Genomic DNA, 144179 nt, shown 5'->3' with positions numbered 1-144179 from the left:
TTTAATAATCTCATTCCTTTTATTTTTTTTTTTAATCCTGTGGAAGGGACTGAGTTCAGCCCTGGGTAACCCCAAATACCTTATACCTATTGATTTTCACATTTTACACCTCTCCCTATTCGACCACAGTTTAGTTCTGCTATAATTTAATGCTGTGGACTCTTACAACCTCTGCATTTAGAAGCACCCAAGAAAGTCCCCACTGCCCATGGCTTGAGCCTGTGTTTGGGGCATTTTGTTCATGGTGGTTTTGTATGATAGGCTGAGGGTCACAGCTGCCAACTCCTCTCTCCCTGCCTTTCAGTGGTGTCAGTCCCACCTCAGCCATCCCAGCACAAACACTTACTCTAAGAGTACAAATGCAAGGAAAAATAAGTTGTTAAAATATTGACCCTGCAGTATGGAGTGAAGCAGAGAGTCTCCTGAGAAATCCTCCTCTGCTGCATTTTATTAAACAAAAAAAAACCTGCAGAGGCCAGCGAGTCGAATAATTGCCCAGGCCCCAGTGAAGAGATTTGATTTTTATTGTACTCTTGCCTCTTTCCTGTGAAGGAAGGAGGATTAAAACACCTCCCCAGGTGGACAGGGGAGTCTGAGCAGGGCCCAATGTCCAGGCGAGGCAGCTGACAGTGGGGGATGGTGCTGGGGCTGGTGGGGGAGAAGTGTCAGGAGCAAAGAAAACCAGACAGGCTTTCTGCAGCCCTCAGTGACACACCAGCATGAAGGCATCCAAAGGACTGATCTCCAGGACATTTCATACATCTTAACTTTATTCCAACAGAACTGAAACAGAGATAAACAGACATTTGCCCCCACCCCCTGTAAATTTTCATGAGTCAGCTAGGTCTTTGTTTTGCTTTGGATCCATCATTTTTCGTAACAACCTGGTCATTGCTCCAAGAGGTGCCTCAGAGCTGAAGGACTGGTAAAGCTGAGGAGCAGAGGTAGGCAAGGACCACACCAGCCCAAGAACTGAACCAGCAGTCCTTGACAAAACAAAATCATTACCTAATACTTTTTAATGCATTTTTTCCAAAGTGTAGAGTCCAAGAATTAAATCAAAGTTGTTGTGTTTTCTGAGGTCCCCCAACGAAGGGAGGAATGATGAATCTGACTCCATGTTCTTAGAAGGCTAATTCATATGATACTATATTATATTAAAGAATACTATAATTTTATATCAAAGAATACTATACTAAACTAATCTAAAGAATACAGAAAGGATACAGACAGAAAGCTAAAAGATATTAAAGAAAAATTGTGACTCTGTCCTCAGAGTCTGACCCAGCTTGGCCCCTGATTGGCCAATAAGTAAAAACAATTCACATGAAACCAATGAAACAACCACCTGTTGGATAAACAGTCTCCAAACCACATTCCAAAGCAGCAAAACACCGGAGAAGCAAATGAGATAATAATGTTTTCCTTTTTCTCTGAGGCTTCTCAGCTTTCCAGGAGAGATAAAAAAGGGATTTTCCCAGAAAATATCACAGTGACAAAAGTTATCTAGAGACTAAAGTATTTGTATTGGTCTCTCTAGATTCTCCCCAAACTCCCCAAGGTGATGCCTGTGATACTGGGAGTTCAATGCCAACACTCACAGAAAGACCCCAGCCCCTTTCAGTTCATTTCTTGCTCTTCCATGGAAATATCCACTTTAAGTCTCTTCCCTTCTCACCCCTCAGGCAGACTCATCTGCATCTTAACTTTGGAAGGTTACTTTGGGGAACTTATTTAACACTGTGCTGTATTTGGGATGTTCAGGATTTTGCAGTGAGGGCTGGCCCATTCCTTTATTAAATAAGGAGTCATCAGCATGTTTTCAAACTACTCAAACATCAACACAACCTGAAGTGGTCCTTTCTCACACATCAGTGGCCAGACCAAGCCCAGAGCTGCAGCTGTCAAGGTGGAAAGCACGGCAGCTACCTCCTTCTTGGTTGTCAGCTAAAATAACAGATCACAAGGCAAGGCCCAGGCAAGGCCCAGGCATGATTTGTGCCACTAACATTCAAAATGAGCAACTGCTTGTGGGTCACTAAATCCTCTTCTTTTTCTCTATTTAAATGACTTATTTCTTAGGTTATTACCAAATCCTTTTAGCCTTCACATGCAAGAATTGCAAGAGGAGTTTTTTTTTAGGTGACAGGTAGAAGGAATATCCCTGGGAGAGCTGGGATATTCCTTCTACATGCTTCTACAAACACAATTTGGCACATGGGTTTCCACGGGCCAGCACTGCTTGAGACTGTGTGAGCAGTGTCTGGGGAAGCTGAGACACTGCAAAAGAGCAGCTTTCCTCCTGGACATGTAGTGTTTCCAATAAAAGGATGTTCTGTTCTCTGCCACCTCTAAAAACAACACTGTTTCTGTCATCTCCAGGTTTGTTTTGCTACGTCTGATATTTTTAAATTGTTTATTAAAGCACTGCTGCTTTAATTGGCTGTTTGTAATAGCATGAGATGTGTGCTGCTGGCTCGAGCCAAGAGCCAGAAGGCTTCTCCCATCCCACTGACATTGCCAGGCCCCCATGGCTCGCAGAAAACCCCTTGCCAGTCACCCAGTACTAAACCTCCTTCATGTGATTCCATGCCACCCCAGCTGGGGTGAAGGCGCTGTGAGAAGGTGCCTCAGAGTCTGAAATCATGCACAATATCACCTTGCTTTAATTTCACCATAATTATCAAAATTTACCTTCAAATCCTATTGCAACCATAACATAGAAAGGGTTTATATAAAAGTCTCCTCTCCTCACTGCATTTACCAGAATCATGATGCTGCAGGACCATTGCACTGGAAACTGTTATAAGGAAAACTCATTAAATTTCATTGCAGAAGTGATCAAATATGAAATGTATAGAGCAAAATCATTTCAAGGAAAGATCTAAAAGAACCCATTTCAGGAAAATGAAAATGCAGCTATTTCCATCTGGAAACTGAAGAGAAGACTGTGCTTATGTAGTTACAATGCTAAAACAAACACTAATAAAATATGGAAATCATCTTTGTAGTAGTTAAATGAAGTCATTGCTAATTAAGTGGCTACACAAAATACACTAAACAAAAACAATGTTAAAAATACAATATTAAGACATAAAAACACAAAAGGGCAATTCTAAATTAAGTCAACTCTTTGCTTAATGCAATTCTATAAAAATCACACTTTTCCAGAAGGATACCTAATTCCCAGCATGTAATTTTTCTCTGCACCAGGCTATACAGTAAGAATGGATAAATGGTTGTTTACACAGTTTAATTAATGCTCCATATCTCACATCCACAGATAAATGTTTGGGACTCATGGTTTCCAGCAATGTGAACAAGCTGCCAGGTCTCATTTCACTCTTTCTTCCTGTCACCCTGCATGGTCCAAAGTCACTTCTGCAGAGGAATGGGTGATGTTGATGTCTCCCTACCCCACGCTTTCCCCAGACCCAAAAAGCAAATAACATGCCATGAAGCCTGTGTCCCCTTTCTCTCCACTGCTGCCCTTCCACCCAGAGGAGATGGGCATTACCTGCCTTACCCCAGAGATGGCAGGGTTTGTGTCTGAGCCCATCACCCACCCACAGCAAAGGGACTGAAGGGACAGGGAATGCACAGGCCAGGTGCCGCACAAAACAAAACAGGAGGCCAGTGGGAGAAATATGAGCTAGAGAAAAGGATGGAGGAGGCAAAAGTTGAGGAAAGGAAAGTGAAACTAAGAAAAGTATTTACTCCTCTTGAGGGGGAGGCACTTGCCCCTGGAAAAGTCCTTATTAGACAAAGCCTTCCTTCTGTTTCCAAATTCCTCATGCAGAAATGCAGACAAGAAAAATTTTCCTCCTGTCCTTGACAAAACAAATTGGGATGTGCCCTATAAGAAAAGCTGCTGAAGGAAAGTCAGCATTGGCACAAGAACAAATGGGTCTGAGCTGGCCACAAATGCATTTAGGGTGGCAGTGAGAAGCTGGTGGCTCTGGGGTGGGAAAGGACAGGAGCCTAATTAAGTGTGGAAAGGAGTTTGATGCATTCATTAAAGGGATTATGGAGTGTGATCACCTCCAAAGGCAGGCAACTTGTCTCAATGGTACCCAAGACCCCACCTCTGTTCCCAAATCCCACTGGACTTTCTTTGCCTCACTTTTGCCAACCTCTCACACTTTCATGGACCCACACTTTTAGCACCACGTTTCAAGAATAAAGGTCCAAAGCACCGAAAAATGTGGATGCTATTAATGCAGTGCCACACAATTTTATACTCTTATACAGGTAAGACCAACTCTTTCATTTAGAAATACAGGGCCTACCAAGGACTGCAAGAGTACATACAGATCCATCCCAAAATAATGCTTTCTGTATATTTCAGGAATGAGCCTTAACTATACTTAGGATAAGGAATTTGTCTTCATGTGATGAGTGTGACCTCATCTTCTACAAAGGGAGAGGTTGTGAGAAAGCAGACACTCCTCTCCTCTGCAAGGTCCAAATCACCAGTATATTTCATATATTTAAAGTACTGATCTGGAACCCATTGCCATAGTGTCTGGGTGCCTCATAGTCTGCCTAAAAATAAACAAATATCAGTTACCCAACTGGGTGACTCATAATCATACATGAGCCCCTTCCAGTGTGAGCAGATTGGCTGGTTAATTAACTTGAAATCTGACTAACAGATGATCCTAATATTATCCTCAAACTACCATCAAACCACTCAGTATGTGTAAAAGGGTCAAAGTGCACAAAGCTAGTAAACTAATTGCCTCTTCTCTTGTACATCATGTGCTAGGAAAAATCCCCTGTTCCCATCCCAGAATTCATCCTTATTGACAAGAAACGCTCAGAGCTCTTTCTGTTCCACGTTCAAAATATGGGCAGAAGGGCAGGTTTTCATCATGGTACCAGAGAAAACACTTCACCAAGGCACAAACCCAGCAAAAAATTCAATCCACTCTGGAAATACTCAGTGCAATGCTCATATATTGTGTTGTTGATGCATCTGATAACTTAACCTCACCTTCCATGCCCTCCACACTCCTAAAAAATGCACAGTCTATTGAGAGAATCCTTCTGAATCTTGATCTCATGGGAAACATTTGTTCTAAATAACACAAGTATTTTTAAATGAAAATGTTTCTGAATGAGCAGAGCCCATTGCAACTGGGTAAGTGGCTAATTTCCTTGAGAGCTTTTTGGTTTTAAAAACTCCTGTCTTCCTATAGGTGTACACACACACAAGACTACATTAATAGATATAGAGAGATAGATATAGATATGTACAGGCATACATAAAAATATATAGGGCCACATGGAGCCCTCTTTGCCAAGCCAGACTCATCCCAGAGGGAGCTTTGCTGGCAAGCACAGGAACCTTTGCTGTCCTTTGACTCAGCAGCAGCCCTCACAGCCAGCAACATTAGTTTAGTTACCATTCAAAAATGAAGAAAAAAATCTGGGTTTAATTTCCTTAGAAAGCTACCAAACTCAATTGTTCCAAGAAAAACAAAATTCACCCTTGGGGGAAAAAATAAAATAAAACAAAACAAAACAAAAAAATCCCACAACCAACCAAACACTTCTACAGATCTTGCGGCATCTCTGTGAAGTGTTACAATTGGCCACCTTTAAAAGGAAATTGAAGTTTAAAACCATGTCTTACTCCACATGCTGCTTGCTTTCCAGTCTAAACAACTCCTCTGGGCTGGAGCAGAAAGCAAGGGGGATCCTGAGAGACACTCCTTATCTATAATCATCACCTAGAACTGCATTTTCCTCTAGCTGGCTCTAGCATTTTCCTGGCTAAACCCCACCATTCACATGCAGGGAAGACTCTTTGGAAGTCAATACAGAACTGCAGCTCTAAAGTAATCCTGAATTGACTTTTTCAGCCTCCCTGCAGGTGCCAGCCATGGCTGCTTTTTGTCATCCCTGCATTACATTGGCTTTGTTTGTAGAAATGAGTGAAGTTCTTCCCCAGTGACTGATTTGAAGAGACTTATTACTACCAACAGCTGCAGGAACACTCTTTTTGCTCAAGACATGAAAAATGTGGAGTTTGGAGCCAAACAACCAGACAGGCAAAGTAAAGCACACTGAAGTTAATGAGCAGACTCTTACCAGATTCTTACCAGTGGGACCAGAAATTCACCCTTTCTCCTGGGGGCTGACAGGTGTGTGCAGTTGTGCCTTGGATTTGGGGTTTATTTCCAGCTCACACCCCCCATGTCCAACTGGGCAGCCCTGCAGCACTTGCACACAGCAGGATCAGGTGTAAAACCAGAGCTCACATCACAAAGAGGTCTTGTATCTCCAGCAATCCCAGCATTTTTCTGCTCAGAATTACATGCTGGCCAGCATGTTTAATGAATGAGAAAAACATCTGGTCTCATAACTGCTCCTGTGGGCTCCACAGAGCTGATCTGAGGCAACTCTTCACAGCTAAATGTGCACGTACAATGCTCCTCTCGGTGCTGCTGCTTGAGTTTTCTATCAGCCTTCCAAAATGTGTGAAAACAAAGATAATTCAGGTTTTCACCTCACTCTATTGACTGTTTCAAAGTGATGCTCACCAGTGCCTACATAATTATCTAAGTGAGATAATACAGCAAACACCTTTCAAGCTGCAGGGCTGCACCAGTGGATGAGCTGTGCATATCATTTGTACTGTGAAAAATAGTGTAGAAGGAAGTAGGGATTTGTGCTAAGTTATCAATCAAAAGTTTTTGGGGGGTTCTGGGGGAAGTTTTTGATTTGGTTGGGTTCATTTTGGTTTGGGGTGGATTTTTTTTTTTTTTTTCTGGTAGGAGTTATAAAATGACATAAAAACAAATGGAAAAATGTGTTGTGGAGGCAAACACAATGCTCACCACAAAAGACATCCCAAAGAAAAAAAATAATTCCCAACATTGTGCTCTGTGGGTTTTGTTTCAGGAATAATAATTAGCATGAATAGCATGAATATGCAGTTTTTCTGACTGACAGGAGTCTGAACAAAAGCAAGAAAATCTTCATGTCGTGGGGGTTTTTTTCCATTTATTTTAAGATGCTTGTAAATGCCATGGGATATTTTCAGCCTGGTGTTGGGATTGTGGTAGAAAATGCAGACAGTTTCATGTGCTACACCTGGCCCTTTTCTCTCCACTGCATGCTTTTCTGGATATATAACTGCAGTTGCCTTTTGGGCTTCCTTCTTACTTTAGAAAAGATCTACACAGAGCTACAAGGGGGAAAAAAAATAACTGATTTGACATGAAAGTAGCAGCAAAACCAATTATACAGTGGATGTGGTCAAATCTATCCAGAGAATACATGAGAAAAATAGAGATATTTTAATTCTTTTGAGTAAAAGCAGTGTGATGCTGAAACTGGAAACATCCTTTCCTCATTAGCAAAGGCTGCCAGTCTTTGCTGGGGGTCAGAGTCCTGTCTCTGTGAATGGGGATTTCTCACTGAACACAGGTACACACACCCCTGGCCATTGAGTGGGGTCTTTTTCTTCTTCCTATGAGTAAAGCCAGAGATGAAATAAGAAAGGAGATGGCACAGAACCAACAGATTACTTTAAAAGACATTCAGAATACAAGTTTTATTTCTGTCTGAACTAAGTCATTTGTGCCAATGCACTGTGTGCTGTGGCCATTACACTGCAATAAAGGGAATTCTGCCGTGAATGTTACTAAAGGAAAATAGCTTCTATTGTAACTCCCACCTTGGGAATTGTGTCTGGATTTGTTTTTTGAATGGCAGGATTTTCTTCCTTGCTCTAAAGTTCCAATGTAAAAAATACCTTCATATCTTTATTTATTTGTTTATTTTTAATTGATTTCAGTGCCTGAAAAGAAATGGGTCCCTTTTGTTTGGGTGAAACCCTGTGGTGGGGTAACTCCCCATGCTTGGGGGGCTGCCTGTGCCAGTATCCTCAGGATAAGCCTTTCCTTTTGTTCCACTTTGTGATTTGGTGACATTTTTTAACAACCTGGGCTTGGCCCCTCTTGCCTTTGAACCCTGAAGCAACAAGAGCTGTGAGTTCTGTCTTCAGAGGCTGCATCAGAGCTCTCCAGCACCCAGGGCTACACTCACCCATGCAGGGCACATGGGCTCTGGACTATTCCAGCTCAGACTTGGCTCCAAATGGAAGCAATTGCCAGGTGCTACACATGGGTGGCTGAACCAGATCAGAAATAGGTTCCAAAGTCTGTAGAGACCTCACAACTGAGACAGCTTGGGACCAGACTTTTGTCATGGTACCAGGGGCAGAGGGACTCAGAACACCTTGTGATCATGTGGTCATGTAGAAAGGACTATCCCCCAGCACTGCTGCTGTCTGGGGTCACTGATGGCAGGCAGATGGATTCCAAAAATCCTCTCCCAGCCTGGACCCTGTGATTCAGTAACCAGCTGATGCTGCAGCAGCCGTGCCAGCCCCGTAAGCCCCAGAGGCATGTCCCCTCCATGCCAGCAGTGTGTCTGTGTGACACCCAGCCCTGCCCTGCCTCTCTCATATCACAGCCCTGAAATACCTGCTGAGCACCACCAGCACCAGCACAACCACGTCAGTTCCCACACTGGTTTACACCAGCAGCACAAACTCAGGCTTTGAGCACAATCCTGAGGTATTCTAGAACCTTGCCATCAGCAATGTCTAAAGCTCCCTCACCCAGTTACTCTTCCAAAATTCAAGTGAGAAATTACAGCCCATCATCACCCCTCTTCCTACCAATCCATCTACCAATCTTTCTGCCAATCCAAATTTGACTTTCTTAGCATCCTTCTCCAGGCATATTCAGGCTGTTGTTGCCTTTCTTCCCAGTAGACTTACACACCAAACAGCCTGGCAGGTCCAGGTCAGGTTCAGGCAGGGGTCTCTCCAAACTCACTCTGCTGGGTTTTGGCACAGGCAGCCAAACCACCCTGGTGAATTCCAGGGCTGTCTTGGTTTGCATCACCTGACTGCTCCTGTTCAGGCCATCACTGCTGGTCAGCATCTCCAGGCTGTGTTACAAGGTTTATCCAGGGGGGACCTCTGAAGAGCAGCTGCTCCCCTGTTCATCCCTCTCGTCCCAAAGCACCATGGCATGACAAGGTCCACCACAGATGGAAAAGCTGCCCTGCCCTGGGCTTTAAATAAGCCTTGAGTCTCAGTGTCATAGAGCCCTGCTTGGGATCTTCATACAGTAAAACAGACAAGTGCAATCAATCAAAGAAACAGGTAATCCTGTGCACAGCCAAAAGTTTCATTTTCTGCAAACAACATCTTAAAGGTGAAGCTTGGTTCTTACCAGCCACCCAGAGAAAGATGAGTTGCTGTTCCTTTCCTGTGTTAGGAGTGGTAACAGGTCTTCATACTCATGGAACTTGGGGAGCTCAGTATTTCTGAGGTCCCTGAGATTTTGTCTCATTTGGTCAAACGAGTTAAAAATCTGAAGGGGGCAGAGAGCTAATATGAGCACATGGAAACACTTGCCTAGTAGCCATTTAGCCTGAGTCACAAACACCTTTCCTGCAACTTCTGGTCCTCTGTGAGAGCTGAGGGCAGGACAGCAGGGCTTGTGCCACCTGGACCTTTCATGGTGGGAAGTTTTCCTGTGTGCTGAACAAGAGCATAGCAAAGTGTGTGCCACAGACCTCACATGGGACATCTCTCTGTGGGCATGAATTCATCTTTGGTTTTTCCCTGCTGGCCCACTAACACCAGGGGGACAATTCACAACCAGGGACTCCCATTCACTGCTACACAAGAAGTAACATCCTGCAAGGTCTGGGGTGGTCCATTCAGGCTTCAAACCACCACCACAGGAGGTGGATCTCCTAGAGATCCTCTGATAAAGCCCTTGGTCTCTGTGGCTTAGTGGTTCTCATGAATATAAAACTGCTCCCCTTTCCTGTTTTCATTTTTCTGGCTCTCACAGTAAGAGCAGAGGTTCAAAAGGCATGCAGGACAGCACCCCAAAAACCTGAGGTTTGTTTCCTCATTTTTTCTTTCAGTAGCAGAAATGCATATGAATGTGCAAGTGGTTGGCTGATTCATGTTTTCACAAGGATATCTTTTCCTCCCTGAGCATCCCCACCTTCCCCAGATATGGGTCACACCTCTCAGCAAACAGCCTTAAGGAAATGCAGCTCATTGCAACCTCCTTCAGCTGGAATATCTCAGTCTGGCTCTTAAGAGATAGCAAACAATGCCAGCAAAGTCCTTTTCAAGTGATACAACTGCATCAGCACTGGGACATTTGCCAGCACAGATATTTTCTGGCAACAGAAGAGTGAAAAGCCAACCAGCATTACAGCACTGGCAAAACAGGAGGACAGATCATTGCATCCCTGATAACATCCATCTCCTCTGTGCCCCTTCCCTGGCCCCGTGTTCTCCCACCATCACCTGCCCACAGTTTTGGGTCTGCCCAGGAAGGGGAGGGTTGCACTGCTGTCTTCTCATGTAAAAAAGCCCAAAGGGCCTGTGGGAGGTGTGGGCTGTCTGCTGCAAGACAATTCATTCACTCATCACCTCGCTGAGCCCCTATCCCGACACCATCTCCTCAGATCTCACCTGACCACAAAGGCTTTGTTTCAAAGGGGAAAGCTTTGAATGATCTCTGTGCAAGAAAAGACACCATGGTGGCACTGAGAGCTGCAGCACTGCTGCTCGCTCTGTGGGGCACTGCTAAAGGCACTGAAGAGCCAGCGTGGCTGCAGCCCTGTCACTTTAATGAGCAGGGAATTCCTGGGGGATTGGGGCTATTTCATCACTAACATTTGCTCCCTGCCTCCTGCCTGTGAAAAAGGAGAGAAGTTCAGTTCTGGACTCTGCACTAATGCAACTGTAAAATTACAGTTTAAAAAAAGCTCAGAAAGGGGAAGCTGAGGGGCTGTTTCAGCAGCAGCCATAGTCCAGCCTTGCTGCAGTGACCCAGGTGGGTTCCCCTGGGTGAGGACACGCTGACAGTGTTACATCTTCTGTCATGATGCTTTGGCAGAGCACAAAGCTCCGGGAGGCTTGGCACAGCCTGGATGCAACTTCCAGAGCCTCTGCAGGCTCACACCTTGGCTCTCCTTTTAGCAGTCAGCACATGGTGCAGCCTGACAGTGCCTGGAAGGAGCCTGTGCCATACATGCATGCATGCAAGCAAACTGAGGAACAGGTAGGAAAACCAAAGTGTATGAAGTCACATCCCTACTGGCATGCAGGTGAATCCTCATGACAGACTCTAATCCTTCTTGTTAACATACCTAAATTTCTTACTACCCTTCAGCAAGTTGATGCTATATGGACAAAATGCCACAATCAACATATAAGTTGGCAGGCACAGCAAATTGAAAAGGCTTTGAATAATGTTGTGCCAATTCCTAGCTTGAAAGCTTATAGCTTACAAACAACATACCATGTAACAACACTGTGTATTGATTTCATTAAATAATAGCATCGGGTGGGGGGGAAATTGCTCTGAATAGCAGCTTTTAGGAAAATCACTTTATAGTCCATAGCATCTGATAAAAAACAGAGCTAGCAATCAAGACCAAGGGGAGAAAGAGCTGAATCAGAGGCCCTCGGGATGCAGTGCCAGTCTCTGCTGCAAGGGTGTGGGAATCCTGCAGCAAATTTTACTAATTCTCCTCCAGCCCTGCAGCAGCAGCAGCAGCAGCAGCAGCGTGTGACTGCAATGCCCCAGCCCCGCTCAGCCCCGCGTCCCAAGGAGCGCCGCTGGAATCCTGCAGGGCCAGGCACGGCACCAACCCTCCCGAGCAGCACCTGGGCTCAGGCTGGCACAGTTCATTCTGCCAGGATAAAACACTTCAAACTCAAAGGGGAGAGATTTAGATCAGGTGTTAGGAGGAAATTCTTCACTGTGAGGGTGGTGAGGCACCCGCACAGGTTACCCAGAGAAGATGGGGCTGCTCCAGCCCTGGAGTGTTGAAGCCCAGGTTGGATGGGGCTTTGAGAAACCTGGAAAGATGCTCTTTAGGGTCCCTTCCAACCCAAGCCATTCCATGATTCTATAATTTGGGTAGGGGCTAGAGCAGCACTGGTGGGGTTTTACCAGGACATCTAGACCAGACTATTAGCAAAAGGCAAAGCTGTCTAGGTGCAGGTGTTGGTCATCTGCAAAAGTGAATTTCTGTCAGATAAATGCACCCAACAACTCCTCTGCTCCCCTTACCCCAAACAAGCCCTAGTAGGAAAAAGCTGCCTAGTGCATATCCAAGTGGCATTTCCCATCACTTCTATCTCCATTACCTGCTGGATCTCATAAACACTTCCAGCTGGTCTGGCTCTGTGGGGGTAAGGCCAGAGCCTGGCCTCCAGTAAGACAAGTGGGAAAAGCCTCAAAAATTGACAAATTAGCTCATGCTCAGAGCAGCACAACTGTGTTGGGTCTGTGAGGCAGCCATTTAACCTCACCATTAAGCTTCCATCAGGTGACACCAGTGTCCCTGCCAGGGTGGATCCCAGTTAATTGTGCTTGTCACCTCCCCATCCCTGGCTCCTCTCATTCAGAACAGTCTGTAAAGGCTCACAGACCTTGCCAGCCAGAAGCACACTATTAGTAGCACTAGCAGTGGCACTGTTATTATTAGCCAGTCTTGTATTTATTTTTTAGGAAGTTCTACTGCTGGACTGCAGACCTGCCTGCAATGCTCTTCCAAGGGGGGGCTGGGGAGGGCAGACTCCCCGGCACCAAACCCATCATTAATCTATTTTGAAAACAAGATTGTGTTTTCCAAATAGCACTGCATGACTCGCTCCCATTCTGCCAACACATTTTTATGGTGGTTTGGGATTTTTAGGGGGTTTCTTGGTGATGGGGGAGGAGCTTGATGGCTGATAAGTGTACTAGCCTGCTTGCAGCCAGCCCGGAATAGAGCCTGTGCCCCTCACCCTGGGCAGCTGGCGGAGTCAAGCCCTCCTGCATGGAGTGGGGAGCGAAGTCCTCTTGCCAGGCACTGTCTGTAATCCATTCCAGCTGCAGATGTGTCTATTGCAATATGCAGCAGCATCACTGGCCAGGCACGAGTGCGGGGGTGCCAGCTCAGGCTGTCCCTGCTGGGGCGGAAGGTGAGGCTCGGTGAGAGGCAGCGTGTCAGAGCTGCTCCCAAGGGTTTACAGTGCCTGGGCACACAGCAGCGCTCCGGAGCCCGAGATTTGCCCCACCTCAGTGCACAGCAGCTCAGGATGGCTCAGAAAGCTGGTTCGGTGTCCCAGCTGCGGCTGTTAAAGGAGATGAGTGTTGTCCCGATGGGAAGAATTGAGCTGGCTGCCGGCAGGATGGGGGGGGGACAGGCACAGACCATCGGCCGTGCAGCGCAAACAGCACGGAAAGCGAAACCCGCTTTTTAGCTCATAGCTCCGGACCCCTTTGGGGAATTCCCAGCATTCAAGAGCTATTTGCTTCCTCCCGGGGTGCCCTCGGGAGCCTCGGGGCAATTGCAAATGAGCTTGGTGAAGCACAAATCCTGGCTTCTCCCTGGGAGAGGGGGGGCAGCTGGGTCTGCAGCGAGGGCTGGAGGAGCCCAGGGTGAGCTGCTCCATCCCTGCCTCCAAGGCTTTCCGTGCCCTGGGAGCCCAGGGTGAGCTCCTGCTCCATCCCTGCCTCCAAGGCTTCCCGTGCCCTGGGAGCCCAGGGTGAGCTCCTGCTCCATCCCTGCCTCCAAGGCTTCCCGTGCCCGGGGAGCCCAGGGTGAGCTCCTGCTCCATCCCTGCCTCCAAGGCTTCCCGTGCCCGGGGAGCCCAGGATGGGCTCCTGCTCCATCCCTGCCTCCAAGGCTTTCCGTGCCCGGGGAGCCCAGGATGGGCTCCTGCTCCATCCCTGCCTCCAGCCTGCCCTAGGGTGGGTAACACACCCCAGCAAGCGCTGGCAGAGGTGAGAGCACAGACCTACAGCTCAGGAAACAGAAGTTCTGCTTCCAGCAGCACCTTTGCCTCCGGGTGATCCTGTACGAGGCTCCTGGCTCCCTGCCTCAGTTTCCCCTCTCTGTAAAACGGGCTGGCAGCCACTCCTGGTGAGCTCTGAGACCGGCAGGGAGGGGGAGCCCTGCGAGAGCCACCACCCGGCTCTGCCCTGGAGAGAGGCAGGGAGAGGGAAGGGATGGGTAGATGTGCCAGCTCTGTAGCAGGAGCAGCAGAAAGGACCTTAGAAACTGGGTTTTTCACAACATTAATTTTAAAAAAGGAGGAAAGGGAAGGGAAAGAAATTAAGAAAGTCAGGTGGGAAACAGGAAACCAGGTGGCTGGTGAAGTCACACAACTTGGGAAACTGAGGCAGAGACAAGCTTCACTTGGGAATCAATTCACTGAGAGTGAAAAGCTTTTTCAGCAGAGGCTCTCGTCCACTCTTGAGACTCAGACATTCCTGGCAATGAGAATTCCATATGCTACTTCTAAATATTGCAGGAAGTCCCAGCTGCTGCAGGGAAAGGAGTCTTCCCCTCAGGACGGAGTCGGGCGGCTCAGGAGAACGTGAGTGTGCTGCAAAACCAATCTCTGACAGAGGCTACTGGGTGCTTGGCTGATTTAGAAGAGCATTGTGCTTATTCATCTTTGTGCAGTGTCCCCTGTGATTGCGCACGGCTGCGTGCAATACTGGGGAAGTTGGGAGAAATTCAATTATATTGATTTACGGAAGAAAGAGACAATAACAAATGTAATGGGTAGTTGCTATTCCATATTTTATCGTGAGCCATTAAGACTTCGGGTTCTAATATCCTCCACCTTTAGAATGAAATTAAAACAATCATTTTCAGGATGAGGTGCTTCTCCAAGCAGAGCCTGGAGCTGCCAGCTAACCAAGTGTTGACACACATCAATCAAGACCTGCTCAAATCCGGGTGCCCTCAGACACTTGCTGGAAATCAGCTGGAGAAGGTTCCTCTCAGTAAAGATGCTCCTTGGTACAAAAGATGCCAACCACCCATGCTGCACACCCAGTCATGGGCTGCATAAATACACAGAGGGAATCTGAGTCGGAGGAGGTCTCTGTTTAAATGACCATGCTTCAAAGACCTAACAGAAAACTCAAAGTTAAGCTGAAGCAAGCAGAGAATTGTACTGGTCTGTAGCATGTTCCAGCTCCCAGTGACCGAAACCTGATTGGTTTTAGGGGAGACTTGGGGGAAAAAAAAAGATTTTTTGAGAGGGGTAACAAAACCAGTCACCCAGAACTTGAGGCTACCAGCTGAGAAATGCCTGGCATCTCCCACTGCTGGAAACACCTATCACTAGAGGCAGCTTGATGTGCTGCTGCTCTGACACCAGGTGTGCTCCCACAGGGAATAAACCCCTGAGCCTCTCCTAACCAGCTTTCCTCCTCTGCCTCACCTCTCATCAGGTTTGGCAGTACCACGATGGCCCAGATGGAAAACAAAGTGCAAATGATTCTCCAAAGCTCTTCCTTTCAGCAAACATGGAGTGAAACCACCCCATGGATAGGTGTGCTGCCAGTGGAGGAGTTTTCCTCTCCAGCATTCAGGTTCTGCTGGGGACACACAGCCAGGCAGCTCCTCTGTCTTGCAATGGCTGAAAACCCTTGTTCTTTTTTATGGGCAAGGGCTAAAAGGCTGTTGAGACACATTCCAGCATTGTAATATTGCTCTGAATAGAAAACAATAGAATAAAACTTTGGTTTCATGAAGTAGAGCATATTTATGTTAATTGTGGTTTAGAAGCTTTGCTCAGGACTTGAGTGAGTGACCATTTGTTTACATCATCTTAAGCTACCACTGCATGCAGTTTATGGCAATTTAACAGAGTATTTATAGCCAAGGTTAATGATTTCCCTGCAGTTTTTCTTTGCTCCTTGCCACCACCTGACACCTTGAATGGCTCCTGCCCACCCACTGCCTGCACTGAGCAGCAATGTGCTGCCAGAACAGCAGCGAGGCCTCTTGCAGCTCCCTCCATCTCAGCTGAGAGATGGGAGCAACTTCTCCGACACAAAGCACAGCCCCTGATGCTGTCAATGCTGAGGGCTTCCCAAAAGCCACCCCTAATAAACACCACAGCAGCCTGCACACCCCCTCAAGGCTCTGGGGGGGCTCTGCTGCAGCTCCCACAGGACATGAGGAAGACTCTGAAGGCACCCAGCCTTTCTCCAGTGAGCAGAGCAGGGTGCTGCTTCAGCTCACAGCTGTCTGGCTCTCCTCCAGGTGATGCTTGCTTGCTTTTCAAAAGCAAGCCACCCACAGCCAAGTCCTGCCACAGGGGGTTTCCCCAGCACTGCCTTTCTGCACAAACCCCAGAGGCAGCTCATGCTCCAAAGGCAGGGCTGGGTGCAAAGTGACCACCTGAGCCCTGCAGGTGGGCACTGCCCAGAGCTCAGCTCCTCAGACAACCTCCCAAGGGCTTGTGGTTCCTACCAGCCAAGTCCTCTCTCTGGATGGGGAGAGCCCAGAGAGCAGCTGCCTCCATCAGGCTCATGGATGGATGGATGGATGGAAGGATGGAAGGATGGATGGATGGAAGGATGGATGGATGGATGGACGGACGGATGGATGGATGGATGGATGGATGGATGGATGGATGGATGGAAGGATGGATGGATGGAAGGATGGATGGATGGACGGACGGATGGATGATGGACGGATGGATGATGGATGGATGGATGGATGGATGGATGGATGGATGGATGGATGGATGGACGGATGGATGGACTGATGGATGGACGCTTCAGTGCCTCCCCCTCCTCAAGGATGCCCAGCCCCTGAAGGGCAGCTCACTGAGGGCTGTCTCTGTCCCATCCTGAGCCTGAAGCCTTCCCCTCCCACACCTTCAGGCCATCTCTGATGGTTGGGTGGAGGCCAGGCAGGTGGGAGGGGGCTCTGGGGCATCCCTGGGGTGCAGGGCAGAGCTGTGAGGGGAAGCAGCAGCTGCACGCCTTCCCTAGAGAGCAGAGAGCTTAGCTGCAAGTTTCAGTGCCAGTTTCAAAGGCAATGGTTCTCACAATTAACCCTCTGACCTCTCTGCACGCCCTGGCAGGGTCAGGCAGGGTAGGCTGCTCAACTGGGCTTTGTACATCTCTGTGGGTGGAGATGCTGCGTTCTCTCTGAGGGCCCTGTTCCCATGTTTGCCACTGGTGAGATCCATAGCATCCAGGCAGGCTGGAATTTAATCTCAGTCAATATCTGAAAATGTCATCAAAGCTGGAGCAGAGCTGGTCTCTCTCACCCTTAGCCCAAGTCTCCTCTGTTTCTGTGTAAAGCTGTCACCCTCTGCCTGGCCTCAGTCCAGCTCTGCTCCTTGGGAGCCTGCACCACCTCAGAGCTACACCAGGACAGCAGACAGCCTCTCAGCTAGACCTACTCCCCTCTCTGAGCTCACCATCCACGTGATAATTCACAGATTCAAATATTCTACCTCTTGCCATTTAACCTTTTTCAGCAAAGTTAATTTGCAGAGGCAGATTGTGAGCTCTGTGGGACAGAAACCACATTTTTCTACTGTGTTGTACATAGTAACAGTTTCTATGTAATATTCCATAGAAATAATAGTCTTTATAAGACAGGCTAAATATAACAGCTCTAATGAAGTTACCTCTGGTCTTAAACATAACATGCCACCTTTCCAGCCTGCAGGGCTTCAGCACACACATTGTTCCCCTTTAGCAAAAATAGGGGAGTAGGATGGTTGTTTTTCTGTCCTCAGGCAGCTTTACCTGCTTGCTTTTTGTCTGCAAGCTGCTTAAATACATCCTTTACTTTCTAAATATCACATGGTGACCCTTAGGACATGCTACATTTCTCTTTTGCCTCCTCCTCCTCCTGCCCAGGCTGTTTCCCAGCTCTGTCCCTCCACTCCATGTCCCACCACTCCATGACCTCCTCACCCTCACCCCTGCCACTCCCTTTCTAGGTATCTCCATCCCTCACTACTTCCCATCACTCCCCAAATCCCAGCAGAAAACAGGTCTGCCACCTTTTGCTGTGCTCTTTTTTTTTTTTTTTTTTAATTTCCTGTGAGTGTACCTAAAAACGAGGAGATAAATCTTCTATGAAAGAAAACAAAATCATCCCCCAACCTCAGGAAAAACAAAGTGAAGCCTTTTCTGGTTAGCTAGAGCAGAATTGAAACTTCCCTCTAGAAGCTGTCAGCATAATAGCTTAAAAACTAAGGAAACTAATGACTTCAGCTGATGAATTAGGCAGCTCAGGTTGATTGCTCCTTGTGAGTTACATGGCATCACACACAGTGCAGCAGCACAGCCATGCAGGCTACAAACATCCACAGTCATCTCCAGGGCTGCAGGCAGTAATGGAAGACAAGGGATTCCTTCCTGGCCTGGATTGAGAGTGCCTTGGATCACTGCACCCTAAAGATGTGAAGTTATTAAATGTGTTTGTGGGGACCATCTGCTCCCAGAGCTGCAGCAGGCAGGGGAGGCTGCCTGCCATGGCTGGGTGTCTGTAGCTGCTTATCTGGAGCCCGAGTCACAGTTGGCTGCTGGTCCAGAACTGAGAAGTGAAAGACACCCAAGTGAAATGTAATCAGCTCAGGCTTTGGCATTTCACTCATGGCCTACCTTGCTTCAAATCACTCACAACTTCTGCTGCACATGCAGGGGAAAAGAGCCCTCCAGAAGTTACAGATACACAAAACCAAACAGTGGCTTGGCTAAAATTGAGTATAGATGGGGGGAGGTGGGGCAGGAGGGAGAACCCAGTATTCCTATTATGCATTTCAGGATCACAGACAATGAAAGTCTCATTATCCTTTCCCACCACCTGCATTCCCCCCCACTGTGGGCAGTGTCTGGAGAACCCAGATAAACAAAGAGTGCCCTGATGATGTGCCCGTGCAGATGCAGTGGTGGCACTTGCTGTTTGCACTCAATTGTCTTTGCTGTGTAAAACTGACTTCATGCTCTTGTGAAACAAGCCAGAGACCCTGTCCCACACTCCTCCTTGAGAGCAGGTACACCTGCCATAGCTGTACCTACAGAACTGTACCCATTCTATGGGCAAAGAAGGTACATTCCTTATTTGTGCCCAAAGATGGGCTGGATGAAACTGGGGAGAAGTTCCCTTAAAGCACCCATTTTTCATTCCCTGCAAAGGCCAGGCCCTGGCAAGAGCACTCTGTACCATGGATCCCTGTGTGCCATGGGGCTGTCCTGCACCCTGCCAAGCTGCCCAGGAGCTAGAGACAGGAGACCTGGGTGCCTCCAGCCAAGCCAATGTGCTCAGCACCTGCAGAGCACCGTGCCCTGCTCCCCCCCTGCTCACTCCATCATGAGGGCACTCTCTTTGGCAGCAGTGACCAACAAGTCCCTGTGGCTGAGGTTGTTTTGTGCAGCCTCTGTGACTCCCTTTGCAAAGGGACACTGAACAGGGCGGGGTTAATGCCACTGGGCACTGGCTGGCTCCTGAAGGGTGTTCCAGAGAGCAGGGGGGGTTACCTGGTTAGACTGAGTGCCCACTCAGTCACTCTATCACTCCTCTGCCACTGGGACAGGGGATGGAATAAGATGGAGAATGACCAGCAGGGTGAGATAAGGCTGTTTTATCACAGCAAAAAGAAACAAGTGGAGATCTGTGCCTGCAAGAGCTGAAGAGGAAAAAGGTCAGGCTGTACCTTCCCATCAGCAGTGATGTTCAGACACTTCCTGGGAAGCAGGAATCAGCACACAAAAGGGTTCCTCTGGAAGGCAAACACTGAAAACTCACTGAAAGGAAACTCATTGAAATCCCCCCTTCCTCCTCTCTCCCTTAGCTTATATCTCTGTGTGACATCATGCAGTGTGGAATATCCCTTTGGCTGATTTGGGCCAGCTGGCCTGGTTGTGTCCCCTCCCAGGATCTTGCCCACTGCCATTCCCTTTGGTGGGAGAAGGAGTGCCAGAAGGACACTAAGGACACTGCTGCTCAGCAGCAGCCAGAACACTGGGCTGCTGTTATCAGCACCCATCCAGCTACCATGCAAAGCACAGCACTGTGAGGGCTGTGAGCTCTGCCTCAGTCAGACCAACACAGCTGCCTGATGGGATCTCAGCTTGGGATGTTCAAGTTACAAGTAGCAGGTCAATTTAGGGAGCCAGACCTGGAGCTCTTGCAGGAGCTTGAGATGCTCTTCTGAGCATGACACTGTCACAAGGAACCAGCCACCTGCCAGGCCCAAGGTCTCCAGGCTGGGGCTGTAACTTGACTCCAAAACCACCAAAAACCCATGTAACATTCTCATTTTCTGTTTTACCACTCAAGAAATGCTGTGTTCTCTCATGGGGCCAACAGCACCCAGCTGTCACTGCTGAGCAAAGGCAGCCACAGCCCCCCTGGCACGCCAAGCTGAGAGTGTGGCCACAGCCAGGGGAAGAGCTGCACCAGAAGGACTGTGGAGAGGCAGGATCTTCCTTCTGCTTTGCTTTCTATTCAGTGTTTTCTCCTTTTATCACTTTCATTCCTCCCCTAACCTTTTCCAGCTGTTTTCTTCCTCCTCTCTCCTTGATCTGAACCCTCCCATGGTTCCTACCAAAGCCAGTGGATTCAGGCTCTGGCATTTGAAGCTCCCAACACTGATCCAAGCTGATTCTCTCAGGCAAGGATCATCAGCTCCCCACCAAGACTGCTCCCCAATCTCTGCCCTTCCTTTCCCCCCACAGCTTTTCCCTCAGCTGAGTCCCCCAGCTGTCTGGGTGGGGTTAGATTTGGGAACTGCCAGCAGATGCCCATGGGGACAGAGGACAGCCTTTGGCTGGATCACTGGATCAAAGCTCTGTGGCTGCCAGGTCTGTGAGTCCCCCGTGGGTGCACCTGGCCCATCCCTCTGTCCAGCTGTGCTTGGACCCACAGCTCTCCCCTGCCAAGCTGGCAGCTCTGCCCACACCATCACCCCCTGCTCTGCTTCCAGCACTTGCTCAAGGGTCAAAACATGCTCAAAGTCAAATGACATTCACAGTGATTGGGTGCCCACGTCCTTCATTCCCACTCTGTTTCACGATGGCACAGTGAGAAAATACTCTTCAGATTCAGCTTAGTGCAAGAAATTCTTTCATTAAATGCTCACCAGAAACCCCTCACCTTATCCATGCTGCTTATGCAGCACAGAACTCGGCATTCATCCAACCTGCAGCCACCAACAAACCAAATTTATTGCTAACAAACATGCAGAAATGCCTGGCAGCTGATGCACCCATGACCTTGTCTCTGGCATCACAAGGAATTCCTGTTTTCCCTTTACCTGATGCCTTCTGTTCCATTTCCCAGGATGCTGAACAATCAGTCATGGGGTGGGGAGGGAAGAGGGGAAGGAAGGAGCTGCAGGACATTTCTAGCCCAAGTGAAAAGCATCAGGATAACAGTCTGGCACCATGTCATTCTACAGAAAAATTAGCAACAATCCCCACTGCAACAGGAGCAGGAGCTGGCTGGATGTCTGTCAGGGTTTTGGCATGTGTGGGTCGGGGTTGGTTGGAGTTTTTTGCTTTTACACAAATTAATTTAGAAATTGAATGCAGAGGTGCCTCTTTTATAGTAGCTCAGCTCAGAAAAACGTCGATTTGCAGTTTTTGTGAGGGTTTAGGTGATAATGTTCCTCTTGCTTTCACTGTAGCAGCTCATTTCTACAGCATGGACACACCAGTTTCCTTCCTCTTTGCTCATTTGTGAGGAATATATGTCAGCTATACACATGCTGTTTGTTTTCTGTGTTTGTATTTCAGACCTCCTTTTTTCCCTCTTTAGGCAATCCTTATTGACAGACTAATAAATATTACAGCCTCTCTTTCCTGTGGATTAGGAGGGCTGCAACTATCAGTTCAAATGCTCAGAATAAGCCATTTTTTCACTGCACATAACAGGGGAGGGGAACAAAAAGCCTCATAAGGCACGCAGGGCAATCAGGCAGGTGAACAGCGTGTGCACAAAACGCTCTGTGGCAGCTCTGGACTTACACTGTACCTGCTCCTGAAAGCTTCATTTGTCATTCCAGGGTTTTGGATAGCAGAGGATCCAGCTGCAGGCTTGAATCACTGTATTCCCATCTGGGCAGCTCACAGAAATCATCCAGGAGGAAAGACACACAGGGTTTGTTGTCTGCAGCAGGCCAGGTAAGAATGGGTTCAGAACAGCAGCGTGCCTGTATGTCTGAACACACAGAGCTGGGGCTGAGGTGCCTGAGTCAAGAGCAATCTTCTGGTCTTCTCAAGCACCCCAATATATCAGGATGCCACAGGCTCACCTGCTCTCCCAGAGCCAGTGCTGCATTAGTTCCTCCTGTGCTGCAGTGTGGGACAATTCAGGGCAAAGCCACACCAGATGTGCAGGCAGGATTTGCATCACTGGCGTATTATGGCTGAAATTTCAAGGCTCCAGGAAAGGCCAAGGCACTGGCACTTACTAAAATCACTGCTTTTCCTCCAAAAAACCTTGTTCCTTGCCTTTCCTGCAGAGAAATTACCCACAGGCTCATGGAGCTTTGAGAGCTCAGGGAATCAAATGGATAAAACTGACAGGAGTAAAGGAGAAATGAGATATGAAATTAAATAATGGATTATAACACTTGTCTCTTGTCTGTAAGAATTTGGAAAATAAGAGACAGGAAGGTGCCCAGCACCAGAAATACCATCAATAAAAGCTCATGCAAGATTTTATTTTTATGAAGACATGCTCAAAAGGAAGACAAGCAAAGCATGGCTCTAAAACAAATATAATTTTTCACAGTCAAAAAAGATTAGTCTTGCTCAATAGTCTACAGCTAAGTGGGAAGAGCTGGTAATTAGGTGACACTAAAAAAGAAAGAGAACACTGCAGTCTCACAGAAAAATGTTGGAGGGATATCACTCTCATAGAAAGACAGAATTTTCTCAGGTCTGAGATGGGAGATTTACATCTAACCTAGTGTAGTGAAATGCCCAGTTTAACAGGAGGTTAAAAGGGCTGTCAGGGACACCAAAGTGGAAAAGACACTGCTGAAAAAAGCCCAGTAAGGATTCACTGCTGCTGAGAATCACAGCTGCAAATCCTGGCCAGAAACCCCTGGTGGACTGAGCGAGCAGATCCCAGCACCAGGGACTGGAGCAGAACCAGAACTCCGAGACCCAAGAGAAGATTTGCACAGCCCAGCGTCTTTGCAGGAAGGGTGAAAGTGCCCCTGGGCTTCTGCAGCTCTGCTGCACTGACAAGAGCCCAGGGCAGACCCTCGGGAGCTGCCCCAAAGCCAGCAGGAGCAGCTGGCCCCAGCACAGAGGGGAGCAGGGGAACTCTCCAGAAGTCAAGGCTCTCAGTGGGTGAAACACCAGCGTGAGGGTCTCTTATCACCTGGATACTTCTGTGAGTGGGTGGAGGCTCAGTCCAAGGGCTGGAAGGAAAATGTAATTGAGCTCATTGCTGAACTCAGCTAGCACAGGTGGAAATAATTTCTGTCATAGGCAGAAGCAAGCTAGAGGTCTGAGGAAAACAAAATGTTCAGCAGTTTGCTTCAAGCAGAAAGTTTCTATCCCAGAGCTGAAAATATCTTAGGCTTCAGCACCTGGACTCCTCTCCCCAGGTTGGATGGAAACCTGAGTCTGCACTGACTGTCCAGCATCCCTCATGGGTTAAGGGAGAACAGGCACCTCTGGGATGCATTTCAGCTCACCTGGTTTGGAGATCTGACTTAGGAGAGCAAGAGTTGTGTCCTGGAAGAGAGTATTTTTCTTCATCAGATCAAAAGGGAGGTTTTACAACATAGGTAAACATGGGTTGGTCACATGAATGATATGGTCTATACATGAGCTGGTCACCATCATCTGAAACCAGGATGGGATCCATCTCATCTAACTAAAGAAAATTTCCTATCACAGTACAGGAGCTTGCAGAGATAAAATAAAGAGAAGCAGAACCAAACAAGGGAATAAAAAGAAAATAAAAGCCCAATTCCCAGTAGCAGGTAAAGAAAATGCAGAAAGAAATACCTCTAAAGTAAAATGAAAGAGACAGAATAAGAGAAAAACTAAGCTAGTGTTTCTGAACATGCTGGAGGAAGCCAGATTCACAGGCCAAGGCTGGCAAAGGCCTGCTTATTCTGGGAAAATATATATATTGATTTTGGATCATTGTCCTTAACATCCCAAAATAGCATGATTAAAGATTACAAAACAGTAACCATGTGTCGAAAGTCTGGGTGCCAGTCACAGCAGAACAGCTATGGAAACAACAGATAAACAAAGCACAACTCGTCTGTTACAACCTCAATTGTTCTGGGAGGGGAAATGGTTGTGAATAAAATCCTCTGAGCCCAAAGCAGCTGGGTCAGCCTGGGATCTCCAGCCTACCTACCGCAAGGGAAGCAATGCCTGCTGCCCCAGGCCAGCACAGAAGTGTGTTCTGAGGTGGTTTTCTGTGTGCTGGGGGCAATTCCACCCTCCTCTAAAGGGATTACTGGAGAGGCCAGGCCAGCAAGAGAGCAGGAAACCCCGACCAGGCTGATGCAGGGCCAAGGGAGAGGGCAGCTCTGGCTCTCTGGGATGGAGAGGGAGGCTGGCCAGGCTCATGGCACCTGGAAGCCCCCTGGGGTGCACAGGGGTGACGAGGCAGCCCTGAGAACAACCAAGTCCTGCTGAATTGCTTGTTCAATGCAGGTCTGTCCTTCTGTCCCTCCAAAGAGTGGGGCTGAACTGCAGTGTCCCAGAGCAACCCAGCCAGGGCAGTTTTGGGAACAGCTTGAGTCTGCAGCCAGGGACAAGCAGAAGATGCCTTTCTTCAGCTGGCAGGAGGATTTTTTTAGATTTATCTCATACACTGTGAGATGCATCCAAGTCATTATTCCAGTCAGGCATTATTCCCCCTCCTCCTACACACACTGCCTGTGGAGCATCCACAGCTGGGCACCTCCAGCCAGCCCTGTGCTCCATCACAGCTCCCTGCAGGGGGAAGCAGCCTGGTCCCAGGGCATCCAGCACTGGCCCTGGGGCTGCAGCTCCTCTGGCTCTCCCGTGGTTCCTCGGCATCACCCAGAGCACTGCGACTTCAGGGTCTGCTGCAAGCTTGGTGTTCATGTTTGGAAACCAGGAATTTTTAGCCCCTGGCACAAGCACAAGCAAGAATGGAGAAGGGAGAGGGTGATGGAGAAGAATTTGATGCTGCTCTGAGCACAGTGAAAACTACAGAAAGAAAAAATAATCCTGCAGAGGTAGAAAAACTGATTTACAGCTGAGCTCATTCTTAGAGTGGCAGCCACCAACATCTGCTAATGGCAGTGAAAGCCCTCCCACTTTGGCTACACATCAGCTTCTGTATAAACTCATCTCAAGGCTGGCAGGCATTCTGGGATGGCTCTTCCAGTATGTTTTATTGCTTTGGCACTAGCAAAGAGAACAAATTTGTGTTCCTGATGGCCAAGGGCCACACATAACCTTCAGCCTCCCCTCTCACGGAGATTTAACCCCCCTGTGTCCCCTGTCCCACGCTGACTCGGTGATGCTGCTCCAGGCTGGTGAGTCCTGGCTCAGCACCCACCTCCACCAAGGCCCTGCCTCCCAGAGCAGGGTAACAGCACCCAACCTTCCTGCCACCTGGTCAGGAGCAAGGCTCAGGAAACCAGAGCACACAGCAGCCACCCAGGGCACTGCCAGCAGGGCAGGAAAGCAGCTACAACTCCTGCTCAGATTCCTCTGCAAAGGACTCAAGATGCTAATGGGTTTTAATTTTCCATGAATTTGCAAAAGCAGTATCCTGTAAAGCTGCAGATGATTGTTCATGCTTCCTCACCTAGTCTAACATTTATTATATTTTTCAAACAGACATTAGTATTAATTTAATCTTGATTTTTTTTTTTTTCCTGAAGCCAGCTATAATTAAATATGCTTTTCCCTGTGACATTTGCTGGGATATAGTGGGGCCAGGGCATTTTTAAAGACTCATTCAATATAACTCGCATTTCAATTAGTGTAAGCACATGAAGTAAACATTTAAAAAAACCAGCCTAGTCATTTGAACTCATCCACATGGGACAATTTTATTTTTAATTGACTGCAGTTTTTATTTTTTCAAAGGCTAGGAAGTCTGACTGAGTGCTGGAAGTCCTAGCAGAATGTGCATGCTAAAGCATGCTGAATTACATCTCATTTTCTCCTCAGGGCTGTCATTTATTTTCCTTTCCACAACTGAAGCTTCATGTTGACACTTAATCTCTGTGTTCCTGCCCTTACTTGGGGAGGTTTTCATATAGGAAATTTCCTACTGAGCAGCACTGTTTCACTGAAGAAAGCTTCTCTTTTGGTCCATCCCATCAACATGCCTGAGCACTGACTGGGAAAAGCACAGGTAACACTTTCAATGGCTTACCCTTCCTCTTTAAAAACAGTAACAGAGAAATATGGTATTCATCTCATTCCTCTCTTTCAGGGAACATCTCTTTAAAAAATACAATAAAAGCCTCCATTGGGAGTTCACAGGTCCCAGCTACCTACTGAGAAGTAGGTTATTAAAGCAAGAGTCACATCTGACTGTGTATCAGTGCAGCATCACACACAGACCCCTGACCCTGCTCGGGGTGCTGGGCAGGAGGCAGCAGAACTCTGCAGCAGGAGCAGCCATTGAGCCTTTAATAAGTTGTCTCAAATTACCATAGGAGACATTAAGGAAAGAGACATTTAATTACAGTTCTCTGTTAAGAGGAAAAAAAAAAGCAACCAAACCCAAGCATCATTTTAATCCATCTCCCACAGGCATGGGAATGGAAGGCCACCTTCCCTGTGCCAGGTCTCCCTTCTGTGCCATGGTGACCGAGGGTCACTGGGAAAGGACACCAGAGACTCCTGGAGAGCAACAGGGAAGGCTTTACTTTTCCAACCCACTATAAAGGCAGCTGTCATACAGCATTGGAGAGGTTCTCCTGCTTGGAGAAGGCTCCCTGTGACCCTGCAAGCACCTGATGTTTTAGGGGTGGCATGTTTGTGAGAGAGCTCTAATACTTGTGGGCTTGTCACAGGAGCCACAGGGAGGAACTCTGGCTGAAGCTGAAGGGACAGGCTTGGGGAAAAGGTGACCCTGATCTTTCCCTGCAGGAAGCAGAGGCCTGAGGGCTTACAGGGCAAGGGGGGCATGTCCCTAAAGTGACTGCTCAGAGGCACGTGCAGGAGGCTCCCGCCATGGCAGCAGCAGCTTGTCCTTGAGTAGACCAACTGGGCTGCAGTAAATTGGGCAGGTCTTTGGCTCCAGTTCTCCCCAAGACCTGGAGAAACATGGCAACAGCACTCAAAAAGAAACTCAGCACCTGCACCATTTCTCTTCCCAACAATACTGCTGCCATGCCAAAATGAAGCATGATTACAAAAGCCAACAGTGTTTCTAAAAATAAAGAAATACCAGTAAATGCCTACATATGAAATGCAGCATTTTATCTAACGCTCCCAATTGAACTGAACGCTGTGCTGCTCACTCTGCCGTTCCCAGGAAAAGCACAGTGCATCTCCAATTGATTTACCCTTATTACTCATTTTGTACTGGGCTTTGCAAATTCCTCTCCCAGCACAGCACAGAATTTTTCTCCATTGCTGACGAACGGCAGCTGGCTGACTCTGATAAATCCCACTTGGTCACTACCAAGTATCTCCATAATCATTCCTCCTAACCCAGTGGGTGAAACACTGCATTAATGGGAGGCAATTTCAGCAGTTGCCTTTGTCCTTCCTTTAGGCTCTTTCACAGATCCCAGAGCTTTTCCATTATTTCAGATGCTGGAGATGCTTTTCTCAGCTTAGGTGCAGGAGGAGATTTGAATGCCATCATCTCTGGGTGGAAAATCATCACCTTTAGAAAAGCTCAACCCAGAATCATCAGCCACTTCCAAGGGGAACAGAACATCCCACTGCCCTTTTCCCATTTCACCCAGAGGCACTTGGCTTGAGCTGGAACCCAAGGGACCTCATGGTTGGAGTAAGATGCATGAGCAGTTTAGCACCATGTTTGGTTTTGTGCTGCCAGTTCCTACACACTGACAAGTGTCCTTAACATGACACTTCTGGGGCTGGCATTTCCTGCCCAACAGGAAAATTGCTGACCCAGGGGCTCTTACTAATTTATCCCTGGCCATGCTCAATATTTGCTGACAAGACCCCAGAGCGAGGGTCCACACTTCCTTTTCCTGGGTGTGAATAACTCACCTCCCCCTTTTCTTTGATTGAACTTGCAGCATACCAGAGATGAATAGGGTAGAAGGAGCAAGATGACGAGTTAAACATGGAAGCAGACCTGCCTGCCATGCCAGTGAATCTCCTCCACTGGCAAACCACTTCCCCACCTCTCCCTATGGCAGCAGAGAGGTGACACAGGAGAGCTCCACAGGGAATGCAGACCTGTGAGCTGTGTCTCTCAGTGGAAGGTGACATCTAGAAAGCTCCTTGCTGCAGGAAGAGGTGACACTCCTGGCTCACTAAGCCACTGGAGCCAAGCCCGTGCCCCTCCCAGAGGAGCCTCCATCCATCTCCCTGCCCCCTGGGCTGGCTTTGCCTTGAGATCCTGGTGCCCCCCAGGCCTCCCAAGGAAAGCACGTTGTTCTTTTCTCAGGAACACCTGGGGCCTTGCCTGCACTTTGCCAATTAGAGGCAGAGTTGCAGAGATTGCAGAACTGCTCTCATTTTGTATTTCATTTTTTCATTTAGATTAGTTCAGGGATCAGAAAATGAATGAGCTTAGCTCAAGTCCCACAAGCCTGCTTTTCCTCCAGGCAGCTAAACACGCTGCTCGACTTGCTAGGCAAACATTTAATCACTCTCTGCACCCAGCATCCTCTGTCACACAGGAGGAGGGCTCTGGCTGAGCTCCTCAAAGAGGCAAAGCAGCCACACAGTTATTTCCCAAGCAAGCTGTGGCCGATGCACGAGGATGAACACAAAGACAGGAAATCACCTTTTGGGAAGAAGAAACCTTGGACTGGGTTAAATGGATTTCTTGACTTCCAGAGCATCTTCAATGCAGCCATGAAACAGGAAGCAGGGAACTGGTTGCAGCCAGTAACCTGCCTGGCTGATAATTCATCCCAGGAAACACAGGAGAAGGGAGATCCACCTCTGCAGGTCACCAGTGCCAAATACCACGAGTTTGAGTGGAGGACATTTAAATTCTGTAAAATCCTCCTTCCAATGAGAGCAGCAGCAAACTCACACTACTTGGTTTATCCAAAATAAGTCTGGGGGGATAGCTGCCCCCTCATTTAGAAGTAGCAGGCTGGGAAGAAGAGGCTGATCAGTGTTTTTAACCTGGCAGAAGGTGATGCAATGAGATATGCTAAGTAGAAAACAAAAAAATGCTGGGCAAATTAAGGCAGCAAAGGTAACTTAAAACTGAAGCCACTTGCTTAGGGACCTTGTGAATTCATCATTGCTTGAAGTCAAACCTGGGCATCATTCCAAGAGCTACGTTAGAGCTCGAGAATAAATTACAGGTGTGACAGAGCTGATGTTCTGGAAGCACAGAGATATGATAGAGGCCGTGGAAACAGCCACATCAAGCGGATGCTATTATGAATAAACTGGCATTCCTCACCTGATGGGAGCTGCTGAAGTCTGTGGGAGAGGAAAGGGGAGACAGGCATAATTAGGGCAAGCTCCCACAGTTGCCTGTACAGAGGGCCTGTCCACCTGAGACATCTCCTCCCAAAGAGAACAGCACCACTTGGCCTGGCAGGCTGGATGAAGCCTTTGAGGTAAATAAACAGCAGTGCTGGGCTCGGGAGGGCACTCCTCACTCAGGTACCAAATGCCAAACACATGCTCCACGTGCACCACCTGCTCCCTCTGCTGCCCTGGGCAAACAGGGATGTGCTTTGTGGGACCCTCTCCCCTCAGCTGGGCACGCTGGGCTGGCATCCAACACCTGCAACCTACCACGTTACATGTGAGGGTAGCTGCATGTTTAGAACCCCACTCCTTGGTTTCCAGCCTTCCAAACCTACAAGAAGTCATTCCACTTGATCATTTATCATGTGGGTCCTTCATGCATCCCAGCACAGCTTATGCCTCCCTTTCAAATTGCATTCATCAGGACTTTTTTTTCAGAGAAATCCCCCAAATAAATCATTAGTGATTCATAAGTTATTGAAACAGTCCCCAGTTCTTCAGAATAGGTATTGCTTAGGCTGTCATCTGACAAGATTCATCACTTTCCAGACCACTGGGACATCTTCCCCATCCCTGCCTCCTCAGAGCTTTGCCGACTCTGGCGAAGTACAGGCTGGAGGTGCCACCTGGCACTCCTGCATTGAACACAGGCTGTTGAGAAAGAGTTTCTGTACAAAGATAACCAAACTCAAAGTTTCACAGCAATAAAGAATGTGGCACATCTGTCACTCAGCTCTGCTAATGATTAATTCCCTTTGCTGCCTCATTTGCAAGACTTCGTCAAGAGCTGATTTCTTGCCCTACCACACAGCCTGGCCTGAAGCATCCACCTGTTCACCCTCCCTGGCCAAAAAACCATCACCTGCAAAAATTCAGTTCAGGGCTCCAAGCTGCTCCCTGCTCCAGGGGCACAGCCTACACTCAGTGCCTCCTTTCCATCCCCCAAGGACTCGCACCGCCTCCCTCCAGCCCCTCACCGTTCCTGCCATGGCCCTTCTGCAGCCTCAGCCTCGCCTCTGGACAGGAGGTGGATCTTTGGCCAGCAGACTTCAGTAGCTTTGAATGGCCAGAGCAATGCAGACTTATACCAAGCTTCTCCCATGGAAGGCCTCCTCATAAGGGTGGCCAGGAAGGAGTGCAGAGGAAATGCAGGGACACATCCATGTCCCTTCCTCCTGTAGGGTTGGCAGCTTCTTCCCTAGTTCTGCTGCAGGTGCTGTTTAAGACAGCAGCCTGCACACACTGCCCAGCTTCCAGCCACAAACACATGGCTTCCAAAGGCTTCTGTGAGCATTAATCAAACACTTCAGGACACGGTTTTCACATACTAATTTACTTAAATGACATGTTACTTTGTCTTCTCATCTGAGACACCTAAACAGCTGAACAGAAATCACAAAGTGAATCTCAAAGGAATAATTAGTATACAAAAAATAAACCAAGCCAAGCTAAAGCCACCCAGGCAAGTGGCCCTTGGGGGTCTGCCTGTGAAACAACTCATTTAGAACAAAACAGTCACACACTGAAGAAATTTGGACACTGTTTTCCAAAGCTCCAGCTATTCTAGGAGAACAACCCGCTATAAAAGGCTGTCGTGAAAAAAAGGGAACTTGTGATGTGCAGCCAGGCTCAGCAGGGAAAACAACCCAAACTTTTCATCCATTACTCAGGAACAGCCTTAGAGACAGGATCATGGCAGCAGTCCCAAGCCCAAACTCCCCCACAGACTGCAATGGGGCTTCCACTGCTCCCAGCATAGGTTCCAGGTACCTTCTGTTGATTTCTAGACACCCACACTAATCTGCAGCTGGAGCACAGCCCAGCAGTCTTGTTGATGTGTATAATATCAAGCAATTCTTCATGTGCCCTCCAACTTTACTCTGTGCTTTGATTATGCCTGGTTAGGAGTTTCCAGAAAAGCCTGCTAAAAATACCATCATTGCCAAGGAGCAAGCCAACACCAAGGGCAATATCCTCCAGTGTCAGAGACCTTCAGCCTTCAGAGAGCAAGTCCATGCTGACATCTCTCTAGAAGCCTCTTGCATCCAGCTAAGGACCCATTCCTCCAGTCTGCTACACAACCTCAGTGATGTTCCTCCAACAGGGACATGCAGCTTAAGTCAGCCCCTTCCCACCAGCATTGACTTTTCATGGGGCTTGTCTTACACCAACCAAAAATAATCCTTTGCTATTAGACAAGATGCACCACAAACCTCTTTTACAACACCTTGCTTGATCACACTGCCTGTAATGACATCTCTGGGGCTTTTGGCAGCCATGTACCACAAGGAGTAAGAACTGTCTCTTCCTTAGGTACCTAACTGCTTTTCTATTTCTGTGAAACATTAATTAAAGGTTTTACCTCCCAAACACCCACAGGCTGGCAATGCCAGCCCTAACTGGTCATTATTCTAGGACTAACCCATGGGAAGGACACATCCTAACACTGCCCATCTGCAGATGTCAGCTCACAGATGAGGTTTGGCAGAATTAGCAGCAATTATAGTTTTGCTCCACCTCCATGAGCATGTTAGCAACTAGCAACTCACAGCAAAGCTCTGAGTCCCCCCAAGCAACAAGCAGTTGTTTGAAGCCTTTAGCAGGTTCTGAATTTTTAAACAAAGACATATTCTCCTGAGTGTTTACAGGCCATTAAGTAAACATTTAACTTTTTAGTAAAATGTAAAAACATTGAAAACCATCTCAATTACTCAGCTTTCATTTATACAGCACTGTGACCTCTCCATCCCAGGAGGCTGTAGAAACAAAACTGAGTTACTAAATGAAAAAACACACCTTTACAAGAAAAACAGAGATGATTCCACTGCTTTATCTCAATCTTTAAATGCAAGAACAGCAACAAAACTCACAAGCACCCTCTTAGCTTCATTTTACAGATAACTTTTTCTTTTCATAACAGAAGCAAAATATTGAAGAAGTATGGAAAACTGGACCACATTCACTGCCCTCTTGTTAGTACAATTACTAGTGAAATCCTTGAGATCACCCAGTTCAATCCATAGAATTACCACCTCCAGTGGACAAAGTGAAAAGGAAGATGTTTCATGAACGCAACATAATTCCCTGCTCTGTGTCCTCAAAGAGGTCCACCAACTATCCAGGAAGCCATTTGAGGAGCTGGACATTCTCTTGAGTCAACAAAGCATTGCTGAAGCCTTGCTGCTCCTCAAAGAACACCAACACATCCCCTCATTAGCAAGGCACATCCTTGTCAGGTTTCTGCCTGACCCACACCTAACAAGAGGCTGACAGATAATAATTTAAAACTGCATTTGCTCTAACAGTATGAAGTTATTTACTATCCACCTGATCCAACTCTCCCTGAAGACTATGTAAATGCACCTAACAAAGTTTGGATTAAGCTCCCCATTTTTTTAATGCCTACAGCATGGGCTACACCCCCTCATTTGGGGGACTTATAAAAGATTAACACAAAAAATATCTTGGGAAATCCAGCAGAACTTAATGAGTCATAGATTATTTTTATATATACATATACACATACATACACTCACAAAATCAAGTTTTCTCCCCTGATTGTCAGAGATTTTCTTTGCACCTTGAGAGCCAGGCTGGCAGAAGAGGACTCAGTGTATTTCTCATTCTGGAGGCCCTAGGCAGTGCACATTTGAGGGAAGAGAAGATGTAAGTCAGTTGATATTTATTATGATCTTTTTTCTTGACACTGAATGCTGAAGCACAAATCTGGAGCCCTGGCAGATTCCAGCACTCACTGCTAACAATGCACTAAAATAAAACCGTGAGGAAGAGAAGTTATCCATCCATGCCTTGGGCTAAAGGCATTGTTCATAACAAATTGCTTGACTAGTTTATCTTCCCTGTGTGCATGGAACAGTTCTCTTAAATTATTTTTCTGCTGCTAAATCCCACAGTGGTTCTGGGTCACTCATTGAAAGTCAAAGCAAGAGGCTGCCTGTGATGGAGCACAGGCACAGGGTATTGTTTGCTTCCCGAGCAAAGCACGGCGCTGAACCCATGGCCTCCCCTGATTAACTGCAGAAACTGAAATCTCTATACAAATACTTTTAAAGGATAATTTGTTTAAGCTTAAAAGTTATCTTCTCAGAATATTTGTGCCAGTGAGACTGGACCGTACTAGGGGGAGAATCAGTCACGCAGCAAAAGGGAATTAGCTTAAAGGAGAATATCCAATTGACTGCTTTTGGGTTTGGTTTATTAATAGTTGGTTTTAATTTATTTTTTGGGAGCATTAACAGCACAGCATATTGATAAGAGACACAAAGCTACTTTAGGCATTAGAAAAGCTGCCCCTGAAGTTGTACTGGAAAGACTAAACATAGTAGAAAATATACCATTATAACATTTTCAGCATTAGTGACACTGCTTCACAGGATGTTTCTTACCTGAGCTGTCCCGTCAAGAGAGGTGGGATAAAGGGCTCAAAGGAATTGAAATGTGGCTCAGTGGGGTTCCCCACACAATACATCTTCATTTACAGAGCACTTAAAAGGTTCCAAGCCGCTGGGGAGCTAGTTCTGTAATCAGAGGCAAATTCCAACAAGCAAAGAAAATTTGGGATCTTGAGGACATGCTTGTCTAGAAGCTCCAGAAGTTTCCAGCCATCCCAGATTCTGCCCTGTATCTTATGTCAAGAACACAATACCCCAGCAGAACTTTCCAAAGCATTGGTATGAAGCATTGACATTTTTTGTCCAGCTCCAAGCACAATGCCCACCACTGCAGTGAGGGGTCCAAGTCCTTGTCCCCTCTTGGGTTAAGCCCAGGCAGCCGTGGCACCAGTGTGGTTAACGGCCAGCTCCCACATCAGAGACAGAGCCCTAGGCTCTACCTTGATCTATAATAAGGAAAGGAATAAGCACTTGCAGGATGTAATACATTAGATCAGTTTTCAACATCTAATTTAGGATTAAATTAATTATACCCTAGAAAAGCTTATTTCTCTCTAAGGGATTCTGGACAGCGAGCTCAGGCAGTGATATCCTTATCCACTGATGAATCCTGCACCTTGCCATAGACTAATCAGGCACACGTGGATCTCTGGCAAACCCACTGCACCCATTCTTCTATTTCATTAATTCACTTTCCATTGTGTCTTATTGTAAACCTTGAATACACAAGGCAGCATCAAGAAGTCTGCAGCTGCTGAGATCTCCTATTCATCTTTTTCTAATAGAAATCAGCTCGGTTTGTCACACACACAGCCTCATCTTCCCTTTCAAAAGGAAATCCAGGTCTTGCTAAGCCATGGTCTCACACATTACATGTCAGACACATTAGGTCTGTGCCCCCAAAGGGTGCAGAGAGGGAAACGCATCTCCCACTTCACATTTTACTGCCATCACTCCACACACCTTCTCCTGCTGCAAACTACCTTCATGAAAACAAAGAACACATCCAGAATCAGAACAAACAGCTCAGCTCTCCCTCACCCTCATCTCCATATACAAACAAGATCTCAGCATGACCTGACTCCCATTTCCTGATCTGACTAGTGTGAACACTTTACCTGGTCAATGTTTTTACGCAAATAAGAAAATCCTGCCCTTTGGTGCCCTTGTTAGGCTAGGCTGCAGCCTTCCTCTACACAAACTTCTCCCCGTTCAGCAGGGGAAACTTCCAGGTCATTTCTCCATCTATCAAAGTTCAGATCTCCTCTACACTACTGTCCACAATAATTCCCTTCTTGATAACCTTAGAAACTTTGTTCCCATAAAATTTTACAGTGATTCCTCCTTAGTTCTTCTGCAACAAAAGAAAACAATTTCTCTAGCACTCTCAGCAGGCTCTTTACAGAAATGTTTTTGTTTGTACATATACATTTTGCTGACTGTTTACACTACACAAATGACCAGAAATTACATTTGCTTTTACTATTTCAAAGGCTATTTGGGTGGCTGAGCCAGAGCATGCTTTAGAAGTGAATAATAGGTTTGAAACCTGGTTTTCTCTCTCAAACATCAGTCTGCATCTTACAGACCGGAAGATGGTTTATGAAATTAAATCCAGGTTTATACTGTTACTTCATAAAGCTGATACTTGGGGATCATATTAAGATCTTGGCACACTTAGTAGGACCAAAAGTAAACTCCTCCCTTTCAGCCTGGACTCCAGCTTGAACCACATCCTTCAAGGCAGCTGCTACTCTAAGGGAGAAGTGCTCAGTGACACCATGTTCAGATTCCAGTTTGTTTAAGTAGGACAGGCTACAATACAGCATTAATTCAACACTGCACTCCCACTTACAAACACATTCCATTACCAGGCACAGGTACATCACCTGTGTTTCCAAAACCAGTGGCATTGTCACTACTTTACCTTTGCTTCTCAACTACGTGTTCAGGCAGGGGAAGTCCCCGTTTCCTCACCTTTTTGTGCCCCCTGATTGAAAGGAAAGTCCTTCTTCTTTATTTGCTTCTCTTTATTTTACTTTGGGGTTGGGGGGGCACACGGGCAAGAAAGGCTGGTTTGTATTCAAGATTTAAGTGCTTGGAGTCAAATAACTCCCCTAAGAAAGCAGATTGCTACCTCACAATATTGGTACCGTATTCTCTACCAGCAGGAAAATTACAAGGAATGCTTTCCAGTAAGGAAACACCCTCAGCTCTCAAAAATGCTGCTTCTTCTTCCAAAACCCCAAATCAGTCTCCATCCCTACCACTTTGCTTTACAATATAGAAATGCATTACTAATTCCTGCCCTCCATAGGCTGCAGAGCTGGAAACTACCAGCATCCTGCTGTAGGAATTATGCTGCCTTGAACACACATGAGCAAAGCACAGAACTTCTTGCCTCCTGTCCTGTGCTAACCCTGGGCTCCCAGAGCCCTGCTGGGAAATCTGCTCAAAGCACTTCCCCCCAAACAGCCCCACAAAATCCTGTCTGTGCTTCTGTGTTTAGTGCTCAGCAGCACTCCAGCATGTGAAGTCAAAAACCATGATCTTGTGAAAATTCCAAGGTGCAAAATTTCCTGCCCTTCTGAGCATCATCAACAGCAACACTGCACAGCGCTGAGCTCTGAGGGCAAGTGTTGCCTTTTCCTATGCATTTAAATGTGTTTCTTTCATGGGAAAGATGACAATCTTGTTAACTTGTACAGCCAAGTGCTTTGTACATGAAGCAAAGAGGCAGCAGTTTATTCTTCAGGTTCTCCTTATCTGAGGGATGACACCGTCAGGAAAGGGAAAACCCCTTTTGTATCTCCTGACCAAAATCTGAAAGGTAGGGGGTCAGTTACACATCAGAACCACGTTTTACATCAATAACATTTTACTACATATTTTATTACATCAATGGCTTGAAAAAATTTTATTTGATGTCAGCAAACATTGGAAATCATAGAAAAATGAATTATGTAGAATTTCACAAAGGAATTTACCCCACTATAATTCCTCATACAGTAAAATAATCCAAAACCAAATGTTACTTTTCAGTGGCTAAGCAATTTTATAATGCTATGAACATTCATCACAGTAAGTGTGCTGAATAATAGAAAACAGGCAAAAAAGACATTTAAAATATTACTTACAACAGCATTATTACAACATACTTTCTTTAAAATCCCAACAAGTATTTCATCACTTCAAAAGCTATACAGCATTTCCATTATATTTGCAAACTTAACCTTATACATCTTTTAAAATCTTGAAAAAACTTCTTTTAAGCAATCTATAAGCAGTTAACAAAATTGATAAAATCTACATAATGGAATACTATACACTCCAGTATAAATTTTATTTTAGGAGAATATGAATGTAAACACTCATTATTATACAACATGCATAGACTATACTGACCTTCCATCTTCTGAACTGTAACTTTCACTGCAATTGTGCTTTACTATGAACAGGAAAAGCTGCATTAATCCAGGGAGTGGCAGAAAGTATTTGCTTTAGGGGCATTGCACAAGATCACCAGATTTTGACTTACTGAAGACAAGCTGGAGCTAATAAAATAATTTTTCTCCTTTTTTTTTTTTTTTTTGTAAAATATAAGCCCACTCATCGCTGAATGGGCTATGTACAAATTCATACCAATTTGAAAAACAAACGCATTATCAAAAAAAAAATCTCCTATGATATTTTTGCATTTCATTGACTTGGAGATTTTTGTTCACAAATCCAGTGATCAAGTTAGTGTAATGCACTGTTTGGCTCATATTTGGTGTGCAAGAATACCAACAGCATATTAGCAAATTCATAGAATAAAAACTGAAATTTAAAGTGACAATGAGCATATTTTAATACATAATGTTTCTGATGTATTTGTACAGGAAAGAAAAATGTTTGTCAGGACATTGCTTTAAGAGAGTAAGAGTTTCACTCTTATTTTAACTATTAAAAAAGTGTTCTAGTGGATATTTATGGGGTCTTCCTGGTTGCAAACTTGTAAAAATATATTAAGAAACCATTATCCCCATAGGTATTAAATATATCGAGACACAACCATTGTGGTTGCACTACCAGGTATGGCTACTACGGTCTTAAGCATCTGATTGTACATTGTTGCTTTACTGTTAAGCACAACTGAGGCGTGTATTTATTTCCCTTGGTTATAAGATTATATTACAAAAACTGATCACTTTTCAAACCAGTTAAACACGAATATTCAAGTAACAAGGTTGTTTTAATGGATAAGTGAAAAAAGAAGTTACCTAGCACTTTACACAACTACATAAAAATTAAATAGAACAAATGAAATTTGTTTATGCATATGCAATACACTTTTATATCTTTAAGATTTCTAAAACTAAAACTTAAACTATCATTTTCTTTAACGATACCATATTTTGCACAATAACTTATACTTAGGAGAAATAATTTCCCATTTTCCACAAAATATATATAATTATGACATTCACATCGATAGTTTAAGAAACAAAATTTAAGTGAATATTCTTATTTTATGCAGTTATCTTTGTGGACCCTTCTAGTCAGAATGCAACCAGTTGATGTATCTAATGCTTGACCCATTTAACAAAAGAAAAAGAGGGTCTTCACCTAAACAAGGTCAAACCATTTCAAAAGCTAAAATGATTTTATCGCGTTTAAAAACATAGTTCAAGAGAATGTAAAAAACTAAACGTTTAAAATACAGTGCTATTATATTGCATGTATCAACTACAATAAGATAGCAGTAAACTGAAAAATAATTAAACAACTTTTTTCTTCCTAATATCACAAATGATACACGTTTCCCCCTACCCCATGGGGATGAAGCCAAAACACAACTTTTCTGATAAGATGGACAGATTTGAGGGCAAAAACCAATAAGAAGTCCTCACAGGTACCAAAGTCTCCAGCAGAAGCCTCTCCTGATGAGCTCCCCCAGCTGGGATGCAAGCTCCCACACTGGTGAGGACCTGTCTCCATGCATTGGTACAGCAGGAGGTTTAATATTTAATACTAGAGTGTTTCTAAAGAGCAGCATTGCTTTACACCACAACTGTCAACTGGATTCACAGTGCTATTTGCCCGGTCTTTATTCCTAATTCACACTGGCTAACTCCTAGCATTCCTTCCCACAAGAGACTCCCAGCTCCAACTGGCACAGGTCTGAAGGAACATTTGAGCCACCAGAGCTGCTAGTTCACAGCAGCAGCTAGGCAATACAGAGGATAGGGAATAGCTCCCTTCCATCCTCCCATCACCTCAGAGGATCTCTCTGGAGCTACTAGAATGGAACTGCTCGGAAACAGCTGCCAAGTGGCTGAAAGGGCCCTTTTGGGGCTCCACACTCTAACCTGCCCTAGGAAATCTCTACCTGCACTGTGCCTGTGTGTTACTGCCCAGTTTCTGACGCTGAATTACTTTCCTCACGCACAGCCCAAGGCTAAGACCACACCTCAGTGCTACAAGAGGCCACATCCCCTGCCTTTCCTGGGGCTGTGACCACACTGCAGGAGGTGCCAGAGCCAGCTCTGTTGCCCAGCTGGCATTAGCCTGCCCCGCTCGGGTACTGAGAGCACAGCCACCACAGCACACAGCCCAGCAGCCAAACCTCAGCACCAAGTCCAGGGCCTGGCCCCAAGCTCCACCAACCTCAGCTGCGGGCCAGGCCACGGGCTAGCTCATTTCAAGTTGTGTAAGAAAGGCTGGTGCTGTATATCACTGTGTGCCATCTTGGCTTGAAACCTCTGTAGAGGAAGAGAGGCAAGAAAGGTCCTTTTTTCCACCTGCAAAGACACCTGATGGTTTCTTCCAACATCATTAAATTAACCATTTTTAAATGCTTTGTGACTAGTGTTATTTTGCAGCTTTCCACTGGACAAGAAGCAATATTGCTGCTTCTAGCTTCCCTGGACACTGTCTGCTCGGCAGTCAGTAACCACACCTTGTTCAAGGTGCAAAGTCCTCCCACGGGACTTGCAAGAACAGCTCCAGTTCAACACAGCTAGACAGGCCACAGCACGGGCCATCCGAGCAGAGGACTGGGATTTGAAAGCTGCATGCACCAAGTATTTGGAAAAGCACCTCTTAGATTTTAAATTGCATATTTTGGTTCAGAACATGAAAGCGATGTGTGCTTCAGAAGGGTTAAAATGGCCAATGAAAATTAACCCGGCTCTTCTCCATTACACTTGCAAGAAACCAAAAACTCTTGAAGGTTGAATTTTGTGCTCCAACCCTCATCCAAACTTCCAGTGGGAGAAGCAGTTTGATGTCTTTGGCAAACAGCGCTCTGAAGAGGAATGAGACACTGGGACAGAAAGTGATCTATGGTAGCCAAATGCAAAAAGGCACATATTCCCCAAAAGGAGAGGCACCAGAGAAAGTTGTTTTGACTTAATCCCACAGAGGATCAGGAAAAAGAAAGTTGTGTAGCACTCACTTAACAAGTTACAATGCAAATGCTGAATGCCAGGGGTTAAATAGCGTATCAAACAGTTTCAGGTTAAGTATTCCCTTTTGCACTAAATAAAAGCCATTAAAATATACAGAATAAAATGCTCAGTTAGGGAGCTTTCTATGAAGCAAGAACACACAAATACAGTGGAAAGAACTGCACAAACCAGAAGTGTAATGAGTTACATCTACAACCTTGGACTGACCAAACCTTAGAAATAACATTTCCTATCACTTTGCATTATTCATGATTGCTTGCTAACATGTCCTGTCACTGCAGAACAAACCTGCCACGGCTGGCGTGTGCACAGGCCCCTCCTTTATAGAAAGCTCACTAATCATAGTGTCATCGTAAGAATACACAGGAAGCGGAGACCACGAGGCCATGCAGCAATACATACTTATACCCTAAGGACCAAGTGTTATAAGAACTCCTAACGTGTAGAGTTACTGTGGGGCTGCTAAGGAGCTCCTTGTTTTGCAGGTTGGTCAAAATTTATAGATAGGTGTTACTGGTTCTAGAAGTCCCCATGCTTAAGCATGACGTTGGTGAAATGGAGAGCTGAGCTACCTGGGTGCTTTTGAAAGAAAGTGGAGGCAGTATGGAGGAATGAGGGGAGATTAAGGCAGATGTAGCACAGGACTGGAAGCGTTTGCCTTTTTTTTGGTAATAGCTGCTTGTCCACAGATATGATGCAGATGGCTGTCTGAGGTTTGCTAATACCTGATATCCTGGATAACACAGTAGTCAACACAAATTGTTCTAGGCTACAGCACCTTCTCACGAAGCAGATGCATATCTGACATCAAGAACAGAAGTAGCCTGGAGGGAAGGGGAGAGGAAAAGCAGATATTTAGTTTAAAATGAATACACGTAGGCTTTCCAGCATCTTCAAACTTCAGCCCAAATCTATGATACTGACAGTGACAAAACATACAATCCTGCCATATGGGAGGAATTCCAACAGTTTTCCCTGTTCTGAGGCACACAGGGATTTGTTGTTGGGAATCTAAACACACAAGTATTAAGACTAGAGTTGATGCTGCTTTATTACCAGCAGCCTCACTTCCCCCATTCAAATAAAAAGAACTATGGCCACTTGCTATGGTAAAGCCCAAAGCCCTCAGAAGCCTGATGAACCTTTCAGGAGCTGGTGGCCAGACAGCCAAGGCATGCCAGGGAAGAAAGCACCTGAGGGAATTCAGGGTTAGACCAGCAGAGTCTTCTGGCTACTGCTGAGTCCGCCTGACTTGACCAGACACTGCCTGTCCCAGGGCCCTCAAGAGCAGGCACCAGCCATGCAGCACTGCACAAGGAGGGACCAGGAACCCTCTTGCAGCCCATGCAGGTCACTTGTGTCATACGCCCAGTGATGTTTCACCTTGGCCCCAGAATCACTGAGACAGACACCCAGTCAGCACTTTGCTTTATGCCACCTCTGAAGGCAGGAGCAGCACATTCACAGCTTGTTTTGATCTGATTCCCACCACCCAGCACTTGGTCTGCTCCAGAGTGGGCACCTTCCATCACTAATCTGAGGATCACAACTGCTGCTCTAGTAGTAATTTTACCAGACCTTGCTGTCATGCCACCACTCTCCCAATTCATTTGGGATCCTCACTGCTCCAGTACCCACCCACCTGGCCCCTTCAGTCCACTCCAGCTCCTGCTGAAGCCATTGCTTCCCTATGCCAAGTGAGATTCGCCTTTTTTGACCTCAGCTTTCAGAAGCAAGGATGTATTTGAAGCTAGGAAGAATCTCAGAGGGCTCAGAGAAGAAAAGCTCTGCATTACCAACATATAACTCTACAGGACACAGGAAAAGGCAGTGACAAGAACCACATATCTTTCAAATTGGTGGCTATGTATTAGCACCCATGCTGCTTTGCTCCATCTCTCAATTCTGGAAGAATGGGACAATTTCACTCACACACACCTGTGAAGGCAAGTTTTCTGAGTTTGGTTTTGTCCATCTGTCATACCTCTGGACTTAGTTCCCAAATAAAAGCATCTTTGAACTGCACGTTATTAGGTTTTGTGAAGCAGTGAAGTCCTGCTTTTTGAAGGTCTGAAGGACAATGAATGTCCAAGTGATCCAGCCCTAATCAGAGCAACAAAAATATACAGCACACTGAGAAGTCTTTACTCCATGCTCAACCAAAATTTGCCTTACTGTTGACTGTGCTTGCATTTACAATGCACAGTTTTTTCACCAAGCCAAAGGGAGTCCTTGATCAGACTGTTTAACACACAAACCTCTACCATGGTTTTCTTCTACAAGACTAAGTATTAATCTTTATTGTTAAGACTAAGTTTTTGTAACTAACTTCCATACTTTAACATCCTACAGTCTCTTTGTTCATTTCAAACCTACATGGCCTTTGGAAAAGTGTTAACTCTGAACCTCCATCAAGAAGAGGCTGTTCCTAAAATTTGCTTTTACAGAAACAGCTGTAAACCTAAGGAAACTTTGCCTTTAGGTAACTCCAGAGTGAAATTCCATACACTCATGTTGCTTATAGCTTTCTTCCCTTCATTTGAGTGAAACCACTCACCAAAAATCAAAGAGCAAGCTTTGGCTCAGAAGATTCTATGATCCCACAAAGCCAAACCTAGAAGAGCTGGGAGAATTGAGTGCAGGGAAAACATCCAAGTGAGATAAAGACGCATGGTGTTTCAGCAGAAAGAGGAATTAAAACATCTGTGTTCTGATGAGATACACATACTGTCCGAGGGCTGCAAATTTACTGTTCTACTTCCACTTTCATACAAGCCTGGATCTCCCAATTCCCCAAATCAGTACTGGAATTGTATACCCAGATCAAGTGAAATATGCACTGAATGAAGTTTGACAAAAATGGATTTTGCAAAGACTATATTATAAATACACACACACATCTATCTGAACTGAGCTCAGATTGGGAATCCGATGTGACTTTTAAATTGGATTTACCTCATCTTCCTCTTCAGACATTTTAGTGGAATTATCAGGAGATTTTACAGGCTTCTGGCTATTGGTTCCATTTGTCTCCTCTTTGCCATGCTCTGCCTCCCACTCCTGTAGGACTTCATCTATGTTGAAACGACGTCGATAATTTACAAAAAAGTTTTTCACTTGCACCACAGATTTGTTTCCAATCACATCAGAGATTGCCTGAAAGTCTCGGCCGTATTTCCTGATTGCTAAAAGCAACAAAAAGAAAAACAAAAACAGTGTGTTATTCCCACAAAGACCACAAATCAGGCTCCAGTCACAGCATAAAGATCCAAAGCTGAACTTCTGTCAAGGTTTCAAACCTTCTTTAGATTAATGCAGAATAAAAAAAAAGTCTAAACTGGGAAAGAGACACAGTTAAAACCAGCCTTGGAGAAGAGAAGAGAGGTGCAGTAAAAGATGGGTAGAGTCAGATGTACAAGGCCTGTTTAAATCTGCCTGTACTGCTTGAAAAGTTACATAGACAAAGATGACAGCAATGCCAGCTGAGTTCCACTTTCTGAAAGCTTGGACAAGCAGAAACTGTGTGCAAATATTCATACGCTGCCATTTATATTGCCCAGGGAGGGGAAGGGGGAATATTGTATCCCTGTTCAAATACATTCTTCGGGCAGTGTCCAAGTCCTCCTTCCTTACCTTCTGAAGAGAAACTCAGCTCTGAAATACACCAGGGTTTTGACTATCAACAACTGAAGTACAAATGAACTCATAGTGCCATACCTTGTACAGCAAGAAGCTGCTCATCTGTGGTCCAACGCGCGTTAAATTTCTGGACGACCTAGACAACAACAGCAACAAAAATTAGGTAACTTCATTTATATATTTTCACTTGTATCTGAGCTCATAAAAACCTCTCAGAAGTGCAAGAAGGAACTAACTGTTAGTCAAAGTATATCATTAGCATTTATCTTCACAATTAACAAACGTCAGAAAATGATCTCACCTCTGGAAGTCTGTATTGTTCTATACCACCTTCAAGTTTTTCTTTGAGGGCGCTGTTTGTCTGTTTGATATTCTGAATCTGAAAAGAAAGTTTCATCCCTTTAAGGAGGATTAAAAAAAAAAAAAAATCTTTGGACAAGTCTTTTTCCAGCAGCCTTGGCAGGAACCTCAAAAGCTCAGCCTTCCAGTTTTTCCCACAGCCTGCCTTTTCCAAAAAGAAAGTTTGCTATATTGGAATAATGTACAGCAGGAGCAGCTGGCAAATCATGAGATCCCATTTAATTTATTCTCTGCTGTCTACAAGTTCTTTGGAGCAAGAACTGCCCAAACTTCCAGGTCTGTATAAAGCCCAGCATAAGAAGACCAAACCTATCTACAGCAAGTAATGAATCAAAGACTGCTAAAGAGTTCAGCTTCTCCCAGAGTGCCAGGAAAAAGGCTTCAGGCCAAAATACCAATTCTATTAACTTTAATAAAGAGCCTGAGACAGATCTCTGCTTTAGAAACAGCAAAATGCTCAGATCTAGCCAACAAACTCATGTAGCAAACCTGTATTTACTCACAGATATTTGAAAAACATTTGTTTAAAAGGCAGATCCATCAGGTAAGCAAAAGGTACATAGAGAATTTGTATGATACCTGTCTAGAAAAGACTAAGTCAAACATATCTGCAATTTATAAAAGTACCATGTGAAAAGGCAAAGGGAAGAGCTGTGAGATGGAAATTGCATACTGCTGAAACCACTGCCACCTGAGGAAAGTTACAGTTAAAACTGCAGAAGGAATTCTGAACTGCAAGAAAAGCTAGGTGCCAACAAATGTTCCTTTGATTCCCTGCTATGATCTTTCCCTTGTTTTACTTCAGGTTGAAAGCAGGCTTGCCCACAGAACTAAAACCTAAGAGATGTAAAACCCAGAGCTGCATTCAGAGCACAAGGACAGCAGCTTGTCAACTAAGGCATGTAGCATTGTGCATCATCACTGCCAAGCTACAAATTCCTGCCAGCTTTGCAGCCTGCAACAGGCACTGGCAGCAAAGCCAGCAGTTGCCCCTGTGCGATGCCGTTCGTACCTGCCGTTTGATTGAGACTAACTCCATGTCCAGTTGTCTGAGTACAGTGGTAGCAGCTGTGGCATTGGCAGAAACAGCCTCCACATCTTCCTGGGAAAGGAACATTCCTTTGGGAGGTTTCCTCTTTGCTCTGTTCTTGGCCTGTGTACTGTGCTTCTCCTTCTTCACCTGAGGGACAGTTTCAGCAGGTGGCACCTGACAAACAGCAGTCAGTCATTTCACAAAACTAAGCATCTTTAGAGATCCCTTTCAGCCCAAACCATTCTGTGACTCTGATTTTCAGCCACATCAAAGGCTGGTGATACATACAATGGCAGTATGTACACAGGAGGACATATTTGCTTTAAGTGCCATGTCATACAAACTGTCTTATACAAATTTCTCCTTTCCTTTAGCAGCTTTCAGCTGTGGTTGCCTTCTCTGCCCATTCTCATTTTGGGAGACAGATGCCCAATTCTGCATTTATTAAATGTTCTGGTTATTTTCAAACCTCCAAAACCCTTCTTGTTTTCATCATCAGATCTGGACACACCACCAGAAGGAAATAAAGTGAAGTGTGGAGACAGAAATAACATAACTAAACAGTTTACTGGGAATTGTTTTACTACTTGACAGACACAGGAAGAAATAAATCAAATTTATTCAAAGGTAAAGGATAAAGGAGTGAGGTGACAACAGGGTAATTCTTAGATTGTTACACCATTTCTTGGGAGCCAGGTTTTCTTGCATAGCACTTGAATATCAACTGTTCCATCAAAATGGTGCAGCTTTATCTAAAATAAACTTTAAGTCTTTTTTATTAAAAAGGAGTATTTCAGAGAGCACTTCCTATTTTTACCCTTTATGTCTAAAGCAAAGACAGGTAGATTAGCCAGGCCACTTACTACAGATCCTTCAAGAGCAAAGCTGATTCTAAGATAGCAAAACCATTTCCTCCAGAAGTTATACTCAACAACCAACTCATACCTAAGATTTTTTTACCCAGTGACTGAAGCCTGGCCAAGAACACAGAACAGAAGAGTGGCAAGGAGAGAAAAAGCAGAGGGGAGGCAGTACATGTGAATCCTCTGCTTGATCACTGCAAGCTTTAAACACATTGGCTTCATTTGGTGCTATTGTTTTTCTCCTAATCTGCAGCTACATGCAGTTTCTACACAGTTTGTGGCATTTGCCCATTAACATTATATGCTTGCATTTGAAACTACATGAAGCTGAGCACCAAACCCCCAAAGGACTCCAGCACAGCTGCCATGGATAAAAGCTTTTTCACCCTTCTCATGGGCACAACGGCCAGAGCCCCACAGCAGCAGCAGCAGCAATGTGGACAGTTGCCTGCTCTCAACCTTTTTCTTCCATCCACTGGTGCACAGTATTCCATGAGATCTAATGACTAGGGCAAGCCCAGAGGCAAGAGGTAACTCTTGCCATTGCAGGAGGGATACCCCTATGTCTCTTTGCATAGAAGTGGTGAGCAGGAGAAACCAGACTGGCTTAGCTATGAACAAGTGAAGTAAGCTCTGCTCTCTGCTTCAGAAGGGAGCACTTTGATAACTGAGCCGGGTAAATTATTCAGCATGGATAGACATTTCAGATCCACTCATATTTCATCTACATACACTGCTTCCCAGGACCACGCAGCAATGCCTCACTGCAGGTTCAGCCTGTCTGCTGACCAACAGGCAATGCCTGCAGTGCAAACATCCCAGAAGCTTCAACATTAAAGAAAAATGAAAGCAGTTTCAAATTACTGCTTCACACTGTTCAAAAAATGCAAAGCTCTTTTGTGTTGCAGACAAGAACCAGAGCTCCAGCAGAACAATTTTTGACAGCTCCAAATGCCTCTAGGCCCCAGCAAAAATTGGAACATCTAGTCTGTCCTGGAAACTCTTCTTTCCAGGCCACACACATTTCTCTCGAGAATTAAACCAATTTTTGAAAACCAGAGAGAATTAAAATGCAGGGATTTAGAAGGGATTTAGCAGCACTCCTGTTTATTTAGAGATTGCCACTGCTATCCAGTGCACTTCAGTCTTACAAACTCCTTAATACAATGTTCCCTTCCTCAGATTGCACTGTGTAAAAAGAAGATAAAGCTATCTCAAGCTACATAAAAACAGAACATGAAGTGGGAGGCACTTCCAGGAACAAGGAAGATACAAAGGAAGCAGGTCTAGGTCATGACCTCAGTATTACAGAGTCACTATGCAAGGAAATCCAAACAGTTGCACTAACAATTAAACTAAAAAAAAAAAAAAAAAAAAAAAAAAGGAATCTTCTTCCAATGATCCTCAAAAGTGGAAACAGATTTCAGATACTCTGAGAAATCCCAGTATTACTGGGTAAGTCAGAGAGTAACCAACAGGTCTCAGAGCTGAAAAAACCATCTCTGCAGATTTGGGTCAGGGAGGTTCCTTACAGTAAGAGTCCCAGGCTGCTGGACCATCACAGCCCCTGCATGTCTGACCACATCATTAAAAGAAACCTAATGATCAAGGACAAACTTATCCCCTCCTGGTTACCTGCTCTCTTTCTCAAGGCATTTCAATAAGCCCTAAGTTCAGGTACTGTAAGATCAGAATCACTGAATCATTAAGTTGGAGAAGACCTCCAAGACCATGGAGTCCAACCTTTGACTGAACACTTGTCAACTAAACCACAGCACTAACTGCCATGTCCAGCCATTTTTTTAATACCTCCAGGGATGGTGACTCTGCTATGTTCCCAGGCAGCCCATTCCAGTGCTTGACCACCCTTTCAGTAAAAAAATGATTCCTGATGTCCAACCTGAACCTCCCTTGAAGACATTTTCTCTCATTGTGTCCCTGGATGCCTGGGAGAAGAGACCAACCTCCACCTTGCTACAACCTCCTTTGAGGTAGCTGCAGAGGGTGACAGAGGTCTCTGCTGAGACTCCTCCTCTCCAGAGCAAACAAGCACAGCTGAACTCTGAACAGGCTATGAATGCTGTCAGCCCCATTTTTCCCTCCAGCACAATCCCTGTCCTGAAAAGTCCCCACAAGGCTGCCATGGCATACACAGCCAGACTGCATACACTGCACGAGTTTCAGATTGGTTTGAGTGCCATGGCCTGTACCAGTGTGACAAGGAGGGCACAAAGCCTCCTCCCACACTAAGATTTTCTGCAAAAATGTCTCTCCAAACAAGACATCTGGTCTGGTTTGGCCCTCCAAGAGATGCAGCCTAGTTGGCGAAGAACCATCTTTCCCTCTTCTGCAGCAAGTTCAGGACATGTCAGCACTGGTTGGGAAGGAAGAAATGATAAAGGGGGTTGAAGAGAGTTCTTTTACAAATGCAAGCTTTTGAAGAGCTTACAGAAAAATCTGAACTGTAAAGTCATTAAAATAATGGGAAATGAAACAATAGCATTATTTACAAAACACTACAGAGCTGCAAGTACACAGCTGGAACTTAGCCAAGTGAGAACCCTTCCTGAGTGTGGCTGAGGCTTCTGAGAACTCAGTTTCTTGTAAGGATTAATACAAATGGCTTCACATCCACTCTGCCCCTAGGAAGACATCAGGAACATGCTGGTTCCATCAGTGGAAACAACAGCAAAACTTTTCTGGAAAGTCTAGAGAACACACTCACATGGGTGAAGAGTAGATGGGAATGTGGTGATTTTTCAGTTATTTCCATGCAAAATTACTTGCTGGAGGAATTAATCTCACTGAGAGTGACTGACAAAACCATTACTCTGGGACTTTTTTTTGACTGTGTGGGATCATGTTTTTAAATACTTCTAGTGGATTTTCCCTAAATATAATCTTTTAAAAAAATAAAAAATTAAATAGAATGACTGGGAGAGAGAGACTGGGAGAGAAATCAAGCTAGAAGAAACCAGGAAAGGGAGCTATCTTCAAGGAAAGAAGGCCTTAAGCATCTTCCTGTAACTCATACATACAACCCACACTGCTGCTGAACAAGGTGTTTTTATTTAGTAACAGGTAACCTGCAGGTTATGCACATGGAGGTGAAGTGTATGATCTCCTGTAGGGCATCACAGGCTGGGTTTTCAGAACTGCTGTATTTGTGTAGCTATTTTCATCCAGAACTCTATGCCCACAGAAAATGAAGTACTTGAAGTGAAACACAAGTACTACATTTTGAGCTGATGTAACAACAGGTTAAGGTGACCCTGCCAGACAAAACTAACCAGTCACAAAAGCTTTTTCTTTTACTTTTCACCAATACAGCTGCAATCCTGGTGCTGGTGAAGTGACAAGTATTGCTGGGGAATTCAATACATCAGGAATGTACCTTAGAGTCTAATGTGTACAAAAATGTACTTCTGTTGGTCTACCTAGAACAAAAGGATGGATTCCCCCTCCACCAAGCCATCTCCATAGGGGGATGTGCTTCTACTCCATCTCCATGAAGTAAGGTTCATTTAAACCACTGAGGGTTGTTTAAACTAAGACAGACAAAGAGAAGATAAAATAGACTGGAAACAATCACCTAGTACATTAGCATGGGATGGTGAAGTGTTAAATTTTCCCAGCTCTATTCATAACAACTTCTTTATCTATACTTGTCCTGATCTAAGAATAATTCTGAAGACAATTCTTTTCTTGTTTGACAACTAGACAAAGTACCAAAGAAAATTAGATACTGTCACGGAGTAGCTAGTAAATAAACACTTTCATTTGTACAGGAGTAAGAAACAGAATTATACCTCCTTTTTGCTCTCCTTGTTTTGTTCAACTTCAATGTCAATAGGGTTATTTCCATTTGCTTCCTCCATTTCATCCTCACTGGAAGACAAAAGCAAACAGTACTGTATTAGTTTGTGAGGCCCTCTTTTTCTAGAAACAGCATGCTAAAACAAAAGCATGAATAGCACAGCAAGCCCAAAAACCTTCCCTAGTTTTATTCCCAGGATGTGGGTTTTTTTAGGATGTTGGTGTTGATTTTATTTGGTATCAGTTAAAGTCAATAAATTCTTAATTCTGAGGACAGTGCATACAGGAACACTTCTCAGCAGTGTACTTAGGCAAAATAAATCTACACAGATGAAAGCAAGAGACATGAAATTAATTCCACAAGTTATCTTTCAAAGAACATAGGACACTATGCATTTTTACTTTAGGCAAACTGAAGCAGAAAGAAAGACTTAAAAATACAGCAAGTAGCTAAAATACAGATTTCATACAACTCCTTAATATTTAGCAAAACAGATGCACAAAATGAACTCCCTCAAGAATAAGCACAAAAAATGCTTGGATTTTTGGGGTTTTTTTGTTTTTTTCAGTGACAGCCTCACATTTTCTCCTCTCCTGGAAAAGAAAAAGATGTTATCAGTTACAGAGTAATAATAGGCATGAAATTGAGGCCATATTGAAAGCAACCTTCACACCTGTCCAGTCTGGCTTAGGTGGAATTTTAATCAGACATTAAATCAAATGTGTTTTCATGATTTAGAATTTTTGTACTGTACACAACCAAAGTAAATTGCATTGTCCATTTGAAATGACGCCCAGAAACAGAAGAAATAAGCTGATGTAATCAAAAGATTTTTATTAATCAAAAAAATAAACCTATTTTGCCATATCAAACTCCATAGACTGTGCTGAGGAGCATCAGCTGTTGCAGATATGTCACAGCTCCAGGGCAGGGCATGGCTGTGCTCGAGGGCAGCAGGAGCCAGCAGGCACAGCATGTGCTGCTGAGCTTGGCTGTGGCATCAGCTCTCACGTGGCCATGTCCCTGCTGCAGCCACATCCTAAGGAGGAATGGGCTGCCATCCTTCTCCACAAGAGCAGGCACTTGTACAAACCACTTCTGCTCTCCCAAGCCTCCTGGCTCACCAGCTGATTCACAATATACTTTGGGTAATGATGATTCCAGGGAATCCACTCCCAAGCATCCCCTCCTAGAGCTGCACACACAAAGTCCCTCACATACAACTTAGAGCAGGTGCTGAAAACCTGGCCCCAATGCACTGAGAGCTGTGTTAGTGGCAATCTGAGGGGTTGGGGAATTTCCCTGCCTAGCCACAAAAGGGATATAGAGGTAACTGAGTGAGGTACCTCAGACTGCCTCTTCTCTTAACCCCATCTCCAAAAGAACTTCCTTGTGTTCTCACCTAGGTTCAGATTTCAGCCTTTTCACAACAGTCTTTGCTGTGCTGATAGTTTGCTCTTGTATTCTATAGAGCAAGTCCCCTATAGACATGAGCTGAATTAAAGCCCACTCCCTCATTTCTGCAGTTGTAGACACTGATTGCCATAACCAAAGAACACTTCTGAAGTTCTGCCAACACTGAATGGCACAGCACAACCTGAAAATCCAGGCACCCTGAACTCACCCTGAGTGGATTCCACACCCTGCATGGCTGCACTGACAAATCCTTTGAGGGTGTGGGGGTTTGACTATTTTCCATAATGGAGGGGAAGAACAGAAGTCAAACATCAAGCTGACAGCCTGGTGCTTTGCTTCCTGCAGATGTAAATCAAGTTAAGCATTTCCAATCCAGCTGCCTTCCTCAAAAGTTACAAAATTACAGCACATGGCAGCCCATACAGTTCTTTCCCATTCACCAGATGGTCTGAGGTGCTACTTTTCCTACCAAACAGGCATAGGTACTGAGAGGTGTACTTCTAAATTCTAGTAATTTCATTTGTGAGCACAGAAAAAGAGATGAGTATTAAAAGACCTTAAACTACATGGTACAAGACTAACACATACTCCATGTAAAAGATCCCCCCCCCCCCCATCAATAACTTAGTAGGAAAGCTGAAAAACTAAACAAACAAAAAGCACCAACAACCATGATGAGGAGCAGAAAAATAGACAGTCTTTGCAGAGAAGAGAAAACGACAGAATGGAGAAAGAGACTCAGGTCAAAGAAAGCCAACCAAATACTGGACAAGTCGGCTGTCAGTATTCTCCCTGGCCCTGCCTGCCAAGCAAGTATTGCTGACCTAACAGAGAGATGGGAGAGGTTGAGTGAGTCACTGGTGTAGCACAGCTCAACTCTAGAAACACATTTCTTCCCCCTTCCCAAACAAGACTTGCTCACATGCAGTGGAGCCAGCAAACAGCCAACTGGGAAATGCAACAACCCCTCTGAGGGGAAAGGCGTTTGCAGAATTTTGCCCAGTTATGTCAGAAGTCTTCCAAAGGCAGGCACACTTCAAGTCTGGTTTGCAAAGACCTTAATTGCATTTTAGAGCAGGTTGAAAAGGCACCTGCATCAAGCAGTTGGAGCTGCTGCTGTTCTGAGTGGTTGTTTTTGCCACGGTCACCTGAAACCCCTGCATTTCTGAGGCTCTTTCAGCTCCAGAACTAGGTGAAGTCACCAAGTGACAGTAACTTCACAGATACTGACACTGCTGACCTACCTTCAAGGGCTTGCATGGGTATCTAGGAGGGTGAGCATGCAGAAAAGGCATGAGTCAAGCTCACTTGCTAAATCTCAGTGTCTAATGACCTCCTGAACACCACCAGCCTCACCCCAATGCCAGAGCACCCAGCACTCCCAGGAACAGCTCAGCCAGAGAGCTCATCCTAAGTTCCCCTGTGCTACCCTCTTCTCAGTCACTCAAAATCAGAGCTTTAACTTCATCTTTCTCAGGAAACAGAGCTTGGCCTGGCAGCCTTTTCTTGGTCACAGTTTTCTAAGAGGCAGGAGAGGAAGGGTCTGTGTGTGTACAGGAGCAGGCTGAGAGGGCTCCTGCTCTGGAGCCTGTTTCCTGTAGCAGGTGCACGTTCCCACTCTGCTGAGCAGCACGTGGAGGAAATAAAGGCAGAATTCCTTTTACTGTCCCCTGCTTATCAGCTTTTCTGGTTTCGCTGACAACAGTGCCAATCAGACTGTAAACAGATTTAATTTCAATTTCCCAACCCTCAAGCAGCATCACTGAAAAAGTTCTAGAATGGTGGGACTGTAACCAGTGCACTGGAGGGCAATCAGAAATTGCAATGTCAAAAAGGAAAGTCAGCTAACTGCCAACTGCCTTTTGGCTTTAAGCAAAGCAAAACATAGCAGGGAAGAGGGGTGGGGAAAGGTGTGGTACCAGGAAACATTTTGGGGAAAATCCTGCATCTGGTTTCTTCCAAGCTAACAGGAATTTGTGGGACAGACTAAAGAAATCAATGAGTGCAATACATGACCTTTCTGCTTGCAAACCTACCTTTCCTCACGTTCCCTTTTTTGCTTACGAGCATGACGGTCCATCACACTAGTTTTAGTCCTTGTCTTCTTCCAGGAGTAGTAAAATTTCACCAGGCTGGCTATTGATTTGTCAGGAAGCTGTAAATTAAACATGTATCCTTTTATTTGTTTATATGTAAAGTATCCCCACAAGTTGACATGCAATTGGTCTGTTTCTCCAAGGAACATCTGACCTCTTGACATTGGATTCTCTCAAAGGCCCAAGCAAGGCAGTTCTGCAACCTTTCCAAACCTGATCTATGGGGGAGCATTTCAGGTTAGTGTCTACTATTTAGGACATCAAGGTCTGCTACTTTTTAGGACATCAATGTCTTCAAAGAGCATCTCAGCAAGCTTCCACTCACCAGTCAAGCAGCTGGTTCCCTCCAGAACAGGGGAACACAGCAAGAGCAAATCTGAGGCCTCAAAACTGAGGTAACAGTTTTAAAGCCAGAACAGACCTAAAAGCTAACACAGACACATGTAAACAATCACAGAAACTGCTGAATTGCAAACATCCCGAGCATATCTCTGATGTTTGGTTAAATAGGTTTATTCACACCATTCACATGACAAAGTCTATTCAAAGGTCTCAGCAAAGGTTATTTTCAAAAGGTGAAATGCTACTTTATGGTGAACTGAGGGTACAGAAAAACGCAAATTATTTTTGTCCTCTTACACAAATGCCATTACCCTGTAACTAGGAAAACTGCCTCCAAAAAGCACAGAACTACATTAAGACTAATTCTCTACTTTTGAGGCACTCTACATGGATGCTCTTACACAGGACTTTTAAAAGGTGAAAGTCCAGTCTTTTCTGATGAATAAAACATGTGTTTAGTACTAAAGTGTCTGATTCAGTTTGGAGGGCAGAGCAGGTGAGGAGGAAAACAAAACTCTGAGCAAGAGCTAGATCTCTTTCACTCAAACACTGCAGTTTAAGTCTTCACCTGAGACAAGCCTGGGTCTCAAACTGCAGACTGACCTTAGGTTCTAATAACAGATCACACCAGCAATCCCACTCTGGCCCACAGCTGCACAGAGGCAGATATCCACCTGGCAAAGCACAGGTGCTAAGTCAATGTTGTGCTGCCAAAAGCCATGCAACAGGCTGATGTTCTGAAATTAAAAAGAGTTCCACAGAACCAAATCAGGGACAAGGCTGTTCATGACAAACATCCACTTGGCTATAAACTTGTACTAAGAGTGCCAAAATATCAGAACCACCTCTGGTAAATAATGTAACTTGCCTTTCATTCTCTGGCTTTGGAGACTTCTCTCCTCAGTTCCAATCTGCAGGGGTGCTAATGGGGCAGTGCCTACAAACTAACAACTAACATGCTCCTGAGCCATTGATTCCTGTCCCCTGCTAAACACAAAGCTTCATGCCATTTAATTCCTTTCATGCAGAATCACTTTCCTGGGAGTAACAGTAAAAAAATATCATTACCTAGAGAACAGAGCATGAGCTTGGCATCCCTGTATTGGAATGCACTTCACTCAGGGACAGAGAGCCATGCTTCTCACATAAACTAAATTGAGAATTTCTTGCTTTGGCAGCTAACCAAAAAACAGGACAGGCTTTATGTTCTCTTTTTTCCCCAGGACATTCCCCTGCCCTATTTTCCTTCCCATATAGGAACACGGGAATAAAGCAGCTTCACTCTTCAAGAGTTCCATCACCTGACCCAAGGGAATGAGAGACCCTAGGACTCCAAGAACATTTGGAAATGAATGTCAGTGAAGGACAAGGAAGATCAAGGAAGACATGATGAAAACAGGCCTCTTTCTGCCATCCTTTTGAAAAGGGACCTTCATCCTTGGAAGGCAAGTCACCTTTCGCTTTTCAGCAGGATCAGCAACACAGACCTGTGTCACATGTACTTCAAAGAGGCTGAACAGACTGCAACAGCCTAGGCTCACTTCAAAGGGTCACAGACAGTGGAACTGGGTCCTGCTGGAACACTCAAGAGGCTACTTTACTGAAGGAGAGCAAAGAACCAAGTCTAGTTCCCACCCAGGTGATGAACTACTTGAAGACACTCTCAAGATAGAATTAATAAAAATTTTTACAACCCATCCTCTCCCTCTTTCAAAAGAAAACTGCACGCTCCCTAGCACTTCCTTTTCAGGCAGAAACCTATCCCTGAAGTTTCCAATCATACATTCAAAACATTATCATTACCAACCTAAAGCCAAGGACTGAAGCTTGCAAGGATGTGTAAACCTCCACCAAAGCATCCACTGACAGTCTCAAATCACATTAAGCACAGACTTCATCATTCAATAAAATTAATTCCTAAAAATCTGACTATAAGAAAGGAAATCAACTTTGCACAGAGATGATCTTTACTGCATATGTGTGGGCATGTGTACAGACCATGCCTGAACTCCAGCTGAGACAAACACTACCATAGCACACAGGGGACTGAAAACTGTTAATTTCCAACAAAAAAAAAAAAAAAAAATCACACAGTCATAGTTTATCCTGAACCAGTAAAGCACTTCAGGAAAACCCTTATAATATTGTTTCTTTCTATTCATGGTAGCATTCTCCCTGTAACATCCCCTTTGGCCTGTTCTCTCTCAAGAGCATTCAGCACAAACAGCACTGAAGACAACAGTCTGTTCTGCTTTCCCACTCCTGTGACACCACTTACCATCTGCTGGATCCTGTGAAAGGTTTTCCCGTGGAAACTGAAGGCCTGTTCAAACAAGACCTTGTCTTCCACTGTCCACTCATCTGGGAATGGAGTAAAGTTTGGCAGATCTGCCAAAGACTTCTCAATGTTGTGCTTGTGCCAAAACAGCATCCCAAGAGCCTAGAAATAACACAGACACCAAGGTGACAATTGTAATCAAAAGAAACATTACTGGAAAATGGAAAGGGAGAGCTATGACATTTTTCTCAGGCAACATTAGACATAATTTTAATTCTCAGCTAAATCAGATGCTTTTTTGAGTGCAAGAAACCTGGAATCTGCCCCCAAGCTAGCCTGTGAAGACCAGCCCAAAGCTTATCAAAACCACACAGGTCATCATGTAATAAAAGATCAACAACAGAAAGGTGGGAGAAAAAACTTAATCAATTACTTCAGCTTTACTGATCATGGTATGCACAGATAAGCTGAGCAAAGGCTTGGGAAGTCTACCTAAAAATGACTGGACAAAAGGCAGCTTCTTTCCAGTGCTGGACTCCATTTCCTGGCAATTAGAAGGATGGTTTCTTTGACTGGGGGTTTTTATAATTTTTTATGGGGTTCTGAAGGGGAACAGGAAAAGAGAAGAGAATTAAACAAGAACTGGAAGAAGGAAAGGCAGAGAACATGCATCACCTTGACTTGTGCTAAGAAGTCCCTGGCCTAAAGGAGGAATAAATCTCACATTCTGGGGGCTGCTCTTTTGTTCCCTTGACAGAGACCTCATTTTGCTGTTGGAACTGAGAAGCAGAGACTACAAAGTGCCTGTGCTGTGCTTCACCACCTGCAAACCCTTCCCCTTCTGCTGTCTCAGAGACACTTGTGCACAGCCTCCCTCTCCCAAAGCTCCACAGCCCCTATGTGTTATGACACAACACTACCTCTGACATGCCAGCAGCCACTCCAAGTCATTTTGGGAAGGCCTGACTCTGCAGAGCTAAAAAACAGCCTTTCACAATTGCTGTGAAGTGAAAACAATCCCTAACATGCTGAGTAAAATGAAAGAGTAACCCTCTCATCATATGCAAACTCAGCTCAGGTTTCACAGCCATAGTTACCCTTATCTAGTAGTTTCACCCTGGCTGCCCAGCGTTACAAAATCCCTCCAAAAACGGGGTTTTAGCATAGCATTACTTTGCTATGCAAAAAAGTAGTTCCTTTATGGGATCTCACACCCCTGAGATACTGCAGAAAGCATGCATATAAATGTTAGTGTTATCCAAGATCTTGCCCAGATCCTACTGGACTCTCAGTGCTGCCTGGACACCTTCTCCTCCCTTCAGCCACCATGCAGAACAAGTAGTAATCTCAGTTGTAGCACAGTCACTCGAGATGTCACAGAAGCCACACAGCTGTTCTGGCAAGGATGGGTCTAAGAAACTATTTTTCAGTCATGAGGGTCTGAGTTTCCTCTCCCCTGACAATCTCATTCAGCTTCAAATATGAGATCTACCCAATATCCCTATGAGGAAACAAGGGATAAACAAGGAGTGAGGCATTTTGGGAGGGCAGGGTAGCATTAAATAGCACTGAGGTGTTAGTGAGGACTGAGGGAAGAGCTGCTTATATAAAGCAAAAAGTAAACAAAAAGATTGTCTTTATAGGCTTGTTTTAGAGATCAGTATTCATCTTCCACCTGGGCTGCCCTGGAAGAACTCTGCACTCATACACAGGTGAGCACAGGGCCTTCCCAGGCTCCTTAGTCCCAGGGTGTCTGACAAAGGCTGGCAGGAAAGGCCAGGTCACAGCCAAATTCACTGTGGTGCTTCTAGAAGTCTGTGACTACTACAGCACAGCACAACAACCCCAGCAGAAGTGCCTGCCCTGCCAGAGCTCAGTGGCCTGTGGGGAGCCTGCCCTTTGCCTGCCCTGGGGCTGGCCAGGCTGCAAGGACTGCCACCAGCACAGTCCTGAGCCTCCAGCCATGATCCAACAGCAGCAGAGCCAACAACAGGGCAGTGAGCCACGGGCAAAGGGGAGCGAAAGGACAGGGATGGGAGCTGGGCTGGCACGGACCGGGCAGCTGGACAGGAACCCTGCTGGGAAGAGCAGCACCAGCCAGCACACACCCCAGCACCCTGCCAGCAGCTCCCACCCCCTTCAGCAGACTGGCACATCTCAGCCTTTAAAGGGATGTTTTGGGCACTAGGCACAGGTGGAGAAAAGGCAATCTCTGTATGATGACTGCTAGCCAAGCCACCTGGACAGAGGAGCAAAGTGACCGGCTGTCAGGGGAATGCATGAGTAGGAGAGGGCTGCCTTGGCCAGCAAAGCCCAGAGACAGTGGCCAATTGCTAAAGTGAGCTTTTACTGGCTTCCAGGGAGTCTGTATCAGCTTGTCCAGTTACTCAGCCAACAGCAATTCTGATGATACCTGCTGAAGACAGAGTTTCCCTGGGTGACACAAATAATCATCCTGATTTGAAAGCCTTGACACTTGTCCCTGTAATACAAAATGAATGTGTGCCTTCCAGAGCAACACAACCTAGATCCTCTCCAGTTACTTCCTGAAAATGCCTAGCACAGCTCTCTAGGAAATCCCAAAGGACATGGCAAACATGTTTAACTCCAGAGTATTATGTGAGAGTGCTACAGAAGGAATGAGAAAATTTTTAGGAGCAGGGACTTTTACAAGCTGCTCAGTCACTTTACGCTCTGATGTGGCAAGTCATGCAACTTCTGTACACAGAGGGGGAGAGAAAAATGGAGAAAAAGACTCAAAGGAATGAGTGGGAGGTCTGTAATTTCAACATTAAAATTAATGCAAATCTCTGTTAGCTAAATTTAAGTTTGAAAAACAAGAATTCAGTGGGTTTTTTTTTAAATCACAAGCTTCATTTTCATCAGTCTTCTGTATCAGTCTTTCCTTTCCAAACAACACTTCTCCACTAAAATAATGAAAACCATTTTTACTACTCCAAGACCATCTCTCTTGGCAAATGTTATCCACAATAACCAATACCAGAGTATACCAATATGAGCTGAAGAGAGTTACCATCTTTATTTTCATTTTGAGTTCATTTTAAGTGAAACCTTTTGATGCCTTCACGTTCATTTGATTGATGTTTTCTGCTCTTAGAAACTACAATTATCAAGCTTGATCATTCCTGGTTTTGCCAGAAATTTTGCTGGCTATCTCAACTTCAGTTCTTGTTCAGCAATATGTCTTTTTGAGCATGAGTGTCAACCACTGAAAGTCTGACTCAAGGATGACAGCAGAATCATTTACATAGAAGCCCTTTCCCATCCCAAGTATTTGTTTCTATGCTCACAGCCTTTGTCTGAACAACTTCATAAACTGTCAGGTTTTCGTACTTGCAGAGACAGTACGTGATTTGCCAATACACTAAGTTGTGAGATTCCCTGCCTTCCCTTTCCAAGCAAGTATGAGTGCATGAGGAAACTCCACATGCACTCATAATTCAGACAAATTTCCCAGGCACATATCTACTCATCTCCTCAGCAAGTTTTGAAATCTTTGTCAGTTAACACAGGAAAGATTAGTACACAATCCTAAACCACAGGGAATTTAGGAGAGGTCTGTTCCTCAGACCAGGGCTTCCAGCCCCAGGTTACAGGTAATGGCTAAGGTCAGCTGCCACTGGCAAAGTCATCCCCTGCTTACTGCACTGACAGCCAAGGTGCTCATCTGTGAAATGCAAAATGATTTGCAACAGTTTTAAGGTAAATAACTGTGGGTATCAGTTTGCCTCAGAAAAGCACATGATGGTTCAATAGCTCATTAATAACTGGCAAGACATCCATGAAGCAGAGACAGAGCAGTCAGCTGGAAACTGCAGTGCAATCAGGCAGCTGTCCAAAGATAAGCCAATTTTTTTAACATTGTTTAGGGGGTCTGAAAGTGAGGAAGCATAATACTCATGGCCAGACTCCATTAGAAATTATAATGGGTTTGCTTTTCTTCTTTTGACTCGTGATGTAAAACTAGGGGTAAGCTCTGTATCCACAGAGTACAGGCTACTATTAGGAACAGTCAGTTTTGGGACAAGTAGTAGAGGAGAAAACATAGAAAGTACAGAAAGAAAGAAGCAGTTCTAGGCAGTCACTTGAAGTCATGTTTGAATACTTGCTGAAAAATCTTTTAAACTAAAGTATTCAAAGGGTTGTTACCTGCTCCATATTGTATCCATGCTTCTCTTTAGCAATGGCAATATATTCATCCACTGAAAAACAAAGAGAAGGTGTAAGTGCATTTCATATAATGATCTCATCTCCCCTTCCCTTCCCAAGTCTAATACCCAGATCTGCAGCTCTGACTTCAGCCCTCCACAGAGGACTCTCATGAACAGCTCCTGTTTCCCACAATTCAGGAACAGAAGGAAATGTAAGAAAAACAAGCCACCAAACAAACTACGTATTTTCCTTAAGCCTAAATGGTCCATGATATCCAACCCAGTTCCAGTACTTCTGAAACACAGCATATAGTATTCCAGAACTTGTTCACCAAAACTGTAGACATGACTGTGTCAGCTGCTTTTTGGGGTGTGTGTTCATTTTGTGGTGGGTTTTTTTTATTGGTTGGTTGGTGGTGATTTCTTTAATAGCCCCAAAGTAGTTGTTTTCTTAAGGAAAAACATCCCCAGACACAATCCATACCTTCCCATACTGCCAGAATCCCAGTGTTGCACAACCACTGCAGATACCTTGGTAATTTTTTCTTAGGTCTCAGCAGCTTTTATCTTGAAGTAAACTCCATGCTCTTGTATTATTATGCCCCATGAACTTTTAATCTTTAGAACGTGAACACGCACTGGGAAGTTATATTTTGTATAGATGGGACTAAACCAAATGTCTTCACCCAGAGTGACTGAGCCCACGTTACGTCCAACAGCATCCATTTTAGAGGAATGGATCAAAGTTAGTAGCAGTGGTGGTGTTGTGAAGTCTGTGCCCTTGTGTCTGATCATTATCACTGTAATAACAGTAAAACCTTTGTAAACAAATTAATCTAAAAGGTGAGACTCCTGCTTCACCTTTTACTGGTTGCCTGTACGGTTCCCAACAACATGCTAGCAGTACCCTCACCTAAACTGACACATCCAGCCAAAGTTTTCATCCTTATACAAAAATTAGACTTCACAATGAGTCACACAGCAATGAACTCAAAAATCATTCCCCCTTCTTTTTCTACAGATACCCAGGGCGGGATGAAAGCAAGTTACAGTGCTGAGCACCAGACTCATGGAGAGCATGCACAGCAAGGAAATGGTTCTGTGCACTCTGCAGCTAAGAAAGCCACATCTCCCACAGTCTGGACCTCAAATGTGCTTCTTGCCTATTTTCTACCTTTATGAACACCCTTATGGAATGGCCTAGTATTCTTTAAAGCTTTTCCATCAAGCTGGGACAGTCCTCAATTATTCCTTCAGCTTTTAAACTAAGCTATAAGCTCAAAAGGTACTGGGAAAACAGAAAGGATAAATCAGAAAACACACAGCAGGAGAACAGCAGCCTCTTATTTTCAACTTGTCATTAATAATAAGAATTCAGATCTAGGTACTTCAAGTAGACATCTCATCTTTAGACTAGCCAATATGACATGTGATAGAAATTACAGACCTCCATCTGAAAAGTACAAAAACTGTGTGGTAATTTTCACAAAAAGGTATTGGAAAAGAGGGACTTGTTAAGTGCTCTGCAAAAGTACATTAGAATATTAATACAGCCACATGTTGTGCCAGGAGAAGAGCATGCTATAAACACAGGCACAGTTCCACATTAGCAAGGACATTCCACGAGGTTCTTGTCCTTCCAGGCTCACACTGGCACACCATGGCAACTCCCAACAGGTTGACAAACCTGTTCATTGCTCCATGTTCTAGATCCACTCAGTAAAAGTTTTACTAGCCTGCTGGAAAAAGGTCTAGCCACAACCATTCATTTGCACTGCTACAACACAAACATATCTGTCTCTCTAAGTCAACAAATTATTTTTAAGAACCACATTGAACTGAGATGAAAATCATCAATTCTTGAAAACAACCTTTTCTTGCACAAGGGAAGCATAATAAAATAGCTGCAATGGCAGTGGAGGTGCTTGGAACAACGACCAACTTCCTAGGCTGAATTTGCTGCATTGCCTAACAGAACATCCTGAGGGTTACCAATGCCTAGTACGAACCCTGAAAATCAGCTTCACCACAGGGAAAAAAAAAAAAACCAAAAAAAACTTGCAAAACCACATCACAAGCAGAGAACATGATCCAGAAGAGACATACAGGGTAAACAGGGACAGAGAAGGGAAATGCCTCATATACACACCATCCCTTCCCTCCACATGCCCAGTGGGGCAGGGAACCTCAGTAGGATGGGGGCAGAACAGCAACTTCAAAGCTTCCAGAGTTACAAAACCACATCAAGAACAAAGGCTGCCAGGAAACCCTACATGCAGCATTTCCCTGTAGTTCAGCTAAATGCTCTCTGCTTCCTTAAAAAACAGGTATTGCACATGCAGTGTTATATATTTCGTTTAAGGAGGATGTGAAGGAAGGAGGAGGGAAAAGAGCTGAATTCTCCCAAGTCCAAGGCTGAATTAAGCTCCTGAATGCTAAGTACTACTGCATTAACTACCCTGCTTTCACCATGGAAAGATCTACAGCTCCTCATTTGACTTCAGCATCTTATCCTTTAATACATACAGAGAAGTGATGAGGTCGTTCTCCTTTCCAGTGTATTATATTTCTTATGCTTGATGTTAAGTAATGAAAACATACTTGCTCCCCAAAAAATCATTACAGCATTTTCTCTCCTAACTAAGCAAGAATATTAGCAAGGTCCTCACATATCAATAGGATTTTTCTTCAAACAAGGCAATACACTGTTGAGCCAAACAGTAGATTATGAGTGACTAGACAACATGAAAGTAAGCTTTCAGGAAAAGATGCTTTTACTGTCACGGTAGGTTCTGTAACGCCTCAGCATTATATCTCATTGTTACAGCAGAGGAAGAGAAAAAAAGAATAAGAAAAAGGCAGTAAGGCAGTAAACTGACCATGAGCACGCAGCAGTAGTACTCCTAAACACTAAAAGAGCATTTGTGGGTGGAGGACAGACAAGGAGTAAACCACCGTGCTCTCCCCTTGGGTTGTTTCCTGCCTGCTTACTGCCAGTCTAGCCCCTCCTGCTTGTCATTTCTTGGCTAATTGTGAGCTCACTCGCTCTGATGCTGGCACCCGAGAGGAATGACAGTCCCTTGAGCAATCCTTCCGACTGCTCTTTCTTTACCTTCCCCCTCCATATGAAGTAAGCAAGGAAGAGCATGGCACCAGCTGAGTCACAGGATCCCTTTAGTCTCCCATACCAGTAGAGCCTGGAATTGCCACAAGCTCAATGTTTCACATGCCACACCAGATAAAGAAGTGTCCTCTTCCATCCCTGCCTTCCCTCTGCACCTCTAGCAAGCACACGGCAGCGGGCACGTGGAATTCTGCTCGCCGCGCTTCAGGGGCATTCAGTCACGCTCGGTGTGTAACCCAGCAATCTGCTTAGACATCACAGTTCAGAGCCAAAGGAGCCTGGGGCAGAGCCCTGCTTACACCAGAAGAGACAGCTTGCCAGCACAGCTCTGAGCTGCTTTCCAGAACAGAACAAGCAAGAGCAGCAGAGAAATCCCAGCCCATTTCCCCCAGCATAAAATACACCACCAAGCACTCTTCCTACCAGCATAACTTTCTCCTGAACAGGGTAGATAAGAGTATCCTCACCTCCCATCCAACTCATTTCCCTACGCCAGAAAGATATTTCAACACAGACCAGGCCAAAAATACAATGAAACTTGAATAGAGACAGTTGTGTGACAGGAGATGCATTGCTCCTGTGAAGGCTCTTGTTGCTACTAGAAACCAGATGGGGGGAGGGACAGAAAAGAGAAACATAAAACGTATTTCTTCACCTACTTGGCTACATTTCTTCTCTTATGTGCATTTTATCTGTGTTGGGGTGAACAGGATCCCTCTGTCCGCCCCACACCCAAAATGGAGTGAGCATGGGCCCAAAGAGTCCCTTCCTACAGCCAGTCATGCTCAGGAAAGGAGGAGCAGCACAAAAGGCAGGGATGCAAAGGGAACAGAGCCTCACATACACACTCACCAGCAAAGAGGGCACAGAGCGCTCAGATGCTGAAAGACATCTCCCAAATAAGAGATGACTGAAGGACCCTGGGTGTAGCACTAAGACAGCCAAAGAGCTAAGGGAAATGGAAGGGAGTGCCAAAGGAAGTACAAAAAGACGTTTCCTGCCCTCTAGAGAGGGGAGTTTGACCAAAATGGTGCCCTTAACCCCCTGAATCATTTTCTTGTTCCCAGCCAGCTTTCTCCTAAAGATTTGCCTTTTGCTAACTCACCTCCCTGCAAAAATTCCTCACCAGAGGCAAAAGAAAGAGGAAACTCTTGGCTGACACAGGGAAGGAGGAAAAAGAGCAAACAACTGCATTGCTGATTTTCAGTCCTACATCCTTGAACAGTGAATTGAGACGTAAAACATGAGCATTTATTTCAGGAGGGCGGGAGAACTGTGAAAAGAGAAATGCCTGAAAAGAATGACTCCCCTCGTCACCATTTGATCACATTTCAATCTCTGAGTGGGTCCTTCTGAAGAATTTCTCTTCCAAACTGCTTGTCAATGACCCCACAAGAATCATATTGCGTTCAGCAGACTCAGTGACCCCAAGGCAGGTTTGCAGCATGAGCAAGTGTGCTAAAGCCTATAGAAAGCAACAGGAATGCAGAGGTAGAGCTGTTGCTGCAACCTCAGTTCACCCCTATTACTAGGGTACTGCAGGAGCTCTGAACACTTTGCATATTACGTGATGCAATACCCTGGCAGAACAGGGTGAAATGAGGACAAAAGCAGCATCCTTTGCAGCCTCAGTAATGTGCTTCACAGGGTTTGATCAATGCTGGAACCTGCAAGGAATTCTGGATGTTGCCATACATCTTTCCCTCCCCTCCATCTCCCCTGAGAATAGGAAAAAAAAAAAGAAAGAAAGAAAAAAAAAAGAGAGAGTCAAGACCCAAAATAAATCTATACTATATAAAGAAAACAAGGACACGCAGACACGTGAAACTTTTCCAAATTCCAAAACACAATTATGACGGTACGCAAACAAGGGAGCACAGTTTTCGCCTCGCCTATAAGATCGAGCAGCTGCATTGCCGTGCCGCTGCCCTGGCGGCACCGGTGGAACACTCCTGCCACCTCGTGGTCCCGGCTCGGGAGAGAAAGCTGCCAAAAGCACACCAGCCTGATCAATTGTCTCCCCAAAGTTAGCTGCAACTGGAAGCAGGGGAAGCAGGCAAAGATCCTGAACAAAATCACTTGAATGAACCCAAACCCCACCTGATCTTAAAGGTCGTTCTAACCTTAATTATTCTATGCTTCTATTCAAAATGTTCTTATGCCTTGGAAAAGCTATTTCCTCTTCTTGGTAAGATGTGATGTAACAGGCAGGAGAAGAGAGGGAGACAGAGGTGTTTTGTGTGCTGTGCTGACCCACCTGGCAGGCACACAGCCTCCTTTAACACCGTTTCTAGGAACAGGGAGCACTAGTTACACAGACACAAAGGCTACTTAAAAAGCCCTTCACGCAGCTGAAGGCACAAGAGGATTTGGGCTTCAACTCCACTGCATCTGCAGCAGGTGAGGATAAAGTCTGGATGCAACTGCAAGGCAAAGGAAAACTAACCCCTTACCTGGAGGTTACTTGAATAGAAAATATGCTGCAGCAGGGCATGGTAACTTGAGTCATGGGACTCCACAGTAACTATAAACCTCCCACCCATTCACCCCCTGCTGCTCAGATTTTACTTCTACATAATCTCTTGTCCACATACCAAGGGCCATAGGGTGGGTGCCAGTGCATTAGAAGTCTCCTATGGCAGCAGGACCAGACTAAGCACTCCTATCCTCCATCCACCTCTTTCCACTTGTGAGCACAGGCACCTGCCTGGAATCCCAGGGACCCACACAGGCAAACTGTGCCACCCAAAAGCTCTTTCCCAGCACATCAATTTCCTCACCCAAGCATGCAGTTAAAGGCATACAAGCACTGAGTGGTGGCTGGCAGTATGGAGATGCTCTGACCTCCTAGGAGAGGCAGTCCTGGACTGTCCTGACACCAGCCCTACCCACACAGGCAGTCCCTTTGTCCTGTACCAGCTCTGCAGCCACTCAAGGCACCACCAAAGCTGAAAGCTACTCATAGAAGTTTTATATGGCTGCGTACCACATAAAAATCCCTTTTGTTGGGAGGTTGCACAAGCCTGAGAAGAGATGAGCCCTCCTAGTTTCAGCAAGGAATGAGACTGGCTCAAGCCAAAAGTGCGACTCATTCCTTGCCCCAGCACAGCGGCAGGGATGAGCAGGCAGGTAGGAACAGGTCTACATAAACTTGCACTGGTGAGGAAAAAGCTGTTCACAGAACCACACCTGGAGCACAGAAACTGCAGCCCGAGAGAGACTAAATCAAGGAATAAAATAGAGTGCCCCACTGCTGGGAGATTTATCCCTTTAAAAACCCTGATACCTACCGAGAGTTTCCTTTGTCACACAAAGGCAGTCAGTCCCCAAGCAGCGTACACTAATAAACTAAAAAGAAACACTGTATTTCCTACTTCCTTTTTTATTATTTTTAATACTACTCTTTGCATGGCCTGCACCTAAGGACAAGTTCAAAGCTGAAACCTCAGTGATGGTTAAAAACGCCACTCATCTGCCTTTAGATTTTGCTACACTGGCTAGAAAGCTGTACTACAGACACTATGTACTGACTAATTAGCATTATTTTTGTGGCTTGCCAAAACTATTTAAACTCTTCACCAAGGAAGGCCTTTTGTTAGTACACATGTAACTTTTAAAGCCTTTACCAACCGATGTTCCTTCCTGAAGTTGCCCCCTCTGCTGACACCATCACACCATGAAGTCCCAACAGACTGCATGTACACAGGGCAGTGTGTTAATGAGGACTGCCAGAAGGAAAGCCAGATGGGTGATGCTCTCTGCTGCTGCTGCTCTCCTTCAGAAAGGCCATGTGGATGCCGCCCATGGTAAGGAGATCCACAGAGGATCCTCTGGGAAAAAAGACTGCTTCTTACACATCCATCACATTCAACCTACAGCCAAAAATTTGCTCTGCCATGGCAAATGGCAGAGCAAATGGCAGAGCTTTAGCATAGTTTGCCATAGCAAACTGAACACCACTTTACTGGAGGGATGGCACAGGTTTAAATACCTACAGAGCCCTGGGTACCATAAACCCAGATGTTGCAGATGTGCTACAGAAAAGGATGAGAGAGATCCGACAGGGCAGTATCAAAGAGGAAATATTGTATTCGGGACCTAGGACAGAACAGGAAGAGCCAAATGAGATAACCATGGGACCTAAACTGTGACCATATGAAATCCAAGCATGGCTATCATTTAGCACTGCAAGCCTGATTCTAAATCAGACACAGGCACTGGACTGTATTAAACAATTATCAGAGCAATTGATATTGGGTTTAAAGTCCATGTGAGAACAGAAACCCAGCACACATTAGCTTCTGGCAGGAAGAAAACATTCATTCCATGTAGGACCTTCCAAGACAGAAAGACAAGATACAAACAGGATAAATGCATACAGAAAACACCAAAACAACAAAGTGAGTTTATGGCAGAATAGTTCTTTGCATTATTCAGTACAGTGTTCTCAATTCAGTCCGAGAAGCCCTTATGCCAGATTTATTCTTCTGTCAAACTTTGGCTTGAGTTCACTCTACTGGGAGGTCACAGCCTAGGATTATGCACTTCAACTACAGGCAGCAACACACCCAAGCAACTCAAGTAGCAACTTGAGCATTATCAATACATTTGTGGCAAGAGGTAGATTATTTAAAAAAAAAAAAATCATATTGTTCAATGCAGGGGATTCTAACTTGGGTTAGGAGAACCTCCTTTGCACAGATTTTTGTATAGAAATTATCATGCTCACTCCTTGAGACTGATCCAGTGAATGCTTTCCAAAAGCTGTATTTGCTAATCGGAAAAACAAGCAAACAAAAAACCCCAACAAACACCACCACCACCACACCAATCTGACACACACTAATGACAGAATCAGTATGGGAAGCCACAGTGTCAGGTTACCAGCAATCCCATACAAGGTTTCAGTACCCTGCCTAGGAACATTCTCAGTTCTTCATCCACGCCATGCTTTATACATTGAAACTCTTGGTCTGCAAAACAGTCAGCAGGAATACTATAAAACTTCATTGAGTAACCTGCTGCCAGCCAGCTTCAGAAGCCACCAAGGAATATCCAGACTGAAAACACTCTAAGGAGGGTGAAACCTTCCACAAGGTCCATTTTCCAACCTCAAAGAGATTTTGAAAGCTCCTAAAAACCAGAACTATTATATTCTCTGCTGTTGGAGGAATGCAGACTAATGAAAGCCCTGTATCAGATCCAAGCTTCCTAAACAGCATGTGTAACTCCACTTCCCCTCAACACAGGGTCTTTGTGCAGCATGAAGGAACATGCACAAGGGGCATGCAAGAGCAGAATAGCCATCAGGTTAAATTACAGCTCATTATTATTGTTACTGATAATAAGGCCTGTGACAAGAAAGGAGAAGCCACGCTGACTCCCTTTATACTGGACACAAAAGCAAAAGAAATGATCAATTTGTCCCATGGCTACCTCCTTGAGGGATGCCACTTGGGCAGAAAGGAAGCATCAGGCAAGCCAGCAGTCAGCAAGAGGAAGGAGACAAGTCTGAGTCACACAGTTGCTGCCCTCAGCAGATGTGGATCACCCCACCACAGGCAGGTCAGCCTTTGGGAGACACTAACATTCAGTGCATTCATTCTTGCATTTATCTGCTTCCTATAGGCTTAGAAGCAGAAGAGGTGCAAAGCTGTGTCTGACCTCTCTAAGCAGCCCATGCAGAAAGACAGCAAGGTTCCACAGCCAGATCTTGAATGACATCATCCTTACAGTAGTCTCTAAACCAAATCAGCAGTGTTATGTTGACAGATATTAAGGTATTAAAATACTGCCAAATTAAGTCGATTTAGAAAAAAATCAAGTTACAGATTCATACAGCACATGCTGAAACTTGGATTACATGAAGGCTCTCAGCCCTCAAGGCTGACCCTAAGACACTGTGGAAAAGCCTACGATAAATCAATGTTACTAAATAGACCCTGGAATATCAGTGGTGGGTTACCATGATTTTAGTCAGGAGTTAGAAACATAGTCCTTACGGAGAAGTTATTATGTATTTATATTACCACTAATGCTTGCAGTGCTAGAAAATTCACTACAACCCTACCACAATTTGAACCTGCACAAGAAGCACATGAACAGGTAAGTAACTTAAGGTAGAGTGCAAAAGTAAGAGTACAGGAAAATTAAGTAGTAGGAGTGGTTCCTAATTAGAGCAAATGATGCCACAGCAAACACATAATGATGAGGGAAGCTCTGGCACATGTCCTGGAGAAAGCCAAGCTGCTCTGCCTCCTGCACTAGCAGGTCTGTAAAGGTCACACTTGACAACATATGAACACATCACAGCAAGCTGTTAGGGCTATGACCTCCTCAAGCATTCCTCCATGAAGACATCTCCCACAAGAGCTCCTCCCTGCCTGTGCACAGCTTCCACCACATACCTATGAACATGTACTTGCTGACTAATTTTGCTCTAAGGAAAACAATTAAAAAAAAAAAACCATAGAAAGTTACCCTCAGTTTTCTGACCCTTCCTATTTTCTGCTCACAGCTACCATAAGAGACCAGAAAAAACAACCCAGTCCTCTGCAATGCCCCAAGTCTGCTATTCCCAGCAGGACTGGAGCACACTCAGCCTGTCCCAGGGCAGGGCCAAGCAGCGTGAAGCAGCTGCAGCTCCTCGTTCTGGTCATACTGGTCCTACAACTCACACAGCGCCCATCAGGCTGGCTAAGGCTGCTCCCAAACGAATTTCAGATCAAGGCTCACTGCCAGGTAACTCTTAACACAGCCATCATCACTCCATTACATCCACGTCATCCTGCCTCTAAACTTCTCTTAGGAAAAAGCTTCCTCCGAGCGCCAGCACTGGCTCAATCCCACAGCAGCGGCAGCCGGCATTTCAAAGTGGGTCAGCTTGACACGTTCAGAGAAGGCCTGGATCACACTGCAGGGAAAAGGAGGCACTAACAGGTGGCAGGAGAGAACAAGGCACATGAAGAAACTGGTGACTACCTCCCCGCTCCCAGCACAGCAGCAACAATTCCTCCAGGAAAACACAGCTACCTTAGATAAGACATCCTTTTCCTGGATACTCTCCAATACATTCTCTTCTTCAGGCTTTTTTTTTTTTTTTTTTTTTTTTTTTTTTTTTTTTTTTGTGTGGGTTTTGGAAAAAAAAAACCAAAACCAAACAACAAAACAAAGCACAACAACACAATCCACTGTACCTTTGTTACAATCCATCCAAACATGCACCCCAGTTCTCTCAAACTAAATTGCATTCCTGACTCCACTACTGTGAAAGGGTTAAAAATTCATCTTAATTTAAATATGCATTCAGGATGCAGATCAACCTGCAGCAATAATGATGAAAGAACTGCTCTGAGATTTCCACACAGAGCTGCAACAGCAACTAGCACAGCAGATGACAAACAAAGGGGAAACTGCAGCTAAGTTTGAGGCAACTCAGCCATTTCAGGGATACACCCACAGCCTTTGAATGCTGGTTATCATCTTTTTGCTATTCATAATATGCTATTATAAACATCAAAAGTTGCCTTAGTTAAAACTAAAAATTGCATTCCTCACCTTTGTCTTTTGAGCATTTTCTGAAGTGCAGTGACTGCAGCTGCTGGGAAAAGTGGCCATGACATTTATATTATTTCTATTCTATTTCTACTTTATATTATTCATTTATATTATTTCTACAGCTACATTCAAGCAGAACCTTCAATTAAACACTAATTCTTTCATTTCTGAATTCATGGAAATGCATTCTTCAGCTACTGTATTTACATCCAAGCTTCACAGCTGCCAGGTTTGCTGCATAATATGAAATTTGGATTAGGGATAAACATAAACCCAATTCTGCTTCTACATTAATCCTTTTTGCTGCCACTGGGACAGACAACAAACTGATATTTCTAGGTAAGGAGCATACACAAACAGCATAAACCTAAGTTCGGATTTTTTTGCCATCGTACTTGAGCAACAAAAGGTCAGCATGTACCTTCAGGAGACAAGCACAGCTCCTGAAGTCCACCCCTTAGAGACCTAGCAGCTCTTTTTTCAGTACTCATACTTTTACTACTACCAAAAAAACAAGAAAACCAACACCTCAACAAGTAAAAGCTTGGACACAAACAAGCAGAAAAATCCCAAAACAGAAGCACAATACACATACATCTTCCTCCACAACCTCCCACAGCACTCAGCCAACTACCAAAAAAAAAAAAAAAAAAACCAAGTATAGCCTCAGCTGAGAGTTCAACAAGACTTTTTTTCCCTCTGGTAGCAAAGCCTAACCAGCTCCTACTCTCCCATCACCGGCCAAGGTAGCTGCACTTTTACTAAGCATCAGCACAACCTTTTGTGGAGTCACAAACCAGGTCACGATAGAGGATGAAGGGGAGAGTGGATTCAAAATAAAACAATTTCAACTGTTTCAAGGACCCTGATTAGGGCATGATGGAGAGGAGGGACTTAAGAACAGCTTTTCTGATACATACAAGATTCTGCCTCACTGCTGCTGCCTGAGGAAGGGTGCCTGTGTGCTGGGGAGAATGTGGCTCTCAAATATCCCTGAAGGAATATTCCCTTCCATTTTAAATGCATCCTGTAAATGGGGGCTTTATTTTCTAAAAGGGAGATTTTAAGATCAGCATTTTCCCCAGCCTACACTCTCCCATTTGTGGTTTTCTGCTCATATTTATTTATTGCACTCTACACCCCATGGAAAATGAGAGCTAATGATGATAGTGACAGAGTCACATGTTCACAGAATTCACAGGCCAAAATAAGTAAGCCAAAGGGTAAAGGCTATGTCCAAACATAAGCTCTTCTTAAAAGAGCTATGGGTCAGATACACACTGAAAACAGAGACCAGCTACACAAATCACGACCAGACACATGCAGTAAACCTTAGACGACATTTTCATGTTCTTTATTCTGATAGTCATTTTAAATTAGAGAATAGACAAAATAGATTCCCAAGCTTGCTCAACATTCTCTTTGGAAAAAAAAACTAGAGTAATCTAGAATCCATTTTATGCAAAGATTAACCCTTGAACTAAAGCAAGAGACAGACTCTGGCCACTTAAACCTGCAACCTGCCCTCAGACATTCTGGCATTCACCACCACAACAGAGAAGAGCCACCAAAACTCACTTGCACCCTAAGAATGCTGCTGACACACTAAGGACCAGGGCACACTTTAAAATCTAGCTGGGACATGGGCTTTTCAAATCCTGAATGCCAACTCATAACTACTTAGGGTGGAGCACCACACACTCCCAAACAGTTACCCAGCCTGTGGCACAGTTAACTAAACCTTGCCCATCCAAACACCACAGGGTTAATATCTTTAGTAACCATAGCAACCAGCACTTCTTCCTCCATCAGAGCCTCAGCTGGCACATTTCTGCCTTCCCAGCATCAGGTTTTGTAGCACATTTAGGGACTGCTCCCTTTCACCCCAGCCACAGGGTGTGGCCAGGCACATTAGGAGGATGTTGGAGCACTCAGCTGTTTCACCTAATTCTGGCATTTCTCTGTCCCCATGTCTCCTGGGTCTTTCTATTTCCCCTCCACAGAGGAAAGGAGGATGTCTGAATTCCCCCCATGTGTACCAAGGCAGGCATAATGTAAAGCAGGGAGCCAGCTGCAGCCTCAAAACAGGAGATATCACGGGATAACACAGGAAGGGACTGGTGAATGCTGAAGTCGGCAAAGCCAATCAGCCATCAGGTCAAATGGAAGCAGCACTTCAAGACCAGAAGATCCAGCTGCCATCCATGATCCAGAGTCCCACAGGTATTAGGAACAGTGTTTGCCTGCTCACTGACACCCCATAAACTGTAAATCCACTGGAGATATCCACCAAGATATCAGTGAGAAAACAAAACTCCCATCTAGCAGCACAAATATTCTGTCAAGAAGAGAGACGAAAAATTAGTTTCAAAGCAGAGCTTATCACTAGCAAAACAATACATCTTCTCTTCTTGTAGTGCACCTCTGAACTGCAGATGCATAAAAGCAATAAGCACATCCTACTCTCTCGCCTGGCATCCACGCCTCACTCTTGGGCAGCTGCTGCATGCCAACACCTGCTCATTTCTACACCAACCTGAAGTAATTTTCTTGGTTCCACTCACTGGTGTGCTTGGCACAGAGAGAGACACTGCTGTTTTATTAATAGCTTCATGCTGGCCCAGCTCGATCCTGTGCAGGGTTTCCACAGCATCGTTACAATGCATTTTTCACTATCTCCCCTCCTCCTTCACCACGTGCCACTCCAAGAGAGCAGATGCCTGTCTTCCACCTAGCTGTTCCTGCTCCTCAATGTCACCTTGCTCAAGGCATCATTCTTCCTCCTGTGTCTTTCCCCACCCTCTGTGACAGAGTCCCAGCACAGCCAGAACAGCTGCCCTCCATGGCACCACATCCACAGAGACTCTCAGGAGTCTCACTTCGAGAGCAAGCTCTTTGTGAGAGGTGTGACCCAGCCACAGCACAGGGCATTTACAGCAGAACTAGAAGGGGAGCAGTTATTTTAAGTCCAAATGTTCAGTTACTGCATAGTGACATTTCTTTCTTTGATCTTTCTTCAAAAGAGAAAGGACAAACTTCTAGTTTTGGGCTAACTTTGTGACTACCATAGTGGCACTGCTATGCAAGTGACCCCTCAAAGGCACAAGTCTGGCAGTAGATATGGACCATGCTGGCAGCATTCAACTTTGTTACTAATATGGGTAAGGCAGTAAGTGCTTTGTACCCAAGATTAATGGTTAACAAGGCAGAGGATAAAAAAAATCAGCAATATGCCAACACATAGTTTTGCTTTCATGTTCTCTAATACATTCATCACTTCATGACATTCAGGTAAAAGGTTTCTCCAGTGTGATTAAAACCTTTCTCCAGCACACAGGGTGCATGGGACCCAAACAAGCTTTTAACTAATTGCGTGAGCCTGGGGCATCAGGTATGCAGATATCCACCAGTCTCAGCTGACACACTGGTCTTTCTGGGATTCATTTCAGCAGCTTACAGGAGACCCTCCCACAACCTCCAACAGTTTAGCCAGCCCTCTGCCAAACCCATCAGATGCACTGCTCTGAGCACTGTCACAGATCTGCTGAGTGTTTTTTTAGCACAGACTCCCTTTTAACAAGGGTGGATTGCACAAGTTCCACTGATTGCACAGAACTCTCCCGCTCACGAGAGCTACAATGAGGAAGAGCTAACATGGGCTGCTTCCATCTTCTTGCTGAGCCCCAGCCACAGAAGAGAGAAGAGCTCTGTGATTTGCAAGCACTGGATGGATTCAAGGCTTTGGAGTACAAACAAAAGTAATCACAGGTACCAATGTGTGCTGATTGGAAGGATTTGCTCACCCACACTCCAGCCTGAGGAGCAGCATTGAAATGGATGTGCTAGCTGGGACTCACAAATGTACAGCCCAAGGGGCTACATCAACCTCCTGGAGACCACAGAACTCCTTCCACTTGCACTAGCACATTGCCAATGAATGATCTCCCCCACCAAGGATAATACATCAAAAAATCCATGGTTTAAAAAGGCATCAAGAAATACAATAATCCATCGCTTCCCTGGATAACTTCCAGTAGTCTATCTCCAAAAAAAACTTCCACACACTTGGACATTTCATTTCAGTCTGTGTGGGCTTATTTTGCAGCCATCTATTTGTATTATGTGTGTCTCTTATTATGTCAAAATTTCTCTTTGAGAGAATAATTGACAATAGTCCCCTTTCAGTCTCTTTTCAGTAAGCTAAACAGATGGAGTTTGCTTCAGCTTCTGTTTCCAAATTGTTCCAGCGGCTCCTGTCCCCACCCTTTTCTCAGTTTTTAAACACTAAAGGCAAGGTTCATTCCCCTGAATGCTGCTGGGTGGAGAGACAGCTAACTGCTCCAGTGACTACCTCACTCATTACACCCACACCATCTTCTGGGTCAAGCAGGACACTGGGAAGCTTTGCTGAATTACCTGCCCACTGTTTTCCCAAGACTGTTCTCTAAGCCATTTCCTTCCAAACCCCCAGGCTTGATGTAGAAAGCCAGAGATTTCAGTACTCAGATTCATAACCCTGCAGTTGGGTCATTAAGAGCCCATTGCATTGGCAGCAGTCCAAGTAAGAAAAAGACCCAAAGCACTCTACAAGACTGTCAGCAGCATTAATTTTATTTACCATCCTGTCAGTCTACAGGCTCATCCACAATTCCATATCAATTCCCACATCACTGATGGAAATGTTGATCATCATCAGTCCTCTCACACATCCCCCTGGATGTCATTTAATTCGGATTCACTATCAACGATGCCAAGACTTGTCAGTGAACTTGAGAGACACTGGAGAGACCTCCTGTCTCCTGATGTTCTTTCACCATAAACCATAAAGCAGATTAGAGAACTCTGCTTGTGATACATTTAGTAAGTGCTCTACAGCCATTGCAGAGTACTGGTGTTTTGGAGGAAGTTCCCATCCTTTGCAAGGAAGGGAATTGGGCTCTCATGCAATCAGTGCCTAACAGCTGTCTTGAATACATTAAAGCAATAAACTTATTTCTACCAATCAATCAATTTTTAGTTTAAAAAAAAAAAAATAAACAAAACAAAAGTTCCTACCTTCAGCAGCATTTGTTTTTCACAGTTCATTTTTAAGAAGTGCCAGATAGAGACAGGAATACCTGATTCCTTTCAAAAGGATCAGTTCAGATTGACACAAAACAAAGCTCTGACCAACCAGCTCCCACTCTGTCCTCTCGTTCCCTGCACAGCTGCCCTCTGCCCACTGGCCACACCAAGGTCCCCTCAGCCACCTCTCACAATGCTCCCTTGGATTTTTACTACTACTAGGTACCTAATTTCTTAACTCCACTCCTCTGTATCAAACAGGCATCTGGGAGGTATTTTTTGTGCCATGTATGGTGCACTAACCTCATACTTCACTTCCCCAAACTCCAAATTTTACTATTTTTTTTTTTGATGTACCTCTTTTGAAAGGTGAACTCACTAGTGAGTCTTTTACTAAAATATTCAATATTTTGAGAAATTCATTCTATCCCTTGTCTTATATTCACATTGTTTTCCCCAACTCTTTTACTGTACTAACAGACAACTGCCATCTAGTTTTTATTTATCAATGTCAAACAACTTTTTAAATTACCTCTTATGTTCATGACATCTTCTTAGCAGATATTATAACCTCTTTAGGCTGTATGAGTATATTTCTGTGCCAATTACCACAGAATACTCAGTTAAGGATTATTTTACTCAACTCCTCCTTTTCCTCCTCCATTGTGTCTTCCCTCTTCAAGAAACCAGTTTCCTATCAGGCAGGAGCTAAAGGTTCCAAAGCTGAGCTGAGATTCAAAAGACACTCAGACTTGAGAGGCAGCTACAGGAATCCTGTGTCACAGACATCCCATGAACACTCACTCCTTTTGGTGGTGGCAACTATTTCCTGCTGTTATACCTTTTAAGAGGTTTCTAGTCAAATACATAAGTCTAATTTATTTCAGCATCCAATAGCCAGCAGGGAGCAGACAAGGAGAGAAAGCAAACATGATCCTTGCAAAGCCCTTTTTATCTGCAGATCAGTACCATCATCATTCTGTAACTTAAGGGGTATCTTGCTCAGTGGAACAAATGCCCCAGGGCAGAGCACAGCACAGGCCCTTCATGACAGAGCCAGTTTGTGCACAGTCTCTGCTGCCTTAATTTGCAAATGCCACTACATCTTCACATGTGCCTTATCATGCATCCCAGGCCTTGGGTCTACAGGAAAATCAGGTATTCACTTAATAGTGCCACCACAAAAACCTGCAGAGGAACTGCAGAGGAACAGGAATGCATGATTCTTGGCCCCCGAAATCAGCAAGGATAAAATAAAAGAAAACTCAAGGTATAAGCACAAAGTCAAAATAAGCTCTTTTCAGCTCCCTCCCCCAAAAGTGCTTGGGTTTAGTTACTGCATTCAAACAGCAGCCCTTTAATCAAGGAGCCCTACTTATTCATGAGGAGAACTGCAGCTAGACAAGCCTTTCAAACACAGGTTCTGCCATCTGGCAGCAGCACTGAGACTTGTTCCCAGACACACACAGAGCGCTGTTAATTGCCCTCACGTGGACTTGCAAGGCACTGCAATTGTTCTGGAATTTAAAACCTCCATGGGCTCCAGATGTGGATTTGTCTTTGTGGAGGAAAAGGTACTACTAATTACCAAATATTTCCCGGACCCCCCACCCCCGTGCAGTTTTCATTTTGCTCTCCCCTGTTATTTTGGTCATCTTCTACAGCACCAACAGCAAATATTAAAAAAAAAAAATTAAAAAAAAAAAAAGCCAATTGTGTAGGTCTGCAGATGAGTAGCTTAAAGAATTCACACCACAGAATAATGTTTGTCACATTTCTCTTGCTTTCCCTGTCCCCGTGGATTTGACACTGAGCAGCTGCCCAGTGGAGAACAAAGATCATCTGGGGATTGCTTTGCAGGGTTTTCTTTTTTCAAATTAATTTTAATTCATAATGGAAAGCTCACAGACATAAGATCTCTATCAAAAATGGCAACTTTGCATTCTTGAAGTGATATGTGTAAGGAAAGAAGGGAATAAAAGTAGTGGAAGAGACTTACATTTTGCTTCAGACAGATTCTGGTTAGGTGACCAGACCAGCATGCCGAGATTCTCTCTCTCCTGACTTCGCCTTGCAAGTTTGGCTTAAGAGAAAACAGATAAAAACCAAGTTACAGAGAAAGTAATTTCAGATGCAAAATGGATACAAAAGCAACTTATCACACATCTGCAACTTTTAATCAAGAAACAAAATCCATCCACAGAGTTAAAACCCCATCTTCCCATTCAGACCTGAGGCTTTTCCTTGTTTCTTCAATGCATCACCCTCTATATAACATGACAGATACTGCACACTCTCATGCAGTACACTAAGCAGCATACGTTAGATCTAAATTAAAAGTTAATTAATGTTTCTCTTCCAGCACACTTGATTATTTTTCTTCCAGCCATCATTAAATGAAAAAGGGAGGAGCTAGGCTCAGGCAGCAGGCTCTAAGCTCTGGACATCATGAGACTGCAGAGTGCAGACAGATTAACCCTTCAGGGTAGGCACATGCATAAACCCTCCCACACTACACTTCTGAGCACCTCCTGCACGGTCCCAGCAGCCCTTCTGTGCCTCCATGCCCCATACAATCAGGAATGCCCACCCAGGTGACACTGGGTGCCTCAGGTCACAAGCAGGTCCCAGTCTCAACTGCTCCAGAGAAATCCAAAAGCATCCACACCCACAGTGAGACACGAACCCACACTCTGACAAGTCTGTTTTTAACCAGCTTAACACCTGGCTGGCAGGAGAGCTCTGAAAGTCTCAAGTGAAGATCCACAGCTGCACATAGTTTGAAAAAGCAAATTCAAACTAAGGTATGTTTCAAGAGCAAGCTCTTGTCAATTCTGATGATGTTCGGTCACAAGCAGTCAAAAGAGGAGGAGGAAGAGGACGAGAAGAGAAAAAAGCAACTCCCTCCTTTGAATCAGCACACACACAGCCAGCCCAACCACACGCCCTGCAGAGAGAAACTTGCAGATCTTGTTATAAATGAATACCTACAGTACTATTTCCACTACAAAATGCCACATAACGCTCAAGTTTTATGCAATATTTCAACACAATGCTATTTTCTCTGTGCTGTGCAATTAGACATATAACCACCACTTCATGGGGCATTAAAACAGGTCAGAAAAGATCTAGTAACACAAAATTACATTACAGTGCCATGAAAACTCATGGTTTCACCACTGTTTTTAACCTGAAATCTGCTCAGCTAAGAACAGTCAGGTTTAGATGACAAAAATATTTTAACATTAAATTTAAAGTACAGATAGCACATAATAAAAATAACCACCTGTCAGCAACATATTTACACTGAACTAGCAGGTTTCTTTCATGACTGACACCATGATTATCTTTCACTCGGGTTTTTGGGAAGGTTTCATGTTTTTGGGTGGTTAGCAACTGCACATACAAGGTATTTTGCACGCTCTGCATGTTCATTACTTTCTACACCAAGCAAAAAAAAAAGGAGTGAGAAGAGACAACATCCTCTGTTGGCAAGAGCTGGGAGGTGAAGACCAGACACAGATCACAAAGAGTGTCTGAAATGAAAACTACAAGTCTTGAAACATTTGGCATTAAATTTTACCTTCTTCCTCATTTCAAGTCTAGGCTGGAATGCAAAGAAGGAGTCAACCCTAAGCCTCCCTTTATCAAATTTTTGTCTTCAGTCTCCTTATCCAGGATGGCCTGCTCTACTGAAGTCTAACATGGGGTTCATAGAACAGAAGAGTAAAAAGTCTCTCTCCTTACTTTAACCTACACTGAAAAGCACATTCTTATCCCATAAAAATACTCAAAGACAGCAATCATCAGTCAGGTGTCCATGAATTTAAACACTTCCATCCAAATCCCAATACACCCCCAGTATCCACTGCAGCTCAGGAGCCTGATGCCCAAACACTGCCAAGTGAGTTGTGACACCAGGCAATGTCAGCCTGCTTTTAGCTGAGAACCCACCTAAATCAGGAAAAGGAAAGTTTTCTCCCAGTTTAGCAGTCTGAACCTCCTCTGATCTGGGACACTTCAGGTGCATGTCCTAACCCAGCTGCCCCTGCCAGGAGCAGTGCTCCATTAGCTCAGCTCACCCACAGTAAGTTGGGTGAAGTTTCCCCTCCCATGGTTAAAACCCCAAGTTAGGCTTTGGGGCACTGCAGAGGGAGCCCCACAGCCCTTCCAGGCTGTAACCTGAACCAGCCCTAGGAGGTGATACCCAGTGCAGGGAGGTGCTGCAGGACCTCACGGCACCCAAAAGCAGCATGGCCAGACGTGTTCCTCATGCTGCACCACAGCTCCACCACAGGTACCCAGGAACCTCCTCTGCCAAGGAAATGCCTTGGGTTAGGAGCTACCTCCTTCCAGCCAGGCATTCCCTCCCTGGGCATCACACACAGAGGTGGCTGCAGATGCTGGCATTCATGCCACCCTCAGGACCTCCTTCTGCCCAATTCCCACAGCCCAACGTCTTCCTCTCTCCAGCCCCTCTGTAGCACCAACCAGCCAAGTTACACTGGGCTCAAGAAAGGATGTGAAGCACCACCTCCAGTGTTCCTGCAACTTGCCCTCTGCTCCATCTCTCCACCCAAGCCCACACCTGTCTACCCTCGGGCCTCATTCCTTGACACAGTAGGGTTATGCTGAAACTCATGCTTTTCTGCAAAGGGCAGAAGCACCTAAAGACCAACACACATAGAAAGATGGGAGTGGGGTGCTCCTCAAGCATCCATAAAGGCTGATTCTCCCTCCTACATTCCAAGATGCTTGCCAGGTCCTTCACCTTCCAGGACCACATACTCCTCAGCCCACAGCCTCACATTTACTGTGCCTCTTATCTAAGGCAGACATGACAGGCATTCTTCCAGAACAGTGCTGACCCCACCACAAATATACTCAGCATAAGTACACCTGCTCTTACTGCATGATGTACCAAGGAAAAGCTTAAGAGCTTGCTCAGAATTTGGAAGCACATTGAAATGAATGACTGCTTCACAGCAACAGCCACGAGAGCAGAAGAGGGGCCTCAGAGCAGAGTGGCTGTTTCATCCCTTTATAGCACCATTCCAAGCACAGCTGCAATGCTCACCAACACTGTCCCATGCTTCTGAACAAGGACTACCAGGACGAATTCTGACACTCTGCACTTCAGTGATAAAGCTGTAAAGATAACTCAATTTAATCTGTTGCATATTTCATGTAAAAATAGCCACGTAAGAAGGGCAAGGGTTACTCTTTTTTTAGGAGAGCAGATCAATTTAGGATCAATGAGGTTTGCTGTTTAAGCAACTGCAGTTAAACCAGCACTACCTGGGTTTAGAGAAGCTGTATAGTGGCAGACAAGAAGATGTGACGTTTCAGGTAATCCTGCACTTTCATCTAGCTACCCATCAGATATTTGTAAAGTCTCTGCCACAGCCATTAGCTCTGTGTCACAGCTGCTGTGGGAGCGAAAACTCTGAAATCACTTTCTCACTGTTAGCTTTCCCATTTGTCCCAAGTCTGTCAGGAATCATGGTTGCTTCCTCCAAGAGGAAAACCTTCTACTACAGCAGCACCCTCTAACTTTTGTTCCACTATCAGAATTCACAGGGAACGCAAACTTCCAATGCCTTTACCCAGGCAGAGACGTGCAGCCCCAACCAGGCACAGTATCATGTTGCTTTTTCCACAGCAGTTACCGTATCTCTCTCTTTTCTTACCACTAGAATATAACCCTACTCCACAGATTATACACTAAAACTCAGGAGAGAACCAATCCAGTTCAAAATTCACTTTGAGAATAAAATGTTATTTTAAAAGTTTGTCCCATTTTACAGATGTGGTTTACTGCACAAGCCCAAAAAGTTCTCCTGTGGAAGGGAGGAAATAAAGCAGAGAAGACATATACATAAATATTATTCTAAAATGTTATGGGGGGTTTTGGGGTTTCCCCCCCAGACCTGTGAGGACACATCTCAAAACCAGAAATACCTTGGTTTGCAAAGGAGAGAAATGACACGGCCCCTTAATTCCCCATCACTTCTACCCAAAGACTGAGGCTCTCCATCCCTGGGGGCTCCCTGAGCTCATGCACAGGCCTGGCACATTCAAGAGCAGCACGCTGCAAGATTTGAAACTCTGACCTGCAGCAGCTAAGGCTCTCCTCACCTCTACCCAGGAACTGTCGAGCCAGGACACCTGACAGGGAAAGGGAAATAGAGATCTCTCCAAACAGGAATACCCAAGGTCACTGTACCAGTGTACAGATATCAAGTCTCCCCTACAAATCAGAGAGTATCCTCTCTCTCCTTCTGACCCCTCCCAAATTTCAAGTTAGCCATGGAAAAGCGGTATCAGAAGGAAATAATCAGAAGGTTCAGGAGCACCACTGCAAAAGAGCATTGTTTCCCCTTCCACCATCTACTTGACAAACCAAAGAAGGGGATCTACCTGAACTTTAAAAAAATAAAAGTAATCCAACAAAAAAGCTATTAGCTTTAACTCAGTACCAGTTCCTAGATTTCTACCACATAGATTTAGAGACAAGAAGAAGAGTAAGGAAGCAGGGACAGCCAGGATACCTCCGTCACCCACAGCACCAGCTTAAACCATCTTAAGAACCACGGGTGGAACAGACAAACAGACACCATACACAAGCAGTGTGCAGGAAGGCAAACATTGCCTGCAAGCAGGAGCCCAGCACTGAGCAGCTCCAGCCTGACACATCACATTTTATTTTTCTTCTCCGAGTTAGAGAAGAAACATGCCAGAATAAACTCAGTGGGAGCAGAGGCCTCTCAAAGAGCCACCAATCACTCTGTCATCTGTTATTTCGCTTCCGTGCAAGGCAGCAGTGCCAGCTCCTACTCGAGTTCCTGCACTTGAGGGACCTGCTCCATCTCACAGCTCTCCCCAAGGATGCTGCATGATCCAACCACAGCTGTGGGCCATTCAGGAGGCTTTACATTTCCTCTGGACACCTGTACTGACCCCCTGGAGAAATGATACTCACCTCCTGCAGATGACAAGACACATTTTGCTCCTAGTTGCATCCTGCCCAAGTCAAAGCAAGGCTTGGGAAGGATGCCTCCAGCATTTTTCCTTCTCCATAACCCTCTCAGTAGTCTCTGATGTTTTTGCTGTTGCTGTTTGCACAAGGCATTTCAGAGCTATTGAAACCCTCTGGACTTCAAAGCAAAGCACAGTAACACATGACTATGTGAGAGCACTGCAACACACACCATGAAGAGTGGGACCCTGCTCTAGTCAGCTGCTTCTGTTATTTAGAATAAGGTAACTCAGAAGAGTAGGTCCACAGTCAGGTGCTGGATACAAATACATCCTTCTATACCTTCTCTGGGAAGCAAACAGGAGCCTTAAACCAAAGTTCAAAAGCACTTGCCATAAAACTACAGACAATTCTTCAGGTACTGATCTTTTGCAGAACAACAGGTAAGAACATACTTCCAGATCTGAATAATGTCTTCCTTGAAGTTAATAAAGGTTATACAGCTGAAATACCCAAGGTAAAGGATGGCAAGATTTCCACCTACAAAAGCTACTGCTTTACTAACAGCACTTACTGATCTCCCCCAACTGGTACTAACTCATTTTTAAATCACACAATGAAGATCTTAAAAGAAAGTGTAAGAAATACCTCTTTCTTTTAATATGCAACCCTGAGCATTATATATAAAACATGCATTGTATAATATCCAAAGGTGAATAGATGCTTTTATTGTTTGGAAGAGCTGGAGCTGCCATACAATAACTTAGTTGCTGAATGCTTCTTAAAGTAGTTTTGGATCAAGTCTAATGTATTTACTTCTAGTGAAGTGAGATTAAACAAGTGCTTCCATTCCCAACCCTGCATTTTCTTTATCAATGCAGAACTTAAATTTATTGCATAGTGTAAAATTCCCTGTTTACAGTACCCATGATGGCTGTTAAACAAAATAAGACAAGGGAGGCACAGGCTCCCATAGTACAAAAAAATTCTCTCTTATGGGTTCACTGGTATTACTCAAGCTCACAGTGTAATTGTAAATGCACAGCTGTAGTACAATAGCACAACACCTATGTGACACAAGGGAATTCAAACAAAATTCAGAGTCAGAAGAAAAGCTTTTCCACGTTCTTTCCCCACTACTGGCACTGGTGTCCCAAGCAGCAACTCAAAGACATTTGAAGAACTTTGCTGCTCATCTCCACTTCCTTCTGCATGTGACTTCTCCCTGAGTCAGCAGATAATGCTTGTGATCCCCTTTCATTCGTGTTTTCCAAGGACTGCCTAGTCATAGCAGCTGGTTCTTCATAGAAATACCATCACTGAACAGACTACAGCAGCATTAAATGAAACCAAACTGGAATCCTGCAAACTGAGAAACATTTTTTAATTAAAAAGCTATAAATGAAGCAGCAGTTAGCTCTTCCTATACATGACTACACCCGGCTGGCACTATAATCTATATGCAAATAAAGTTCTGAGGGCATTTTTGTATCTGCCTAGGGAAACAAAAGCAACTATTTGGGTTTCCATAGAGCAGCAGCACTGGAAACATGGAGTGAAGAGCATTATTGCCTCAAAATGACTGTAGGTGCTGTGCTACAAAACCCCACCGTATCACATTACAACTGTGAGCGAAATATTGCTTTAAAAATTACCCAGTTAAAGATTAATCACCCAGCAATGATTACAAAGGTCACTTTGCAGTGATAAAAATTATTACCATTAGAAGAACTGAAAGAGAAAATGAGAAAAAGCATAGATAGCAATAGTTGCCTTTCTCTAAAGTAATCAAGTCCAACCCATCCTAAGTTTAAACTCTGCACCTTTACATTATTATTTTTAAACCTTTTAAGAACGCATCTGATCCAAGATGCCTTTCCAGTTTAACACCCAGCAGTAACGCAAAAGCTGTGCCCTACATTCTGCCCACAGCCCAGGCCAGACCGAACAATAAAGCCAGAACAGATGTTGAGGCCTTGCCTTGTATTTTCTTCTTGAATAACACGAGTCTGCTCATTCTCTCCTGCAAGCAGGTGGCACCAATGTGCAGCCATAGATGAGGTCTGAATAACTATACAAGCAAACAGCCTTTCAATATGCACTTTAAGCGTGCAAAATTTTCTACACCCATACAATTCCAACCTGAGCTCTTCAGCAAGTTCCCCTCATATAAGCCTGCAATCCATACACAAGCAGGAAACACATTACCCCACCAGGAGCATGAATGTACCCCTGCACATGCTTAGCATTGAGCAGCACACCTCTGCTAATCACAACGGGCTTTTGTCTAGACATGGCTGGGGTTTTGTACTGAAACGTGAAAGGGTTAGGGTTTTTTTAAAGAGAAAGTATAAAATTAAGAGGACAGAAAATGCACATTTGATCAAGATTTTATGAGAGATCTCTTGCAAGCCTTTTAAAAACACCATCCACTTTTTTAAGGAGGACAGCTGCTAACTATACCACAGCAATCCTGAATGCACAGCCAGAAAGCAGCAACCAGAACAAAGCCAAAGCCTGCAGCACAAGTGTCACACTGAGCTGATGAGGCTCACCTGCCCTCCCATGCACACTTCTCCCTGCTCCACGGCTTCTGTTCTCCCCGAACACTGACCCAACAAGATGAGACTTCTTTCCTTCCTTCCTTTTTTCCCTTCCACACTATTCCCCTTCCAGTCTCATTCGGGTGACCAAAAAGTTACACAGGAATACCTACATGCACACAAGTTAAGGTCCACGTAGAGAATTTAATATACAGAAAAGGAACAACAATAACACAGCAGTTTCTTCAAGTGCAAGGTCTTGTGCTGACAACAAACATCTAGACACTGCTAAATCTATTTGAAGCCAAAGGACCTACTGATGAGGAAGCAAAGATAAGACAAACAAATCCTCTCTCTCCATCACAGATCTTGATTCTGCTGCCTCCCCTGATCTTTGGTAATCAGCAACTCCTACATGCACAGCTCCACGTTCATACAGCCTCCCAATTCTTTACTAAGCTAGCCCTCAGCTCTTCCCACCCACGGAACACGACCCTCTGCTGCGTTCCCTTAAGAACAAGAGCAGCTGCTTGGGCCAGTCCTGCCCATTATTCACAGACAGCACTTAGGAATAACAAGACCAGGACCAGCAGAGACTTCCTGAGCCTGGTACTGTATCTGCATCACTAGATTTAATGGCCTTTCATGGAAGGAGGGAGGGGGGAAAAAAAAAAAATCCATCAAACAGACTAATCCTTTTTGAACCCATTTGTAATTTTGGCATCTACAACATCCTGTGGCAGAGTGCTTCAATTTAATTATATGTTTGTTGTCTGAAGGAGAACAAAGAAAGCCCATGCACACACTCCCTTCTCCACTCTGAAGCTGCTACCCAGTCATTTCATTTGGTGGCCCCATTTCCTTCCCATTTATAAGAAGCAGAGAATAACTGCGCCCTGTTCACCTCATTCGTGCCTCTTGCTGCTTTACAGATCTTCTACTACACTATGCTCAGTCATCTGCTTTCCAAGAGAGCCAGTCAAGGCTTTTCTGCTTCTCCCGCGTATGGAGATGGGAAACAAGAATGATTCCTGTATTTCAGTTATCTTACAGCTCTAAGCAGCACGTACACAGGGGGGAGGGATGGGAATGGGACACAACCAGAACTGTACACAGTGTTCAAAGACAGGGTACAACACAGGATTTATAAAACATGCCATAATGAGGTGTTATTTTATTCTCAGATGCTTTCACAACTGCTTTTAACAATACACTTGCCTTTCCATCATTACCATTGAGTTGATGAAAAAACCACTGTCTACCAAGATCTTGATTTGGAAAGGCAACACCAAATTTAAAGACCACTGCTGTACAAGCAGTTACTGGCAGTTGAGACCACTACTGTACACATACAGTTAAGGGCTGTTCCACCCTACCCTTCCCCTCAATATTAGTTAGCACATAACAAGTGCCACCTGTCACAAGACTGAACACCTTGCACATTTCCTCCATTCAGCAGATGCCCACACTCCCCCCCCCAGCCCCGCCGCCCCCTCCTCCCATTCAAACACTGTTTTCTGACAAGAGGACAATCCAGCTGTTAGTAGTAAAATAAAAATAAAATAAGTAGTAGTAGTAAAATAAAGTAATTAGTAGTTAAAGTAGTTATTAAAGTAGTTAGTAGTTAAAGTAGTTAGTAGTTAAAGTAGTTAGTAGTTAAAGTAGTTAGTAGTTAAAGTAGTTAGTAGTTAAAGTAGTTAGTAGTTAAAGTAGTTAGTAGTTAAAGTAGTTAGTAGTTAAATAAAAATAAAATAAAAATAAGGTGAGAAACAGAAATAACAAGATACGTAATTTGAAATGGGGGATACACAAGTGTTGCTTTATTTGGAGAGTGACAAGTGCAGAGTGACTCTCCAACCCCCAGGTGCGGGACACCCTTGGCTTCCCAAGGCTTCCTTCCCCAGGAAAAGTGGCACAAGGAGCAAGAAGCCAAGAGAAAAGTTTCTCAGACCTTGTATCTCCCCCTCTTCCCTTTCCTATTAAACAGCAATGCTGCTTAGACCACCCATTCAAGTAGTCCCCATTCCTCATCTCAGGCCACCCTTTTCCATTCCCTGGCAACCCAAACAGGCAGCATTTTACTCATCTTTCCCACACATTAAGAACCAGCTGGCCCGTTTCTATTGCCCAATGCAAGAAGAAACTAAAAAAGTCTCAAGTGTTCACTAAGCACAAACTACTTTTTTGTATTTTTAGCAATACCTCTTCCCTTCCCACCCATCAAAAGTTCATGACAGCCTTCTTTTCAGATAGCTTAAACTGATTAGTGCAAGTAACAAGTGGCTAGGAAGCACCAGTGACATAAAATGCAGATTCTTGGTGAACAGTGTGACTGGGTTTTTTTTTTTTTCCCACTTCCAAAAACCATGCCAAGATGACAGTCAAGAACAGATATGACTAACTAGAACCCAGTCTCCAAAGAGTATGGGATGTGGGCACTTCTCATCCTCACCCCACACCTCAGGAGATTAGAATACATTTAAAAAAACTAATGACCAGCTATTCTCAACAGCTTACAAAGTAAGGCTGCTGAGCACACATGTTGGCAAGACAGTACAGTGAAGGACAAGCAGACAGGACATACTCATGTCTGCATCCAGACAAGAGTCCACCCAAAAGGACAAATGAGAGAGAAATTCCATGTTACTCTGCTCTTGCAGTACCAAATAATTTTACACAGTCAAACGAATCAACCAAGCACAGTCAGCTCTCAGAGACAGTAAAAGTCTGTCACATCATTATTCTTTAAAACCTGGGTCAAACACCAACACTTTTCAAGGCCACAACCAGAACAACCCATCACACAATAGTGGCAAACACATCTTCCAAACTCAGCTGAGTGCTCTGAATGGGCTGGACATCCACCAAGGAAGGCACCACCATGGCACCTTCCTGATAAAGGTAGTGCCCTCCAAGAGCAGCAGAATCAGGCCCTGCCAGCGTCCCCAGGAGAGGCCTCACCTCTGTGCTGAAGTCACCTAAACTATCCCACTGCTACCCAAAGCTGGTTTTATAGAGGTGGCCTGGCTGGCAGAGCTGCGGAGATAGCAGTCTCTGAAAAGGGGACACAGCGTCCTCTCCCAACACAGCCGCCTCCAGAAACAGATACCTGTCCTCAGGCCAACGCCAGCATACAAGAAGCTTATACATCAAATCCCACCCAGCACTGAGTCATGCCCGATGTGGTGTGCAACTGCAATCAACAGGCTGCGAGCATGCCCAGTTTAACCCACACAAATCCGACTTCTAAACGTCTGTGACAGTTGCATATCCTCCTCTCACCCCCATCCGTGACACTCTTCCAGGTCCTTATCCTCACAGCACCCCTTCCAGCAGATGAGAGCTTTTATCAATACACACACACGCAAAGCTGACTGCCAGGCTCGCAGAGGCTGAGTGAGGTTTCCCCAACCCCATATAAGAGCCCTAACTGTGGCTCATCCTCCCTCATCACCCCACTCTCAGAAATGCTGAAATCAAAGAGGGACTCACAGATAACACATTTGTGATATTTCAAACCAGATCTTGAAAACTCAGTCTGCTTCCAGCTCTCCTCAGAGATGACTGGTGCATTCATTAGCCCACAAGCACAGACAGTCCCTCTCCTTTTGTCTGCATGGGGCCCACCTCCACAGGGTGTTGTAAGGATAATATTCATACCCAAAAACACGAAGTCAGATTTAACATGCCCTTGAAATGCAGGCGGCTCCAGATCACAATTTTCCAACAGATTTCACAAGTTAGTTTGTTTTTTTCCCCATTTCTGCCAAACTCAGAGGCGCAGTACTGACTATAATTAAAACATAGCTAAAAATCATGGCATCCTGGTTTTAACATTCAACTTTTACTAAAAGACTATCCAAAACAACTTATCTGGTTTCTCTCCTTCTCCCGCCTTCAAAGAATCTCAGAACTAGTTTGTCCTGCATCTACATTAATAATCAGAGCAAGAACACCGTGTGATAACAGGAGAGGCTAAGCAATCCATCACAGCTGCACACCAAACACTGCCTTGCACTCTCACTCTGCAGATTCCCACTTGGTGCTGAACCTAGATGATCCTAAAAGGTGCCAAGTAACAGTGAGCCGAGCCCTGGAGACACAGGCTCTCGGCATGAAGCAGCAGCAAGTACACTTGCAGCCCAAAGGAACAAAACAGGGGCAGAGCTCCGCAAAGACGCTGGATTTTCCTGAGCTGCCTCTGCTTTAGGATTACAAACGCTCCCTCTGCAGTGCCAGCATTTGCATACCACAGCATATTTACAAAGAAATCAATCGGGACACAAGCCCGGAGGTGAACACAGAGAAGAGGCCCATAGCACTCGGGGCAGCCTGCAGAAAAGCTCGTGGCTTTCTGCTCAGACGCTTCAGGGAAAGGCAAAGCGGCAGGATCCCCTTCCCCACCCTGCTTAACAAAGAGCACAGAAGTTTGCAGGCGCAGGGCCCTACAGGCTCTCAAACGCAGCCACCACGTGGTGAGCATCAGGAGCAGAGCTCACACAAAGAGCCGAGAAGCAGCAGGAGACGGGGGAGAGGGCTGGGAAAGCCTCGGCAGCCAGGAGGCAGACGGGGGAAGGGGAGAGGCAGGCTCCTTCCCCAGCCATCGCCAGGAGGAAGCCAGTACAAAGGGGACGGTGAGGCCAGGCAGATAAGGAGAAGCCCGCGGAATGCCAGGCTGGCAGTGCAGATAAACTGAGGAGCCAGGACGCTGCTGGAAGGAGCCGAGTGAGGTTTGGTGGAGAGCTGAGGGAGGAACCCGGCTTGGCACTGGCCCGGGAGGAGAAGGAGGCAGCACTTACCTGAGCCAGAGCATGTCGCTCGCACGCTGCAGCACAGCACACACACAGCTACAAAATTAACTTAATTTTACTGTGTTCGGGGCCATTAGTCTTTCCAATCCGAGGAGTGAGATCCTATTCAGCACATAAAGGCTTCTTTATTGAGGCTGAAAATTCTTGTTTTCTCCAATGTGTAGGGTGGGGGAATATCTTTTAGGCATAATTTATGTTCAGGCCAAAATAACTCCTCTCTCTTTTTCGTCCAAAAACCATCATCATCGTGAAAGCAGCTAGATCGTCCCTGCATATGTTAAGAGCCTGGACGTCTTGCTTTCCCTTTCCACAAATTAGAGAATGGAAAAAGCAACAGCAGCAGAAAAAGTAGTGGCCATCCCCTAGCAGCTGTTTGACAGGAATACAGATGTGCCTCCCTGCACATCAGTCATGCTACCCCACACTGCTCTCAACAAATTCAGCGTGGCTTCCCAGTTCATTTGCTTCACCCAGTGACTACTGGATAACTCCACAAAAGCAACCACTGACTCTCCATACTGCACCATATTGAGCTCCAGACACCCAAAGAGGCATTAAGCAATTGTCCCTGTCCTCCTACCTTCAGTGCTACCATCCTGGCCACTAGAACAGACTCCGTATTAACACCATCTGAGCATCAGTGACCCAAAGCAGCTCCTTGTTCTGACACCAGTTTGCTTCAAATCCCAACCTCAGCTCCCCCCAGCTTGTACAGAAGTGCTTAATGGGGCTTGTACACATGAATGCAGAAGTTTAAAAAAAAAGCGCAGCAACAAGAATAAGGCAGCAAGGGAAACAAAACACGCAGGGACATAAAGAGGACAGAGAGCCTCAGGGAAGGGCCAGTATTTAGAGTTACTAGAGACTGAGAAGCTAAACCATGCTAAGGTTGCTGGGTCTTCAAAGGGGGAAAAAAGTCTGCAGAGCATCTTTGAGAACACAAGAGCTGTAGAGGTGCATATGCAGGCTGGAGCACAGAAAAGCTGAGACATACTGGCACCAGAGAAGAAGGCAGACTGTCAAAACTACAAGACAAGACAGGCCAGCAAATACATATAATTTACCTGTATCAAGGGGCTCTGCCAAGCTTTTTGAGACACTTGTATGTTCCTCAGCAGAAGAGCTGTGTCCACTTCTGTCCTGGCCTGCATTTTCTCTGTAACTTTCCCAGCCCTATTTATTGCTTTTACTGAAAGATGACCATTTTCCCTGACATCTGGATTTTCACAGGCTGCTATTTCAATAAAATACTTTAAAGAACAGACTACAAGAACAGGTACCATGAAAACAGGTAGTAGCAAACTCTATTCTTAGTTCAGCTGAGCTCTGATCTGTGATCAGGAGCTGCAGGTACTGCTGCAACCTGGTGCATTTGAATGTCTTTAGTCTTCTGCTCTGTGCCACCACTCAAATACAAATTGCTACAAGTCCAGTTATATCTATGAGGCAAGAATAAGTGTCAAAATAATTCAGGGTACATTGGTTCCACATACTTCTACTCTTCCTTCTATCTCAGAAAATCCTTCAGTCTCACCTCCCCCCTTTGCACAAACACAACCCCTCGGGAAGAGCTTTGCACACATTAAGCCAACGCTTGTTAGCATGGCCAGGGACCCTGTTGAGAGTCTTAGCTCCCTTAAGACTCTGACTGGTCTGACTTTCTAACAACAAAGCTATTTGTAGTCAGATATTTACGATACTGGCAGTGATTCTTGGTATAATTACTAATACCTGGCCTCAATATACAACAGCAAAGGTGGAAGAGCCCACAGCCTGTAAAAAATACCAAGCTTCACTTAAAAATACTCAAGAGTAAACCAGCTTCATCAGAGCTTCAACAAAAGCTCCTTTCCTATGCCACATTTCTGCAGCATGCATTTACTGAGCAGAACAAGAAAAACATCTTCCTCTACTTGTTCCTAGATACCACCCAAGCAATGCCCACAGAAGGCCCTGCCTGGCTATACTGGCCCCAAATGCAAGACTCCAAACCCACTCTTGTTAACACTTCCTACACCTCCACTGCTGCATGAGGGCACCCAGCTGCAACACCGACATGCTCACCCTCCCACACCTCCACAGACAGCTCTCCACTGTCCTGCAACAGCTGTGGGAGCTTCCTGCAGGAGAAGATACAACAGGTGCTACTGTGCGAGACACAGAAGGGACAGAGAAATAGGATTCCTTAAAGCCTAAGACATCTACCATCTTCACCATCATTCAGTAGGAACATGGTCTAAGTTTTCTCAGCAGCTGAATGCTAGATCTTTGCACCCAGATATTTTTTTCTGGTACATTAGAAATACATTACATAAGACTCAAACACCATATATATGGTGTTTGTATATATCCACACACTTTCTATATTACATAAGACACAAACACAAGCGTTTCTGCTCCAGCAAGGCCTGAACACCAGTAATGCTTGCAAGATTGTTGGCACAAGGCAAGGAGACAGAAAAACCCCTGACAATTCCCAGAAATACAGGATATTCTTTTCCTCTAGGTCATAATTATCACAGGTACCAGAACAGGTATCCAGGCTGGTAAGGCACATGCTTGATCAACTCACATGGCCTCCAGAAAAACAGTCCCAACAACAACAGTCTTAGACCTGTAACCACCTTCGGCACAGTACCTCAGACTGCCAAACTGCTGACAGCTGGGCCTTGCTTGTTTCCCTGCCCCCACAAAGAAAGACAGAAGAAAGCTGCTTACAACACTCCATAAAAAACCACTTTCTCATAGCAGTGTTCCAGGTCCACTGCCAGCTGTTCCAGAGTTGCAGAACAGGACAATTCCACTGCACCTGATGCTGTCCTGAACCAGAGAAATCAACTTACATGCAGGAGAGTTTAGATGTTTGTGGCTGCTGAGTTTGGTCTAAATCTGCAAAGAGTCCCCTCCAAAAGCTTCTGTTTCTCCTTCTTCCCCCCACCTCACTCCCCCACCCCTGGACACAACAGTTCCACTGCACGTATGAACAGGTTCATCAAAAGACATGATCAGTCCAAGAACAGTTCAACAAGTCCCAGAATCCTGGCATGTCCCCTGACAACCTCAGCAGCTCCTTATGCAACTACCCCGTCAGTATGCAGAAGAGTCACATGAGACTAGCACAGATCCTGGGAGAGCAGGTTTTAAGTTATTCCTGCACAAGAAAAAGGAGTGATAATTAGGCAATGTCTAGTAAGATTCCTGGACGCTGAGAGTCCTTCCTCCCTTGACTAGAGCAGTACACCAAGAAACCTACACTCCCTTTTACACAGTTTGTTTAAATATCAGTGCTATCTCCACTAGAGAACTCTGCAGCAATTTCTAGGAAAGATGACACCAGAGCACAGTTTCCACATCCCTGGCTTACTGCCCTTGAACAGTTCTTTCTGTGCAGAGTCGGCAAGGTTGAAAACTTGTTTCCGTCTGACACTGACTCATGATGCAGCCTCCCCTCCCTTGCAGCCTAACCACGAGCAGAGCCCTGCTGAAGTCCCAATGTCTACAGGAACAGAGGAGCTACACATTTTTTCAACAAGCCCCACTTTGCTCAGTTGATGCTACTGAAAAGTTAAAGCTTTCACAACAAGCTTCTACTTTGCCTCTCAATCCCTAAAACTGAAGGTCATGTGGCAGCAGGCTCAGCGAGTGCCCTGCAGCTCAGGCTCTGTGTAAGGCAAGGGCACCGTGCCTTTGCTCTGCTGCTCACCCCCTGCAAGGAAACATTTCCCCTGCAGGAGCAGGGCAGAGACAAAAGGCACAGGAAACACACCAGGCATGGTATGTAGAAACAAAATGTAAACATTGTCTCTTAAGGGAGAATACTGCCCAGTGCACACTGCTGGGTGGTCAGTTGTTGCTCCCTCCTCAAGTTTATGATCTGTCTTGTCCAACTGTGCCCTGTGATGCTGGCACCTTCCAGAACAAAGAACTCAGTTAATTGTATCAGCCAAGGACGTGCTACCAATACCACTAGGAAAGCAGATTTTTGTGCTTTCAGAAGCAATTCCTCTGCTGTTCCTACAGAACCATCAATTTTGGCCACTAAAACCTTGCCACAAGGGGAAAAAAAAAATAACCTTTTTTTTTTATAATAGAGGCAGCAATTATCCTCCCTAGTTTTGCCATTTAGCTACCCTAACAATCTTCCAGGCTTCTTGGCTCTCCTGCATAAAACTCTTGAAACTATGGTACATTCCTACCACTTCTGCTGTTGTTAAAAAACGTTGTGAGGTTCCCTCATTCCTCCCATTTCTTTTGTTTGGGTGATTTCAGTATCATTCTCAGCACTGTCACTAAAAGTAGCACTTGTGATCTGAAAGGGGAACTTTCCTAGCCACCTGAATTCTGGCAGAACAATGTACACACGTAGAGGATAGAAGGATGGTTTGGGCATGTGCTGTCTCCTTATGTCATCACGTAAAGACAGTCAGTCTTGTTCCCCTCATGTGTCATCCAGAGGTGTAATTATTTCTGGAAGTTTGGAAACATGGGGAGTGAAAACTACTTTTTTCTTTCTGCCTTTCCCAGAAGTTTTCAAAGGAGTCAGCTGTAAGAAAGTTGGAATTTCACTGTCTCATTTAGGAATGAGAAACATGTCATGCTTATTTGAGTTAGCTTATAAATTTCCACCAGGTATGCTTTCAAATAAAGCTCTTTAATACAGGGTACGTTTGTCACTGTTCAGAGGTGAGACCAGAACATCACAGCACACTGCAGCAATAAATGTATTTGTTGCCAGTTGGTGAATCTCTAAAATGAGACAAAGGAGAGAGGAAAAGTGTCAGAAACGGGAAGTATCAATATTGTTAACTCAAACAGAAGGTTAAATATCCTGGGGGCTCTGAAATGGTACATAAATAAAGACCTAGTGTCATAATGCAAACATAAAGATACAAGCACAACATCCCAGTCTGCATGGAAGCGTCCTTCATTGTGACATGAAAACATCAAGAACAAAAAGTAAATCTGATCCTATGTTATCACTAATTAAATTTACATGTAACAATTTTCTTTTTTTAAATGAAACATACATTCAAATTCATTAGTGACAGAAACATTCTGAATAACTTAATTTCAACAGTCATTTCCAGTTAAAGCTTTTCGCTTTTAATCTTAGATATATCTTAAGAGTATCTCTTCTGATTTTTCCACAATGGCCATGGTGAGAGGAAAGTGTGACTTAGAGCCTATAAATTACTCTCTTTCCCTGTCGAGTCCTCACATCAAGTACATAACATCCATGACTTTTCCATTGAGATTAAGAGGTATTTCATGTACTGAGTCTTGCCTAGAGAAGTATCTGGCCTTCATGAAACACAATACCATCATCCATTAATCAGTCCTAGGTGTCTTTTACTTCCAATTATAAGGATGTGTTAGTCTGACCTTCATGGCTTTGAGCCCAGAGTTCGCAAGACATCCCTAAAACCATTTTATTCATTTATTAAAACAAACAATGAAATGAGGATATTAGTATTTTCTTCTCATAGACCTAAAAGATCTGGTCCTTGGAATGGGACTCTCTGCACTTCATTACTTATTCATGAAGACCTACCCTGCTAAGTTGCTTTGTGGCCAGAAGCCCCATGTTTTCTCCTCTGAAGCAGCACTACAACAAAAGCTTAGATCACCTGCTAGAATGCTTATGCAGTGCAGTTCTGAAGAAAAAGCTGTATAGAAATGGATTTATTTCTGACTACCATAGAAAGTGACTGAACATGGAACTAGGATGCTATTGGAAAACCATGTTTTGTTCCCTGGAGCAGAAGTAAGTCATTTTACCTCAGTGCCTCAATTTGCTCCTGCCTTCAACACGGGTGATCCTCAGCACTTTGCAGACGTGCATGCAGAGGGCTAGAAAGCCTAAGTGCCATTATCAGGACATTCCACACTCCAGGGCAAAAGAATTCCTGCACTTCCACAACCAGGCAAGGACTGATCTTGGGGGAATTTCTCATGATACAGTTCAAAGTGAGAAGACCACAGAAAGTCAGTTCCTGTTACCTCCTGGTGGCCATAGCATCCATCACACCCAAAGAATGAATGACCCACTGTTAACAGCTCACCAACACAGGCAGATCAGTGTGCCTATTGAGGAACAACTTCCATAGCAGATTCAACTACAAAAATGTCTTTTCTGAGGTGAAAGGAAAAAAAACAACAAACAAAAAGGTAGAGTCCTGCAGGAGTGCTACTGCGCCTTGAGGTCACATCCCCAGTTATGTCTAATTTTTCCAGTACAGACACCACCAGCAGTTGCATATCTGGTTCCAGTGCTAATGAGAGCAGACACCAGGGTCAGGCCAGTTAACTGGGCAAGTCTCTTAGAAGCTTTGTCCCTTTTGCTTCAGACAAAGGCCTTTCCAGGGACCCACATATCATAAAATGGCTCCTGGCCAGAGGGGCAAAACAAAAACCATTCACTCTAGCCAGACGAAAGGTGTCCTTGGGCTCACAGCTTCAGAATGGAGTCTAGTAGGAAATGAGAAGCCTTGGCTACCTAGGAAAGTCCACAGCTACCCAAATATTACTTAAGGTTTCACAAAACTCCCTTCTAAAAAAGAGACCCCATAAGGAAAGGAAAAGGAAGACAAAAGCAAGCTATTCAAAAGTGACTGGACTTCCTTGGTAAGGGTTATAAAGCCTTAACTACAACAGATTAAATTCACAGCCTAGTTCAGCTCACACAGGAGAAGATTTCTAGTATAGACCAAGAGTTAGAACCACATGCAGATCTGTAGCCAGAGATGTGCTACACAGCTCAAGCTTTACTTAAACTACTACAAGAATACAGCGGGACAATGATATTCACATACCTGAGCTACCAATAGGAGTTCATGAAGCTCTTTCTTACACCCAGGAATCTCCCTGCAGAGTACAGTTAATTGACCTGTAGCTGCCAAGCCAAACTAGGACAGTTATGACATAACTCAAATCTCTGTACATACAGGAGATGAGAGCAAGTTAAACTGAGCAGTAACTGGTGAAAAAGGATCCTCATCACATTATGCCCACTCTAGCACTGCAGGGATATTGCTCCATGGTTATACAGGCATGATTGTATCAATTCAGCAGCAGAACTTCACCAGGAAGCCAAAATCCTCTGTGTCCTTTGGGTGTGCTCCTCAGAGGCTGCTGGACTAAACCTTCCTTTTCTACAGTCAGGTTAAAAAAGACAGCAACCTTCAGGCTGAGTCCAAAGATGCTCTGACATTCTGCAATGTCTTTACATATGGTATCTTTGGAGGGAATATTGCCAAAATACAACAGAAGGACAAGGCAGGACCAATCCCACCCTCCCTCAACTCCCATATTTCTCCATAATAAAACTTGATAAATTATTATATGCCAAGAGAAAGTCTAGCCCTAGATCAGGATGACTGATGGAAAAAGAATTTAACTCTGTCTGGTAAAGTGTTGGATGGAAAAAAATCAGACTTGAACCACCCAGTTATTTACAGCATTGCAGACTTCCTGTTTTGATGCAAGTCAGCAAGATCTTCTGGAAAACCCAGGAACAAAGAGCAGTAGTTAAGGGTGATAAGTTAGCTACAGAGGAGCTAATGATCTATCTCTGTTAAGACTTCAGAATAGAGGAAACTGCATCGATGCCTCTCCTTTTCTAACACTATTTCAAAAACTAATGCAAAGGCAAAAGAAGTAATAAAGAAGTAATAAAATAATGAACTAGAAAGAAGAGGAAAGTACCAGTCCTAACAAAGGAGACTACCTCTGCCTTTGGAGCTTCAGATACAGCCCTCCTCCATCCTTCTGTATGTGCCTGAATAAACATCAGTTTATTCCAACCAGGCACTGCCACTCTGTGGTTCCAAGTGCAGAACACCTTTGGGAAGCAAGTGGGCAGAAGTGATTCTGAAAAGTTCAGAAGAGTCTTACCTCCACACCAGGTGAACAGCCTGAAAAAGATCTGCTATTGAAGCAAAGAACTAAACAAATGAAAGCATGACATTTAGGTTCTAGCAATCTTTTTGTTCTTATCATGAAAGCTCTTAGACTATTAAAAAACATTTTAACATATCACTAAACTTTAATCAAGTCTCTTGCCACCTTAGGATTGTGGAGAATCACAGGTGACAGGATAAGACAATACTGTGGATTAAAACTAGCTACATAAAAATGATAGGACAGGGGAAAAAAACCCACAATTCTTTCACATCATAAATTGGAAAAGAGGATAAATGGCAATACAAGGCCCAGCCTGCAGTCCTCCAACACACAGGGACTTGTTCCACTGACCTAGCTGGGCTCTGGGTTATGGCATTTACACTCTGAAGTTCATGGATTCACTCCATAGCAGCTAAGTACAGAAGCATCCCCAGAGCATTCCCACTATGTACCCTGCTATATTGGCAGAGCTGTGCTTTGTACATTTAGAGTGAATCACCTCCCAGCAAGTTCTGCTGCAGAAGGGTGTGGTTTGCTCATCACACAGCACCTTCGTGGGGGATTTCTGATTGCCAGCAGATGACCCATACCTCTACCTCAATATAAACTAGCAGTGTATCCCACCATCACAAGCCTGCACACAGCCAGTAACTCCAAACATTTTTAAAGCTGTAATTGATAAAGGCATGAGGAAAGACCTTTGCATGGTGACAGAATCACAGTGTCACTTAAGAATGATGGGCCTCAAGGACTGCTCTCAAAATACCAGCAACATTGTCCCCTGCTTACCTGCAAGTATCTCTACAGCAGAACATGGTGCTGCACACCTCTCCCTTCCAAGGCCCTAGACCAATTACTGAGAAAGATCATTCACTTAAAACCATAAAATTTCACAGAGCTGAGAAGACACAAGCAGCAGGCAGCCAGACTTCCAGCAACTGCTCCTGAACCCGGAGGCTCCATCCGGGATCCTCTGCACACACTGTGCCAAGCAGGGACCAAGCCAGCACAACACACTTCAGACTTGCTGCTTAGCCCACCAGTGTTCACACTCTGACAATTCAAAAGCAAGTTTCCCGGAATAAGTAGAGGGGATTTTTGTCACTAGATGGATGGATAACTTTTGTTAGTGTGCTAAACACACCCTGCAAAAAGTCTTCTGATAACCAAGGAACAGCGACAGACCAATCTGTCTGATACACAAAGTGCCCTGCTTAGGTAGGAATGCACCCTTACAGAAATACATTTGCCAGAACCCTTGGGTGCATACCAGCAAACAGGCTGATGAGACTGAGTTTGTTTCATTCTTCTCTCTGCAAGCCATTCCCACAAGGTACTGATTTGGACAATGTCTGCTTGGCTGCAGGATCGAGGAGAAGCTGTTCTAGCTACTCTGACCTCTTGCCCTCTTCTTGGCTCACCTGTGTGCCCATCTGTCAGAACACACGTCAAACTACAGCCTGATGTAATTGGTCATAGCCTTGGAGCAGCTCCTGCTTGTCCATGTCACGGCAGCATCTCTTCATGGTAAAGTAGGTCACCAGAAGGCCTTGAACCCTGAGAGGGGCCTCCTTAAATTATGCTTCAGCATCAGAGTAACAAGAGCATATTCCCCTCAGGATGCCCTAAGGCTCCATTATAACTGAACCCAGGAAGATAATTTCACTATCCAATAGACCGCGGTTTTCACAGACCACAGCAGACATATTCAGGACCTGCTTTTAATCTCTCCCTTCCAAGAGCCAACTAAACATGAGTTCTGCTAAAGTTTGCAAATAACAGGCGTGTTGTGCAGACACACCTTGCACAGAGTGGGCTGGAACAAACCTGAGATGCACTACCAAGGCCTTCTGATGAACATGGCAGGCACCCAGCACCCTCTGGCTACCTTGCACATGGCCGAGTGACAGATGCTGTGATGTCTCTGTAGACCAGCTGTCCTCTCATCACTTCCTAGGGGATAGTTCTGTAGTTGTCACTCAATGAAGGTTCTGAATTCCTTTCCTGTTTTATACCATCGTGGGGAAAATCAGCATAGCTCAGACGCATAAGACAATGAACAGTGTGACGGATGCAGAGGGTGTTTATTTAGGCAAGCATCTAGAGAGAAATCTGGAAGAACTGAACATGCTTCTGTTAGCATCACTTGACATTCCCATCTCCAGCTTTTGCAGTAGATCAGGCCTTTGAGTGCTGGAAATTCTCGGCTTCAGGTACTTGCTTGAATCCAGTCTGCCAGAACACTTACCTGAAGAGTTTCCCTGCCTTCTCTTGTACCTTGTATTACCCTCATAGATTTCCAGGGCACAGGTCTCCAGATTTTCATAAACCCTTTTCTGTGACTATTTCACAAACAAAAAGCATGGAACACAAATTGTCAACAAACACCCTCCAAAACCTTTGTGTAAGGGGTAAGAGGGTTTCTCCTGAATCAGTGAAACCCCCTGGCTCCAGGGCTGTGGCTGCTCTACAATGCCAGGCTGCCCCCACAGAAGTTCAGAAAGAGGGACAACACCAAAGCAGTCAGACCAGAGAACTCCCCCAACTTCAGTGGTCCCTGGGAGCAGGTTTTCTCTCATGAGCAAGCAAGAGAGGCAGCACCATGTCCTACAAAGTTAAGCTAACTCAGAGAAACATGCCCATACATGAGCAGCACTGGACAGTGCAGGGAATCTGCACTCCAGATTACAGGCAGGGGGAAGGAGTTAAACTTTGAGACACAGCATGGCTTCTCATAAGGCACAGAACAGGTCTGGCACAACAGAGTCTAAACCCAATACACATTTACTGCTTATGTATTTCTCTTTCTTCCAAGCAGCCTGAAGGGGAAATGTGTAAATTTAGCCTCTGCTTTCCCTGGTAGAGACATCTCTCCCTCTCGCCCAGTGCACAAACGCAGGCTCCTCCCAGAGGTAGCCAGGCAAGCCAGGCACTGGCTGCACCTGCTTTGCTTAGCAATAAAGCCAGACGAAGCACACTGTCTCCATAAGGAATTCAGAGTGGAATAGTTAGTGCACCTTAGTTAGCCTGCAGCCAGAAACACTTCTGACTTTTGGAAGACAGATTACAAAGGAACATTTCTTCCTGTTCTACCTTCCAGAACGTGAATTAGTCTGTTGTGGTCGGACCAGACCTCAGATGCATCAGTTCTGTTCATATGACAGACCACAAACACTGACATCTCCTCTTCCCATCTTACTTGTCACCAAATCAGATGGGGAATTCCAGCCCTGCCTCATAAAATACAAACTCTTCCCAGGCTGCTGTTTTCTTCTCTGATGTTTCTACATTCATACACTTGTCCGCTCCACTCTCATCCCCATACTAAACAACACAGGTAGTTTTAACATAAAATGGAGAGAGCTAAAAGGTTCAGCTTTCTGCCCAAGGTCACACTGGAAGTCAAGCAGTGAGTTTCCTATGGTGAAACACCTGTCATAATTTCCACCAAGTGGCAATGATTCTCACATGTCAGGATTTCAGGTGACTTTGCTTAATGAAACCAAGCTCTTCTTGAAGTGCTCTCCCTGCCACCACCTCTTACTTTCAGATGTCAGTGTTCTTTGCTACAGGGCCGAGTACTCTAAACAAAGTTTACCTTCTCTTATTAAGGGAAGACTTGTCTGTTGTCCCATTTGAAAAATCAACTGGAAGATATTTTTTCAGAACAAAGTTTTAAACCACTGAGCCAAAAGGAGGAAGGGGAAAAAACACCATCATGTTATCTGTATGCCACACTAGCTCACCTCCCAACTGATTTCTCATTCCTTCAAGTCCAGCCTCCATTGTACAAAGAGCAGTGACCTAGCTGGGGGCTAAGAGAATGCAAAACTTAAGAACCTGATGAATGCTTAGCTGGAGAACACACATGCAGAGTACAGGTGCTAATTACTCATCTTATTACCCAGATTAACTGTACTCTGAAAGTTCTGTCCTGAATAGGAACAGTTTCTACTTCTGTGGCACACAAATGTCCGAAGCTCCTCTATGCAGACTGAAGTACCAAAAGCCATAAATGCTGCAAGCAAGAGCATTTATTTTCCCCAATCCCAGCCCAAGCTCATACTGTGACAACCCAAATGACTGAAAGAGGGGAACAGGTTATTTTTCTTCCCTTGCCACTGCCCACCTCTTGTTCCTACACATCTAAACCCTGGAAGGAACCTATCAGTCAGCTTCACCTATCAGTCAAGCCACTGGCAGTGGTCAGATGTGCCCGAGAGCCCACCAGAGGCTTGTGTCACATACCAGCATCCTACATGCACTTTCCCCCATCAATGCCAATTAGTCAGACATCTATCTATACAGAAGGGCCATTTTTGGTGTGCTGACAGCTTCCCTGTCCAATTCATTCCAGGCTCTGTCCAGGATCATTACTTCATTCTCTCCCTCACTTCACTAACACTCTAGCTGTGCTTGGCCACGACCAAAGACTATTTATTTATGGCCATTTGGAGGCATTATTCCCACCACTTCCCTCAGTGCTAGCCCATGGTCCTACTCCACTCAGCTGTAGTGGCATGGAGGTAGCTCACTACAATGCAAGTTAAATAGCCACTTAAACATCTGTTTTGACAAGAAAAGCTTTGTCATCCTACAGCTGTGTGACACGAATGCATCTGTGAAACAACAGGGGGTAACTGTACCAAAATCCAAGTACAACAGGGTCTCACTTAGTGCAATGGCACTAAGTGCCTGTTCTTATTGAACAGGGTTCTCGGCACACCTGATGAAATTCACACCAGAGTGACCACCTGCTGCATCAAGGACATCCCAATGGCAAAGGAGGGTCCTGGTCTGAACATGTGCCATGGGGACAGTACACAAGTGACTGATTGCTTGTTTTCCAGAGGGGTAGATCTGTCAAATAGCACAAGGAACAGGAACTATCATGACTCAAGATCTGAGTTAGACAAGGCCTGTCCCATCCTCTTAGAGGTCAGAAATGTGCATGAAAACAATATTTCCACCAAGTATTTCCATCGTATTTTCAAAAAAGATACAATGTTTTGTCCTGCTCAGGGATGAAGCAAGGTGTCTGTAAAGAAGGGAGGTTAGAGGTGGAATGAGAGAAAGCTATAAGGGGTCCTTAACCCAAACAAGTATTTAGCCAAGAACTTACATGGAGTGAAACATAGAGGTGGAAGAAAAGGACCTCTACTGTAAAACTCTAGCCTGAACAGAAGTAACAAGACTTTAGGAAATACACTCAGAGCTGAATCCAGACTCAAGAGCCTGCAAAGCACATGTCCTGCAACTTTACTCAGCTGAATGCTGTGCCAAGAGCTGGCCTGCATGGTGACTTACAGTGTTTGGCTCTTCCTGCATCTGGCTCAGGCACATTCCCTGGAGCCAGCAGTTCATTTGGCTCACTCACACTTCCAGCAGCCTGCCACAAGCCAGGTAATCACACACGAGGTACCCATGCCCTGACAGCAGTACAAAGGGACGCTGCCTGGCTTCAAAGCACAGGCAGGACAACCAACAGGAGAGTAAAATACACTGGCAGGACAGCAGGAACACACAGCTGCAATGCCCCACACACCTTTTCACAGGCTATGGCAAGCAAGTCATGAGCTCCATGGTCCCCCAGCAGGGACATGTAAATAGTGCTGTGGAGGACATCACACTTTGCTGGTGGGCATGGGAAATCACAAGTGACAGCAACAACAGGTGCCAAACACAACATGTACCCCACTACATAAGCCCTCAACTTCTAAGCACACTGCTTCTGGAAAGGGTAAAACAGAAATCACAGCAAAGAAAACCTCCAGCTGAATGGCCAGAGCAGCTGCAGGTCTGGCAGAGGGCAGAGGAAGCCACAGGTCTCCTTGCCTGGGAGGAGAGAAAGCAAGGACAGGCCTGGCTCTCCCATCACCAGGCAAGCTGCCTATTTGCTCAGGATGCCAGAGCAGTACCCAGCCACATATGTAAGCCTCTAACACAGACAGGAAGAGCTGCTGCAGGCAGAAGCAGAAGCTCAGCTCAGTGTGGAGGTTTCAGGCTGTCAGACAGCAGCCTTTGGCTAGCTCAAGACTGTCATGAATGTAGCTTCCCTTCTAGCACCACCCCACCACTAGCCTAGCCCTAGCTGTCTTCTGATGTCAAAAATTGAATTCAAGACCACCTTCTCCAAAGTTTAGGAAAGTGGATTTGCACTCAGCTGAACTGAAAACTCTGTGTTCAATCTATCAAACCACAAAACAACAGAAAGTATAGGCAAGTATCTTCAGAAGAGGACACTAAAAACAAGAGATTTTTTTATTTTATATTTTGCCCAGTGTCTCTTTCCAGCTGACCTTGGTTTTCTTCCTTCTTTCTATTACCCATCTTAGACACTTAAGTTTCCAGCTCTGCTGACCTCACAAGTCCTTCTCACATCATTCTTGAATCTCCACTGATTTCTCTCTCCCTACAGTTGCCCTCCAGGACTACAAAATCTTGCCAAAATACAGAAGATAAAACACATTGTTGTTGTCAAGTCAGCCTATCCTTTTAACATATGGCACACAGAGTTTTGTTTCATCTCAAACTCAAAGCAATGAAGTTTAGCAGTCAGCTCTCATTACAGTATTGCAGGAGGAGAAATTTTAGGCTCATTAGAAAACAGTGTATTGAAATTTCTGTATTAAAATCATGAACACTGGAAGTAACTTAAAAAAAAAAGAATCAAAGGCAACAGAAAGACACATTTCATACAGCCTGAAAGCAATTTTGCCATTTGTTTTAAGCTTTCCAGTAACATAAACATGGCCTTTGAGTTAGCATTTCATTTCAAACCACTTTAGAAATATGTGACTGCTCTGTGATTGTTCTATTCTTGTGGACATTTTTGTTGGGAAAAAGTAAACCTGGATATGTTCCCTAGTCAGTGGTCACTGATTCCCTAAAACAAAGGGGAAAAAACCCAAGGGCATCAAAATATGCTTTTAATTACTTTTACACTATTGAAGAGAATCAGGTATTTACTCCCTACTGCATAATCTCTATGTGTCAGGGACTGTACAACTCACCCGGATGTTCTGTTTCAAACTTGTTTAAAAATGCTTTTGTATTTTGACCAAGCTCTCTACCAAGCCCATACAACAGTTATTAATCAAACAGGAAGAAAATTACATGCAATAGAAATGTTTTTGCTGAAATTCACTACAACTGTCAATCCTAAAGTTTCCTAAACTTCCTGAAAACATCCCCTTCCCTCCATTCCTATGAGATGCAGAGATTGCTGAAATACACCTCTGCAAAGGAAACTCCAGAGGTAAGCTTCACTCAGATCTTGTCTGCAGCTCCACTTAGTCACAAAAGTGAATTTTAGTTAGAACAATTATGTCCAGAAAGATATGGAAAGATGGATTTCTTTTGAAGGCAGTATCCCATATCAAATCTGTTTCCACCTAGAGCACAGCTACTTAGAACATTTTGTTCAAACTGAAAAATTTCCAGCCCTTTGATTACAAAGGCAACCTGCCAAGTAAGAGTATAAAATTAGCACATTAGTGCAGTAGTGTCTTCCTTAGTTTGGATGCAGCTTCAGTGCCTCAACTGCATGCCATAGTGTTACTGGGGTAAAACTGAGCTGAGAGTAACTAGATTCATTCTTTTCTACTCCAGAGGCTGAGAATCACTCTTACAGCAGCGAAATACACATATCAGGCCAAATTATGTCTACTGATGAACGAGTAAGAGCAGAGCAGCAGTAAGAGTGCAAAGACAATCCTAGCACACAAGGAGAACCCTGCTGCAAAAGCCAACAAGCACCAGGGTATGCAAGCAGCACCCGACCCTGGCAGCCCTTCCTGCTGCAGGGCATATTGCAGCACAGGTGTTTCCCACTGTGGCTTGCAAGTGCCAAGTCCATTTTTCAAACCCTGGTTATAACTGCTGCTGACTTTAGAAACATAAGCTATTTTTAAAATGCATCATCAAGAACAGGTTAAATACACCTTTTTCCCTTTTATTCTCATGTTTGATAAACATTTCAGCAGGCATCTCTCCAACTTAAGCAAGCTCTGGGTGTGCAACTGCTCTAAGCTCTGTCCCAGTCCTGGCTGCATGAATTAAATCCACTGCCTATATGAATATACAAATGATGTCTCCTACCCCATCACATCTCCTCCTACCCCCTCACCCAGCAGACACTGAAATCACTTCACAAGCACCACTCCTGCACCCAGCGGTTTCCCTCTCTCCAGCTGAAAGACGTGACTGCTGCTACAGAGATACTGCTGTGGGCAACACATTGGAGGGAGCAGTAAGCAGACAGGACAGCATTCCACCAAACTGAGCTGGAGCTGGCTGCTCCAAGAGAAGCCCAGTGTGGGCTCCCAGAGCCTCTTTCACGAGGGCTCAGCTAAGAGGGCATCAGTCCCCTGGCCAGCAAGTGTCTGGGCAACAAGGACTGCGTCTAAGTCTAACTCTCCAAAAGCTCATTTATTTCCTTTTATGATCTCTAAAAATAGGGTTGAAGAAGTTCTGTCTTTATTTTTTCTCCATCCTTCAAAATCACTTCAGCAAGATGAGTACAATAAACAACATGAATCTGCCTAACTACTCACACACACACTTTAAACAGCTTTAGCATTTATAAATGTTTTCCCAATCTCCATCCATCCTTTCAAACCAGCAGTGGTCAGTTTCAGATTGCCATTTCCACACTGCACCAGTACACTGATGTTCCCCAGTCATTAGCTGTACCGGATCTCCAAAACTGCAAGCCCTCCCAACTCCAATAATCTCTGCATCTGCTCCAGTAGAAAAAGTAATTTTTCACCCAAATCTACAAATACACTCCTAAACCCCTGCCAGATTTTCAGCCTGCTGGCAGAATGGCTGGATTTGTGCCTGCCCTGTTTGCACCACAAGGACTGCACCTGACTTATGTGTGGAGGATCGCTTGCTGTTTCACCTGAAACTGCCCAAGAAAAGAAACTGATCCCATGCACTCACAATCCAGGCAAATCTTGGGGGAGAATTGTCTTAAAAACCAAACCAAGAGGACTAAAAACCCACCCAAAATATAGAAAGAGCTAGAGCACAATGCAGCAGTTTCCCAGAGAGCAGACCCACTTCTCAGAGCCAGTACACACAGGAAGAAATGATTTGCCAAGCAACTCAGCTCTTGGGCTGAAATCCAGAGGACAGCTCTGAAAAATCATCCTTCCACCACCACATTCCCACCAGCAAGCCTCTCTCCCAAGTTATCTGATACTTGCATAAAGCTGAGCAGGAGAAGAGAGGTGATGAGAACTTCAGATGAGATCCAGCTGTACCCTCCCAGCCTCCCCTCAGCACACGCAATGATGAGCCCGAGGCTGAGGCTACAGCCAAGAGAAAAGCTCTTGCATGTCCTCACTGCCTGCAGATTTGAGTCAGCCAGCAACCTCAAGGTTTGCTTTATTCACAGAACAGGCAAGGAGATCTCCCCTCTCCCTCCAAATTCATAGGACAGACTTCAGAGCCACTCTCAGCAATTCAGCCTCAGTGCACAGCAGGCAGGGGCTAAAGGCTCCAGACAAGCACTCAGCCAGTTCCCAGGGCAGCCCTGGCTGAAGGAAAGATCAGCTCTCTCACCTTTCTCACACACCTGTGTGCTCACAGCACCAACAGTTCAGAAGAGCGACATGACTGGCCAAAGTGACAAACACTCCACCAACTAAAGTGGGGGGGAACATTTGCTCTTACGAGAACAAGTGGCTTCCACAGGAGAAGCTGAGGCAGAAATTCTTCAGTGATGAAACAAAAGCCTTAAGGAGCCTGAAAAGGCAAAAACGTCACTGCTACACAAATGCTCGAAAAGCAGGCAGATACCCTGTCCAGAGAGGCATGCAAGATATAAAAGAGGTTAAGGGACATATTTCTGATATACTTTCCTCTCTTACAGAGCAAAATTATAATAAAGTAAAAATCATGACCACTTTGCTCCAGCCTGAGGGAACAACACAGCTACAATGAAGATCAGACCTGGCTGTCTCTCCTGGATGAACAAAGTACCAAGAAAGAGGACTTAAGAGCACAGAGAAGAGCACAGAAATCCAAGCAGGGCTGGGTTAGTGAGCAGGTGGAGAGAATCTGTAAACTGTAGTAAAACTCTAATGAATGTTGGAGAACCACAAATAGCACTCAGGAAACAAAAAAAAAAAAAAGGGCTGAGACATACTAAAGGAAAGAAATCTTTTCTTGTAAGAGTTGACTACAGAAGTGTTTGGGGCAAACCAAGCAGGTAGACTTCCTCCCCAGAAGCAGATAATTTATGGAAGGACAAACAAGGACAACTGCATTTTGTTAGGGTGGTCAGTAAGAAAAGGTGTAGCAGTGAGCCAAGATGCAATGAGAAAACAACTTCAAAGCAATTGCTGTGGGAGGTTAAATTAGGTAAGAGTGTATTTTGCTAAGAAAGAAAAAGAGCAGGTGGTAATTGGGAGCATCTCTATAAATGGCCTTATTCCAACAGGAATGACAGTTACTGCAGAGCAAATGCTTATAAAATAAAAAAGATCCATTTAAACCAGTGGCCAGAGCATAACTAATTACTGCTGTGATACAGGAAGCCAACAGCTGCAGGGACAAAGACATGCTGGAGCTCAGCCCTCAAGTAGCATATAGGGGCTCTCCCTCCCTGAAAGTTTGGGTCTCCAGTTCCCTCTGGGCCCCATAATGTGCCATACATCCTTTGTCACACGTTGACAACGAAAATAACTTGAGGAAACAGGCTGCCCTCGTTTCTTGAACATAAAATGCTAAAACACAAGGTTGGGACAGAACAACTTATCAACAAGTTAAAAGGTCTACACCAGCTCATGCAGCACACAAAGCACCTAGCTAACAGAATGCAAAAGCAGTGCAATTTTTGAAGGTGTTTACCTTGCCTTAGTCGTAATTTCAATTTTTCCAGACAGAGTTCAAAAGTCATCTTGTGATATTTTAAGCCCATGACCTTTGTTTAGAGTATATGTGACTTGTAGCAGTACCTATTTTAATGCAGGCTAAAATTTTTAGACTGAGTGGCACAAAGGTTTTGCATTGGGAGGCATATGGCTTTACTTCACAGCACTTGGTTTTTTACAAAAGGTTGTGTCAAAACCTACCTGCTGAAACTGCCACCCCCCCCAGCCACCACCTACTCATGATTCAGATGTAAAAGAGGGGTTTCCCCCAAGGTTGGCTGGCGTCAGGGGACTCTTCTGGTGCTGGCTTCATTCTGCCAGCCTAAAGAAAGACCCAGAGTTAGGGGTGAGCCCAGTTATCTTCCCCCACAGAAGTGGCACAATATCTGGAGTGGGTTTTTTTGTTGTTGTTAAGACTACTTAATCCACACATTGAGCTGGGTCTGCCTAGCAACAAGTTAGAGTTTTAAACTTGTATCATCCTACTTGTGTTCCCATGGCTACTGTCATGAACAGTGTGGTAGCAGCTGCACAAATCAGCACAAGGGTCCCAGGAGGGACATCTTTAAGATTCCCAGACAGAAAACAATACTGAGAAAGTACAAATGCTACACCTGGTATGCCTGCCTGCCTTCACAGTCCTTTACTCCTCCCAGAAGCACCTACACCAGCTCCCTCCTAAGGATGGAGAGACGTCAGCCAAAGGAATAGATGCACACACTGCTATCACTGAACATTTTACATTCTTTAGAACAAAAAAGCTTGGGTTACAGATGTGACACTTTTAGCTTCTCACACAGCTGTCAGTAACCTAAATGCAGAACTGTGCACAACTCCAGCCAACAACACCTGCTGCATGGGGCAGTGGGCTCTCAACACAGGGTGGGAGGATAAAAATCCCCCCATCACCATTTACACAGGGCCAAAACACAAATCAATGTTACTGATGAGAACAGGGGACAAGTTAGGCACTCAAAGAAGGTGGGAAGTCAGAGGAAAGAGAAAAAAACTTCTTGCATTTCAATGCAAGCTGCATGTAAAGAACTGCTACAAAAACAATCCTGTTTCATAGACCAAATCTTCCCAGTCCTGTCAACTCAGTTCTTCCAGGCAGAAGGTGATTTCCTACTCAAGGGAGGTTTTTCTTAGTCTTTATCCATCCCCAAGCCTGGTGTTGAACTAGAATCTCTCTGTACCCTCTCCAGGGACCAACAGGCACTGTACCTCTGCATGCAAGCCTTGTTTATCCAAATTCCTCAGAGATTTCTGAACCCAGAAGCCACAACTACGATTACACATTTGTTATGTTGTGCTTTCACATTAGGGTTACAAAGTCTAGAAGGACACCAATTCAAGGTCATGTACACTAGTAAATATTCTCAATACCAAGCTTTCAAATCAAAGTCTCTCTATGAACTAAAACCTGATAAACCAACCTGGTAAAACATCCAGTCATCTAAAAGTATATGCACAAGCTATCGTGGCAGGTTATCCCAGATACCTACAGAGAGCAGAACTGAAAAGCTGCAATAGGCAGCCACGTGGCTAGACTCCCCTGATTAAGACAGCTGCACTGCAAAAGCAAGCTCTCTCAGGTCAGTTTTTGTGAAATCCATCCAGGTGAAGAGCACAGAGTTAGGGAAGGGAGCAAGAAAGGTTAAATAACTTTAAGGACAAAAACTCACAACCCTTAACTCCTGCCCCTAAAAGGGCAGGGATATTTTTCCAGAGACACACCTTGTCATACACACAGAGTATCTACGAGACCCTAATGATGTCTCCTAAACATACCTGCACAATAGAGGGACAGGGCTGAAGGGGGGAGAATAGACTAGAACTGCTTCACGAGAGGGGATTTTTTGCAATTTTATCACACTACTGCAGCCTCCTCCCCCCAGAGAGGCAACATTTACCAGTACTTCCTTTATGAAGTTAAAAGAGCAAGCTGCTGCATAAAGCTGAATTTTTGAAGATACTTGGAAAGGTAGGTTAAACTCTCTGGTTTAATCCCAAAATCATACATGAGAAATACAGAACATTGAGTTTGACACCTACAATACTTAAAGCCAGTGCTCATCACAATCAGTTGCATTTCAAAACAATGTGAGGAGCACAAAAGCATCCCAATTCTCCAGTATGCTGGAGAAACTTCCACTGCCTTCACTAAGGCTGAATACATCCTCTTGCACTTTCAGAAAGCACAAAGTCATCAAAACTTTTACATGGAACAATAAACTAAAGGCTTGAAAATTTTAAAAAAACAGACACCTAACCAAGCATTCCTTAAAAAATGCTTTTTAAGATCAAGTTTAGCTTACAAATCAACTTTGTATTTTCAAGAACTGAATTTCAAACTGCTCTTTCAAGTTTAAATACCTAATGTGGGATTGCTCATCTTGTTACACTGCCAAGCCTAAGGCTCAAAAGACAAGGTCACCCAGTGCAGAAAGAGGTACAGACTTCCAAGGAAAGGGGCATACTCTACCTAGCCCAAAGTTCTTGGTTTTTATTTGCTGTCTATACTCAGCTGTTAGTCACCATGTCTCAAGCTTACCTTACACTTGGTATAGGTAAGGCAAGCAGAACCAGAACCACAACCAGAAATTGCCCTGTCCAAGCGAAGCAGGTACTAGCACTAACCACAAGTTTCTGAGGAGGCAGTTACTTCAGATTTACCCTCCTGGCACATCTTAGGAATTGCATATTAAAGTTACAACACAGTTAAATGTCCAGCAGAGCACTGTCATCCACACTCCTCTGCAGGTATGTGACAGGGCTAGAGCCCACTGTAAGCCGCATTATAGACTGTGCCTTGATCACAGAGGCAAAGATTTCCGAGCTAATTATAATGACTAATCACAGGGAGCTCTAAGCCTTCACTTGGCCAAGTCACAGACCTAACTAGGACTGAAAACAAGAGTTTTAAGAGTATCTCATTAAGCAGCAGGAACCAGCTATGAAGAACAAAGCAGCCACTCTACCTAGTATTAATTCCAGTCCAGCCATTAATACATTTGTCAGTACATGAGACAGCTATTACCTCCACATACAAACACTGCATGTGCCAGGCGGGGAAGGAAGCCACAGGCTTTGGCTACACCGAGGTTTGTTTGTTTACAATGGCATTAAGGTTTGAGAAGGATGTTCTCGGTGCTGTTTGAATAATGAGAAAGCTCCAAAGCCATGCCTTGAAACATGTTTGAGTGAGAGCTGTGCTCACCTCTAGAGCCTCTGCATCCCTTCACAGGACAAGTGAACAGGCTGGGTAAAAGCGGACTACTGGGCAATGTAGGCCCAAAAACAGTCTCCCCTCAGGCAAGTAGCCCACAGGTGGAAAAGACATGGCACCAAATCAACAGCTGTACTCAGGCTGAGGTACCAGAGGTACTAATAACAAAGTTTCCAACTTGAGCACTACTCGCCTTTTTCCCCAGGGTGGATTTTAAAAACAGAGGATAAGCTAAAGTATCAGCATCTACAAGTCAGCTTCACTCCGTAGCAGCAGGACTGCAGCCTTTCCTGCTCTGGAGATTGGACCAGCAGTACGTACCACTGACAGAAAAAGATGAGACAGACTCACGCACACACCAGCAGAGTTGCCAGCCCAGTAAGGAGACGGCAGGAGTCACCTTCCCCAGGGCTGCTGGACACCAGCCTGACCCTTTGACTGTACCTAAATTCCTGCAGTGCTGAAACAAAAACCCAAGGGTTTGGCAACAGTTTCTGGTGGAGAAGCCTGAGGTCGAGGACCTTTTCATCTGCTCTGCACTACAGCACATTCACAGAGGCTGTGACCTCTGAGAAGGAGGGCAAGACAAATATAGCCCATGAGGAAGTATGGCACTGAGCAGACTACAACTGGGGGAAAAGTGTCTCTTCTCCCACCAGAGTTTAAATTTTCCAGTACCTAAATTTTCCACCACCTAGTTCTGAAAACACACTCTTGTTGGGCATGATGCACATCTCCTCAAACAACACTGAAGGACCCAAGGTGTGTGTGGTTTACCAAGACACCAGGCAGCCTCTGTCAGTCCAAACACCCTGGGCATTAGGACATTATGGTTTGGTATTTCTGATTAGATCAAACACCCTCTTAACTCTTCCTTCTTTTCCAGAGGGACTGTTGTGCTGAGTTCCTGCCTGTTGAGTTTAAGGCACAGTCATTTCAAGAGATGAGATAGCTCTCCAGCATACCAGTATTTCCAGTTTCAGGAGTTTGGTTTTGAATTTTCCACTTGCTTAGATGGAGCTCCCAAAGTCTCACCTAAAAAGCACTCTTTTTTTCTCATTCCTTTTCTGATGAGTCCATTCAGCAAAACACCATTTTTTCCACACCCACTGGGTAACTCACACTACTTGCAAACTATTAAGACTGCGAGGCACAGGACTAGCTGCAAAGAAAGAACCAGAAAAAGAAGGCTGGGAGTTGGATTCGTCAAGTGTAAGTCATAAGGGGCTTATAATAACATTTTGTTAAAAGGTTACAGTCCTGGCTCTGTAGGTCAATAGGTGCCTCTGCCCAGGACCCCATGAAGTAGCCGATGATACAACCTAATAAACCATGGACTTTACAACCACCAGAGAAATACAACAGTTCTAGGGGAATCAGACACCCAGGAGCTGTCCCAATATTATACTTTCAATCTTTGAGCCTAAATAGGCAGAGAGTAGGCACATTTTAACAGCCAGAGTTGGATGGATGTATTAGCTTCCTCCCCAGGACACAGCCATGCCACCACTTCCACACAGTGATCAGGCACTCCTGATAAGGGACAGCAGTGACTATCTTGGTTGTTTGGGGTTTTTGTTAATTCTTCTTAGAAACAACTACACTGACAAGGTTTCTCACTATAGTGAAAGAAGTTGCTGGGTCCTTTCTTTTTTTTTCCCCTTCATTTCTTGGCAATGCTGAAACAACAGAGTCTTGGTCACCCTGAGAGGCCTGGGAATACCAAGTGTTAGTGCAGGAGCACACAGAGCGCAGCTAACAGTGTGGACCAGAGAACAAGCTCAAGGACTGGTGTCAATCTGGCACTGAACACCTTCCACTAGGCTTTTCTGAACCGAGGGATGGAAGCAATACAGGTGCATTTCCTTCCACCATTTTTACTGTTACTGTTACAGTACAAAACCAAAAACCTGGGAAGACAGCAAACCTGCAAGCAAGGGACTGAAGTCTCACAGCTGACATACATCCCAAACTTGCATTTCCACAAAATGCTGTTGAGTCAAACCTGCTTTTCCTCATCTGTTTCTCCTGGAAAGAGCCCCAGAAGCTGCTTTCCAAAGATGACCAGCACAACCAATGTCCAAAGATACAAGATGTGGCTTGTATTTTTACTGCCATTGCAACAAATAAGGAAATCTAAAGTTGTAATGCTACGAAGGACAAAAAAAAAAAGTTCATCTGCCTTCAATACCAGTCAAAATTTGGGAGTAACTGTTCTCTTCAGGGAGTTATTTAACACTCCTCAAAATTATGGAAGCTTTAATCATTAGTGAAATTCACTGGCTGTGTTAAAGTGCTCACTAATGTTTTCTTCCTCCTATTTTCAGTGTTCCAATAGCATAAATTAATAAGCAACAAATAAAACAGTCAAGTACAATATCAGTGCTTCCCCATACGAAAGATTTTTATTTAGCTTTAGGATATGCAATGTTTCCTTCCACTGAATTTTTCCATTAACAGGACATGTGGGTTTCATTTGTATGGATTAAAAGAACCATAATAGTTTGCCTCTTCAAAATCTTCCGTGTCTGTTTCAGAACTCACAAGAAATGCTGACCTACTAATATCAGCCTTTGTTTAACACACAGAATTTTGGGCTGGCAAACAATTGATTCTGAGCTCTAATAAGAGAAGAAATAGCAGACACAATAGCAAGTGTGCAATTTTTCACATCATATCTGTGAACTCAAGGCCAAACAGTGAAACATAGGTGAAGTGCAAGTTTTACTGAGTCTAGTGAGCTCTGGCATGGGATTTTCAGCCCAAGAAGTTTCACCTATTCTTTTCCCAAGCTGAATTGGCTTGTTTAATACACATACTGCCTCTGCAAAAGCCTTGCCTTTACTGTACAGCTACTCTTATTATACAAATAACAATAAAGGTGTAAATACTGTAACAACAATAATAGAGCTGAAAGTTTTTGAGATAATAAGCAGGATCAATGTAGTGAGAACATACTTTCCCAAAACATAGGGAGGCTGGGATAGGTCAAAAGGATGGCAACACTGACTTTGGCAAAGCACCTGCAGACTCTGCCAGCTGATGGAATAGGCCTTGCCACTGTAAAGAGACTTACTAAAGGAGCTGTGAGTAAGAACCACCTCCTACAGAGGATTCCAGCCACAAGCATTTTTACAGTCAAAGAATCACATCAGGCCTTCCTTGGCCACTGCCACAGCAAGTTTTAGCCACAAGGAATATTTTAAACTTACACCAAGGTATTTTAATTCAGAATGTGAACTTGTCATTTTCTGGTTTCTGGAACTGTAATTTTCTTTCAAGGATGAAGGAAAAACAAGGCAGCAGCTTTGTTAACCCTTTTCCTCATACTCTGGTAAAGCAAGGGAGAGACAAGAACTTTCTATCCTTCCCCATGCCAACAAGAAGATGATGAAGTCCCTTCCCTTTCTAAACTTGGCAACCACTGGGAACACTCTCTTCACTTACAGACCATACCATGCAATAGTTTCTTGCTCTTCTCTGACTATTTAACTCATGATACCGAGATTAACCCACCACTGCCTTGTTCCAGCTCTCTTTTCTCCTGCAGCTGCACAGAAAAGGATTTCAGATCTTTCAAAGCTTTCCCAATTTCACTGCTCTTTGCAGCAGCTCCCATGTGGCTGAGAAGTGAAACAAAATGAAATGCTTTCTCTGCCCCTCTGCATGGGGACAGAGGAACTCCCACATAAAATGCTGATGTAAGAATAAGCAGTTACAGATATCCCTCAGCCAAAGGTGTAACTGAACATTAAGTTTAAAAAAAGAAATACACACAAGGCCTGGTCTGTGTGATTCTGCCCTCACAGTCAGAGCAGCACCAGCACTCCACATTTTGCCAGACAGCTAACCTGAAGGTAAAAGCTTCCACAACTCAACAATAAACAACTTTCAAGCTTTAGGATCTTTTGGTCAACCAATCACTAAAACTTTTAGTGAGAAACAGACATAGCATCTGTGCACCCTGATAACACTATTCCATAAATTTAACTTTTGACACTACCAGCGAGACAGGACAACTTAACAGTTTTAGTCAGAAGGTCTAAGTGCAGCATTTTTGGCTTCTTTAGGGTTTTCTTTCTTAAAGAGGGAAACTAAAAGAGACATAACAAATGAACTTAATGTAGCTTTTAGCCTTTAGGACCAAGAAGAGATGACAAAAATCAGGCAACAACGTGGCATTGCAAAATGATTCCTGGGTAATTCCACAACACTGGAAACAAACTCTTCCATACACAAGCAGATAAAAGTTTACTCCAAACTTCATAACTAAAAGGTTTACTTTCCAGAAACAGAAAAAAACCCACCCAGAGGCCAGTAAAGGAGGATCTGATGTCCATTCAGGTCATTGGTCATTTACTTTGGGTGAACCTACTATGAGCTTGCTGTACACTGTGAACTCAATCACAATCACCTGCTGATCCCATCTTAAGATACAGATTACTCAGAAAAAAAATTATTTCTTCAGATCACACTCTTCCCCCTCCTTTCCACTCCACACAGCACAGAAAGCAATAACCTTTGTATAGGTCACTGTATGTCTGTAAGTTTAAACCAGAAAAACGTACATCTGAGTACACAACAGAGAGGAAGCAGCTCACAATATTTCTCCCCCCTCCACCTATTATGTTCAATAAATGAATTGCTCAAAAGAGCATAATTCACCAGGGTGACCATAAAGCCCAAGTATTGTTGTGATACGTGGCTGATAAGTCAGTGTGATGCACGTTGTGTGCTACAGAAATGCTGCGTTTGACCTACAGATTGAAAACCAGTGTCAACTGCTGCCTAGCTAACAGCTCCCCCTTCCTCCCCCTCCCCCCCTGTCCGCCCCCTTCTTCCTCCTGGTCAACCAAGAAATAGACCTCCCTTGTATCTTATTTTGTCAAGAAGACGAAGGGGGGAAGGAGTGGGGAAAAATTACTCTGTAAATGAATACAAGTAACAGTGAACTTAATAAAAAAAAAAATCCTCTTTGCCCTCCCCCCACCCCGAGATCTTAACAGTTAGGCACGGACATATCTATTTAATAATAAAAAAGGCATCCAACATTAGTGCACAGACTGAGGATGACCCACGATAAATCTTTTTCCTGAGTCCACGCAACAGTAACTCTCGGGATTATTCGATAAGGAGACACTGTGGCTTTCCACACCATTCTTTTTGTTTTACTGTGAGAGGTGCGGAGGATTCAATTAAGTTTGGGCTGGGCAAAGGGACAACTCCAAACGCTAGGATCTCCAGACAGAAGGAGGGTTTTCACTAGCTACAACCTCCACTTACAAAGAAACAATACCAAAAAAGAAAAAAAGCTTAGATTTCAAACTAAAGAGGTCAACAGCCTGTCTTTCAATACACGGAGATACATCAGTACCACCGTGCTTCCAGCACCTGCCTTTCAGCACAGCCCCAATTCCTTTGTTTGCTCAAAATTTGCTTCCATACCACTTTAAATTAGCTTACAAAGAACCGAAGCAGAATAGCTGGAACGTGAAACAATTTTTTTTTTTGAAGGACAGAGGCAAACAGCTTCTTAGGAAGAGAGAAAATTAAAACACAGACCTAAGTCACTTCTAAATACCTTCGAAAAAAATTATAATTATAACTTGATGTCTTTTAGTTCCACCCCTATCACTGAGACCACAGAAACACGAGTTCATGTGAGGATGGAATAAAAAAAAAAAAAAGAAAAACAAACAAAAAAAACCGAACAAAAGAAAAAAAAAAAAAGAAAAAGAAAGAAAGAAGAAGAAGAAGAAAAAAAACCCACCCAACTGCCATCTCCTGCCTCCTCCAGCCCTGCCAGCTTCCCTGTTCCTCCCTGCCTGCAAAGCGCCCTCTGGAAAGCATCGAGACTTCTTTTATCAACCGTGTGCGCTGGGGAAGGGGGGAGGAAGAGGGGGGTTCTTGTTCTTGCTCTGGGTGTTTGAGAGTGGAATTAGGGGGAGATTATTTTTGGAGCCGATGAGCGGAACCCGGGGGGGGGGGGGGGGGGGGGTCGTACCCCACTCATCGGGGGGCGGAGGGTCCAAAGCACTGGATGAGGGGGAGGAGTTGCCCCCCTTAAAACATAATAAAGACTTACCGGGGTCGAAATCAGGGACCACCGCCTGGTACTGCGGCCCGACCCTCATTCCGCCGCCAGCTGAGGGAGGCAGAGGGAGAAGCGTTACCCGCGTGGGCCCGAGCGGCCCCTATAACCAACCCCCCCCAAAAAACGCACCCCGCACCCGCTCCTCACCGTGCTCCTCATCGCTGGACGAGCCCGAGCTCCCCTCCTCCCAGGAGTTCACGCTGCTGTTGCCGTTGGGGGCGGCGGATAAACTTTTGCTGCCGCCGTTGTTGTTATTATTCGCCCCGGCGGCGTTCTGGTTCCTGCCCCGCCGTTTCCCCGAGACCTCCGGGCCCTTCTCGATCATGGCTGGCATTTAGGGGAGGAAGGGGAGGGGGGGTGTGGAGAAGAAGGGAAGGGAGGGGGGAGAAGATCAGAGTTTAAAAACTGCGGGGGGGGGGCTGTGGGAGGCGCCAAGGGCGGGCGGGAGCCGGGGCGGGCCGGGCCGGTGCGCGGCGGTGGCGGCGCTGCTACATCCCCCACCGCGATCGCCCCGAACTTTGAGGCTCATCCCAGCCCTGCGCTGGGACTCCGCTCAACCTGCGCTGCTGCCCGCGGCCAGCCCCGCCTCCCCCCGCTCCTGCCCCTTCCCATTGGCCAAACCTACATTTTGGGAGGCCATCCCGCCCGCCCATTGGCCGGCGCCGCCTGTCCATCGCGGCGGCCCGGCGCTTCCGTTCGCTGGGCGCGGTGGAGGCGGACCGCGGGCCGTGTGTGTGCGGGCTCCGCGATCTCTCCGCGATCTCTCCGCCCAGCGATACCTCTGCTCCGCGCTCCTCGGCTGCGAGCGGAGCGGGCGGGAGGCGGGGCCGCACCCCCCGCCGAGGAGCCCCTCCCCGGCCGCTCCCCCGGCTCGGCCTCGGTTCCGCCGCCCCGCCGGGAACTCGGATCCGGGAGGAGCGTGGCGAGGGACTACTTTGCCCCCCCCCACCCGCCTCCCCCTTGGCGGAAGGTTACGGCGTAGTTTGAATGAGATTCCATACAAAGCTCAGTTACCCGCGGGGAGCTGAGCCCGGCAGGGATGGGGTCTGTGCTTGCTCTGTCCGGGACGGTTCCCGCCGGCAGCTGCGGTGAGAGTCCCGCAAGGGGACGGGAGTCCTGGCGGCCAGGAGTGGCCTGAGGAGAGCAGGGGGGCAGCCCGACCGAAGCGCCGCCGAGAGTGCGGGACAGCGCTGCGGTCGGAGAGAGCCGGGGCAGCGGCGGCAGCCAGCCGGGGAGCGGCACCGCACGGACGGGTCCGCGGTGCTGCCCCGTCAGCAGGACGCTGCTAGCCGCCCCTGGGGCAGAGCCGCCCGCTGGGGGCACCGCACGGTGCCCAAGGAGCCGCCGTCGCCCTCGCCCCGGGCGCCGCCCCGGGTCCGCCCAAGTAACTCCGTGGCTCCCCCTCGGCCCCTTGTGCCGAGCCGGGGTCCGCGCTCAGGGCCCGGCCGGGCAGAGTATCCCGCGCCCCGCTCCCCACGCGGCCCCGGGGCGGAGCCGGCCCCGCGCCCTCCCGGCGGGGCGGCCGCGTCCCACGCTCCGTGCCTTCCCCGGCGTGACCCGGCAGCGAGGCGAGCTGGGGAACAAAAGCGGCAACGGCGCCGCGTTCCCTTCCCTCGGCACACGAGGCTCCTGTCGGGAAAACCCTCACGGCGTGGGGAGGAACTGCTGGGGGGGGAAAGGGGGCGTCCAGCCCCGCCGTAGGTAAAATGGGCAACCGACGTGTATCCAGACCGCATGCTGTTACTTGCGACTCGAGCTGTACATCAGGCTGAGGCAGCACAATGCACGGTCATGGAAAGCAGCTTGAGGGGTGTGTCTGCTATTTTCATTCAAATTAACTTCTGTAGCAAGTTTTTTTTTTATTGGCCCGAGCAATTAAAAGTGCCATTTGACTAGCAGCGGTTATCTCGTATCAGCCAAACTGTCCCAGCCACTCCCGGCCTCCCTCTGCCATTTTAATCCAAGAGAATTTGCACAGGGGGAGGGGGAAAGAGCTGCCGGGGGAGAGCCATCGTCTCCAGCCTGGCTTTACCGGTCCTTCTGTATCTTGTGCCCAAGATTATCAAAATTATTTCACTTCCAGGGAGTAGTTTGGAAAGGGTCCTTAATATCCACGCACTATTTTTCTCCATTAAAATTAAGAAAAGAAATACCTTGTTGAGGTGTGTGGTAGTTTGCTTCAGCATACTGTGGTCTTTACAGTATCTCCTTTCCCATCTTCATTCGGTATGTGTGTTGTGTGTACATACTGATATGCAGTCAGTTTCCTTTGTTTACACATGCATGTACCTGTGAGTATTTATTCACCCCAGTTATTTACCACTGAAACAATAAGCTTATTTTCACCTCATAAAAACAAGCACATATATAAAAAAAACTTTTTCTAGCTCACAAAACTAAAATTTATGATGGTGGCTCTAGATCCCACATTCTTTGAAAATACCAATTCTAAATTAGGAGAGTAATTAGTGATGCTCTTAAACCCCAGCACTGGCAGCCACAAATATTTCCCATTGCAAAGTGTATTAGTTCTGTAGTAGAGAATACACTGTCATGATAGACAGGAATGCAAACATGGCTGAATGTTCATTATCCTCCTCTGTATTTGAGGATCTCTACTCCAGAAATACAAGGGCAGGAAGGGAGCATCCGATCTTTCATTTTAAAATGAGCTTTGAAGGTCCCAGTACTGAAGGGGGGAAAAAAAAAGGTTCACCCAAAACTTAGGCTGAAACATACCTGAACCTGAACTTGAACTTGAACCTGAGACCACAGATGACATTTGGAAACGTGTGTACAGCCTAGGCTGAGACACACACGTGTGCAGTTTTGCAAATCTGGGCCTAATTTTGGTCTTCCTTCACTTCCTCTTCCTCCCTCCCTCCTCCTCTCTTCATGGCCATTACCCACTTAGGCCCCAGGATTAAAATCTTAAATCAGTCACCTCAGTTATTTATAACAAATTTCCCTCACTTGAACTGTTGAGACCTTTTCTGCCGGCCCTTCACCACGGTGTGCCCGTCCGAGCCTGCCCTGCAGCCTCTCCTGCAGTGGGGCTGAGCAGCTCCATCCTGTCCAATGGGCTGGGGAGCAGCACATTCCCGGCTCCCCAGCTCTTGGCAGTGCCACCAGCGATGCCAGCCCTGCCTGAGCCGTGCCCCAGGCGAGCCGGGCACCCTCTGCCCCTCCTGCCCTCCTGCCAGACTGCTCCTTGGCCCCAGCGGGCGATAAGCGGGTGCCCAGGAGCAGCAGCAGGTCCGTGCCTCTCCCCTGGCTGCCAAGAGCTGCATGTGTGCCCTGTGCAAGTGTGTGTGTGTGTGTGTGCGTGTGTGTGTGTGTGCGTATGCCCTGTGTGCATGTGTGTGCGTGTGTGTGTGTGCGCATGCCATGTGTGTGCCCTCTGTGTGTTGTGTGTGTGTGTGTGCCGTGTGTGTGCGCGTGTATGTATGTGCATGTGTGTGCCCTGTGTGTGCGTGCGTGTTTGTGTGTGTGTGTGTGTGTGTGTGTGTGTGTGTGCCCTGTGTGTGTGCCCTGTGTGTGTGCCCTGTGTGCATGTGTGTGTGTCTCCAGAGCAGGAAGTCTCAGCCTTGTCACCGTCACAGCCTGTCTGCACCTGTCACAGCTGCTGTCCCAGGCCAACAACACCCTCTTCATCCACAGCAGGGCTGCTCTTCATTTTCCAGCCTTTCTGCAAAAATTCATGAGCCCTGAATATAACATCTCTGATGCTGATGGAGCTTTTTGTTTCTAACCATTGAGAAAATTCTCCCTGTTTATTTCTGCCTTCTGAACAGTGGTGTTGGGTTTCTTTATGCTTAAGCTAAGAGCCTGAATTTTTGGGAGTGTCCCAAAACAGCACAACCGATTTTGGTGTTGCTCTTGAAGGAAACTTTGAAAATTGTTTTCTGGACATAAAGAAAACTCTTTGCAGAGTGTAGGCAAGTGTGTACACAGACTGTACACAAAATACAGAACTGTGTTTTATTTTTTAGCAGCAACAGTGAATACACTTTATGCAGCCTCTAATGCCAAAAGGGCAACAAATTATCCTCTGGCTCACAGCACTTGCTCTGGAGAAAACCTGTGTTAACACTGCATTATTTTGTAAGTTCTCTAAAGTGGGACAGATGGGGAGGAAACCCTTTGAGCACTAATAGGAACAGGGTCTTGTTTACCTGGTGTGGATCAAAACTTCATTTAGACACATCAGGCTCGGATCCCACACATGACTGCACACACCTGTATGTCCTGCTCAGGCTCCTCGAGAGGAATTTCATGTATGATCTGCAGCAGACTCAGTTATGTAAAGCAGGGATTGTCCTAGCACCTGAGCTTGGCTGCAACTTCTGGACAATACTGTGATGCAGTGATTAACCTGCTCACCTGTTTAGATATTAGAGCAAAGAGAGTGGGGAAAAAAGTCTCTTCCTTATGAAGACAGTGTCACTGTTGTGCATATACTGTGGCCTAACAGGTTGGACCAGCCAGGACTGTCATATTAAAAAATTTCTTGAAATTTGTTTCTCATTGTTAAGGGGAAAGCACTTCTCCTTGCCAATTTTTAAATGAAAACTTTTCTTATTGCCATTAACCCTGTGAGTCCCACAAATAAAATACAGATGAAGTACAAATCCAGCCAGGATGCCCAACAACTGAGCAACTTTTATTCCCTGGATGAAAAGAAGAATGTCTTCTGCCTCTTTTTTGGCCTCCTTCCTGGCCAGGTGAGTGTTTCAAGCCTTTCCCCAGGACAGCAATGCTTAAGTGTGTCCTTGGGGCTGCTAGCTCTTGCAACAAAGGGTTAGGAGAGTTAAAACCCTTCCCATTAACTGGAGTTGTAGGAAGCAGCTCTCTCATCTCCTTCATAATGTATTTTCCTTGAAAACAGATGCACTAAAAATGCTTACCCCAGTGAGAATGTTCCTGTGTGCTTACACAAGTATATATGTATGTATGTATGTATATACATGTAGCTGGTTACCAGTAGTAAAAGGACAATTAATCATGCTCTAGATTGACTGTTTTTAATACTGAAAGGAAAATGTTACCCTTTGAACAAGATGTTTATACAGTCAGCACTATGGGTTGTTTTCTTTCCCCTGGTGCTAAGCTGCCTGCAAATGCAGAGAGGAAATCAGGTTTATTATCTCTTACTTTAGAACTTGGTGCTCCAAGTTGGACAACAATTTTGGCTGGAATTTGGAAGGAATGCACATGAGATGATGCCAGGTTCTCTTGGGTTTCAAGGGGACTTGGGTGTTCAACCCTCAAATCTCTGGAAGCATTTATGTGCCTAAAAGACATAAACAGGCATGATGTGCAAGTTTCAAAAGCACCTCCTTTTGCTGAAAAAAAAACCCAAGGGGAATCTAATTTCATTTTAATGTGACTAAAAGACTTAAAATCTGTCCCTAAATCTCTTGCGGGCCTTTTGAAATTTGTCCTTGGAGCCTTTCAGCCTAAAAGTTGCTTTTAGAGAAGGAATTATATAGTAAATTTTAATCCAAACTTTTATTTCCCACTGGAGAGAATGGCTCATATCCTGTACTGAGTGGGAGGCCAGCGGAAAAAATCAAGGGGGGAACTGTGGTGGGAGTGAGAGGGTGCAGAGCTGGGGCTGGATCAGCAGTGGGAGGCAGGAAAATGGCTGCTGGCAGCTGCAGCGTGAGCATGGCTGGAGCAGGGGAGCCACTGCAGCTGAGGAAACACTGTCTTGGCCTGGAGCAAGGCTCCAGGCTGGCCCAGAGGGGAACTACTAAGAGATGACCTGGGAGGAAGGAGAGGATGAGACTGAAACCCTGCACAGGCAGGGGCTGGCGATGCCAGGAGAGCAGTGGGACGAGAGCACACGACAATCTTGTGGGCAGAGTTGCAGAGAACACCCTGTGTGTCCCCAGCAAAGCGTGGACACAGCCCCCAGTGGGGTTGTTCCAGCATTTGTGCTAGGAGATATTTCACAGCTTGTGAAGCTGATGGGAACAGGAGTCACCCATCTGTACATGCTGCTGTGATCACCCCCTTTGCAGAGTTTTGGCCCTTTTTGGCAGGGGCATACAGCTTTCCCTGCCACCCTGTGTTGCCCTCACAGGACTCCACTTCCTCCCATTCCTCCTGGGAGCTCCTCTCAGTGAATTAAACTCGAAGCTGTTGAGGAGCCCTGCTGCCCCTCAGCTCCCCTGCTGCCCAGCCAGCAGTGCTCCAGGGCTGGGCACCCTTGGCAGGCAGCACCCAGAGCGGGCAGCCCCTCTCTGTCCCCCACCCTGCACCTCTGATCAGCCCCAGGGAAGAGCTCAGGAGGAGAGAATGGGAAATAACAGCAGTGAGGGGAGGTGAGACTGGCTCTGGTGGTATTAACCCCTCCATAGCTGGTGCCTTCTCCCAAAAACCAACCTTGAGTGAGGTGGGACAGGCACCTTCCCCTCCCTGAGGATGAGGAAGAGGCATGCAGCAAAATCAATGCAGAAAGCCTCAGATAGCTGATGGGTTTGCTTCACTCAGTTCTGTGTTTAAGTTAATCTCCATATCTGATGAGAAACACACTGTGTGAAGAGATTCATCACTCCTTAAAAAAACATATGGGGGGAAAAATTTCCTTTTAGGGAGCCACTTAATCGTAGGAATGATTGCAGTTAACACAGCACTTAACCTGGGAATATGCCACTCTCTTTTTATAGACTTCCATTTCACTTGTCTCTGGGGCAGCCAGTGAGCAGTGCTAGTCTGTGAAGAGAGATGGAATGGCAGGGGACAGCTGCCATCATTTTTTAGGGTGTCTGAGAGTCAAATAACATAATTCTTCTCACAGGAGATTTTGAACAAGAAATGCACACAGTCCCTTTGGAGAGCTCTCTGTTGCAAGACCTAGTGGGACAAGGATTGAGGTTTAACAGCAGATACCCCTTGTAAGAGCTTTGCAAGGAATACAATCCCTTGCATTTCTGTGTTTAAATCAACCTTTTTTTTTCTTTTTTTTTTTTTTTAATTGACTGAGGGAAGAAGTTCTCCCTAGGAGCTCGTGCAGTACTGTGGCATTACCTTTGAAGGACTCTGCTATGTCAAGGATAACAAACTATGAGAAACACTGCCTGGATCCAGCAGGAAAACTCCTCTATGCCAGCCCCTCCATGGTGGCAGCTTTCCAGTGGCTCGTGTCACTGCAGTCCAGGGTGGGAGCAGAAAAGACTGCCCAGAGAGAGGTGTCCCACCTTTGCACCATGTCAGGCAGCCCCTCCCTGCACCCTCCCATGGAGGTGCTGGTGCCTGGGGCTCTGAGCACAGCAAAGTCCCTCAGCCAGGTGGTCTCCTGCCTCCCTGGGAGTCCTCCATGCGTCTTGTTGTCTTGCTGCTATCCTGGTAATCCCAGCCATGGGGAAGAGAAGTCCAGCTGAGAGGCAGCTGCTTACTCCTGAAATCATACCAAAAAATCCCTGCATTGGCTTTCTGCCAACACAGCCCCCTTTACTCCACCACTCAGCCAATCTCTCCCCATGACACAGGGGATTCTAGGGAAATGCAGCCAGGGCCTCTGAGCACTGGCATTCCCTGGGGAAAGGGAACTATTAGAATTAATCTGAAACTCCCTTCAGAACTCATAGTTGTCATAGGTCCAAGCAAACCGTTGTAACAGAGTAAAAATGTACAGGTTGATGTGTCCATACAGGCACGTGAGAGTGAAGAAAATCATCTTATTCATTGTATGTGGGGATTGCTCTGCTGAAATCTCTGGAAATTCCCTTTGTTGTAAAACCAGTAGAAGGCTCAGGCCCAGCTTCTGTGAACACATCCCTAAGGCAGCACAGCTCAACAGGACTCTAGTGCCAGCTTTTGATTGTACACTTTCTCTTCATTCAGCCTAAATATAATCTGGAAATGTCAAATGCTAGTGATCTCAGAGGGAGGAGAGAGAAATACAGGTTAGTTCCTTACTGGTATTTGTCTAAAGAAAACCCTCAACACATGAAAACCCAAAAAAGAAATTTTAAAAATCAGTGGAACCTCTGTTTGGTGTCAAGTGAGGCACTAATCATGAACCAAAAGAAACAATTTTCTAAAAAGCCATGACCTAGTACCATGACCTCTTAAAATCATAATTAAATAAAAAATAAAAAATAAAAAATAAAAAATAAAAGCTACATTCCTATCTGCCCCAAGCTTTCCCCTTATTAAACATGGAACATACCAAATACAGATTCATTTCCCCTGCCCAGCAGCACTGAGCACAGGAGATGGATGGTCTTTCATTGGTACCCTCTTATAGCCACTGCCCCTCCGGGGTTCCTCTGTTGACACCAGAAATGTTGCACCAAACTCAGATATCAGACCAAATCTTTATTCTGTGGTCTTCCTCTTCTCAGTTATATTGGTGTAAATCAAAGGTTTAAACTGATCCCAACCTGTTCAGTGGCACTGGAAGGCTCTGGATTAATATCAAGCAAAGGCATCTGTCTCCTGCTGTTTCTGTGCCTGTGGTATCAATAGTGATTTTGAAAATTATTATTTCCATACAGCCTATAATGACTTAGAAGGAACAGTTACAGCCTGTTGTGCAAATGTGAATAATACTTGCTTTTTAAAAATGTGGATTTTTCATACGACAGGAACTAATGGCCCTTTCAGAGCAGTTATGGTCTATCTTGTCAATTTGGTTTCTATTCATGCATGCTAAGTGAATTTTTATAGCTAAACTAGGAGTCCTTAAAAAGGGGCCTTATACTGGAAATGCAGATGTGACTGACTGTGAGTTGTGCTAGGAGATCATCCCTGCCCCTGGGGAGCCAGAGCCAGTAATCAGAATTCCCTTTTCCTGTGCACATAACACGACTTGCAGGCACTCTTTCATCTGCACTGAGGCAGGAAGGAGAGGCAGAATTAGCCCCTCATTACAATAATGTTTCTCACACTTTCTCCAGCTACTCTCTGCAGGCATTAGTAAAGGGGGCCTGGCTGCCAGAAATGCTGAAAATCTACATCTCCAGTTAAAAGAAACTAGAGAGCAGGGTGCTCAGTGACTCTGAAAAATCAGAGCCACAGAGCTTTAAACAAATGCTTTTATGCTCTTAAAAATATAAATATATGGACTCACCTTAACTTTACTCTCTACTGTGAGTGCTTTGTTGAAAGGAAATTGTGTATTTTCCAGACTGATTTCTCTTACAGCTTTACTGTAAACTGCACTGCATCCATACATCAATATATTTACCTGCCTGCTTCACAGCTGGAAAGAAAATGAAGCCATCTCAATCACCTTCACATTCAGCAATAGAGAAACCTGATTTTTTTTCCTCACTCAATGCCAATTAAAATGCGGAATGTGGGTGATCTGATCTCCACTAAATATTCCAATCCCCTCCATCCTCAGTGGCAACCTGAGTCTTTTCTAAGACTGGAAAGAGCAAAAGAACAGAGGCTGTACAGTCTTATTACTTATTTATTTAAAATGTTGTAGCCGTGCCTCCCTTCATCTCTTGGCTCCTTACCCAAAACCTGTGTAATGAGCAACATCACAGGGCCTGGCTACAGCAGACACGACACCTCCACTAGAGTGAATGCATTTATACTGATTTATGGCAGCCAAGGAGCTGCCACAGCACATCCAGGCAATACCCAGCTCTCCAGTAAAAGGTACACCTCTGACAACCTCTTCCCGAGGTATTTCTCACAGATCCCATGCCTTAGTGGAGTAGGAGCCATGCCCAGCCCAGCTTCTAATCCTGTCTCCATTGCTGCACTGAGGGCTGAACCACCTTGTCCTGATGGTAGAGGCTCTCCCCTGGAAAGGCACGGAGCCAAACCTGGCATGAACTGATCAGATATGTACAAAGGGAAATCTTGACAGCATCTGTGAACAGAGTTTAAGAGAAAGGAACAAAATAATACCACATATGTTAACAGATTGAAATGGTAGCTATGGTGACCACGGACAGACAAAGAACAAACCATTTTGACTGAATTCAGCCAATTCTTTCTGACAACAAACTGCAAGTATAAAGCAAACTTTTAAAAATACCTAATGAAATCATTATACCAAATCCATTCAGCTCTGTTTGGCTTGTTTGCTTTCTAAATTTCCATTGCAGCTATTACATTAGACTTATTAATCATTGATATAGTCAAATAATTTCCACTGACTAAAAATGGCAATTTTCTCTCTGTAAAAAAAAAAAAAAAAAAGTGAAAAAAAAATTAATTGTTTGCATTTTTCAAGGAAAAAAATTAAAAGCAAGGAATAGGTATTGTAAAATGGCAGACATTCATAATTGAGGGCATTTTCTTGTACATGAGAGGGTGTCTGGGTTTTGTAGCATGTGGGCTTGTTTATAAAAGTTGGATTACTTTGCCTGTCCAGATACGCATCGTAGCTATGAAAAATGACTGTCCTGTTTATTGTGTATCACGGTGTCAAACGTCTCAGTGTCTCTTTCCTCCAGTGTGCCAGGGGGCTGGAGCTCTCCCATTGAGGGCTGGCCAGTTGTGCCTAAGGGAACTGAGCTGAGGACAACGTGGGAGAGCAAGAGCTGAGCTATCGAGGAGCAGAAGAGCTGCCTGCTAAGAGCCAGCGCTGCAAACAGGCAGGCAGGAGATGGGGAGGGTTACTCCAGAGCCAGCACAGCATGAGGCTGCTCCAAGTGCTGTGCAGCTGCTCACTTGCTTGCAAACTCCCCCCCAGGAGGCTGGCAGGGACCAGAGGAGCCCCCGGAGTGAATGTCAGGATGGAGGCTCCAGCACATGGCCTGCCGTGGAGCATCTGGGCACACCTGGATGGAGACCCCAGTGCCTGCTCGCTTTCAGTCTGGAGACTGTTCCTGCACGCCTGAAGCAGGCGGTGCTGCCCCTCCGCCCTGTCCCTGCACCCGGCTGCGCTCACTGGGGAAAAATTTCAGAGCACAACACAAAATCTTACTTCTAACCTGTGGCAAAGCTGCTGCCATTTCCCGGGGTGAGGGCTTAATATTTAACTCGGTGTGCTTGGTCCCTTTGTGGACAGTACAGTTCCTAACAATATGAATTTGCACTGTAGCTGTGCTTTTGATGTTCCGGGAGCAGTAACTTCAGCTTTCTGCAGTGCACAGACACTCTCAACTCCACTCTCGCATTTCCATCTGCACGAGCTCATCGCTCTTTAAAGAACAAAACAAACCTAAAAAGCAAACTCGCAAGAAGTGCCCACCATTCCAATGCTGCTCTCTTTTATCTGTGTGCTGACGGAGGCTCTGGCTCAGCCTTCTGCCAATTAAATTAAGCTCCCAGCTATTCCATCTCTGCCTGCGTGACCACGGGCACTTTCCCCAGCTGGCTCTGCAGCGGGACTGGGTTTACGGCCTTTCCTTTCTGCTGAGCCTGGCCCTTCCCTGTGCTCTCCACCCACACTCTTGGCTTTCGCTCCTGCCAGCGCCCAGGGCAGGTCCTTGGGGACTGGGCTGGCTCTGTACAGGTCCTCAGAGAGCAGAGCTGAGCCAGGGTGAGCACATGAGGGAGAGCAGAGCTGAGCCAGGGTGATCACATGTGAGAGAACAGGGCTGAACCAGGGTGAGCACATGTGGGAGAGCAGGGCTGAGCCAGGGTGAGCACATGTGGGAGAGCAGGGCTGAGCCAGGTGAGCACATGTGAAATAGCAGGTCTGAGCCAGGGTGAGCACATGTGGGAGAGCAGGTCTGAGCCAGGGTGAGCCCATGTGGGAGAGCAGGGCTGAGCCAGGGTGAGCCCATGTGGGAGAGCAGGGCTGAGCCAGGTGAGCACATGTGAAATAGCAGGTCTGAGCCAGGGTGAGCACATGTGAAATAGCAGGTCTGAGCTAGGGTGAGCACATGTGGGAGAGCAGGGCTGAACCAGGGTGAGCACATGTGGGAGAGCAGGGCTGAGCCAGGGTGAGCACATGAGGGAGAGCAGGGCTGAGCCAGGGTGAGCACTTGAGGGATGGCAGAGCTGAATCAGGGTGAGCACAGGTGGGAGAGCTGAGCTGAGCCAGGGTGAGCACATGTGCTCCTGTGCTTTGTACAGGGACACAGGGGAATAGGCGTTCCGTCCTGCACAGCCTCACCTGCTCAAGACATTTGCTTTTGCTTCACCTTAAATGTGGCAAGGAGAACATGGAGGGGGGGGAAAGAGGGGAAGAAATAAGCATGTTTTCTTTCGGTGTTGCCGGCAAACAGTAAAGAAACAGTTACTTTAATTTTATGTGCAGTAAACCCTCACTAGATGGCTCCTTACAGCAAGTAAATATATTCCCCACAGAAGGAACGCTGGTGTGGCAGTCTGTGCGAGAGCAGAGACAGCGTGTTGCTGGCTGGGCTGGGTGGCTGGCTGAGTGCTTTGCATGGAAAAGCAGGATATAACACGGGGGTGTGGGTGAGCAAGTGAGCGCTTACACGAGTTACGAATGACACCACTCTGCCAGTCGTGAACTGTGAGTCACATGGGCACCGGTGTCTCAGGCACATCAAAAATGCAACCTGCCCTTTTCTGCAGGTTTTTATTTGAAGTTGTTTCACATTCAACTTTAATTCAGAATGCAGAACTGGGCTGTGGTCAAGGGTACCAGCAGTGGAGATCCTGCAGCAGAAACAGCTGATCCCAGCGGCCAAGGTAACAGATGGTATTAAGGCGAACCCCCTAATGTCATGTAATCACTCCTAAAAAAAAAGCAATGCTTGCTTCTGAAATTCCCCCCCATTACCATCACGAGAACATGTTATTTATAATGTGTGTATTGGCAGGATGTTCTGGGCAGAAGAGCAAAAAGAAATGAGCTGTCATCTGCAGTTAACCTCTCATTCATACATCACTGTGTGCATTCAGTGGTTCAAGGTTATGCAAGTTGACTGTGCCCTCATTAACGAGCAGTGTTAATTGGTGTCTATCCTGCTTTGAGATAAACATGTGTATTATGTGTTAAAAGTACTGCAGGCTGTGAAGGAGCTGTATGGTATACAAATGTCTATGGGCCCTGCATAGGGAGGTGCAGGGAGAGGTTGTGAAATGCAGGGACTGATTTAAATCCACCAGCGATTCCAGTCTGTGCAGCCCACGTCCCTGCAAGACAGCCTGGTGCTGGCTCGAAGGCCAAGTGACTTCTGCTGGCAGGACTGCCACTGTGTGTGCCCCCAGCTCCCCAGTCTGGCTCCTGTTGCAGCCCTGAGCACTCTGCCTACAGCCCACTTTTCAAGGTGAATTAGCAGTGATTTTAGTTTCCCTTAAGCCCCGAGGCTGTAACCTCTGGCCATCAGCAGCTCATAGGTGGTTAGACCACCAGTGCACCAGGACCAACAGACACAGAGGAAGGTGCTGTCCATCTCCATATAAACTGCCCCTGCTCAGGAGTCAGATGCAGTGGAGCCAGGTCAGCTCCTGGTCTCTGTGTCAGCAGCCCTTAGGGCTTTATCTGGCCTCTTTTTTCTCACATTTCCCTCTGCTCATGTGCTGGCATGGTGCTGACTCAAACTGAGCTCTTGTACACAGACCCACGAGTCTCACCTGTCCCGGTGAGGGACAAAAACAAGGTTTGACACTGTGTCAATCTTGCACATCATGAAAAGACCTTTTATTTTTTCCCTGAGAGCTGCTGAAAATCAGCACAGATAAATACCCTGGTCCAGGTCATAATCAACACACAACATTGATGCAAATATTACTTAAATTAGAGAATTATGGCAATTACATTAAATAACCTATATCATATTATGGGATATTATGAATGCTCCAAAGAATTGAGTTACATGTCTCATAAGCAAGCACAAGCCATTCCAGGCCAATGCAAGAATTTACCAATAAAGTAATATTTGATCATCTAATTAATGGAGCTGTTATCTCCCCAGAACAAGCAGGGCTTAGGGCTTTTAGGCTGTTAAACACTTTGTCTCAATGCTTAAAAGCAAGTAGCACCCACCAGACCTTTCCTTTTCTCAGTAGCTTGCACTTGTTTACTTCAGGCCTTGAAGGCCAGATTAAGAGTGGAGATTGTTTGCTTTAAATTATACACACACATTTTATTGCCATTCCTTCTGCCACTAACAAGCTATTTAATAAATGTCAAAGTGGCAGAGCTCACCGACTGCAAAAGTGAAAGGGTCAAATCTGTAAATCCAGAAATAATACTGAGATTTTCCTCTCCTTTCATGAAATGTACTTGCAGCACACAGCATTGAGGTGCTTCCAACTTTCATAGCAACAAGGAGAAGCAGCTCATGAGTCAGCCCAAAGAGGAAATATGTCATTAGCCAGGGAGTTTTCAACATATGCAAAACCATCGACATGTCTGTGGCATCCAGGGAGGAATTTTTATAATATTCCTTGTAGTCAGCAGTTTATTGCCAGAGCTGTGGGTGTGGCCAGGTATCTCAGTGGCTGAGGCTGTGATTGCCCCCAGATTCACTGAACATTTCACTCCACGGCTCTCATGCTCCTCCTTTTCAAGACAGGAAACAGACGAGACAGATTTGGTTTTGATAACTGCTGGAAAGACCCAACTAAGTCCTGCTGGTTGTACCTTGAGTTCCTCTTCATCCTTCATCTCGTGCTCACCTCACCAAGGAAGAGGCAGGGCTCTTATCTCAGCTTTCTGCAGTTCCAGCCCTTCTGTAACTGAATGAAAATAAACACAAAGAAAAAAAAACAATCAGCTTCCTACATTTTCTTGCCTGTGTAAATTATGCATCACACTCATTATAGGAAAAAGGAAGATGCAGATTTGGAAATCAGTCGTGAGTTTCTCCATATTTCTTAAAATTATGCAAGTGTTACAGCAGCATACACAGGGGACTTCCTTTTTTCATGCAGCTTTACACCAAAATAAAGGCCTCAGTTGTTCTAGTTGGTGATTAGGCTCAATATTATGCCTCTGGGAATGGGAAGCACAGGGACTCCAAGGAACAGAAAACTTAATGAATTCTTTATTTGAAGAAGAAAAAAATTTTCAAAATGTTTTCCAGAGCTCACAGGAAAGATTCAGAGGCTCCTCCCTGTTCAGGAAAATGCAGCTTTTCCAGGTGAAAAAATTTCCCCTTGTCTGCTCTCAGCTGCCCCTCACCAAAGGTTCCTTGCCCTCAGAGTCCAAGCTGAGCTGCTTTGCTCAAATTCTCCCACTGGCTCAAATGAAGTCACCGACCCCTTTACTGGATCTTTTCACTAATATGGCTCACACTGGCACATCTCCCTGCAGGACTTGGGACTCACAGCAGGATGACTCAGAAACCAATCTTGAGTTGCACAACAAGCTCCAGAAAGAGAAGGAATACAATCAGTGAATTTGCATATACTCACTTTGGAGGGGGCTTGCAAGTGGTCCATGAGCCAGGCTTAGCAGGCCCCTAATTTGGACAGGCTCCTGCATCCAGGTCTGACCCAAGAACATCAGACCTCAAAATGGAAAGCACTGCACCACGGGACAAAGGGACAGCAGCCCTGCCCAGCAGGAGCAAATGGGAAATATCCTTCTCTGGAAACACCTTTGGGTAATGGGGGCTTTCCTGATGTTGGTGTGGGTTGTTTTGGGGGTTTTTTCCAAATTTGAATATTTTATGTTATGGAATAAATAAAAACAAACCCCAATCCCAGGATTGCTTACATAGCAACTGGGCAGCTGGCAGAGCATTAGTGAGGCTGGGCAGCAAATCCTCACTGTCACCTGAGGCAGAGCCTCCTGTGCTGCTGGGTCTGTGACACCTGCCTGGGCACAACACCAGAGAGGCCACAAACCATGACAGTGAGACACCACTGCAGCCATAGGCACCACTGGAGCCGTGGGCCAACCTCAGCTCCCAGCAGTCCAGCTAAGAAATGTCCTGCATGCAGGGACTGCCATTGCTGCTGCTGGGACACAGAACTGCAGCACTAAGGGGTCTTGCCAGCAGCACCCATGGGCTCCTTCTGAAGGCAACCCTGCTTCCAGCCCTGTCCACAGCAGGAGGTGAACACACAATGGTAAAAGCTGCCCACTGTCTTATTTTATCCCAGATCAGATGACCCTAAATCAATGAGTTGTGCCTGATGCTTCTGAGTGCACTCAAGCCTGCACATAAAAGAGGACTGGCAAAATAATCATGTTGCAAAATTCTGAGAATAGTAGAAGTGGTCACCCAGTGTATCCAGGCTGCTAAGAAAGCTCTTTTGATTAAATCAAACACAGAGCACAAGAAAAATGCTCACATCATACATGATGGTGTCTCCTGGGCTGCCTTCTACTGAGATGAAAAAGAAGAAATTACCCATGCAAAACCCACATCATCCATAATCTGCAATGCATTTGGACAGAGGGAGGCCAGCCTTAATTCAAACCATGTGTGTTTGGCTTTAAAACCAGCATCAGCAGGACTCAGCCAGCCTGTGTGCCATCCTGCCTGTCCTGAATTCCCTGCCTCTCTCATATTCAGCATTTCTTTCCATGTTCGCAGCTGAATCACTCTTGCATCAGCAGCATCACCATGGGCAGTGTTCCTTCTCCAGGGCAGGGAAGTGGCAAGACCCCCAATCCAATCCTGCTCTGCTCGAGCCCTCAGCAGCACAGGATCTCTTCTAGGATACTGTGTCAGATTCCTGCAGGGCCCTGTGCAACTTTTTTTTTTTTTAAATCCCAAATTAAAACTTAAGCTTCAAAGGCAGAGATCTAGGGGGGTCTCTTCATGCAGACATTGTATTTCCTGGAACAGATCCTTTAATTTTGTGGTGAGCTGGAGCTGAAGACATTTGTATTCAAATCCTTATTTAGGCTCTAATGCTCTTTAGTATTGGATATAGGGATTTTAGACTGGAAATGGCACTTTTGACTTTACTATCACCCCAAACAGACAATCACATTTTAAGCTGCCATTTCTTTACCAGCCTTCTTACACTGTTCTCCACACTCTCCCAGAAACTGTAATTATTCTGCCACATCTACTCGACTAATAAAATTTATTCTGTTCTATGTTCTTCCCTCATTTTCTTCACAAGTCTTACACCATCAAATAAAATCAAGGTTTTCATTTGTAAAGTGGTTATCAGCAGCTCAGCTTTTACTTACAGTTCTTTGAACAGGCTACAGGGATGGTAGATGGGTAGAAATGTAATGCATTATATGTACTGTGGTGTAACCTCCAAGCATCACTTTGTATGGAGTGTCCCACAATACCTTCTCCTTTTAGAGGGGGTTAGCCCTAGAGATGATAACAGTACTGGTTCTAATAATTTTGCTGGGTGTTAAAAATAGGCATGATCTAGTTGGTGTTCATGTCACTCATGCCAGCTCACCTCAGCGTTTGCAATCCTGCCTGAACACAACAGGATTTGTAATCTCCATGGCTCCTTGCAGAACAGCCCTCACTCAGGGATCTCTCAGGGCTTTACAAGCTCATGTTGTGCTTTGTATGTTGCCTAAAATCCACAGGGATGGAGAGCACTGGGCTAGTGCTGAGGCAGGGCAGGTGCAAGACCACGTTCCTCTAAAACCACAGTGACCAAAACTCCCTCTGAAGGATTGAACACATTTAAAATCTCACCTGTGCCCCCCAAAAACATGTTGAATATACACAAAAGATCTGTTTGAATCTCAGTTTATTCCCAGATTTGCTCATATTTTTTGCATTGGTGGCTTTAGGAGCAGCAGCTTTTGTAGCTGTCCAGCAAAGGATTAATTCTCTGGTGTCCTTTGCATGCAGCTGTGCCTGTGGTGTCCATAGAGTGCCATGCACATCCTCTACTCTCAAATGTGCAGGTTTTTTCCTCAAATGTTCACACCTAAGCTGAGATGCGTGGGTAGAGCCTCCCACTCACCAACACTTAATTCCCAGGCCTGGGGCCTGGGAGAGTTTTGTTTTATAGGCTAGTATTGCTCCTGCCCTTAAAAAAAAAACAAAACCAAAAAAAACCCCAACAAATCCCCCATTGAGGATGAGCTTGAAATTTTCTGTACATTCCCTTTACAGAAAACAGAGACTCCAAAAAAATTGGGGAAGGGGGGTGGAAATGTGTCATTCCCAAAAGGTAAGAAGACAACATCCATTTATATAGTCTCACATTCCCTCATCTAAAATCAATAACACCCCCAAATAAATAAAAGAGGCATACCCATTCAGTAGATCTGGGGAATACTGCAAAAAAGGAGTTAGGAATATTATTTCATATCCTCAGCATATGGATGTGTGCTGCTCTGGGAGCAGCTCTCCAAGAGCACTCCAGCTAACAAGCTTGCTGCAGAGCAATCTGAGCAGCAAATTTTTAAAAAAGGCCCAGAAAATATTCCCCAGAAGACAACTTGGAATAACTAATCATAAAAAACTTCACACTGGACAGCTAATTTAGGAGCTCTGATCATCCTTTCAGTAGCTGGAAATACAACACTGGATGTGCTTGTCCAGTCAGAACAGATGTGTGTGACTCAGAGCCACCCGCTCGGGAAGCTGTCGCTCACCCTGCACTCAGAGGCAGAACTGGCTCAGAAAAGTCCTAAGTGAGAGCAAGAGTGAGAGTGTGTGTGTGTGTGTGTGTGTGTGTCAGGGGCTTCCCTCCAGCACATTATTTACTGTGAATTACTTAGGCAGCCCCAGATTTTATTTGATAATTTTTCCCTTGATGTGCTCCATAGAAAGGCAGTGTTAGCATTAACCAAAACTAATCCACGGCGCAGTTGGGAAGGGGATTATTTTGCCAATGATTGGTTTCTTTAAACATGGACTTGTGATCAAAGCAATATGGTTCTGATTTTTTCCTCTATTTTTTAGCTTTGTAGTGTGGTTCTTCTAAATAGTAAGTTACCACTATAAGCACGCTGTGAATTTCCAATATAGCAAAGCTTTAATAATTTGCAGCCATAATTGTTCCTGTTTCAGTCTCCAATTCAATTTGGTGTGGAATTCCCATCTCCCAACACAAAGCTTAACTCAATGGTATCTGTGTGAGACAGACTATGAAACTAGTCTGGTATAATGGATTTCATTAAGGGATAGGCAAATTATTTTCATCTGTAATCTATTTTAAATGGAAAAAAGGGCTTTGAATAAATATTTTTCCTTCAAAAGTTATTAACTTCTGTGGGGAAAAAGAGGCATGGTTATTGTGGCTTATTTTTTCCTTTGTTTTCATAAAGGGTTTGAAAATTATTTTCTGGTTGAATTATTTATTTGGTTGAAATAACAAATATTTAAGCCGGGGTGGAAATGGCATCTTTTTATTTTACTGAAGAATCAAACTGTGCAAGGAGCTTTCACTTCTTGCCTGCCCATCTGTAACCTCTGATGCTAAAATGCCAGCTCACAGACTGACATAACAAGGATCACCCATCTCCAGACCTCAGTAGCCATTTCTCTGCCTGTGTGTAGATTTAGTAGCCTCGAATCATTCTTTAGTCCAGCTTGAAAGTAGAAAACTGTGAAATTTTAGCACAGATATCTCTTTTTAAGAGGGAGTCTGTATTGGCACAAGACCATTAACCCTAACCTGAACATGCACAGACTAATAACAGGTAAGTGGAAAGTCTTATTCAAGCCCTGCACATGGCAGTAAATTACTCCCTTGATGAATAAAAGCCATTACTTAGTATTTAGCATCATAGCAAGAAGCCTCTTCGGCCTGTTCCTAACAGAGATGTTACAGTTAATTTAGTGTAAAATTATCACCTGCTGTACAATAAAACAACAAACTGCAGTCAAATAATCTCTTAATAAATGAAAATGTGTAATAAACTGTGTCAGCACCACAGAGACTTGGCAAGGCTGAATACCCTAAAGGTACCAATCCAAACAAATTCACCATACAATATATGGCCTATGTCATTTCTGGTTCTTATCAGAGATGATTCATCTGGGAATCCCTGGCACTAAGTTTTACCTCTAAAGGCCAGGCAGTTATTACAATGATATAATTTCTGCCACATTAATTAAATAGAATGCCTGTTAGCCCCTTTATAGGGGTCTATAAATTTGTTGTAAACATATGCCATAGATGGGCAAATGTAATCTACAAATGTAATAAATGTTCAGTCAGCTTCCTCTCCTTGCAGAGCTGGGAGAGGTCAAATTATCACAGTGCCAGAAAAACCACAGATACCCAAAGGTAAACCTAAGCTTGCTTCTGTCACACATTATGATAAATAAATTTTTATATTTATATATATAAATATAAATATAAATATAAATATAAATATAAATATAAATATAAATATATATATATATATATATACATATACATCTTCATATACAGAGATCTGTGTCTCTGCCAGAGAGGGAGGCAGCATGAGCACAGAGAGCATGAGTTGGTGGCAGCAGGCAAGAGGACATGCAACTGCCCTCACTGCCTGCCAGCTGCCAGATCTAGTGTTGGTGAACACCAGCAAAGGGCCACCAAGTCACTGCAGTTCAGCACAGTCCTTCTGCTGGCCTCTTCCAACTGCAGGGGAGCCATGGCTGTGTTAAATTGCCTAAAGTCTGTATTTGCTGGAGATTCAAATGCTCACTTTACTCAGCAGGAGAAAGAAATAAGAGGGGAGAACAAAGAGGAAAGTAAAGCCAAGGGAACAAAAGCTGGGTAACACTTTTTGCAGTCAGCCAGACCCAGACTTTGAGCAGCATCAACAGACTTTCTGAGGCATCACATGAGAAAGCTGAGGAATACCATCCCCATTCCTATGCTCCCCTGGGAAGAGGAAGGCAGGGTGCTCAGTGGGCTCTGCTTGCCTTGAAGTCCAAGTCCATCCATTTGAAAACAACAAAGAGATCTTGGAGGATTGGCCTTCCTCTGCCCCCCTCCACAATGGCTGCTTTAGTGAGCACGAGGGGGCTGGTGCCCCCCCCCACCAAGGTTTTTGCAGGTGTGTGGAGCAGGTTGTCCCTCCTGGAGCTGGCAGAGGTCTCCAGAGCCACTGACTCCTGGCTTCTGCTCTTGGAGGGAGCCCGAGGGTGGCCTGCAGCATGGGCTGGTCACACTTCATACTGTACTTACTCTTGTTTTGTTTCACATAGCTCACAAGGCAAGAGCAAGGAACAGCTGGTGACAGCTGAAACCCATGGAGGGTCAGGGCTGGACACGACAGGATGCAGCTACCTAGAAGAAATTTTTAATAAGCATCACCATCGGGAGCCCTTTTATCTTCCCAGAAATATTAGTCAAATTGTGAAAAACTGCAAAATTAATTTTGTTTGTGCGCTGTGTCTCCTACACAGGCATTTCTGAATGCATTCCCACTAACACAGCAAACCCCACATCTTACAATACAGTCCAACTAGAATAATGGCTTCCCTTGAGACAGCTTGGGAGATGCCTGGCACCCCATGCCAGCCCTCTGAAGGGCTGCCCCTGGTGCAGGTCAGCAGCACTGGATAATCCTTTATGTTAAGCATCTATCTGCTACTGGATTTATAATGCAATCTTCACAAATAACCCTGGTCCATCAATACTTCCAACCACAGTCCAGTACCATGGGCAGCAGGAATGACCTCTCAAGTCTGCTGGCTCACATCTATCTTCCAAGCTATTGCTGGTGTCTTTACACAGGTAATTGTGCCCCAAAACTCCTTAGGTCCCCACTCCTCCAAGGTGACTTCTGCAGAAGAGCAGTGGAACAATTTCTCTCAGGCTTTCAGGATGGGGAGAGAAGCTGTGCTGATGCATAAATTTGGCTGAGCATCTGGAGGCAAAGACATCATTCCAGCCTCTGCCTCTAGAAGATGGCCAGCATGACTTTTTCCATCCAAGTCCCTGGCTAAAAGGTTGACATGACACTGCTGGAGACCTGTAAGAGGTTTGGGTGCTGCTACAGGGCTGGATGTGAGTGGGGAAGAAGGTTCAGGAGCCCATGGGGTAACCACACCACCTGTGCTATGGCTCTGGCAGGGCACGTATGACACTGGGCAGCACAGAAGGTAGGACAAGCCTCTCTCATCACTGGTACACCCCTCCCATTGTTAAACTAAAGGGAGCCCCAGCCAGAGGCTGTTTTACAAAGACAGGACCCACCCACAGCCCATGACAGATGTTGGGCTTCTGACTTCCGTGAGTGGGGCTCGAGGCAGCAGTTTATTCACTTCACACTACCACAAAGGGCAAAGCTCTCACCCAACACACCTTCTTAAATGGCAGGGACTGATCATTTAAACACAGGAAATTAAAGTGACAGCTAGAGGAGACTTCTCCACCCAGCTCCCTCCTTGGGAAGCTCCATTCCTGTATAAGCATCTTCCACCATTAACCTCTCTGGACAGGTTCTTCTCAAGCTGTGAGGGCAGAAACTTTTCTTCAAACTGAGCTTAGATGAACAGAAGATAAATGCAGCATTTTTCCTCAATTACATCAAACAATAATGGATTATCAGGACGTGCCAGCACCCTCTGGTAGCAAGAAGGGGCAGTGCAAAGGTGGAGCTGGTGGTCTCTGACACCTGCCCTGCCAGAGGTCTCAGCTGTGCCAAAAATGGGCAGCCCAGGCACATTTCTGCTACGGGGGCAGCTGGGATCTAAGCTGGCCTCAGGGGCAAAGTGAAATGTAAATGCTCTGTGCTTCAAGCCAATGCTAAGGTTTTCTTCACTTTTAAGAATGCTTTTGATCAAAATGATGGAAGATTCACTGTGTTGAGCAGTGTAACATCTGCAGCTCCTGGTCCAGCCTCTGTCCTGTCATACTGCCACGTGTGCTTGCAAAGGTAACAATAAAAATAAAAATTAAAAAAAAAACAAACTTTAAAAATTTTTTTTAAATAAAAATAAAAATAACCAGTACAGTGAAAATGTTTTTTTCCTTTATAAGACTAGGAACAGTCTATATATCCATTTTTATTGATACAGTGCTTGAGAAAGTTCCTGCCTGACCATCAGGCAGGCAGGCTGTGAGGCACCATCTCTAAGATCCACAGCACAGAACTGGTCCAGGTCACCTCCATGAAGTTTCACAAGTGTCTGAAGGAGTGAAGAAAGGGAACTGGATAGTCAAAGGCTGAACATAATCCCTCAGCCTTTAGTTATAAAACAGATGGACACCAAAAGAGACCAAGAAGAGGACTTGGAAGTAATGTGGTTTTACCTTCACAAATTCTTTTCATTCTAAAGATGGAGGGGAAGAGTGCAGCAAGTGGGGTTTTATTACAGGGATTCATGACCTGAACACTGGAGACATCTTTGGAGACCTGAGAGGGCCCTGACATCCATGGGTGGCTGTGCTCTTCACCTGGCCATGCAGATCTGCATCAGGGAGATATCTCTAGATGCCTCTCCTCTGGCAGAGGAAAACCAGCAAGTCTGTTGTCTGTGTCTGATGCAAAGGAGAAGTCACCAATAATGGGCTGCTATAGAAAACCTTGCTTCTACCAAGAGGGGCTGAGCCTGGCTCAGTCTCCAGCCAAGGGCAGCTGATTTGACACCCAATTCTGGCCACCAAGACACTGTGCTAACCAAAAGGACATCACAGCAGTGAGACTATTGATCTGACTTGCTTTGTGGTCCACAACTGATGCCTGATAGGAACTGCTGCCTGTGAACCTGTCCACCACAGCACAGGAAACAAAACCATCCAGGGTGAAGCCAATGGGCAGAGCCCAGGGCAAGGCAAGCACTGGTCCTGCTCCCTGCTTACTCCGTGGGGAGAGGAGGTCAGGGCCCCACCTGCTCCCACCCTGCTCATTCCATAAGGGCAGCAGGAATTTAAGTGCATCCCCACATCCTCCCACCCCCCCAGGATCTGCCTGCTAAAACAGTTAAACCACCCAAAACTGCTTGGGTTTCAGTTTATCACATATCACCTACAGTTCTCTCAGTGCTCACTGGCTCTCATGATGTTTGCTTCCCTCAAAATGTCATCCTATAAAAAATACCTAATTCAGCAGAGGGAGGGAGTTTGATATTTTCTTCTGAGGCTTTGGGTATGTTTTTCTTTTCACCAGACAAAACCACTTTGGCCTTCAATAGCTGGAAGGAGAAAAGTGTGATCCAGGGCCTTGAACTGCTTTTGAAAGCTGTACTTTCCTTATTCCATCCCAGAAGGGCCTCTCTGTCTGTAAGGCTTGTGACTGTACAATTTGACTCACTCTGTCAATGAAAGGGACAGACCACTGCCTGCACTTGTGTTCTTGCTGCTGTCACCAGGGCAGCCCCTGCGTCCCCCATTCCAAACAAGAGCTCCAGACTCAGCATGTCCCTTTCTTTGTATTATGAAAATGGTTGTTTATATGATTACTATTGCTACTGGCACTTCAGTTTGATGTGAAATGAAATGCTTGGTTTGGTACTGAACCATGATTTTCAGGTTTTTAATTAAAATTAATAAAGATTGAGTAAAAACAGAAGAAAAGTTTGAAGTTTGAAAGTCTGAAATTTTTAGAAAAACAGGGAACTGTTCAGCTTTACCTTGCTTTGCCTTTCAGCTGTTTCAATGTCATTAAATTTTGTATTTTTTTTTTTGTGGAGGAAACCCAGCCACTCCAGTTATGAGCTGTAAAGCTAAGAAAAAGAAATAAAGAGTTCCACTTAGCCTTTATCTGCTGCCAAATGAGATGTGCCTTTTGCCTGAAGTGCAGTTACATTACAGCAGAGATGCCCATTGAAGGAGGATTTCTCATACCAACCGTGGCCACTTCCATCCCTTATGTCCTCAGACAGGATTCACTCCACTCACCTGGGATCACCTTGCTTTCAGTTTTGCCCAGTCCTGGATTTTGCCTTCCCCTATCAAAGGCAAAGCCATGTTTGCACAATGGTTCCTTCTGCAGCAAGGGCAAGCAGCATGGACAGCAAATCCCCCTGGGCTGTAGGACAGCTGGGAAGGTGGGGGGATCCCCCCAAACGGGAGGAACAGGACTCCACCCAGGAGTGATTCCCCCTTGGCTGTGGAGTCCTGCCCTGGGGGCTGGAATGTGCAGGAGCACACCATGCTCACATCCCTGACCTCACAGCACTTCCTGTGCCCTCCCCATGCAGGACACAAGCAGAAAGGCCATGCTTTGACTTCTTGAGGTGACTCCTGACTTACACCACCACCACCACAGCCGATTTAGAGATTCCTACAGGAGTGGCACTTGAATTTGGTTCCACATGATTACTTGGGTGGTGACAAGGAGTAGCATTTAGGCCTGTATTATGGTGTCATTATTTTGATAAAGATTTCTGCTTAACAGACATCTTCCCCGTCTCTGCTGGGTGCAACCCTCACACAGAACCACAATCTGTCCAGGAGTGCATTAAAATGCAAAACTATTTCTGCTTCACAGAAGGACCCTTTCCATTGGCAGCTCTGATAGAGCACAAAGGTAATTCTCATTCTATTTTACAAAAAAACCCCATTACAGTAAGGAGAAGAGAGGCAGGGGGATGTTTTAAGTCGTATGGAAGATGTTAAACATTTTCACCAGCTCTGTCAGAAATTCACATTGAGAACACAAAGTTGCCAAAAACCCTCACACACACCAAAGAATTCCTACAATGGAGTTTCCATGCCAAGAAGTGCTGTTCTGCATGCGCCCAGCCATCAGGTATGAGCAGAGCCTGCACTGCCAAGGCAGTTTCTTGAATCAGACTCAGGTTCCTCTGCCTAGAGTACTGCTGTACAAACTGGGGAAGAAGAGCTGCTGAACCCTCTAGACATGGTTACACCCATGTTACTGGAATTATAGAGGGTCAAAATTGCAGAAAGAAGGAAACAAACAAGAGAAACCTGCCTGCTCCCTGGT

General features: G+C 45.2%; 1 protein-coding gene and 1 long non-coding RNA gene across 3 annotated transcripts; both read right to left on the bottom strand.

The window, feature by feature from the left end:
• Positions 1 to 36781: 36781 nt before the first annotated feature.
• On the bottom strand, positions 36782 to 119300 carry RCOR1 (REST corepressor 1). 2 transcript variants are annotated; one of them, XM_059850362.1, is made up of 13 exons: positions 119190 to 119300; positions 118712 to 118891; positions 118556 to 118615; positions 78123 to 78206; positions 60377 to 60429; positions 56207 to 56368; positions 53527 to 53645; positions 50067 to 50145; positions 45374 to 45568; positions 44303 to 44380; positions 44080 to 44137; positions 43318 to 43547; positions 36782 to 41186 (listed from the first exon to the last, which is right to left on the bottom strand). In XM_059850362.1, exons 1-13 carry the CDS (start codon positions 119236 to 119238, stop codon positions 41145 to 41147), a joined length of 1389 nt encoding a protein of 462 aa, XP_059706345.1. In that variant the 5' UTR covers positions 119239 to 119300; the 3' UTR covers positions 36782 to 41144. The 2 variants fall into 2 exon arrangements, with proteins under 2 accessions (XP_059706345.1, XP_059706346.1); XM_059850363.1 differs by lacking the exon at positions 119190 to 119300 and having other exon boundaries at positions 118712 to 118972.
• Positions 119301 to 127973: 8673 nt separating this feature from the next.
• Positions 127974 to 133143, bottom strand: LOC132328366 (uncharacterized). The gene is made up of 2 exons (XR_009486761.1): positions 133047 to 133143; positions 127974 to 128402 (listed from the first exon to the last, which is right to left on the bottom strand). It is a non-coding gene; the product is annotated as an uncharacterized LOC132328366 (long non-coding RNA).
• Between the last annotated feature and the right edge of the window lie 11036 nt (positions 133144 to 144179).

This window comes from Haemorhous mexicanus, chromosome 6 (assembly GCF_027477595.1).
Source record: "Haemorhous mexicanus isolate bHaeMex1 chromosome 6, bHaeMex1.pri, whole genome shotgun sequence".
Classification (NCBI taxonomy): domain Eukaryota; kingdom Metazoa; phylum Chordata; class Aves; order Passeriformes; family Fringillidae; genus Haemorhous; species Haemorhous mexicanus.
Note: the sequence above shows the minus strand (reverse complement) of the source record. Positions and strands in the feature narration are given on the sequence as shown.

Excerpts from the sequence above, each read along its gene's own strand:
- RCOR1 (XM_059850362.1), bottom strand. The coding sequence starts at position 119,238 with ATGGACAGGCGGCGCCGGCCAATGGGCGGGCGGGATGGCCTCCCAAAA. Across the intron at positions 118,892-119,189 it reads GCGGGATGGCCTCCCAAAAT|CCATGATCGAGAAGGGCCCG; the intron begins GTAGGTTTGGCC and ends CCTAAATGCCAG. Across the intron at positions 44,381-45,373 it reads TAGTCTCAATCAAACGGCAG|ATTCAGAATATCAAACAGAC; the intron begins GTACGAACGGCA and ends CTTTCTTTTCAG.